Below are 144,179 nucleotides of genomic sequence, written 5' to 3'. Positions count from 1 at the left end.
AAAAATGGGAAAGCACATATATAGCCTATTTTATTTATATGTAAACATAATACTGCTCGTCTACAGGTGGTTGTCTGTAGGAAGGCACTAGAAAGTAATGGAAATTAGTGCACTCAACACAGCAGGAAACATTTAGCCTTTTAAATATACTTTAGGAAGAATCTTCCAATGTACGGGCTTGCCAAGTGTGATTCTGAACAGAAAAATAAAAACTAGCATCATTGGTACTGAGTTAGTCCCACTGTATGCATCCAAACGCTAAAATCTAACAGGCAAAACTCTAACTCTTAAAATCACAAAATTTCTTTCATAAATTTCTAAACATAGAGAAGAGTATTCTCTGGAAGAATGAGAAAGTTTTCTTTGCTTTCCTCTGAAACCTATTTTATACAATATTTACATTACAAAATAATGCACAATATCTTTATGTATACACATTTTGAATATTTTTTAAAATGTTTAACTTAACAAATAGCTATATGATATAATTCCCTTTCTAAAAAAACTAAATATCTTTTAAGTTGACAATAATAAAAACAAAATTCTATCTTATTTGTTATAAAGGCAAGAGTGTAAATATAATTTCTGGTGCCAAAAAACACATAAAGAGGTCAAAATGGAAAAAATATTTATAGTGTGTATGTTTTCCCCAGTGCTTGGTACTAATTTTATGGTCAAGAACATTATGACCAATTTAATTAGGAATATGTTATAATAAAATGGAATCTAATAAATTTCCATCCAACAAAATAAATATTCTCTGTCATGACTTTGGAAAGTTTATCTCGATCTGCTTAAATACTTCCAGTGACTCAGATTCTCTTATTTCACAAGTCTGTTTCCCGTGTTATTTTTATATCTTATAAAATTTTTATCTTTATAGAGAATAAACTGCTTCTTTAGATTCTCCATTCATTGACCCGAGTTTCACCTTAGAATTCTCCATTCTCCTTTCTCTGTTTGTTACACGTTACCTTCCTGCAAATGTTTAAAAATTATTTCAACTAAAGACATGTTCAGGTTAAATGTCAAGAATTTTTTTTCAGTAATTTCCAATATGCTCTTCTGCAGATAATCTGGTTGACCATTACCCTGATTATATAAGAGGAGCTTAAAATCAGGCACAGTAGCGTAGGCTTAGACTACAAAGGACTTTTTTTGTTTCCTTTATTCTGTCAACTAACGCCCCATTTTATTTTCTGATATAAAGCTCTCAAGATAGGTCTTTTGAGTTCTGAAATTTACATTTGATGTTTTTTTTTATAATCTTTGTGCTGAATTTATTTAATTATTTGATGCATAACTACAAGTGCCAAGCACTACCCCAGGTGCTAGAGATGTATTGCTGAGCACAGACACTATGATCACAATGACGATATAGTCTTTACAAAGAGTCAGACATTAATCAAATAATCACAATAAATGTATAATTACAAACTTAGATAAATGCTCAAAAGAGAAAAGCCCAGTTTATTGCAGAAATTTATAGTTACTCTAACTTAATTTTCTCCTGTTAGATTTGCCCTATGCATCCACTTTGGGGATGTTTTTGAACTTGTGTTATTTTATCCAACATGTTAGTTATCCCTCTTAAGGTTTGTATCATCTGAAATATTAATAAGCATAAGAATTCCCATATGTCTTTAGGCAAATCACTTACCCCTTGAAAATCAGTTTCCACATCTAGTTAAATAAAGATAATCACATTGTCCTCAGCCTTCAGCACAAGGCTGTGATGAGGATCAAATGAGATATTTTACATGAAAGCACTTTGTGAACTATAAAATGCTATACAATGTCAGGCATTATTATTCACCTGAGTTAATATGCCAAAAACCAAAGGGTCTTATTTGTGTAATTAAAGCTTTCATTAATTCAATAATCAACAATCATTAGCTATATTTGTCCAACCAGTTAAAATGTACTCAGTTCTGTTGGTTTTTGGCCCAAGTTTCTCCATTTTGTTCATAAAGATATGGTAGTGGAGAGTCAAGAGGCTTGTTGAAATGTATATATTTCCCTGAATTTTCCATGTCATTCCTTTATCATTTATTCAATTGGGCAGTTAATCAAAACAAGTAAACATCATTTTGATCCTCTTCTTTCTCATCCTTCTCAGTAGTATCACAACTTATCAAAGAATCAACGGGAAAATGCCTGGCAGCTGTTTACTTACTCCATCTTCTCTTTTCAACTTTCTGTACCTTATCTAATGTTTTTTAATTTGTTATGCAAATGGATAAGAACAGTACATGTTTCTCCTTTTCCATACCGTAAATTTTACTTCCAATTTCAAAGATAACTCTTCCTTTTTCTTTTAATATTGACTGCAGGTGGATTCTTCTTAACAAGCAAGCGGTGCAGTATCACACCGAGAAGATATGCGGACTGAACACAGCTTTTTGATAACCTTTCATCCATCGAGATTTTTCTTTCGAAAAGAGTGAGTTATAAAACAGATTTTATTATTTACCCAGTGTTAAATTTTTTTAATAAAAATGTATAATTCTGATATATCCAGTAGCATCTATCGTAATAATTAACTCTTGAAAATTAACGTCCTTTGCTGATTACCATCCCTTGAACAGCAATAGATGTTAAAAAAAGCCTAACATGTATTTTGACAAATGTCGAAGTTCTACTTTGCTTTGTCTCCCTCAAAACTAAATCAAAGCCATAGCATTAATTAGAATGTATGTGCTCATTCAGCTGAAGAGTATCAAACCGATCTAGATGGGGAAACAAACCAATCAAGACTTTGCAAAGTGACAACAAACTCTAAATGCTATATTTTACCTAAATTGACATGTTTTGAATTTTTTACTGTGGTGTAGCTTTTCTATATACTGTCTGATATTTAATGCTTTCAAAAGTAATTTTACTGCTGGTTTACAAATTCATTCATTCGTTCACCCAGTAAATATTTATTGATTGCCTATGATGCTCCAAGTACTATTTTAGGCACTTGGGATAGAGCATTAAACAAACTAGCAAACAAACAGATCAAACTCCCTACCTTGGTGGAGCTTGCATTCCAGCATAGAGAGAGAGAGAGAGATTTGAAAATTAGCAAAATAAATTAGGAAGACTATATTAAAAAGTGATAAATGGTATGAAGAAAAATAGAGCAGGTTGAGGAGGCGGAGAGTACTTGAGGTGGGGAGGGACAGGTTGTAATGTTAATTGTGATCAGATAAGGGCTGTCACCCTAGACCTCATTAAGAAAGTGACACTTGAGTAAAACCTTGAAGGATGTGAGAGAGTTAGCTTAGCCATGCGGATGCCAGAAAGAGGAAGTAGCTGGAGCAGAGGCCCTAAGTTGGGGACATCCTTGGCATGAGGAGGGAGACTAGTGTGACTGGAGCTGAGAGGGGGAGGTAGGGTCAGAGACTTAAGGGGAGCGAGATCATGGAAGGCCTTTTAAGACATTGCAAGGACTTTAACTTCTACTCTAAGGTTCATGAGGAGTCAGGGCAGAGTTATAAGCAAAGATTGCATTTGTTTTCATTTTTATTGCAAAGAATTGCTTTACCTGCAAACAGACTTAAGGGGACATTGGTGGATACAGGGATGTGGTATTGCAGGCTATTGCCATAATCCCAGTGAGAGATAGTGATGACTTATATTAGGATCAAAGCAGTAGGGGGAGGTCAGAAGTAACCACATTCTGAGTGTTAAAGTAATTTTTATTATGAAAGTTTTCAAATATAGTAAAAAGTAAAAATAATGGTAAAATGAACCCCAAGTACCCATCACCCATAAAAAAGAATTATTAAGATTCTGTCAAATTTGCTTTATCCCTCTTTATCATTTTCTTCCTTATGAAGTATTTTAAAGCAATCTCTAAATCTTGTAATTTCCCTTCTAATTGCTTTAGTATGAATTGCCAAAGCTGCAGAGTTATCATGACCAGTAAAAGTGATGATATCTCTTAATATCCTCTTACATCATAATCAAATTTCTTTCACTTGTTTTAAAATGTATTTATACAGTTGATTTCTTAGAATTGAGATATAAACAAATTTTGTATGTGGTCTTTTGTTTTATTGTGTCTTTTAGATCTCTTTATTATAAAACAGATGCCACTTAACTTCTTTCAAGTAAGTCTCTAGTAGACAGCATATAGTTGGATCATATTTTTTAAAAAAATATATTCTGCCAATTTCTGCATTTTAGTTGGAAATTTTAATCCATTTAAATTTAAAGTAATTAGTGATAAGGAAGAACTTCTGCCATTTTGCTATTTGTTTTGTATATGTCTTTGCTTTTGTTGCTCATTTCCTCCATTACTGTTTTATTTCTGTTCAGTTATTTTCTTAGTGGTTTCCCTGGGGATTACAATTAATCTCTTAAATTTACAACAATATATTTTGTACCAATACCACATTAACTTCCAGTATACAAAATTTCTGCTGCTATGCAGCTCTATCCTTCCCCCTTTATATTGTTGTTGTCACAAATTACGTCTTTACACATTACTGCCCATTAATGGTTTACGCATTTTTCTTTTAAACCATATAGGGAAAGAAAAGAGGAGTTATAAACCAAAAATACAATAAGACTGGTTTTGCATTTACCCATGTAGTTGCCTATGCTGGCATTCTTTTTTCTTCACATGACTTCCTGTGACTGTCCAGTATCCTTTTATTTTAGCCTTAAGTACTTCCTTTAGCATTTCTTGTAGGGAAAGTCTACCAGGGACAAACGTCCTCAACTTTTGTTTTTCTGGGAATGTCTTAATTTTTCCTTCATGTGTGTAGAATGGTTTTGCCAGATACAGAATTCTTGATTGACAGTTTTTTCTTTCAGCACTCAAAATATTATTCTACTGCCTTCTGACCTCCATGGTTTCTGCTGATCAACTGGCTCTTAATCTTATCGAAGACGCTTTGTACGTGACAAATTCCTTCTGTCTCGCTGCCTTCTCCCTTTGTCTGTCTTTTACCAGGTTGATTATAATATGTCTTGATGTGGATCTCTTTGCGTTTATCCTTCTTGGAATTTGTTGAGCTTCTTGAATGTATAGATTCAAGTCTTTGATCAAATTTGAGAAGTTTCAGGCCATTATTTTTTCAGATATTCTTTCTGCCTCTTTCTCTCTTTCCTCTCTTTCTGGGACTCCCATTATGTGTATGTTGGTATGCTTGGTAGTGTAGCACAGGTCTCTCAAACTCTATTTATTTTTCTTCATTATTTTTTCTTTCTGCTCCTCAGAATGGATAATTTCAGTCTTCAAGTTTGCTGACTCTATTCTGCCTGCTTAAATATGCTTTTGAAACCTCAAGTGATTCTTTCATGTCAGTTATTGTACTTTTTAACTCTAGAAATTGTTTCTTTCATTTTTATACTTTTCATATCTATTATAAGATATAAAAAATATAATAAGGGAATGGATATACATTTCTTATTACATTCTTTCCTCCATTTCATTGCTTAGAATGTGAATGTGATGATGATACATTTGGAGCCATATAAGATAAGGGCAATTTTCTATGGTGAAGCAATAACAAAATAAATTCTGGGTCCCTGGAAAACTTCATGGAGAAAAATCTGCCAAACTAGCCTTTAGGCTCTACTTTCATTCCATTAAATGAGAGGAAAAGATATTTCTCTCTCATTTAAGCCACTGTTATTTGGGTTTCAATTTCATAAAACATATTCTATAGCCAAGCTAATACAAATATTCACTGAGGATGCTTCTAGTTGGCAGTAGTCACTGACCCTAGAAGATAAAGTAAACTTGATAACTAAAGAATCCAATAAGGACAACAAGCAAAATGAATATATAATCACTCATGCCTTTAACAAGCATTTTTATTATCTGTTAGGATGAGAGAAAAAGAGAAAAAAGAGAAAATCTTTGTAATTAGGGCACTCTACTTGTTATTTAAAATTATTTAAAAACACAGACTTTAAGAGATGTGAATTGTTTTTATTGCTGATGTGGCATAGTTAGAATTAAGATATAAGAGTAAAGAAGCAAAAAGTTAGACCTAAATTATTTACTATTAAAAAAAGAACAGAGAATATGTCAGTAGCACAGAAAGTTGGAGCCAGTAAGGTTTGGAGAAAGAAAAAGGAAAAGGTTAAGAAAGAATTGCTAACCAGCAAGTTACTCTGGGAAGAGATCAATAACGAAGATTTTTGGAGAAAAACTGATACCTATGGTATGAGCAGGGAGAAGAGAGAGATTTGCTCTAGCTATAGTGGTCATGAAATCCTTCTCTGAGGAGATGACATTTGTTGAGATCTGAATAAAGAGATAGCAAGCCATGCAAATATCTGCTGGAAGAAGTTTCAGAAAGCAGAATGAACAGCAAGGGCACAGAAATAAGAATAAGCTTGAATGTTTGAGGGGTGAAAAGAAAGCCAATGCTATAGAAAAGTATTGTGTCCCCTCCGCCCCCTCCCCAGATTCATATGTTGATGTCTAATCCCAAGTGTGATGGTGTATAGGTGGAGCCTTTGAGAGGTGATTAGGTCATGAGAACAGAGTCATCATCATTGGGATTAGTGCTCTTAGAAATCTAGAAGAGCTCCCTTGCCTCTTCTGCCATGTGAAGACACAGCAAGAAGACAGCCACCGATGAACAAGAAAGAGGGTCCATATCAGATACCAAATCTGTTGGCAACTTGATATTGGACTTCCTAACTTCCAGAACCATGAGAAATAAATTTCTATTGTCAAGACAGATTGGGTAGACAAGCCACCCTGTCTATGGTATTCTGTAATAGCATCCTGAACAGGCTAAGACAGCCAACATGGGATGGACATAGTGAATAAGAACTAAGAATGAGCTTGGAGACTCAGGTAGGAGCCAAATTATATAACAATATGTAAACTAGATAAATTAATATGAATACGTTTGATTCTGAGGAAATTCATTGGAAGTTTCCATGTGTGGAATGGCATGATTTGATTTACATTTTAGAAAGATACTTCTGGTTTCTACGTAGAGGATAGACTGGATTTAAGCAAGAATGAAGTAAAGGATTTTAGTTAGGAGGCTATTTCAAAATCCCAGACAAGAGTATTATCAAAATGCAGTGAGAAGTGGAAATAGTGAGAAATGTTTGGTTTTGCAATATATTTTGACAGAAGAGATGTGACAGGCTATCCAGAAGGAATAGGCATGAGCTGTGAGAAAATATGACTCATACTTTGGTCTGAGCAACAAGGTAGATAATTATGCCAATAGCTGGGATGGGGAAGCTTTGAGAAGTGTGAATTTAAGCAGGAGCAGATTGAGGAAAGACGAGAATTATTAGTTCCAGTTTGGCCTTGTTAGCTTTCATATATCTACTAAACAGAAAGTGGTAATGTTGGATAATCAGTGGAACATAGGCACCTAGAGCCTAGGAGAAGTGTAGTCTAAAAATATAAACTTTAGTGTCATTAGCATATGCTGAAATTTAAGCCATGGGACTGGAAAGATCATCTTGGGAGAAAGATTAGAAAGAGAAAAGATAGGGGTTAATGATCAAGAGCTGGAGCCCTTCAGCACTTAAAGACCTGTCAAAGGAGGAAAAGCCATCAAAGAAGACTTCAAAGGAGGCACCAGGGAAGCAGAGAGAAAAAAAGACAAAACAAAACGCTCAAATGTTATGTCACTGTGGACTTAGGAGAAATGTTTCAAGAATGGAGCCAGTGGTCAACTGTGTCAAATGCTACTGAGAAGTCAGATAAGATATTCACAATGAAACATTGACTTTGACAAGATGCAGGTCATCATTGACTTTGACAAGAGCCAATTCAGTAGAGTGTTGGAGACTAAAGATTAATTGTAACGGTTTGAAAAAAGAATGGGTGAGGGAAGGTGAGGTAAGAGCACTTACAGAAAACTATTTTAAGGGATATTGCCATGAAAGGGAGTGGAGAAAATGTTGGTGAATGCAGAAGTTAAGTGTCCAAGGAGAATTTTAATTTTTGATTTTATTTTAATCCAAGTTATACATTCACATAATTCAAAAGGCTTTATACAAATGTCTCCTGTATCTATCACCCCCCATTTCTCAAGCCTCAGAAACCCTAGAATTAACCATTTTAGCATATTCTTTGGCTTTCTCTTGCCTTTTGTATCTGCACTTGCCTCCTTTGTCTACATTAGACTTTTCCTCTCCAGCGTTTTTCTTTTCTGTTTTCCTTACTCCATTTGCCTTCCCTTTTATCTCTCTTTCCAAGTCTCCTTTAATGCTGTCCTTATTATTTTCCCTTTTCTAGCTTAGCTCTGCCTTACTTTCTTCTCCTTTGCCTTTTTCTCTTCCTTTTCTTCTTCAACCTCTTCTCCTCCTCCTCCTTCTTTCTCTGTCTCTTAGATACGACTAGCCAGAGAATTAAAATGTCATATATATTAGAATTTCCTGAATATTTTTAATCTGTGTCTTTAAATCTGAGTCAAGTTAGCCAAACAATTGTAGATCTCTTTCTAAGGAGGAAAAATAGAATTTTTGAATGTTGCGTTAAATTTATTTTGTTTTTTTTCAGCATGAGTGTTATTCAATACCAATAATACATAAGTGATATATATGGAATACATTTCTAATAAGTTTAAAGACTTCTGAGAGTAGGAGGTTTCTTTTACTCAATTGGTATTTCCTTAAGGTCAACTACTCTGCCATAACCATAGCACCGAAAACTATGCCTAGTGGATAATAGCTGTTCAAAAACTTTTATCTAACTGAATTGGTATTCCTGCTAGCAAGCAGGGCACAGTGCCAGCACAGCAACAAACTCTCAACGTGTCAACTTAAGCACAATCATAACATGGCTTTTCTTTGTATTGGCTATATCTTCCATGTAAGACCTTCATCTTCAAAGTAAAATTATATTTAACAAGAAAACCAATAACACCATTAAACTATATGGCAGATGTTGTTAATAAACATGCTCCATGGCTTACTTGATATGGCATTCACATTTACTCAGTAAAATGTGTGCCAGATCTTTATGCTACACTCAAAGGCTAGAAGGAGTGGTTACAAAATAATATGACGAATTCTATGAGACAGTAGTTAGAAACAAAGAGAAAGGCCACTGATTTTCCTCAGGGATTCTGCATAGTCTTCAGAGAGGCAGTGACTTTGGTCTGAGAGGTGAGAGCCATTTCAATGAATCATGATACCCAACGCAATCTTTATAACAAATGGTTGCAAGATGCAGTTATAAATTTTAGTGAAACAAGTAATATATATTTTTTAAAAATGTTTCCTACTTTCTTTGAGTGTACAATGTAAAACAATAGGGACAGCAGGAAACAGGTCATCTAGAGACAAGAGCAATTTAAACTGAGCCCACTTCGTATGGGAGCATTTAATTCAGAATCTTCACATAATTTCCCTTTCTTTAAACCATTATTAAGAAATATCCTCCAGCTTATCACATGTGAATTTTAAGCCTCAGTGGCATTAGGTTTGACACAGACAGAGCGCTTCTGGGATTATATTAATTTAGTTAGTAGTACCTGTTAGTGAGCATTTGATTGTCCACAATGCAGAAGGATTTACTCGTGTTATTGATTTGTTGGCAAATATATTGGGTGAAAATCCCCTGAAATTGCTGGTAGTTGTGCATTCCAAATTTTATTGGATTTATGAACCATTTTCCTCTGTGTTTAAACTTGTGATATCTTTCTATAAATAGAAAAAGCCAGGTGTTACCTGAAAAGAACATTCAGTTATGCAACTGTATCCTGGGCTTGTGTCTCTGATGCTGAGTTTTAACGAGTGCTTTGATTCCTTTTCAATTTTAATTTTGTTTTATCATTTCCAAATCAGCCAATAAAAGAGAAAGTGTAAAATTATTACAAGTTATCTAAGCAAAGACAATCCGTTAACCTCCTAAAGACTAAAAGGCTACATGATATGCTTGGATATTTTTAGGTAAATTATAAAATTTCCTTTCCAAGTATGTTGCTCTAGATTTGTCTTTGAAAACAAAGCAATTGGATTAAAATTTATTGTATATTTAATTTTAAACAAAAATGTATGTATAACATTTTTCACATGCCACAGTATATTTAAGCCAATTCTACTTCTAGAACCAGCCAAATCCTCATAAAACCTGTTTTGGCAAGTCTCATACTGTAGATTTTTATAGCCCACTGTTACTGTGTAGCATCTGATATTTCAGAGTGGTAGCAGGATCTTTATTCAAAATTAAGGGCCCAAAGTATCAAAACCTAAAGCTACTAGCATTTACAATTTACTGATTATAGTACTAGAAATAGAATTTGCTTAACCTTTGAAGTGTCCTTGGACATATAGATTAAGTCCACAGAAATGTCAATCTCCAGACCTCAGGAGAGAACACTGTCTTTCAGGATGAAACAGTAACTGGGAAAAGAAAAGAAAACATCATGAGTGCACAATAACAAAGGGTTGCTGCTTAGTCTTTCTAAGAGGAAAATAATATATATATTTTTTACATTAGGTTTTTAATGACATTAAAAATTTTTTTTTTATTTTTCAGGAAGGTTGGTCCTGACCTAACATCTGCGCCAGTCTTCCTCTATTGTGGGACGCCAACACAGCATGCTGGTTGAGCAGTACTAGGTCCGCACCCAGGATCTGGGCCCACAAATCACAGGCCGCCATAGCAGAGCATGTAAAATCAACCACTCCACCACCAGGCCAGCCTCTGTAATGGCATGTTTTAATAGCTAACAGTTGTGGTGGTAATTTTTCCCCCATCCCAGATTTCTTTTCCTGTTTCACTACTTTTTTCCCTTAGGCATTAGAAGACAGAAACTTGGGAATACAAGGAGTATCTATCAAAGAAGGTGACTTTGGAGATCACTGGGAAAGTAGGAACATGCATATTTAAGGCCATGGACTCAGAAAATAGGCACACAATAGGGAAAGACAAGAAATGAGATTTAGCCATAACTTTACACCTGTGTATATTTTTCAAGCACATTTCTAAACACACATAGCAGAACTTTTCATATTTCCAAGGGTTTATATGCAACCAATTTTTCCCTGATTCTGTTTAACGTAAAAGAAAGACTGGATTAGATTCTTGTCCCAGTTCTCCCACCAGATAGCTGTGTAAGTTTTGACAAGTAATTAAACCTTCCTGACCCTCAGGTTACTTAGGCTCAATTCGACCTGATGAATATAAATTGTTCTCACATTAGGTTCCAGTCCTTGTGTTCAATCCTGGGAGCCCGAAATGAGAATTACCTCTACTTGTGTTACTGCAACTCCCAATTCCAGTCTCACCCAACTCAATAATTTCTGAATTGTCCACACTGCTCCAAAGTGACCTCTTTATAATGGATATCTTCTCAAAGGTTTTTAAATGCTTCAATAACACCTTGTGGCCCTCAATAAAAGTCTTTAATGCCCTAGAAATGTATACTTGACCCTTTATGGTCAATCCCTCTTTGCCTTTCTTTATTCATTTTTCAGCTCTACTCACTAAGCCTCATCTGTAATAATCCACATGCTGACTCTGCAATACTCTCTCTGTTTTCTTTTTTCCTTTGTAGTATGTGTATTTCTTTCCACCTAAAACAACACCCTTTCTCCTGTTTATCGCTGACGTCTGTTAATCCTTCGTATCTCAGTTCGTAAGTCTCTCTTCCTTCAGATGTAAGCCTCCTCTGATCTGCCTACGTATTGTGGAACTTATCAAGCAGTGTTGTGAATCTCTTTATGGATCAGCTCACCAACTGTATTAGAGATCACAGAGCATTGATTAAGAGTATGAATTATTGAATCAGATTGCCTACGTTCAAAATCAACCTACCACAATACTGTGTAACATTAGATAAGTCATTTCACCTCTTCCATCTTCAGTTGCTTTACTTGTGAAATGGGGAGTGATCATTTGTACCTAGCTCTTGAGAATGTCTGAGAGTTAGAAAACACACAAACATAAAACGAAACAAGCAAAAATGAAAATCCAATCAAGGCATGTAAATTGCTGTATAACATAATAAGTGCTTAATAAATGTAATTTGTCATTATATTATCAATAATGATGTCTCATCTTTGTATCTCTAGTACTTTACACATTACCCTACATGACACATTTATTAATTCATTAATTAAGTGATTAACTATTGTGCACTTCTGTGTCAAGTAGCATGTAATTTCAGGACACACAAATATAAAGAGTAAATGTGATAAATGAATGAAGGAATGAATGAAAGAATGAACAAAAACAGGTTCTATCGCTATCCATAAAGAGTCTTTGAGACCTAGAAGGGGAAAAGACAGGCAAGCAAAGAAAATAACAGAGTATGTATCAGTTCCGGTTCAGTGCAGGAAGCAAAATCTTTTCAAAGTATGTTGAGCAGAAATAAATTCTAATTCAGGGATTTTATAGCTTAGAAAATTGTTAAATGGGATAGGAATGGAAGTCACTATCAACCACTGGATTCCTGAATTTAAGGGCACATCACCAAAGTTGTAATCCAAGGAAGATTAGGCTGTTCCTGCTGCCTATTCTACCTCTCATTCACATTGTGTTGGTGGCTAATGGCTGGGAAGATGAGCATGGGGCTCCTCAACTGCCTTTATCCACTCTGGTCTTCAGGACTTTGCCTGCCAAGAGCAAAAGCAGCAAGAAAATGCTTTCCACCTAAGTTTTACTGTCCGGATCATATGAGAGTAAATCTGATTAGACCCTCCTGGGCAAATCTGTGAAATCTAGTTTTTCGCTTCTTAACCTGTTCAACTACAAAGTGGCCATGGATTTTGTAGAAAAATATTTTACTTTTGAAATTCTCTACTTTAAAATCTATTTTTGATATTCTCATAAAAAATCCTACCATTCCAAACTCAGTAGCAGTCACTTCACAAGCTCACATAAAAAACATATTATTCTAGATCTATCCTGTAGTCCAGTGATGAAGCTAATTCTCAGGATTTTACGAAGCACAGAGTAGGAGTATGTAAACCTGCTCAGGATGGAGAGTGTAGGTCCAGAAGGACTTCCTGAAAGAAGACATCTGTGGAAGAAGAAAGCAAGGAAGCAGTTAGAATAATGCAAATATGGTCTTTCATGTTAGGAGTCCCTCACAAGGGGAGAATTCCCTGCTGATGATTTTTCTTATTTGGAAGTGAAGTATTTGTGAAATGTTATTAGCAAACTATCAATAAAAAAGCTGGGTGCAGAATATAAGGATAATTTAATCTATTCTTACCAAGTACTTATGGGATTCTGATTGGATTTCTATAAGCTGAGGTCATATTGGCTAACACGGGTAAACACTTGCAAACAGATGATTGTGTCTGTCACACTCACTGAGCACTAGACTTTAAGGAATGATTTGGAATTTTATTAATGCAGTCTTTCTTAAATTATGCTCTCTGCTTAAAATATGCTCAGACAAAACCAGAAATGAAAACTTGAAAGTATTGCTTTTTTCTTTCATTTCTCATTACAAAATCAAAGCAAATTTTCATCATGGGAAAACGATTAATCTTGTTTTTTACATACAAGAGGTAACTTTGGGGAGATAAACCTGATTAAACTCATTTGATTTTTGTTATATATGTCGCTGTTGGTTTTATTAGGAAAGGAGAACTTCATCACCTAAAAATGTTTTCTTTCATTTGTATTTCACATGACAATATTATTAATTGGCATTCCATAGTCTCCAAAAGGCTAAGAAATCGTTTTAATTTGCCATAACCGTAGATTTGTTGTAGTGGAGCAGTGGTTTAGCTACAGGAAACAGGCAGGTAATTCATTTAAAGCAACTTTACTATAGAAAGCAACAAATGAATTTTCAAAACAACTGCCAAGCACTCTGTTCTATCTGGGCAATTTCATGACTAATCTTGGCCCTCGCAACTCCTGAATTTTATTATCTCCTCAGACAAAGTGAAAGATATTGGAAATTACCTCTTAGATATTAAAAGTTCTAATTGATAGTACTTCCTAACTACATTGACAGTGTTTTTTCAAAATTAGCATTCAAAAATTTGATATTTAAATCATTTAAATTTTTATTCTCTTTGAATCAAGGGTTCTTTTGCTCCTCTCTAGACTTTAAGATAGGTTTATATAAGGTAAGAAATTACCTTACATATTTTTGTGTTTTACCATTAAAAATGTCTCTTAATTGTGCTTTTATATCTAGTAGTACACTGGTGCCCTTTCACTATTTTTTAAAGCAAAAATAAGCTATGAAAGTAACACTACCTTATACAATGCAAATGATAAAAGATCTTCACTTCCATCATAAACTCTCATAAATATCTCTGTCTACCACACTGTACTTCCTTTCATAAAAAATTTAAGAAATTTTAGAACTATTTTCTAGATTTAAACAAAATTTTAGCAGACTATTGGATGATAGTCCAACAGATAAAAAAGTTATCTTCAAAATTCACAATATTCTTTTCAAAACTTTATTTTATTTAAAAAGTAACACACGCTTATTGTATAGTAATAGTAGTAGTAACAGTAACAATAATATACAATGGTGTAGCAGACATGCTGGCTGAGTAGCCATAATGTGGTTAGGGCACTGACTTGAGCTCAAGGGCTGAGCCTGATTGGTTGAACTGCCTTAGCATCAGCCTTGTCAGTGATTGGCTGAGGAATCATTATGTGACCAAATTTTCACCTTGAAATACAAAGAAGGATTGTTGGAATCCTTGTTCTTCAGTGAGAAAGAATTTCTATCATCCTTAAAAAAGTGTAGAGCCCTGTCTGCTATTGGTAGTTATCCTATAATCGTGAGGGGTGACATAGACAATAGCTGACTGAGAGAAAGGAAAAAACACCGCTCTACAATGGCATAATTGAGCCGCTAAGTCAATCATTTCAGAACCCTAGCTTCTGCCTGTTAAATGAGCTAATAAATTTCTTTATTGCTTAAGCAAATTTTTGTTTGTTTTTCTGTTACTTGCCCCTGAAACCTCTGATAAAAAGTAGAAGTCTCTCTTTTTCTGCCTCCTAACACACCACCCTAAAGTAACCATTGTTAAATATTGTATATGAAATCTTGTATGTATGTATGTATAAATATACATATAAAGAGATTTTTTAATGCTATTATTATTGTTACTTTAACAAATGTTATAGTGTTCACAATGATATGCAACTGGCTTTTTTTCTCTTAACAATGTAAGATAGGCAATTTTCATGAAGGTACGTAACAGAAAACCCATTTTCTTGTAATGGCTGCATAGTATGTCATAGTGTGAGTGACCTTTTAATTTCTTTAACAATTGCCTTAATAATAGGAATTTAAATTGTTTTTAATTTTTTGCTATTATAAACAGTGTGAATATTTTTATACATAAATCTTTGAATAAATGTAAAAGTATTTCTTAGGATAGATTAACCACAATAAAAATAATGACATTCTTCACCATGATTGTCTTGTTTATTTGCTCAATAGTGGTGGCCATACTGAGGCACAGAGAGTTAAGTAATTTCCTGTCTATCCCGGAGCTGGTGAGTGTTGGAGTGAGTATTGTGCCCAGACCACCCGATTTTAGAGCTAGCACTTTTATGCATTGTGTTATGCCACCTCCTCTTTAGGATGTTGTTTGGAATTGCGTTGGATTTATGACTAAATTTGGGAAAATTAAATCTTTCCACTTCTTCATGTCTTATTTTTGGTTTTTCAGAAAAAAAATTACTGGTCTTTTTCCATGTAGGCGAGGCATTTCTCATTAAGCATAATCCTTGGTATTTTGCACTTTATATTAAATGTTTTTAATACAGAGATATTTAAAATTAGATGTTTTTACCACAACTGTCAAAAGAATAGGATAAAGAGGGCGAATCTTTGTACAGCATCAGTTTATCTTATGGAGAGTAATCTAAGACATTATTTTATATGAAGACTGGATATTTATAAACGAAAATTCAGAATTCACATTACTTTTCATAAGATATAAGACAAAGGTAGTTTGTGTCTATATATTAATAAGCTATTGATACAAAACAAATAACCCATAACTTGGAGCTTAAAGTGACAAGCATTTCTTGTCTCTCACAGTAACTGAAGATCCAGATTCTAGATGTACCTTACCTGGATAGTTCTATCTCAGGTCTCTTACAGGCTGTGGTCAAGGTGTTGGCCAGGGCTGCATCATTTAGAGCTGAAGGGTCCGCTTACAGGTTCACTCAAATGGCTGTTGTCAGGGGGCTTCAGTTCCCTCCCACACGGCCCTGTGGTATGAGGAGAGAGAAGGAAAGAAAGGAGGAAGTCACAGTGTCTTTTGTAACATAATCTCAGAAGTACTAGTCTATCCCTTCTGATGTGTTCTGTTGCTGACACAGACCAATCCCAATACAGTGTAGAAGGGAACTACACGAGGGTGTGAGGTGAGGATCATCAGGGCCACCTTGGAGACTGGATGCCACAGGTCTTCTGGGGACTTGAGCACCCTCTCCTACCATATGGATACCAAAAAGGACAAGTGTGAGAAGCACTGAGCTATGAAATGTTATTTGTATAGAGCCTCAAGGTTTATAAGAAACCCATATTTGTAAATAATTTAACAGTTCTTCAAAGAACTTCATATATGTATATACATACTCCCAGTCCAAAACTCCAGGAAGTAAATTTCATTTCCAATTATTAATTTCACCTAGTATCAAGAACCCATGATAGAGTAAGAAAAACTTTCTCTCAAAACAATGAAATATGAAATGAGGACATAATCCCAGAAAAGTGCATTTGTACTCAGACCTTTCCCTTCAAATTTCTCTCTAGTAGCCTTTGTGTATATATAGAAATGTAGTACATAATATTGATGACCATTTATTTATTTAAAAAAAATTTTAATCCTTGATATCTTTCAGTTATAAAATTTGCAGTCACATTATAACTTTCATTATATAGATTTACAACATCGTTAGATATTATTAAAAAACTATTAGTTTCTAAAGTTATTAAAGCTAACATTGTCTTATTCATTCTTAAATCAGTAGAAAGCTTATGCATCTTGATATTAATAGATATATAACAAAATAAACCAATACAAATACCATTTTCCAAGAAATGTCATAACAAGTTAAATTGATGTATTCATTCATGTGCTAGACTATTACACTGTCAATCCCCCCAAAGAAACACAACCCCGGCTATTCATACTCTTGAGTGGTCTCTTCAGCCTTGACCCTAACGAAGAGCCTTCATAAGCTTGTTCACAGTGGAGCTTGTTCTCTCAGAGCACTTCTTGGAGCCTGACTTCAAACTGTTAAGAAGTCAAGACTAAACTAATTTGGAGGATGAGATCACGTAGTTGTTTTAGCCCCAGCTCAGCTCCCACTTGAATGAAGCCACCTGAGTGCTATCAGTTATACCACATGGAACAGAACAGCCAATCAACTGATTTCAGTCTACCCACTGAATCATAAGAAATAAGTGCTTGCTCTTATAAGCTAGCAAGTTTTTTGGGTGTTTATTTCACAGAAATACATAATTGAAACAGAAATTGATAATACACGAAAGTGAGATGCTGTCATCATAAGAATATAAAATACGTATTGTGAGATAACAGAATAAATACATATATATGTATGAGTTTCTGCCCTCGGTTCTTGGCACAGAGCTCCTAAAACATTTGTAATTTCCTCAGTGGCAAGAGCACTAGGAGCATCTTTTTTGTTCTAATGAGGTGACTCTGAATGGGCTCCTGGGAGAGGGCTTACCAGAAAGACCAAGACATGATTAGAAGGTTGGAATTTTCGGCCCTTCCTCCCTCCCCACTACTTCATGGAGGGGAGAGGGGCTGAAAATGGAGTTAATAATTGATCACACCTGCATGAGGAAGCCTCAGTAAAAGTCCCAAGAACACAAGGTTTTGGGGAGCTTCCAGGTGGGTAAACACATCCACACAGGGAGGGTGATGCACCCTAGCTCCATGGGAACAGAAGCTCCTGCCCTGGGAACACTCCAGACCTTGCCCTTGTGTATCTGTTCATCTGTATTCTTGATCACATCCTTTAATAAACTCGTAAGTGTACATAGGTGTTTCCTTGAGTTATATGGGCCATTCTAGCAAATAACTGAATCTAAGAGGGAGGAGGTCATGGGAACTTCTGAATTGTAGCAAGTCAGACAGAAGTGAAGGGTAACCTGGGGAGCTTCCACTTGCAACTGGCATCTAAAGTGGGGAGCAGTCTTGTGGACTGAGCCCTCCACCTGTGGGATCTGATGCTATGGCCAGGTAAACAGTGTCAGAATTGAATTAAATTGTAGGACACCCAGTTAGTGTCACAGAGAAATACTCAGTGTGGGAAAAAATCTTCATACATTTGTTGACCAGAATTGAAGTGTTTAGTGTAAGTAGTAAAGGAGACTGACTAGAAAGAAAAATATAGGAGGGAAAAATTGGTTGGTTTTTCCTTCCACATGTGGCATTGGCTTTGGGACTAAGCATTAGACAAAGGCCTAAAGGGTAGAAAGGAGACTGTTAGCAGCGGCTGGAGGAGCAGTGAGAAAATTGCTATTGGAGGCTTGACAAGGGTGGACTTGGTTTATGTACTAATAGAAAATTAATGAGAATAATGACCTTGGTGACTTGGAAGATAAAACATGTACCTAATAACTTTATGATTATGGCTAGGATTTCCAGACAGGATGTTAAAAGTGCCAATTGGCTTCTTACAGGTGCCTCTGATAAGGTTTTGTAGGAGAGCGATAAATGAAAGAAGAAACTGGTTTTCAAGCAAAGCTTAATGAAATTATTTCCAACCCAAGACTGGCTGACTGAAAATATAAAATTGTTTTTTATCCCCAGCTTCTCCAGTGGATAAAAGGTTATCAAAGTAAGAAAAAGCCTCAGGTTAAAATAAAATTCAGGGTACTAACAGTAAAATGTGGTTTCAGAGTAAAGATTAAATCAAGGCTGTGATTGCAAGACCCTTTGTTAGGACCTATGAAAAATTCAAGGTGTTTCTTCTCAGATCCTCCCAGCTAGACCAAAGACTCCTAAGAATTTTAAGGATGTTGTCTCAAAGCACACTAACCCATATTTCAAATTAGAAAGGGATCTATCTTGAAAGTATATGTCCCTGTGACCTTTCTCTAATGGAGTGGATTACAATCTGATATATAGAAGGCCCATAAAATGTTAAAAGGAATTGTAGTACTGGAAGCACTATCAGCTTAGACTAAAAGGGGCAGAGACAGTTCAAACTGTTCGGGTTCTCAACTTTCTGGAGGAGGAAACAGACTGAGAAAGCTACTCAGCTATAAGCAAAGGCAATTTTTTACTGAAAAAGAGTGAAGAATGAAGGGTCCAGAGAGTTGAGTGGGGAACCACTCCCCTATAGAAGAAGTGGACCTAATCAAGAAACATTCCCTGGCCCTGGAGCAGGACAACTGGTGGCACGTGCCTGACTACTGGATTTCAGAATTTCTATCTCGTCGTTTCCTCTTTTCTGAGTGGGAGTGTCTAGCATGATTATCTTCTTTCTGTCTAACTATTTTATGAATGGTGTATAGAGGGCAGGTAACTTACTTTTCCAGTGTATAGCCTCTGCACCCAACAACTTTATCCAGGTAACCGTACCTAAGAGATCACACTGAGAATTATTTAGATGTGGGCTCTTGAACTTCAGGCTTAGACATGATGACATAATGGCATGAGACTTTTGGAATTTTGGAAAGGGCGTGAATTTATTTCACATGTGGGAGGAATGGATGATCAGGGACCAGAATAAGTCATGGTAGAATGTTAAATGAGCCAGGATTCCATCCCTCATGTAGTCTCCTCCCACAGTGAACCTAGGCTTGGTCCTGTGACTTGCTCTGGCCAATGGGACATTTGCAAAAGTGATGCAAGCAAAGCATTGATAAGAATTTGCATATTGGAGCTTGTTGTATGGAATGCCCTCACTAAGAACTTTGTCACCTAGCTGTGAGTTAGTACAGACTAGACTGCTGAAACAGTAGAAGTCACAGGGAGATAACCCCTAAAGGAAGAGAAACCATCTTGGCCCTTCCATCCCAGACAAATGCCAGCTGAATGCAGCCACATGAGTAATATCAGCCATATCACATGGAGCAGTAAAACCACCCAGATGAGCCCAGTCAACACACAAAATAATTGGAAGTAATTAGTGTTTAGTCTCTACATTTCAGAGTGGCTTGTTACATAGCAGTAGATAACTGAAACAATTTATTTTGAAAGACTCCTTACACGGAAATCTTGTTAGTCTCCTATATATTACCCTAAACTACTTTAAAGAAGTCAAATTAGGCTAATTCTTTTAGTTTTTCCTGCTAAGTTATAAGAAAGTGCAAGTGTAACCCCTAATGATCTAAGCAGGATTTTCCTGAGCTTTCTACATAAAGAAATTCATTGATAAATTGAATATCTGGCATGCAATATTTTTTTGCCAGATCTGCAAATGATTTGGGACCCCTTTACCTGATAGAGGTGATCATCACAATAGTGACAGTGTCAAAGTGATGTTGGTTAACTCACAAAACGTGTTAGGCATCCTGCCAAAATACCAGTGTCTGACTAATGATTTTGATCATTTTTAATTTAAACTGTATTGTCACCTTATGAAATCTTATTAGAATGTATTGTAAATTTCTTATTTTTAAGAGATTTCTTGTTTGAAAATTCTAAGTGTAACATAACTCAATGTTGGAAGTAATATTAAAAAGCCAAATAAATTGCACGTTTTAAAATTTACATTAATTTTATTCTAAGGATATCAGAAAACACTCAAAGATATTTTACTATGATCTTATATTATCAACTTGACATTCAATTTCATATAAATTCAGTTTTAACAGAAGAGTTATTTGAACTGTTTTAGTTTATTTGTTGATCTAATTGAGTACTAAGTCCCAGAAAAAAGCAAACCCAAGAACAATGCATCAGTTCAGTTATAATCCATGGAAAGTTTTATTTCGTGACTTTATAAAATAATGTGACCATCCACAATAAGAGATTCAGAGAATATTTGGTACACATTCCAAAATGTAAGTCTTTATGATTTTTAGTAAAGTATTGCTTAAATAAAAAAAATATTCCAGATTCAATATTTCATGTTAGTCTTTATAAAAACTCAATTAGTTGAAATTATTAATAAGGAAACAATTATGCCAGCTATCAAAATAAATCCTTCAATTATCTGCTGCTACTTTCAAAAAAGCTCAGTTAAGTTTAATTTACCTTCTAATTACAAATAATTTATTTTTAAATAATATGTTAATAAAAATCAGCAGATAGTTAAACAAGAACACAATGACATCTTGAAAATCTGAATCTGAACAATGATCTGAATCTGAACAAAAGCCTCAATGGTTATGCTTGGTATATATCTGAATGCTTTAAAGATGTGATATATTTAGATGTTTGCATTCTTATCTCTAAATTTGGAATAGCATTACCTGCTGTGTAATTACCTATGCTAGCTAATGAGATAAGAGAAATAGAAAAGTTTTGTATACCACAAAAATTCATTGTTCTTCAAATGTAAAATGCTATCATCATTACACACAATAAAACTCCTTAATAACTATTTCAAAAATGTTACTTGTTTGAATATTTTATAAGACTCTTATCTTTCTTTGTGTACCCCAAAGTGGTAAACACATCATTTTCTCTCATGTGGCAGTTTATCTTTTTTTATAGAAAAGAAGGGAGGTAGCATTCAACTGAAAAGAAGAATCAGACCCTTTGAAGTCAGAGAGCTCTGACACATTGATCTTGGACAAGCTTTCCAATCTTTTGAAGCTTTATTGCACCTACATAAGAAAAGAATGGACAGATAATGTCTATGAAGCATATAGCCAGCACCTGCTGGAAAGTAGGTACCCAACAATTATTAACACTTTTTCCTCATTTGCCTTTCCACATGAGATGCTGAGGGTGGATTTCATGGGTATCTTTACTCATATTTTGAGGTTGAGATGCAGCTAACTCATCCTGGTCAAGATGTTACCTCAAGAAACTAACAATGTAGGCCCTTAGGTTTCTTTAAATACATTTGTGAATCATCTATTCAATTCTTAGTAGTTCTTTCAGGACTCAAAAGTTTTTCTCTTAGCCTTCCCTAATGTCCAATTTTGAGTTAAATATCCTTCTTTATATTTTCATATCATTTTGTGTTTATTCCTAGGAGAGCACTTTCAATATTGTATTGTAATTACTTGTTTTATTTCTCTGCTTCTTCCCAACTCTTATGTCTTATGCATCATGGTACTCCAGTGCCCAGCACAATGCCTAGCAAAGAGAAATACATATTTGTTAAATGCGTAGATGTTTAATTATTCTATCAGTGTTGTTTTCACCTCAGCATAAAGTCCAACTCCTCTCCTTCCATTTACATCCAAATACAGTCTCTGTGTAAAGAAAATTTACCCAATCTTTGCCTCATCCTACCTGAAGTGGTCAGGGCTTCTGTGGACTCCTTCTAGACTGCCCATGTTTGAATTTCAGATCTAATGTTTACTAGCTGTGCAAATTTGGGGAAGTTACTTAATTTCCATGTGCATTACTTTCCTCGTATATAAAATGATTGTAATTGTCATAGTAGCTAATCATAGGATTCTGTGAAAATTAAGAGACTTACACACACAAGTCAACTAGTACACTTAGGACACTGCCTGGTACAAAATAAGTTGGCTATATTTACTCCCATATACTCTTCTGATGTCACCAATCTTAATCTAAATTAAATATAAGTGGGACCGTCCTACATTTAATGACTTAGTTTTATTTATAAGTCATTTAATCCTAAAGCAACGACAAGAGATATATTTTTGGCAAGAGGCTCCAGCAGATACAGCTTTTCTTGTGTGTATGTGTCTGTGGATCTGTGTGTATATACATGTAGGCGCTTTTCAATCAAGGGCTCGGGAAATAGGATATAAATGTGAAAACTACTGTTTCAGAGTTGTAAAACTGTAGTCATAGTTCTAGGAGTCCTCTAATAAACTGCTATAAAACGTAGTTTTGTTTTGGACAAACCAACACAATTTGGAAATATTAATAAAATATATTTTTAAAAAGAGGGTTTAATTAAATCACCCCGTCGACTTAGTCTATTATAAATATTTCTATTAATCTCACTCTTACAGTGTTATGAGAGTGAGTATCTCTGGGGGAATTTTTATAGTATTATGATTATGACTTTACTATGCTTTCTACTTTTCTGTTTTAAATACGACTGTGTCTACACATGCAAAGTAAGGTGGATAACTGAGGCAAGTATCTGTATATTCTAGATTTAAAAACTCCTTTCACTTACATAGATCGCTGCACTTCAGTGCAGGAGACACAAGCCACATGTGGCTATTGAGCACTTGAAATGTGGCTGGTGGGTTGAGATGTGCTGTAAGTGTAAAATAACTATCAAATTTTGAAGACTTAATACGAAAAAAGTGTAAAATATCTCATTAATAATTTTATATTGATTAAATATTGAAAGGATATTTCAATATACTAGGTTAAATGAAATACATTATTAAAATTAGCTTTGCTTTTTTCTTTTCCTTTTTTTTTGTGTGAAGATGATTGCCCCCGATCTAACATCTGTTGCCAATCTTCCTCTTTTTGTTTGAGGGAGATTGTTGCTGAGCTAACATCTGTGCCAGTCTTCCTCTATTTACGTGGGATGCTGCCACAGCATGCATGGCCTGACGGGTGGTGCTAGGTCTGCGCCTGGGATCTGAACATGCGAACCCCGGGCTGCCGAAGCAGAGTGCACAAACTTAACCAGTACACCACGGGGCCAGCCCCTCTTTTTCCTTTTTTTGATGTGACTACTAAAACATTTGAAATTACATATGTAGTTCACATTATTTTTCTGTTGGATATCACTGATCTAGCTAGTTTAAGTGAAAAATTTTTCTATTGTTGGTTGAGAAAGAGAAACCGCCAATTATCCATTTTACCTTGTGAGTATAAACACAATCTGAACTACTATTGTATTTCTTTCTAAAGCTAGTGTTCGACACAGAGTCAAATAATTATACATGTTCTTAAGCTGTACTAAGTCTAAAAGGGCAAGCAGTCCAACCCAGATACTTTTATAATTATAAGGCCCAGGCTAGTGAATGTTTCCCAGATTTATACCCCTAATGTTTTCCTTTAATTTCTAATCTATGCTGTTATCAATCCACACATATATGCAGACATATGTAAATGAAGAGAAAAAGAAGGCTCTTCCTTCCATTAGAACGACAACTAATAAGTGTAGAAGAATCAGAAAAATCACCATCATTATAACGGTTATTTAGGCAAGAATGAATCATCAATAAACACTAAAATGAGTGAGTAAAAATTTGCTGAGGACAAGTTATTTAAGTAGATATACAAGTGGCAAACTACTTACTCATTATAAAGGAAAAAATAGTAATTTTACAATGGAGAATCCTAACAAAACACCACGTTAGCCAAGTGATGAAAGCAAACGTCACCAGTAATGGAACGAATCAACATTATGTTAATATGATGCAAAGAAAAACACAGAATCTTTTCTGTGATAGCCCCGCTCAAGATGCAAAAATTGAATTTAATCATGAAGAAACATCCAATAACCCCAAAGTAGAAACACTCAACAAAAGAACTGGCCTATATTCTTTAAAATCTTAGGAGTCATGAAAGACAAAGGAAGGCTGAGGAATTGTTGCAAGAACCCAAGAGACATCACAACTATATGCAACATGTGATTCTGGACTAGATCCTGGACACAAGGAAAAACTTTTGTTTTTTTGGCTATGAAGTAAGTTATTGAGGTAATTGGTGAAATGTGAATGGAGTCTGAATTTGTTGGTAGTTTTGTATCAACATCAATTTTCAGATTTTAGTGCTCATACTGTGATTACATACAACAGTGTCCTAGTCTTTTAGGAAATATTGAAGTATGCAAGAATAATGGGTAAAATCACAACTTACTACTCTCATTTGCTTCAGACAAAAACATTACACACATACACATATATAGACACACACACGTACAGAGAGAGACAGAGACAGAATGATAAGGCAAATGTGGTAAAATGTGGACATTTGACGTTTTACCTGGGTAAACTCTTTGTTTTACTTTTGCTCTTTATCCATAAGTCTAAAATTATTTCACAACAAAAAGTCCTTAAAGCACTTTAGCATCCAAGGTAAACATTAGGAAAGTGGGAAGAACTCCTTCTCTGAGATAGGAGAGAAGTTCCATGGATGGACAGGAAGCACCTAATGGTATACAAATATTCTGAAGAGTATTAGATCGGTTTGATTTCCTTTGCTTAAGCTCCCGCAATGCCCTTAGCTCTCTTCTTGTCTGATCATATGCAAAGGTGGAAAAAGCTGCTCTTAAAATGCTTTTTCCTTGAGCTAAAAAAAGAGAGAAAAGTCCTACTGAATTTTCCTTTTTGATCAGCCTCAGTCAGTTCAAATAAAAGCGGCTGTTTCCAAAGCAAATAGCTAACTCCACAGCCGTCCTCACTTCCTTACTGTTGCCACAGTGTTTTGCAAGGGCTTCTCCATGCTCTTCGTTCTCATCTTTTGAAAACATTTGTGGGATTAGAATAAATATGTAAGTGCTTTTGGGAGATTGTCTTTTGCTTACTTTTTAGATTTTGCATCTCTGGAATTATTTTACCTTTTTGAAACATACTTTCAGGCAGAATTTATAAACTCTGAACCAAATACCCACTTATTTTATCTTTACCTTTAGAGCAATCTTTCGTTATAGTTCCATCACCATAAAATAAAGTTGCATCTGGAAACAGAAACTAAACTAATAAGCATGATAAAGTTATCAACATAACCCCATTAAGCCTTTTATAAATTCCCTGTTATTTGAAACCAACTAGAATTCACTCTTTTGTTCTTAAACATTTTATTCAAAATATTGCTCAACTTGCAGTATTGAGAGAAGAAACATGAAAAGTTCTCAGATGTACATTAAATTCTAATAAAACAACAAAAAACATCCAAAAATGATTCTAAATTAGATAATTCAAAAATCTGGGTCCAGAAATAATTCTAAAATAGATAATGAAAGTCCTGTGTCTGAGGACATTACCTGGCCTTGTGACACTAGACAGATCATTTGGCCTCTGGACCTCAAACATAAAATTAAGACGTGGGAGCAGATCTCATGCTTTGATTCATTGCTCTATACGTAATTTGAAGAGTCTTAAAATGTCTTGAAAAATTGTCTAATTCTAATTTATATTATTAAGGCTCCAAATGCTTTAAATTCCCAGACTTTACAATTCCTTTCCTCGCGCTTTGTTATTCAAGAAATAACTAATTATCAAACTATTTTATTTTAGTGACACAAACAGAATTTTGTGCATTGCTCTATACATAAAATGTAATGGAAAAGAGGCAGATGACTTGCAGTTCAGTTCTGGAGGTACAGTATTCCCAGGGACCCATTTACTAAATCAAACTCTGCTGCTGTGATGTTTTCTGTACTGCACAGAAGACTATAAACCTTCAGTGTCCTTCATTTCTAATTCATTTGACTCACCTTTTTCTCACTTTTATTCAACAGGGGAAAACAAAAACCCAAACTTCTTTAGTACTAATGTTATTCCTTAGTAGATGCAAAAATAGTTTTGACATTTTTACCCCATCAAGAGCGAGAACAAATGAATGTTACAGAATGAAAAGAGATGGCCCATACTATATAACTTCTCACTGAAAGGAAAACAAAGAAATCAGGTTTCATTTTCAAAGGGAGGGATTCCCTTTGGGGAAGGTCATAGTCAGGGTTTTTATTTTTTTAATTTGAAATAAATTTAAAATAAGTTAAACTTTTTATTTGTAGGTAACTATAGATTCATATATAGTTATTGAAATAACACAAAGAGATCCTGTGTACTTTTTATCCACTTTTCACCAAATATAACATCTTGCAAAATCATAAAACGATATTACAACCAGAATATCAATATTAGCATGTCAAGAAGCAGAACATTTCTATCACCTCCATGATCTCTCATGTTGCCCTTTTATGGCCACATTCACTTTCCTCGATCCTTAACCTTTGGCAACAACTAATCTGTTTTTTATTCTATAAGTTTTGTCATTTCAAAAATGTCTTATAAATAGCTTTTTCTCACTCAGCATGATTCTCTGGAAATTTATCCAGGTTGTTGCCTGTATCAACAGTGTATTTCTTTTTATTGCTAAGTAGTATTCCAGTTCATGAACATATCACAATTCATTTAAGTATTCACCCACTGAAGGACAATCTGGGTTGTTATTTGGCTATTAGGAATAAAACCGAGGTAAACATTAGTCTACAGGTTTTGTGTAAATATAAGTCTTCATTTCTCTAGGATAAATGCCTAGGTGTAAAATTGCCGGATCATGTGACAGTTGCTTGTTTGGTTTTATAAGAAACTAACAAGCTGTTTTCAAGAATGGCTGTACGATTTTATATTCTCATCAGCAATATATGTGTGATTCAGTTTTTCTGCATCATTGCCAGCATTTGATGTTGTCATTATTTTTTATGTTAGCCATTTTTATAGGTATTTAGTGATATCTATTTGTGGTTTTAATATGCATTTCCCTAGTGGCTAATGATGTTGTACTCTTTTCCTGTGCTTATTTACCCTCTGTATCTTCTTTGGTGAAATTTCTCTACATGTCCTTTGCCCATTTTCTAATTGGAGTTTTTTTGGAGGGTGGTGGTGTTGTTCTCTTGAGTTTTGAACATTTTTTTATTTATTCTACATAATAATACTTTCTTGAAAATGTGGTTTGTAAATATTTTCTCCCACTCCGTAGCTTGCCTTTTCATTCTCTTAATGGGGTCTTTTCAGAGCAAAAGTTTTGAATATAAATGAAGCCCAGTTGATCAAATTTTGTTTTCATGGATTGTGCTTTTGATGTTATGTTTAAAGACTCTATGCCTGACTCTAGAGCCTGAAGATTTGCTCCTAATGTTTCTTTAAAAGTTTTGTATTATTTTACATTTAGATTCTTGATCCATCTTCAGATAATTTTCTTTTTGTTTTTTGTCACCTGTGGATGTCCAGTTGTTCCAGCACCATTTGCTGAAAAGGCTAGCTTTCCTCCATTTAATTGCCTTTGCATCTTTGTCAAAAATCAGTTGGGCATATTTGGGAGGGTAAATCTCTGGATCCTCTATTCTGTTGCATTGAATAGATATTAATTGTGTTTATCCTCCCGCCAATATGATAGAGTCTTGAATAATGTAGTATATAAAAAGTCTTGAAATCAGATAGATGATTTTTCTCGCTTTATTCTTCTTTATCAAGATAATTTTCAGCTATTCTAGTTCCTTTGGCTTTCTGTATAAATTTTAGAATAACATCATTATATCTATGAAATATGGTGCTGGAATTTTGATAGGAATTGTGTTAAATCTGTTATCAATTTTGAGAGATGGGCACGTTTACTATTTGGAATCTTGCAACTCCTGAATACGGTATGACTTTCCATTTATTTAGATATTTTTTCTAGCTATTTTATTAGCACTGTGTAGTTTTCAGCACACACGTCCTGGACATGTTAAATTTACACAAGTATTTCTTTTTTTGTTTATTTTATTATTTCATAATGTGTTATATGCTGATTATTAAAATTTAACCAGTACAGAAAAGCACAGAAGTATAGAAATCAACACATTGCTCAAAATTCTACCAGGCAGAAATAACCCAGTGTTAAGTCTTATTTAACAGTAGTCGAGGCATCTCTCTCCGAACAAATGTGAATGCAAGAATAGATATATACATAAAAAATAACATTCAATGTTACATAAACAATTCTATATCAATAACTTTCTAAGCATTTTACATCATCTCATTTAATCTTCACAAATGCCCAATGAGATTGGAACTATTGGTATCTCCCATTAAACAGTGAAATCGTAATGTTAAACTGAAAATAGTTAAATAATTAAGGAAAGCGAGACTGGGAATGAATAGATAGTTAGGAAAAATTAACTTTATAAGAAGGAAATTACAACATGCATGCTATTTTACAATAAAAAGTATTGAATTTTACTTGAATTTACAAAAAGAAAAAACAAAATTAAAGTGAATCAAAGGAGTTATTAAATTTCAGATAAGTATATCTTTGTCAAAAGAGATATTAGTTCCTGAAATATTGCTGTAAAGTTAAAGGAAGAAGATTATGAAAGTCATTAAGTGTTTGGCTTCATATTTTTCCTTAACAGCGTGTTTTGGTTTTGGACAATGTATACATATGAATGATGAGGTGAATAGCCTACTTACATTTTCTCCTTCTAGCATGCTCCACTCCCCAGTTTTTGTTGCTTATTTCAGTTTTACTTGCCAAGATTTGCAACATTTACATTTTGTTCTGAAACTATGATTCCCCTGGAAGTTTAATCTTAATTACATGTTGAGATGGATTCAGATCACCAACATTTTTCTTTAACAATTACACATGGTTTTCCATTTTAAATTTTCTTGCCCACTTGTTCATTGCTACTACATAGAAATACAACAGATTTTTGTATGTTTATCTTGTTTTCCATGGCGTTGCTGAACTCACTTATTAGTTCTAGAAGCTTCTTTTTTTTTTGAGGAAGATTAGCCCTGAGCTAACTACTGCCAATCCTCTTCTTTTTGCGGAGGAAGACTGGCCCTGAGCTAACATCCGTGCCCATCTTCCCCTACTTTGTACTTGGGATGCCTACCACAGCATGGCTTGCCAAGCAGTGCCATGTCCCCACGACGGATCCAAACCGGTGAACCCCAGGCTGCCAAGAATCGGAATGTGCGAACTTAATGGCTGTGCCACTGGGCCGGCCCCCTCTAGAAGCATTTTTGGTAGATTCATTGGGATTTTCTATATAGACAATCATGCCATACGCAAATAAGGGCAATTTTATTTCTTTGTTTCTGATTTGTATGCCCTTTCTTTCCTTTTCTTGCCTTACTACACTGGCTACAACTTTTAACACCATGTTGGATAAGAGTAGTTAAATGACCATCCCTGCCTAGTTTCTAATGTTAAGGAGAAAGCATTTCATCTCTCATCATTCTGTATGCTAGCTGTAAATTTTTGTACATGTTTCTTATCAAGTTGAAGAAGTTCCTCCTCTATTCATATTTTCTGAGATTTTTCTCACAAATAGGTGTTGAATTTTGTCAAATGTCTTTTCTGCATTGATTTATATGTCCTCGTGATTTTTCTTCTTTAGCTTGTTTAATATGGTGTATTACTGTGATTGATTTTCAAATATTGCACTAGCTTTGCATCCTTGCAATAAATCCCACTTGGGCATGATGTATAATTATTTTTATGTATTGCAGAGTTCTATTTGCTAATGCACTATTAAAGACTTTTGTATTTATATTCGTGATGGATCTAGGTCTGTAGTTTTGTTCCTTTTTTTTTTGGTACGCTTTTTTGTCTGGCTTTGGTATCAGGGTAATATTACCTTCAAAAATAAAAATTGGGAAGTATTTCCACCTCTTTTGTTTCTGGCAGAGATTGTGTAGAATCAATGTTAGTTCTTTAAATATTTGTTAGAATTGTTCAGTAAATTTTGGAAGTTTTATAATTATAAATATAATTGCCATAATAGTTATAGGGCTATTCAAATGATCTATTTCATATTTGGTAAGTTGTAAATTGTTTTTTAGAAGCGAGTCTATGTTGTCTAAGTTGCCAAACTCATATATGTGGAGTTGTTCATTGTCTTCCCTTATCCTTTGGATGCCTGCATGTCTGTTTCCTTCTCTATTTGATTCCTGATATTAGTAACTTGTATCTTTTCTTTTTTCATTTTCAGCCCTGCTATAGTTTGTCAATTTTATTGATCTTTTCACAGAACTAGCTCTTGAGTTCTTTGATTTTCTCTACTGACATTGACTTCTGCTTTTATATTTATTATTTCCTTCTTTTTGCCTGCTTTCATTTTAGTTAGATCTTTTTCTAGGTTCTTGAGATGGGAGCTTACATTATTGAATTGAGAATTTTACCTCTCAGCACTGACTTAGCTTTGTCCCATGAATTTTGATGCAGTGTATTTTTATTTTCATTCAGTTCAAAGTTATTTTTAAATTTCCCTTGAGACTTTCATTTTGCCCCATGTATTATTTACCTGTGTTCTCTTTCCAAATGATTGTAGATTTTCCTGTTCTCTTTCTGCTATTAATTTCTAATTTGATTCCATTGTGTTCAGAAAATACACTTTGTATGATTTCAATTATTTTAAATTTGTTGAGGTCTATTTTATGAATGACGATATGGTCTACCTTCCATGGACATTTTCAAAGAATGTGTATTCTGTTGTTGGTTGGGTGTTCTATAAAGGCTGATTAGAACCTTTTGTATGATGGTGGTATTGAATTTTTCTATATCTTCTCCGATTTTCTGCCTATTTTTTCAATCAAGTGTTGAAGGAGGGGGTAAAGTCTACAACTGTAATTGCACATGTGTCTTTTTCTCCTTCAGTTATATCAGGTTTTACTTCACCTATTTTGCAGATCTGTTCTTTGGTGCATACACATTTAGATCTGCTGTTTCCTCTTGGTGTATTGACACTCTTCCTATATAATGTCCCTCTCCACCTCTAGTAATTTTCTTTCCTTTGAAGTGTACTTTATCCGATATTAATATAGCCACTCCTGTTATCCTTTAATTAATATTTGCATGATATATATTGTATTCATTTTTTTTACTTTAAGATACCCTGCACTTTTTATTTGAAATGAGTTTCTTATAGATAAAAAAGAGTTTGGTCATGTTTTTTAATTCATTCTGCCAATCTCTGGCTTTTACTTGATATATTTAGACTACTTACATTTAGTGTAAGTATTAATATGTTAGAGGTTAAGTTGGTCAATTAATTTTTGTTTTCTGATTGCTCTCTCTGTTTCTCATTTCTCCCAATCGTCTCAATTCAGAGACTCAAGAAATTGTTTCAATTTTTTCTCCCTTACCGTGAGTCATATGAACCTTTTTTAGAATTTTATTTTGATCCATCTATAAATTTTTTAGTCTATCTCTTTATGTAGTTTTTTGTAGTGGTTACTCTAGGTATTACATTTTATCAGTGCAGTATTCAAATGTTACCTCTTTTGTTGTCCCTTTACTCTCCTCCACTTACAATATAATTATTTTAAATATTCCTTCTACATATATCAGATGCAAGTTTTGCTAAAAGTATCCAACATAATTTTAAAAATTCAAAAGGAAAGGAAAAGCCTAGTGTATTTATCCTTATTTTTGACTTACTATGTTATTCCTTCCTTCTTGTTGCTCTATGTTATTTTATTTCTGTTTAAAGAACTTCCTTTAGCTGTTCTTCTAAGGTACATCTTCTGGTGACAAATGCTCTTAGTTTTCTTTCATCTGAAAATTTCTTCTCCTTCATTTGTGAAGGACACTTTTGATGGGTATGGGACTCTGGATTGTCAATCCTTTTCCTTCAGCACTTGAAAAATGTTGTATCACTTCCTTTAACCTCCATAGTTTCTGATAAGAAATCCACTGTCATTATAATTATTTTTCCTTCTATAAGTAAACTGTCATTTTACTCTGGCTACTTTCAAGATATTTTCTTTAGTTTTCAGAAGTTTAATTATGATGTGACTTGGCATGTATTTCTATGAGTTTACCTTGTTTGGGGTTCACTCACCTCCTCTAATTTGTAGGTCTATGTCTCTTATCAAATTTAGAAAGTTTTAAGCAAATGTTTATTTGAGTACATTTTTGACCTTTCTTTTTCCTCCTCTTCCAAAACCATAATGACACAAATATTAGATCTTTTGCCCCATAGGCCCCTGAGTCTCTGTTCATTTTTTTTTTAAATCAGTCCATTTTCTCTTTATTATTAACATTGGGAATTTCGATTGTTCTAGTTTCCTGTCCTTTGATTATTTTTCTATCCTCTCCCTTCTGTTTTTTGAACTGATCCACTGAGCTATTTCTTTCAGTATTTCATTTTTCATTTCTAAAATTTCCTGTTGGCTTTCTTGTATAACATCTAATTCTTTGCTAAGGTGTTCTCTTTTTAGATTTTGTTGCTTTAAGACTCTTTCAAGAAAAGTTTTAGTTTTGTAGCAAATTAGAGAGGAATATACAGAGATTTCCCATATACTCGCTGACCCCACACTTGTATAGCATCCCCATTATCAAAACCCCACCAGAGTGTACATTTGTGGCAAGCGATGAATCTATATGAACACATCATAATCATTCAAAATTCATAGTTTACATTAGAGTTCACTCTTGGTGTTATACATTCTATGGGTGTGGACAAATGTATAATGACATGTATCCATCATTATAGTACCATACAGACTATTTTCACTGCCTTAAAACTTCTCTGTGTTTCAGCTATTTATACGTGCCCCTGCTGGTTCCTGGCAATCATTGATTCCTTTTTAATATTTTATTTTCTTACAGCAATTTTAGGTTTATGGTAAAACTGAGGGAAACAGAGAGTTCCCATATACCCTTGTTCCTACACATGCATAGCCTCCTCTTTTATCAAAGTCACTCACAAGAACAGTACCTTTTTTACAAAGGCTGAAGCTACATTGACACATTATAATCACCAAAAGTCAGTAGCTTACCTAATGGGGTTTGCTCTTGGCGTTGTACATTCAATGGGTTTAGATAAATGTATAATGACATATATTCATCATTATAATACAGACAGCTTACTTTTACTGCCCTAAAATTCCTCTATGCTCTGCCTATTTATCTCTTCCCACCCCCACCGCTGGAAACCACAGATCTTTTTACTGTCTTCATGGTTTTTCCTTCTCCAGAATGTCATATAATTAGAATCATACAGTATGTAGTCTTCTCAGATTGGCTTCTTTCACTTATTAGTATACATTTAAGTTTCCTCCATGTATTTTCATGGTTTGATGGTGCTTTCACTTCTTTTTAGTGCTGCATAATGTTCCATTGTCTGGATGTACCACTGTTTATTTATTCACCAACTACTGAAAGCCATCATAGTTACATCCAAGTTTTGGCAATTATGCACAAAACTGCTCTAAACATCGATGTACAATTTTGTGTGTGGACATAAGTTTTCAACTCCTTTGGGTAAATACTCATGTGGTAAGAGTATGTTTAGTTTTGTAAGAAATTGTCAAACTGTTTTCCAAAATGGCTGTACCATTTTGCATTCCCACGAATGACGAATGAGAGTTGCTGTTGCTCCACATCTTCATAGCATCTGGTGTCATTAGTGTTCTGAATTTTGGCCATTCTAATAAGTATATAGTTGTATCTCATTGTTTTAATTTTCATTTCCCTGATGACATCGTGTGGAACATCTTTTCATATGCCTACTTATCATCCATATATCTTCTTTGGTGAGGTATTTGTTAAAGTATTTGGTCCATTTTTTAATCAGGTTTTTCATTTTCTCATTGTTGAGTTTTAAATTTTTTTGTATATTTTGAATAATAGTTCTTTATCAGATATATTTTGCAAATATTTTCTCTCAGTCTGTGGTTTGTCTTCTTTCTCTTAACATTATCTTTTTTTTTTTATTAATGTTATGATAGATTACAACCTTGTGAGATTTCAGTTGTACATTTTTGTTAGTCATGTTGTGGGTACACCAACTCCCCCTCTGTGCCCTCCCCCCACCCCTCCTTTTCCCTGGTAACCACCGATCAGATATCCTTATCAATATACTAACTTCCACCTATGAGTGGAGTCATATAGAGTTCGTCTTTCTCTGACTGGCTTATTTCGCTTAACATAATACCCTCGAGGTCCATCCACGTTTTTGTGAATGGGCCAATTTTGTCTTTTTTTTATGGCTGAGTAGTATTCCATTGTGTATATATACCATATCTTCTTTATCCAATCATCAGTTTCTGGGCATGTAGGCTGGTTCCACGTCTTGGCTATTGTAAATAATGCTGTGATGAACATAGGGATGCAACGGACTCTTGAGATTTCTGATATCAGGTTCTTAGGATAGATACCCAGTAATGGGATGGCTGGGTCACAGGGTATTTCTATTTTTAACTTTTTGAGAAATCTCCATACTGTTTTCCATAGTGGCTGTACCAGTTTGCATTCCCACCAACAGTGTATGAGGGTTCCTTTTTCTCCACATCCTCTCCAACATTTGTCACTCTTGGTTTTGGATGTTTTTGCCAATCTAACGGGTGGAAGGTGATATCTTGGTGTAGTTTTGATTTGCATTTCCCTGATGATTAGCGATGATGAACATTTTTTCATGTGTCTATTGGCCATATTCATATCTTTTTTTGAGAAATGTCTGTTCATGTCCTCTGCCCATTTTTTGATCGGGTTGTTTGTTTTTTTGTTGCTAATCAGTGTGAGTTCTTTGTATATTATGGAGATTAACCCTTTGTCAGATAAGTGGCTTGTAAATATTTTTTCCAATTAGTGAGCTGTTTTTTTGTTTCAATCCTGTTTTCCCTTGCCTTGAAGAAGCTCTTTAGTCTGATGAAGTCCCATTTGTTTATTCTTTCTATTGTTTCCCTCAACTGAGGAGTTACAGTGTCCGAAAAGATTCTTTTGAAACTGATGTCAAAGAGTGTACTGCCTATATTCTCTTCCAAAAGACTTATTGTCTCAGGCCTAATCTTTAGGTCTTTGATCCATTTTGAGTTTATTTTGGTGTGTGGTGAAAAAGACTCGTCAATTTTCAATCTTTTGCATGTGGCTGTCCAGTTTTCCCAGCACCATTTGTTGAAGAGACTTTCTTTTCTCCATTGTAGGCCCTCTGCTCCTTTGTCGAAGATTAGCTGTCCATAGATGTGTGGTTTTATCTCTGGGCTTTTAATTCTGTTCCATTGATCTGTGGACCTGTTTTTGTACCAGTACCATGCTGTTTTGATCACTGTAGCTTTGTAGTATGTTTTGAAATCGGGGATTGTGATTCCGCCGGCTTTGTTTTTCTTGCTCAGGATTACTTTAGCAATTCGCGGTCTTTTGTTGCCCCATATGAATTTTAGGATTGTTTGTTCAATTTCTGTGAAGAATGTTCTTGGGATTCTGATTGGGATAGCATTGAATCTGTATATTGCTTTAGGTAGTATGGACATTTTAACTATGTTTATTCTTCCAATCCATGTGCAAGGAATGTCTTTCCATCTCTTTATGTCATCATCAATTTCTTTCAAGAAAGTCTTGTAGTTTTCATTGTATAGATCCTTCACTTCCTTGGTTAAGTTTATCCCAAGGTATTTTATTCTTTTCGTTGCGATTGTGAATGGGATTGAGTTCTTGAGTTCTTTTTCTGTTAGTTCATTGTTAGTGTATAGAAATGCTACTGATTTATGCACGTTAATTTTATACCCTGCTACTTTGCTGTAGTTGTTGATTATTTCTAATAGTTTTTCTATGGATTCTTTGGGGTTTTCTATATATAAGATCATGTCGTCTGCAAAGAGCGAGAGTTTTACTTCTTCATTACCTATTTGGATTCCTTTTATTTCTTTTTCCTGCCGAATTGCTCTGGCCAGCACCTCCAGTACTATGTTGAATAGGAGTGGTGAAAGTGGGCACCCTTGTCTTGTTCCTGTCCTCAGAGGGATGGCTTTCAGTTTTTGTCCATTGAGTATGATGTTGGCTGTGGGTCTATCATATATGGCCTTTATTATGTTGAGGTACTTTCCCTCTATACCCATTTTACTGAGGGTTTTTATCATAAATGGGTGTTGGATCTTGTTGAATGTTTTCTCTGCATCTATTGAGATGATCATGTGGTTTTTGTTTTTCATTTTGTTGATGTAGTGTATCACGTTGATTGACTTGCGGATGTTGAACCATCCCTGTGTCCCTGGTATCAATCCCACTTGATCATGGTGTATAATCTTTTTGATGTATTGCTGTATTCGGTTTGCCAAAATTTTGTTGAGGATTTTTGCATCTATGTTCATCAGTGATATCGGCCTGTAGTTCTCCTTCTTTGTGTTGTCCTTGTCAGGTTTGGGGATCAGAGTGATGTTGGCTTCATAGAATGTGTTAGGGAGTTCTCCATCTTTCTCAATTTTCTGGAACAGTTTGAGGAGAATAGGTATTAAGTCTTCTTTGAATGTTTGGTAGAATTCTCCAGAGAAGCCATCTGGTCCTGGACTCTTATTTTTGGGGAGGTTTTTGATTACCGTTTCTATTTCCTTACTTGTGATTGGCCTATTCAGATTCTCCATTTCTTCCTGATTCAGTTTGGGGAGATTGTAGGAGTCTAGGAATTTGTCCATTTCTTCCAGGTTGTTCAATTTGTTGGCATACAGTTTTTCATAGTATTCTCTTATGATCTCTTGTATTTCATTGGTATCTGTTGTGATTTCTCCTCTGTCATTCCTAATTTTATTAATTTGCGATTTCTCTCTTCTTTTCTTGGTGAGTCTGGCTAGGGGTTTGTCAATTTTGTTAATTCTTTTGAAGAACCAACTCTTTGTTTCATTGATCCTTTCTATTGTCTTTTTTGTTTCAATATCGTTTATTTCTGCTCTTATTTTTATTATTTCCCTCCTTCTACTGACTCTGGGCTTTGTTTGTTCTTCTTTTTCTAGTTCTGTTAGGTGTCGTTTGAGGTTGCTTATGTGAGCTTTTTCTTGTTTAGTGAGGTGAGCCTGTATTGCGATGAATTTCCCTCTTAGGACTGCTTTTGCTGCATCCCAAATGATTTGGTATGTCGTGTTCTCATTTTCATTAGTCTCCAGATAAAATTTGATTTCTTCTTTAATTTCTTCAATGATTCATTGTTTGTTGAGAAGCGTGTTGTTTAGTCTCCACATTTTTGCACCTTTCTCTGCTTTTTTCTTGTAGTTGATTTCTAGTTTCATAGCATTATGATCAGAAAAGATGCTTGATATTATTTCAACTCTCTGTATTTATTGATGTTTGCTTTGGTTCCCAAAATATGGTCAATCCTTGAGAATGTTCCATGTGCACTTGAGAAGAATGTGTAACCTGCTGTTTTTGGATGAAGTGTTCTATATATATCTATTAAGTCCATCTGGTCTAATTTTTCATTTAATTCTATTATTTCCTTGTTGATTTTCTGTCTGGATGTTCTGTCCTTTGGTGTTAATAGTGTGTTGAGGTCCCCTACTATTATTGTATTGTTGTTGATGTCTTCTTTTAGTTCTATTAAGAGTTGCTTTACAAATTTTGGTGCTCCTGTGTTGGGTGCGTATATATTTATAAGTGTTATGTCTTCTTGGTGGAGAGTCCCTTTTATCATTATATATTGTCCCTCTTTATCTTTCTTTATCTGTTTTGCTTTGAAATCTACCTTGTCTGATATTAGTATAGCAACACCTGCTTTCTTTTGTTCATTATTAGCTTGGAGTATTGTTCTCCATCCCTTCACTCTGAGTCTGTGTTTGTCTTTGGGGCTGAGGTGTGTTTCCTGGAGGCAGCATATTGTTGGATCTTGTTCTTTGATCCATCCTGCCACTCTGTGTCTTTTGATTGGGGAGTTCAATCCATTTACATTTAGAGTAATTATTGAGATGTGGGGGCCTACCACTCCCATTTTGTGTCTTGTTTTCCGGTTTTCTTCAATTTCCATTGTTTCTCGTCCCATGGTTTAATCTGTTCTGATGTAGAGCTGCTACTCTCTGTTGTTGTCCTTCTACTTATCTCCTCTGCTCTTGGTTTTGTAGCCCCTTTCCTTTTTTGGATTTTTCAGGAATGAGGGTTTTCCTGAGGATTTCCTGTAGAGGAGGTTTTGTGGCAATGAACTCCCTTAATTTTTGTTTATCTTGGAAAGTTTTTATTTCTCCATCGTATTTGAAGGATATTTTCGCTGGGTAGAGAATTCTCGGCTGTAGATTTTTGTCCTTCAGATTTTTGAATATATCATTCCACTCTCTTCTAGCCTGTAAAGTTTCTGCTGAGAAATCTGCTGATAGCCTGATGGGGGTTCCTTTGTAGGTTAGTTTCTTTTGCCTGGCTGTCCTTAGTATTTTCTCCTTGTCGTTGACTTTTGCTAGCTTCACTACTATATGCCGTGGAGTTGGTCTTCTTGCATTGATAAAGTTTGGAGATCTATTGGCTTCTGTCACCTGAAGATCCATCTCTCTCACCAGATTTGGGAAGTTCTCAGCCATTATTTCTTTGAATAGGCTTTCTGCCCCTTTCTCCTTCTCTTCTCCCTCTGGAATACCTATAATTCTTACGTTGCATCTCCTAATTATGCCTGATAATTCTCGGAGAGTTTCTTCATTTCTTTTTAGTCTTGCTTCTCTCTCCTCCTCTGCCTGCAGCAATTCTATATTGCCATCTTCCAAATTGCTAATTCTTTCCTCCATATTATCGGCCCTACTGTTCAGAGCATCTAGATTTTTCTTAATCTCCTCTATTGTGTTCTTCATTTCCAATATTTCTGTTTGGTTCTTCTTTATCGTATCAAACTCTTTTGTGACATAGCTCCTGAACTCGTTGAGTTGTCGGTCAGAATTCTCTCTTAACTCATTGAGAATTTTAATGATGGCTGTTTTGAAGTCATCATCATTTAGGTTATATATCTCATTTTCTTTGGGATTGTTTTCTGTGTATTTGTTACTTTCTTTCTGTTCTGGAGATTTAATGTATTTTTTCATATTGCTTGATGTTGTTGATTTGTGCCTCTGCATGGAGATAGAGTTTAGTTGCTCCTTTCACTAGTTTCAGCTGCTGCTGTGGGGCAGCAGCTGTTTATACTGCACCAACCAGGAACCCTGTCCACAGTTGCTAACTGGGCCTTGGCCCCTCCTCGTAGCCACAGTGGCCCTTTGGATTCCCTCCTCTGCCATGGGGGCCATCACAGGGGGGCTTCAGGCTGCTGGTGCCTACTGTTGCAGCCCACCTAGATGTGCTCTCTCCTTGGGGTCTGCAACGGTGTTATGGGCTTTTCCAGCGGCCAGGGGTGGGATCACTTATATTTGTCGCTCCGTTGCTGTCGGCACCCACAAAATCTCACTTGTCCTCTATGGGTCGCAGGAGAGCTATTGGCATCTTCTACAGTCTGTGGTTAGTTCACCTAGCTATGCTGCTTTTGCCCTGGGGTCTTCCAGCCTTGTGGCTGCCGGCTGGGTGCCTTCTACTGGTGCTGTGCAGAGGCTTTCCCTAAGTCTGCTGTGAGCCTGTAGGGTTTCCCCCTAGGCTACGAAGCTGGGTCTCTGGAACTCCCCCCATCCCCAGTCCTCTCCGAGATCTCTGGCTATCCCTAGTCCCACGGGGCAGGCAACGGCAGCTGGGGGTCACCCCGCCCTCTGGGATTCTCTCTGGGACTCTCCCGGAGCCGTGAATGCTGGGTGTGGCCCCTGTGCTAATGGCACACAGAGAGTTTTGTCTGCTGCCCAGGCGGAACTCTGGCGTTTCCCCTCCAGGTCACAGAGCCGGCCTTTGAAAGTTCCCCCAGCCCCGGTCCTCTCCGAGATCTCCGGCAATGCCTAGTCCCACAGGGCGGGCAACGGCAGCTGGGGGTCGCCCTGCCCTCTGGGATTCTCTCCGGGCCTTTCCCGGAGCCGTGAATGCTGGGTGTGGCCCCTCTGCTAATGGCAGACAGAGAGCTTTGTCTGCTGCCCGGGCGGAACTCCGAGGCTTCCCCTCCGGGTCGCAGAGCCGGCCTTTGAAACTTCCCCCAGCCCTAGTCCTCTCCGAGATCTCCGGCAATCCCTACTCCCACAGGGCGGGCAACGGCAGCTGGGAGACCTCTGTACCCTCAGCGACTCTCTCTGGGACCCTCTGGGCGCCGCGAACACTAGGCAGGGTCTCCCCGCCAATGGCGGGGAGAGACTCTCCCCACGGGCTCAGGTGTGCAACTCCAAAGTTTCCCTCTGCGTTTAGGAGTAATTGCAGGGGGTTTAGGTAGGGTTCTGGTCACCTGTTTCCACCGTCGCTCCTCTGTTATGTGCTCGCTCCTGCCCTAGATGTGTGTAGATCCTCTGGGGGCGTCCGTTGGAAGAAAGCCGCTTGCGGGTACTAGGCTGCTCAGTCGGGGTTGGAGAGTTTTCACCTATTTCCACATCCTCCCGGAGGAAAGTCCGTCCGCCTTCCGATGTATAGTCGCGTGGGTATCTCAGACGTCCTGAGATGCTGTCTGGATATCCTTTGTCAAGCGATAAGTGTCCAAATAATTGTAGACTCGAAGGGGGAGAAACAAAGAGGACTACTCACGGCGCCATCTTGGATCTTCTCTTCTCTTAACATTATCTTTTACAGAGCAGAAGTTTGTAATTTTAATGAAGTCCAGATTATCGATTATTTCTTTCACGGATCATTCCTTTGATGTTGTACCTTAAAAGACATTGCCATATCCCAGCTCATTCCAGTTTTCTCCTATATTATCTTCTGGGGGTTTACACTTAGTTCTATGATAGTCTTTGAGTCAATTTCTGAGAAAGGTGTAAGATCTGTGTGTATATTCACTTTTTTGCAGGTGGATGTCCAGTTGTCCTAGCACCATTTGTTGAAGAGACTATTTTTGCTCCAGTATATTGCCTTTGCTCTTTTGTCAAAGATCAATTGAGCACATTTATGAGGGTCTATTCCTTGGTTCTATATTCTGCTCCATTGATCTATTTGGCTATTCTTGCCTTAATACCACACTCTCCTGAATACTGCATCTTTATAGTAAGTCTTGAACTCAGGTAATGTCAGTCCTCCAGTTTTATTCATCTCCTTCAACACTGTATTGTCTGTTCTGGGTCTTTTCCTTCTTCATATAAGGTTCATATAAATTTTAGGGTCATTTTGTCAATATTCACAAAATTACTTGCTGGAATTTTGTTTGAGATTGCACTGAATGTATGGATCAAGTTGGTAAGAACTAACATCTTAGCAATATTGAGTCTTCCTATCCATGAACATTGGATATCTCCATTTATTTAGTTTTTTTTATTTTGTTCATCAGTTTTATGGTTTTCCTTTTACAGATCTTGTACGTATTTTGTAGGTTGTATATCTAAGCATTGCATTTTGAGGGGTGCTAATATAAATCATACTGTGTTTTTAATTTCATATTTCAGTTGTTCATTGTTGTTATATAGAAAAGTGATTGATTGTATGCATTAACCTTATATCCTGCAACCATGTTATAATCACGAATTAGTTCCAGGAGATTTTTGTTAATTCTATCAAGTTATCTACATATACAGTCATATTATCTGTGAACAAAGATGGTTTCTATTTCTTCCTTCCCAATCTGTATACTTTTTATTTCCCTTTATTGTCTCATTGCATTAAGTAGGACTTTCAAAACGATGTTGAAAAGGACTAACAAGAAGGGACATACTTGCATGTTTCTGATCTTAGTGGAAAAGCTTCTAATTTCCCACCATTAAGTATGATATTGCCTGTAGGTTTTTTCTAGATTTTCTTTATCAAATTGAAGAAATTCTCTTCTATTCCCAATTTACTGTGAGTTTTTGTCATAAATTAATGTACAACTTTGTTAAATACTTTTTTTGTATCTACTAATATGATAATAGGATATTTTTTAGCCTGTTGATGTGACGGATTAAATTAATTTTTTTTTATTGTGGAACCAGCCTTGCATGCCAAGGATAAATCCCGTTTGGTCATGGTGTGTAATTCTTTTTATACATTGTTGGATTTAATTTGCTAATATTTTGTTTAGGATTTTCAAATCTATATTCATGATAGATATTTATCTATAGTTTTCTATTCTTTAAATTTTTTCAGCTTTGTCTTATAACCCAGAATGTGGTCTATCTTGTTGAATGTCCCACGTGAGCTAGAGAAAAATGTGTATTCTGCTGTTATTGGATCGAGTAGTCTATGGATGTCAATTATATCTAGTTGGTTGATGGTGTTGTTGAGTTTAACTATGTTCTTACTGATTTTCTTTCTGCTGGATCTGTCCATTTCTGATAGAGGGGTGTTGAAGTTTTCAGCTATGAGAGTGGTCTCATTTATTTTTCCTTGCAGTTCTATCAACTTTTGCCTCACTCATTTGGAGCATTCTCTTTTTTTAAATTTAAGTATGTTTTATTATTTTGTTTAAGCATTTTTATCATGGCTTGTTTAAAATTTTGTCAGATGATTCTAAAATTTCTGCCATCTCACTGTTGACATCTATTGACATCTTTTTCTTAATTAAGTTTAGGTCTTTCTCATTCTTGGTATGCTGACTGAATTTTTATTAACCTAGATGTTTTTGTATTATGTTATGAGACTCTGGAATTTACTTAAGTTTTCTATTGTAACTGGATTTTCCTGAGACCACTTTGACAGGTGAAATGGGAGTTCTACAATGGAATACCCACTGGAGTATCTGCCCTACTGGCAGATGGAAAGAGTTTGGTTTGATCATCCTGAAGCTGGGTGATAGTATATAAGTATTCCTTAGATTATTCTCTCTGTTTTTGTTTAGAATTTTCGAATTTTTTTGAGTTTTTGAATATTTTAGAAATTTCTATACTAAAAATTTTTAAAAATAAAGAAATAAATTAGAGATAAACAATGAAGAATAAAATTAAAGAAATAAAGAATAATATCTACATTGAAGTATATTTTGTTTATCAGAACCTAACATATTCGCTGAACATTCAAGGAATAACTAAATAAAATGTCTACACCCAAAAAATATTCATATTGGAATTTCAAAGTGAAAACCCCATAAATTTTTAGGCTATGTTGAGAACATTAACCTCATAGAGAAGCTTTAGTAGATAAGTTTAAAAATGATAAATCTTGACCTTCAAAATATGAAAGCCTAGCAAGGAGAAGACACCTCTTGGTTTTTATGTAAAAATCATCTTGTTCTTTAGTTTAACTTACTTTGCCATAATTTCTAGGGGTGGGGAATGTCAGTATGACAACATAGTTAAGATGTACTTAATGCAAAATGAAATTGTCTGGTTTTTGTTCTTTCTCTTATTAAAGTTTCATATTAATGGCCTGTCACCTTAAAATATATGCTTAAAAATGACACATTTTAGTCTTGAACTTTGGATAAACTCATATTACAAGACACTTTATTACTTATTTATAGTTTCTCCTGCCCTTTCAAAGTAACAAATTTCCTATAAGCATATTTAGAGACTTTGGATTAGGTATATATTAGGAAGTAGAAGGTACCTTAGCAATTATGTCATTCAAAGTCTTCATTTTACAGATAAAATCATTTAAATCCTACAGAGGATGTATCTGTGATCATTTGTACAACTTCCTCTTTCCCAGCTTTCCTGGGAACATTTCATTCATTCCATCCATAAAATTTCTACTTCCGTGTTCTTAAATTATTTCATTTTATCCTTGGCCACAGTTGATTGTTCCAGAAGTTGGTATCTTTACAAAGACTGTTAGATTTTGGTAAACTCTAAGTTATAAAACTGTTAGCAGCTGTGTTTTCTATAATTTAGTAAAAAACTTCTTAGCATTAAGAGAGAAGACAGAAGCTGATAAAGACAGAGATGGGAGCCCCAACAAGACTCAAGTCTCTGACCTCTAAGGCCCTGAACCTCTGTCCAATGCTTGTTTATTCCGTTAGCTATCCCAATATCCCTCAAATTATTTCTTCTTTTGCTTTGACTAATCTAAATTTAGTCTATGTCATTGCAACACAGAGAAACCTAATTAACATAATGCTGTGAAGTTTAAGTGACTTACCCAAGGCTTCAAAACCAGTTCAAAAGTTGTTTTGGAAGCCAGATATTCTCCCAGCCCAGTAATAGGCACTAATAAATTCTTGTGGGATCAAATAGACTGTAATATATTAAGTTTTCTAGAAGTAGTTTGATACACTTCATATGTATTTATGACTAATATATTTCACTGTCTTCAGTAGAAGTTTGTCTCAATGAAATAATATACCATATTTGTAACTTTTTTTAAAAAAGATTATATTTTTTCCTTTTTCTCCCCAAAGCCCCCCGGTACATAGTTGTATATTCTTCGTTGTGGGTCCTTCTAGTTGTGGCATGATGGGACACCGCCTCAGCATGGCCCGATGAGCAGCGCCATGTCCGCGCCCAGGATTCGAACCAATGAAACACTGGGCAGCCTGCAGCGGAGCGCGAGAACTTAACCACTTGGCCACGGGGTAACTTTTAACAAAATTGGGCAGCTGAAATGACATTATGTCTGGAATTTGCTTTAAAATACTGCAGCACAAAAAAGTGGAGAGGTAGCAATATATAAAAGAAGATTAGCAACATAATAACGATTGTTAAAGCTGGGATATGGGCAAATGGAATTCATTATACTATTTGTTCTTCTTTTGTGCATGTTGGAAATGTTTCATTATAAAAAATTATAAGAAAAAGTATATCACAATATCTGGCATATTATAAGTTTTCATTAAATACCGGCTATCTCTAGCCCCCAAAGCCCAATTTTAAGGAAGAAAATAGACAGAAATGAGACTAGTCAATAGAGGTAGGGGTCACACTTGCCAACTCTGAATACATTTATTTCCTGAATTGTAAGTGACAGAAGGAATTTTAAAGTGCAGATCTCCTAATAGCTAGTTCCAAAATCTATCCACTTTTCCCTTCTCTTTTACCATTTGACCATTTGACAATTTGACAACTTCTATGATACATTTTTATTGCATTTTATTGCAATTTCACTTTTTGACTCACATTTTTATGGGTATAGGAAATGAAAACAGTTTATTTGTAAAAATGGGATTCTTATCCCTTGTACTTTGGTACATTTTAAGTTTATGGATTTTTCTTCTTAAACTTCTTTGTTGTAGCTAAATTTAAATGAAACTGGGGAAATTCTCAAACTGTATTCACTTGGGAAAAAGATGTATAAATGCATATGCAGTATATTTTTATTTTTCTTCAGAGTTTTGTTTTGCTTCTTAAAAAAGCAAAGAAAAGAAGAAAAACCTCAAATGCTAACAGTAGGTATCAATCTAGAATACCAAATTATACAATTCAAGGAGCCACCATTCAGACTGTGTGACTGGATAGTAGAACTATATTGATTTCTATTCATTTGTGTATCCTTTTGTATTCTGTACACATGTTCTTAACTAAACAGGTATTGCTTTTGTAATCAGAAAAAATGTATAAAATTTTAAGCGAAGATTTCTGCAATGTATTTCTTAAAAACATATTCCAATCTGGGTAGCAAGATAATTTGATTGGGATAGAAAATCATCCAAACAGATCTGAGAGGAGATCAAAACCAGTACAGAGAGGACAGAAATCCATTTCTTTCCTCAAGAAGAGAGATGGCAAAATTCAATGGAATCCCATAAGAATGAGAACTTAAAGACAGTTGAAAAATTCCTCAAATGCCCCCGAGTGACAACAGATAAAGGGCCTGCCCATGCCATCTGTGAAATTGCCCTGCTCCCATCATCTGCTACTACCGCTGTCGCCTGACAATCAAACTGAATTTATGATCTTCCCCTCCAAACTTGTCCTTTTGTCAAGTAGTGGGGAGAATAGGAAGAAAATGGCACCAACTAAGCAAATGCCACCAGCATCCATCTTGTACAAGCCAGAAACTTAGGAAACATCTTTCACAACTTAGGAAAGAATCTTTGACAAACATCTTTGACAACTCACTTGTCTTTATCAAGTCTTCCACCAAATCCTGCAGATTTTATTTCCTACATACCTGTCCTTGAATCTATGGACATCACACCATCACCAGCTACTGCTATTCTCAACTAAACCACTATCAGCCCTTGCCTGGACCACTAACTCGTCTCCCTACATTAACTCCAGCCCTCTTCTATTCTGCAACCAAGGTAATTTTTCAAATACAAATCTGATCTTGTCACCTTCTCACCTTAATACTCTTCATTGCCCTCATAATAAAGACCAAAGTCCTTAATATATTCCACAAGGCTCTTTATGGCCATATATTGAAGTGATAAAGAAAAGAAACAGACAACTTTATATAAAATGATCTCAGTTTTACAAAACTTTCTCAAAAATTATATACGCACACATGTATATGTACATATATGCTCAGGAAATTCTGTCTGTGTATGTGCCTGTGTGTGTATACACATATACATTATACACATATATATGAGCGTGAGAAACATGAGCATGCAGAAAAGTGTGCAAGGCTATTTGTTAATGGGCTGAGGACAAGGAGATAAGGTAAAAGGAAAAAGTTAATTGAAAAGAACATGGGGAAAATAGAGAAAAGAAAAAACTTGAAAGAAAGCATATTTTTTTAAATAAAATAACATTTGTATATGACCCCACTTAAACAAATGGATACTTTCATGTATATGTTGAGGGAGTCTTGGCAAAAAATGATCACTAAATTGTTTACCATGGTGCTTGTTTGTTGATGGGATTTCACTAATTTTTATTGTCCTTTATACTTCATTGCTTCTCTTTTTTACAATTGGCATTTAGTATATATATAAAATTAGAAAAATGTATGTTATTTTCATTTTCAAAAAGTAAAGTACATGGAGTCTGGAATCAGAATATCTGGATTCTCATCCCAGCTCACTGTGTGCTATTGGACAAATCATCATATCAGGATGAGGGCTGAAGCTGATTCTGCCGGTTTTCTCTTCAGTAAAATGAATATAGTAAATAGTATCATTGAAATGGGGTCAGTGAGACAACTGAATGATATAATCCAGTATATCTCAGTCCTGGGTGTTGAGAGTGATCATTAAATAATAATTACTATTATTATTTTAAGATAAGAAAGAATTTGGGTTCAGTGAGAGAAGCCCAATAGAAGTGGCAGCACATGGTGAGACACTGGTACCTGCCAGGGAGGAGTAGAGGTTAGTCAGCTATTCAGACTGGTCTTCATGATTGTGTTGGTTTTCTGTTGCTGTACAACAGATTACCACCACTTACTGGCTTAAAACAATGCTCATTTATTATCTCACAGTTCTGTAAATGAGAAGTCTAACACAGTGAGATTGGGCTCTCTGCTCGTTGTCTCAAATCAAAGCTGAAATTAAGGTTTCATTTGAGCTGCATGCTCATCTGGAGCTTAGGGCTCTCTTCTGAGCTTATGTGGCTGTGACAGGATTCAGTTTCTTGCAGTAATGGGACTGAAGTCCCTGTTTCCTTGTTGGATCACCAAGGCATCACTCTAAGCTTCTAGAGTCCACCCATATTCCCTTCATATAGCCCTCTCAATCTTGGAAACCAGCAATAGAGGATTTCCCTCACATCAAATTCCTCTGTCACATCAAATTCTTTCTTCAGGAAGAGCTCAGTCCCTTTTAAGGGCTCACCCAATAAATCAGGTCTACCCAGGATAACTTTGCTTTATTAAAGTCAGCTGTGCCATACAACATAACTTAATCAGGGAGGTGACTATCCCATCGTATCCGCAAGTACTTACGTGAGGAGAGAGAATCTTGTGGGACCATCTTGGAATTTGGCCCAACACAATGATATTCCATTGTCTTAGACTGTTTTACTTATTTGAGGATCAGATATTGAGATTTTTCTATTCTAGTAATTCCTCTGATGGGATGATAAGCCATTTACTAGGGTTTGGTTTGGGGCTTGTAAAGATAATGTAGTCTCTTGATAGCACTCTCGGTCACCGTGACTACATCAGTGTACTGGGGGAGACAGGTGGGAGAAGAGGTAGTTACTTCCATCTAAGCTTAATTGTATGCCTTTTATCTTGGCTTACATTTTCTTCTATGTTTATAACTACATAATATATACACAAGTACTAACAATAATTTCAAGAAACAGTAATTTTCCAATTTCAATATAATTTTACTTACCTCCATGTTCTCCTTTCTCTCCCTCACTTCTTCCACACAGAAAGATGCAGATAAGAGGGAAGTTTTTGAAAGGTAAACATATATTAATGTTAACAATGACAAATATAAGCCTGGTATATAGAAGCATCTGTAAAGTGCCCATACAGGACTTGAAAAAAAGGAAATAATTCTAGCCTCTGAAAGTTAAACACTCTATGATCAGAGGAGAGATATAATCTTGTAAAATAAACATTTTATCTGATGTTTAGATAAGATCATCATAATAGGTGGTTGAATACATGACTAGATGAACAATGGCTTAAGCTACACTCTTCAAGCTGAGTGCCCTGTTACGGGCTATGTGTCCGTGGTATATGAGTCCATCCAAGAGAACAGCAACCCAGAGCATGGATATATTATAAAGTAAACTATAAAATGTGTAAACATATTTAAGTTATATTCCTAGAATTCAAGGTAAGTTATTTCATGCTATATCCCCAAACTCTGTCTATAGAAGCATGTAGAGAAAAAGTTTGGAAGCCCTGCTTAAGCCTAGGCCCAGACTGATGCTCTCTGCCTCGCCCTATCTGTACCTATCTGTGCTCACAGAAGTACTTTGGCTGTGTCACTCAGCCAGCTATCCCCAGGGGGCAAGCACACCCCAGCGTGAGAAGTTAGAGTAGGCTAAATTATTACTCTGAAAATAATGTAATCTCCAATAATAAGAAGATTCAATGTTTGTACATCTAAGGCTGAAGTCAGAGCTAAAATATTCTGAATTTACCAAGCTAATGCTCCTTGGTGAATAAATCCCCTTGGTGGAGACAGTCCAAATATTCTGATTCCTCAACTTCTACGTATTTCTTAGATGTTCTAGGTTTTAAATTGATTAGAGAAAAACAGCACTGGGCATCCGAAAGTTTTAATCAGTTCGGTAAAGCCAGATTTCAGGCATTGTCTAATAATAGCACCCCAAATTCATGTTTAGTAAATATCTACTACAGGTTGCTCATTATTATGAAAAAAAAGCAACTACCTCTCTATATCCACGATGTATAAAAATTAATTCATTTCTTGAACAAATATTTCTTAAGATGCCAATTATGTGCTGAATGGTTGAGACACTGAAGATGCAGCAGTGAACAAAACAATAATCTTGCTCCTGTGGAGTTTGTAGTCTAGTGAGGGAGACAGACAGCGCACAGTCCACATCTGCCATGCCCGGGCACCGGTAAAGGGTGAGGAGTAATCAAGGAAGGGGCTCTCCCACGAGATGACTTCGCGCAGGAATTTATAACTTGAGGATTTTGTCTTTTCATTTATAATATACACTCTTCTTCTCTTCCTCCTCTTCCTCTTCCTCCCTCTTACTTCCAAATGGCTAGTAAAAGAATATTCAGAGGACTGGCTCATTGCCGATTAACTGCTGCAAGTATGCTTATGTGACTGGCACCCTGTCCATGCGTGCTAACCTGACCAAATCATGCGTTAAATCCCAAGACAGATATGCAAGCTGTTTATACACGGCAATCAGGTTTGCTCAGAGTTTGAGATCTAACTTAATTATTCCTTAAGAATACATAATTTGCTAAGCTTAAAAGCTGTTGCGCTATTCTTTCTAAAACTGTGTTTTTAAACTAATTGTACTCTCTTGGAAACTGCAGGCAGAAAGGTTGTTTTCAGTAGTTTTCTTTTCTTCTTAGACTTGTGAAGATGACTGTTTGCCTTTAGCCAACTTTTATCCTTATTAGTCTTCCTGGCCTGCTTAACGAGCATCACCTCTCACCTTTTGGCTTCTGTAGCTCAGAGACTTTATTCTGAGGAGTACTGTGTTCATGTAAAAAATGATACACTGTTATTATAATTATAGCTAAAGGAAAGATGATAATATATACGGTGAAAGGTAAATGAACATTTCTCACAGAGAATATAAGAGCATGTGATGTTATGTTACTCAGTTTTGATTTCGACTCTGGGCATATGAGATGTACCTTCATAGTAAGTTCTATAGCACTGACTTCTTTCCAAAATACATTTGGAATTTTATGCCTTTTCTTTTTCCTAAAAATAATAGTAATTATTAACCTCACAGACAAAAGTTGATTGTCACACCCTAATAATGACATTTAGTAAAACTGAATCAATTATTTTTTTAACAAGTCAATAAAGAAATGGAAATCAAAAATAAAAGTATTATGGTCGAGGAGCTGGCCGGTGGTACAGCGATTAAGTTCCCATGTTCCACTTCAGTGGCTAGGGTTTGCCAGTTTGGATCCCGGGGGCATACATGGCACCCGTTGGCAAGCCATGCTGTGGTAGGCGTCCCATGTATAAAATAGAGAAAGATGGGCACAGATGTCAGCTCAGGGCCAGTCTTCCTCAGCAAAAAGAGGAGGATTGGCAATGGATGTTAGCTCAGGGCCAGTCTTCCTTAGCAAAAATAGGAGGATTGGTAGCAGTTAGCTTAGGGCTAATCTTCCTCAAAGGAAAAAACAAAGGGTAATGGTCTAAAATATGTTTGACAGCTCATTATTTTCCCTAAGGACATTAGATTAGGTTAGGATACTTAAATTCAATCAAAGCTGGATGGTTGAGACAGGGAACTTCACAGACTTTGATGAAAAAAAAACCTGCAAAAAATTGTAGCTAATAGGCAACACTAATTGTGAATGCTTCCCTTTAAAAGTTTATCTGAGATCTAAGATTCCTTAAGGTAGTATGAAATATTTTCAAAACAGTTTAAAAGTTCACCCAAAAAATGAGAAACGCTGGGTATAGTCTCATATTTGAAACAGCAGCGCCACCTTGTGACAAGATATTTCAATATAATTCTGCTCCATATTTCCTTATTCTTAACCAACTCTGTTGACCTTAACATACAAAAATATGACGAGGAAAATAATGTACTTTGATTTCTTCAGGACATTTTAAAATCACTTATTAAAGAAAAACTTCAGTTTTGCTTTATTTATTAACCAGTAGCTAACATCATCATTTTTAAGCAGCCACTATATTTAAAACATTTTCTTAGTCTTTACAGAAATTTGTAAAAAATACTCATCAGTTCTGACCACTGCTGTTGAGAAACGCATAACCAAATAGAAAGAGTGACAGAACCAGGCTCAAGAAACATTTGGCAAAAAAGTTAAATAGCAGAGAATGGCGTTTGTCAGAGTACCACAAACCAGGAAGGCATCAGGGAGAAGAGAAAAATTTCTATTCTCTCACAATTCTCTGCTCAGAACGGAACAAATATTTTCACACAGGCTAGTTGGAAAGAACATTCCCTTTATTGTATCTAACGTTTTGTTTTGCTCTATATTCCTACTTCACTTTTCCAGAGATAAAAAGTACAAATTTTTTTGAAGATTTAAATCTTTATTAAAAAAATATAAAAAGGATCAATACAGTGGAATTCTTTTTGTGCTGGAGGCCTACACTAATGGCCACTATTGAAACTTAGTATTGAATGCCTACTAGACAATAAAAGGAATACCAGGCATATTTATCTTCCTCATGTACAAGTTATTTTGACAAAACTTGAGCTAATAAGCAAGAGAAATTGCCCATTCCCCTGTCCTAAACTCCGACTCTATCACTCTCCTCTCTGTGGCGCTAGCTTAGACTATTAGTTGGACTGCAGAGCCCTAATTCCAGAACACTCAGGAGAGAGGAAAAGGAAGCAAAACCAATGAAAACCATGGCTGGTTCTTCTCTTCCTCACCCCCCCCCCCCCAAGTTAACAGTATTGTAATTTAATCTTTTTCTACAATATCTAATTTGGCAAACAAATCATCGTTATAAATCAATCAGCAAGAGTAAAGGAGTAAGAAAATTGGGCAAAGAACTATTTTTTTCTTTAAATTTTAAGCACTTTGGAAACAGAGAACCTTGTTGGAGGCTTAACAATAATAAATATTCATTAAATTAAATTTTTAATTATTTTATCCATGCTCTTCATCGCAGTATATTTCAAAATTCTTGGAGTCCTTTTATTACACTGGCAATAGGAAAGTTAGCTATCATTAGCCCTACAGATAGTTGAGTGTCTCCTCTAAATAATTCTTTTATGGCAAATAGATATTTTTCAGACATTGAATTGTCTTGTAATTTATGTCTCATCATAATTTTAAAATAATCTAAGAGGACATTTCCCCCCTAAAGACTGCTAAATATAAACCCCTTTCCTAAATCTACTGATAATTTAACACAGAAAATTAAAGACAAGTGCGTTTTTCCCCTAGGCTAGAATAAGTGGAAATGAGAGAGATTAAAGAAGAAATTCCTCATTACATAAGTTGTAAGAAAATAGAACATTTTTCCCCTGGAAATTGTACGTTGATGAGCCACTTTCCCTCTTGACAATAAAAGACATTCATAAACCAAAAGCATAAAAAAACAAAGCCAATATACAACCTAAGAAGACAAGAATGAAGCTGAAGAGTGAAGAATTAGGGCTGGTTAGAATTATTCCAATTTGAATTTCCCTATAATTTGTTTTTATTGGTTTTTACTTATACCAGAAAATATAATATATTTACTTAATATCTAGCTTTTTTCCCGTCAATATAAAAATTCAAATGTAAAAGGGTAATGTATAAAATTCAAAAATTTAAGGCTAAAATAAAATTTCAGCTTATTTTTAATGTCTTTTGAGAAAGGAAGTAGAGAAACATTTTTTTAGCAGTTTAACATTAACAAAGATTTTAGATTTCTATTTCAAAATTTAGCCATGAGCAATCCGATGTGTCACATATAATCCTTAAATATATTTTCAGGGTGAACATAATATCAAATGTAAAGCCGAAAGTAAGAGAAAAACTTGGACAAAATCAATACAATTTTCTTTAGTTTTGAACCCTTTTGTGTGTGCAAATATGTACTTACAAACATAAAAGAATATTGTCTCATATATATTACATATAATTCGTTATATAAATAAGTGTAAGATTAAAGTAAATGAAATTAAAGTGAATAATCCTGGACACATTTATAATGCCAAAATAACATTAATATAAGAAAGCAGTACGTAATAATGATTATAGCATAAATGAACTTTTCATTAATAGTTATTTTTCTATGAAAAGCGTTATTATGCAACACGCAGTGGGATGGATTGAAATTGGCAGAGTTAAATGATGAGGTGGAGCTTCATACAATGTCTGAGTTATAAGAATGCTGGAATCTATCGCGTTAATTCAGTGCTCTGTTTAGACAGTGCTGACCATCTACGTTGTCACCTAAAGCAATCCTTTTACGAAATTGTAATCAAAAGATAGCTTCTGGGGCTCGGCTGCGTGTCCGAGTGGTTAAAGTTCCATGCACTCCGATTCAGCTACCTGGGTTCGTGGGTTCAGATCCTTGGTGCAGACCTACTCTACTCACCAGCCACGCCTGGAGGTGTCCTACACACAAAAAATGGAGGAGGATTGGCATAGATGCTGGCTCGGGGCTTATCTTCCTCAAGCAAAAGAAGAGGAGGATTGGCAGTGGCTGTTAGCTCAGGGTAAATTTTCCTCAGCAAAAAAAAGTAATAATAAATAAAAGATAACTTCTGCTCTTTGTTCTTTCTGAATGTCAACGTAACTTTTACCAGCTAAAGAGGGTAAATATTCACTACCAGATTAACCTTTAAGATATGTTAACAGAATGATATTTTAGATTCATGGTAGCATACTAAATACCTTTTATAATTAAAAATAGCCATTCATAAACTTCCTACACTTCCGCCAGAATATGAAAGCTACTTTCTATGTAGCACAGTATAGATGTTGTTGAATAATAATCAGTAAACTTTAAACATGAGAATTCTGTGTGAAAGCATATGAATGTGTGTATATATTTGTATTTATATAAATATATGTACATCAACTATATATTTATAATTTATAGGGAGAAATGGTGGGGGTAAATTATTTGGAGAAAATACTTTTTTTGGAAGATAGAGATGACATGTGGAGGAAGGTGTGACAAACCAAAGAAAGAGAATAAACCAAGACTGTATGCAAGAATCAGTATTTTTCAATGTGGACAAAAAGTACATGCATCTTTTCACTAGATTTTTCAATTTTTGAATTAACTAACAAATTTCATCTTAAAATTTCAGAAATTAATCTATAAATTTAACCTAAATATTGAACAGTGTCATATTAGTCCTATCGATATTGTAATGACAAAACCCTTCATCAAGCATTTTATGGCAATATTTCCTCATGTGAATGGCTCCGATCTTACTTTGTTTCACTTTACATACTTAAAAAGTGTTCAGTTTAGTGCTAACAGTTGAGAAGAGCACCACAAGTTTTGTTAAAACTTTCCTTCCTCTTGTTTGCCCCCTACGTATTACACTTCAGATCACTCTTCTCATCTTCTCACTGATTCACTTATTCCCTCAACTTGACAAACAATTACAAAGCACTTATGATTTACAAGACAAGCTCTCTAGGTTTGACTAGGTGTCCAATTTACCGGGAAGCCAAAACTAAACAAGTAATTACACAATCAATTATTTCCTACTGTACAGAGAGAAGGAAGGGGGAATGGGGTGGGTGGGAGGGCATGTGAAGACCATGCTCTGCAAAGGGAGAAGCAAGTATGAAGGGCCTGAACTGGGAAAAGAAAAGGGTCTTTTTAAGTAAATAAATGAAAGCCAATGAGACTGAAACATTAGGGGTAACCTGGTCGAGATTGTAAAGAGCTTGCAGTTGTACCGTGGGTTTACGTCTCTATCCTAACAGCAAGGGGAAACCACTGAAGATGTTCGAGCAGCGAAGGATACGGCAGATTTACGTTTCTGAGGCACATCAGTCAAGTCTTAATAAAGCCAGGAGGCACCACTTCTTAATCATTAGATTGAGAACAGTCATGTCAGTGTATGAATAGGTACCAATTTGATGTCTCTCCCAGAAATTAACTCGAGATAGCATTAGTTAGAATTATATAACTCTAGGTTATAGGGGTTAATCAAAAAATTATTAAAAGTACACTATAAGAATAGAATTAAAAGGAAATGTCTCTCTCCCATTTTCATATTTTCCATATGTATTAAGCGCCTACTAAATCACTTAGAATAAGACTAGAGGAGGAAGAAATAACTTTCGTTCTCCCCCTCCCCACACCCCCACCCAAGCCCGGTTCCCTGTGCATTCCCTGTGGCAGCATTCCTTGTGGCAACAGGATGCTCTTGTGGTTTCCAGCAGCCTCCAAAAATTTTCTTCTTGGCTGCATTGGTAGGCAGCTCTCATGTTCCGCTGAGAGGCCTCCAGCAAGCCTCTTCTTCACGGCAGGGCAGACGGGGATGGCGAGCCTGGATCTGCAGCAACTGAACCACCTCCTCCGAGGAATGAATCTCAGCTTTCGGAGAGCGGGGAGAAGGTGAAGGGGCTCCCTAAATTCTGAGTTATTCACAGTCCAAATTTCCCTCAGTCCTAGGAGTGGCAGCATATCAAATTTGCCCTGTGGGAATCACTTGTGTGGTTACCGTCTCCTGACTAGAGCCTGACTGATACAAGTGCAAAATGTAGTAACAGCAATAAACAGCCATTGTTTGAGGGAAGTTTAAAAGTTGGAAAATAGAGGGGAAAAAAGCATCAATATTAACAAGTGGAATCATAGAAGGTTATTTTCAACTTTTAATTTTTCTTTTTCTGTATCATTATATACTCACATTTATATTATATTAATTTAATTTAATCATCTGTTTCCTGCTTATTATACATTATCTTCGCCCACAGACATTGTATATTCTCGAATCCACTTTTTGATGACCACATAGTGAGTCATTATAAAGGTAGATTTCAATTTATTTAACGCATTTTCTCTGTTCTTTTAAATTTAGTCTGCTTTCAATTATCTTAAACTTTAAATTGATCCTTTAAGAGATAACATAAGTATCTTTATAACTGTATTAATTTATTCTTGGATAATTATTTCTCTCTCTCAATTTGACAACAAGTGTTTTAGTGACTACTGTGTAATTTTAGGTGGAAGAATGAACTCTATGAGCTTTGGCATCTATCTTTAGTAAGAGATAACATTAAACACTTTTTTCTCAATTTTATAACCTGAAATATTTAAAATCTTATAAAATCGAATAGTTCTAGAAAAAGAGCTGGCATTCATCAAACTGGTTTCTAACATGTGACCCTATCGCTGATGGAGTTGCTTCTGTTATAGCTTTGCAGTTTTTTCATGGTACTTGAGCTTTGTCTTTGCTTTCATTTTCTATCCCATCTCCCCTTAAGGCTCATCATCCACATCATACAGTTACCGATCGACGGAAAGCCAACATTTATTTGTTCCAAGTCTTCTACTGAGGTACTTTGTGTAGACCTGCTTTCCTAGGCTTTTTGCTTCTCTTTAACTTTTTCAAGCTATAATTTCTTCACTTGAAAAACAGGAGTTTGGGGCTAATAAGATGATAACCAGTATATCTTCCTGTTCTAATATTCCATGATTCTAGATCCTGGCCTCCTGCTGCAATCAATTTCTTACCAGAATTAAACATGAAATCGTCTAAAATTCAAGAGATTATAATATAGAGATCTCTAATTGATCTCCCTGCCACTTAATAAAAATATCTGGCTCTGAAACTAAAAAAAAAAAAAAAAAATCAACCCTGAAAACTTAACTCTTTCTTTTTAATTAAGTTCTATCTGTAATAAATAGTTGCTGCAATTTTTCCTGTTGGAGCAAAGGGTTATTTGAATATATCAAATATTTAAATCTATATTAGCATCCTATATCTAGGCAAACCAGTTCCTTCTACACTAACTTATCCAGGTAAGAGCAAAAAGTAATTTCAAAAGTCATATTTAGTATAATTGGCTGTATTCACAGCACAGCTGCAAATCTCTCGAAGTTGTTATAAACCATGCAGAACTACTTCCTTGTGACAGTTTGTTGAGCATTTAAATGGAAATCAGAGAACCTAAGCTATCTATTTCAATTCAGCTAGCAATTCTGCAAAGCTTAAAAATCTAAATGCCACAGAACTGTGAAAACACAACTAACAAAAATTTATACAATTAAATTGAAATCTATGAAAACTATAGTTTACAAACATCTACTAATCTCCTTGTAAACATACACTTCTTTTCAAAATCATTTAAGCTTTAGAATGCCCATATTGTGCATATTGTCTTCAAATTACTCTGATGTTCTGATAGAATTTAAAGTTGATTTTTAAACATGGGTATTTGAAATTCTTTATCTTTCTCATGTGATTCGATTCTCAGGAGGTTTCTGGTTGCCACGCTCAACTGACACTGCCAACGTCACCAGTTGTCTATTCAACCTTTCTGCCCCAAATGCCTCCTTTGACTCTTTTTCCTTATTTTAGCTTCTTTGTTTTTGTTGTGCTAGATCCTAGTTCTGACCTCCATAGCCATTTCTTATCCCCTTTATTTCCTTACCCTTTTCTTCTCTTCCTTCCCTTCCTCTCCTCTCTTTTCACTCTATAAACATAAGTAAAACTCCACATTAGGCCTCAACTCCCACTTATATATTGAAAACTCTCAAATACATATATACAGTGAAGATTTTTCTTATAAAGTCTGAATCTATATTTCCCACTGCTCACTGAATATCACTACCTGGAAACTCATGTGCTCAAATCTAAATTAATTGTTATTTTTATCCCATTTCATTCACCACCAATTCTTTAGTCTTTATTCAATTCTTTATTCACCTTCAATTCTTCTTTACTCATATTCGCCGTGTGGCACCATGTATCTCCTAAGCTAACTCAGAAATTTAGAGATCCTTCTTAAATCCTCTTCTCCATCTATATTTCATTCATCAGAAAACACTCTCATTTCCACTTCCTGAATACCTTTAAGATCATTTCCTTAATTTCTATCATCACAACGCTGTCTATATTCAAGTTGTCTCCATCTTTCACTAGCAACATCATGACTAGTTTCTTCATCTCATCAAAATCAGCTTCCTCACTAAAAATACAATAAAAACACAATACTTTCTCTCTCATTCCTTTTTTATAATGGTTCCTGATGCGGGGTCGGTGAGCCGAGGGTCAAAAGAAAGATTTCTTAGACTCTTAAGATCTGGCAGTAGTGCTCTTTTATTTAGAGAATAGTGTGGAGGCAGAGCTGGTGTGTGGGGACAGGACCCACGGGCAGTCAGAGCTCCTGCTGCTGCTTCATAGGGACAGGACCCATGGGCAGTCAGAGTTCCTGCTGCTGCCCCGAGTTGAGGGTTAGGGCTAATTTTATAAGGCATGGGTACGTGACTTATTTTTACTGGAGAAAAGAAAAGATGATGTAAAAAGTTATTAAATGATTTCAGTGCAGATGGGGTCTGGTTATTGTGTGGTCATATAACTTTAGATACGAATCTGGCCATATAGATCGGCATGTAGGTGAGGATGCCCTGGGCTTCTCTCCCTGGGGCAGTCCTAATTCATACCATAAAAAAAGTCCACTGGGTCATATAGTTTGGCATGTAGGCTAGGTCACCTTGGGCTTCTCTAGCTGGGGCAGCCTTAATCCACATCAGTTCCTTGTAATCTCCCTTAACAAGTCATAGATATAGTAAATATCTATGAAAACATAGAAGTCTCTCCAGAACTAAAATATCATTTGTTGAGATTTTTTTATTATAAAAGTATATTAAATTTTGTCAAATGCTTATCTGTGTCTATCAAGATGACCATATGGTTTTTATCCTTCATTCTGTTAATGTGGTGTATCACATTTATTTACTTGATACGTTGAATCATCCTTCCATCTCAGGTATAAATCTCATTTGATCATAGCATATGATCCTTCTAATGTACTGTTAAATTTGCTTTACTAGTATTTTGTTGAGGATTTTTGCATTTATGTTTATCAGGGATATTGACTTGTAATTTTCTTGTCTTGTAGTATCACCTGGCTTTGATATCAGAGTAATGATAGGCTCATAAAATGAGTTTGGAAGTGTTCCCTAATCTTCTATTTTTGGAAGAGTTTGAGAAGGATTGGTATTAATTCTTTTTTTAGTGTTTAGTAGAGTTCACCAGTGAAGTCATCTGGTCTTGCTTTTATCTGTGTTGGGAGATTTTTGATTACTGATTCAATCTCCTTACTTGTTGTTGATATAATCAGATTTTCTGTTTCTTCATGATTCAGTCCTGGTAGGTTGTGTTTGTAGGAATTCATTAATTTCTTCTAGGTTATCTAATTTATTTGCATGCAATTGTTCATAGTTGGTTTTTATGATCTTTTGTATTTTGTGGTATCAGTTGTAACATCTCTTTCATTTCTGCTTTTCCTGTTTCAGTCTTCTTTTTTTCTTAGGCTAGCTAAAAGTTTGTAAATTCTGCTTATCTTTTAAAAAAACAGCTGTTAGTTTCATTGATTTTTTTCCTATTGTTTTTCTAGTCTCTGTTTCATTTATTTTTGCTCTTATCTTTGTTATTTTCTTCCTTCTTCTAACTTTGGACTTAGTTTGTTCTTTTTTTTCTAGTTCCTTGAAATGTAAAGTTAGATTGTTTTTTGAGATCTCTCCTTTTTTCTTAATGTAGGCATTTATCACTATACTCTCCCCTCAGAATTGCTTTTGCTGTGTTCTATAATTTTTGGTATATTGCGTTTCCTTTTTTGTTTGTTTCAAGATATTTTTGATATCATTTTGATTTCTTTTTTGACCCACTGGTATGGTATGGAACCACAAAGACCCCCCCTAAATAGCCAAACCAATCTTGAGAAAGAGGCATCACACTTCCTGATTTCAAACTATACTACAAAGCTATAGTAATTAAAACAGTATAGTACTGGCATAAAAACAAGCCCATATACCAATAAAACAGAATAGAAAACCCAGAAATAAGCCCACACATATATGGTCAATGGATCTTTGACAAGAACACACAATGGGGAAAGGATAGTCTCTTCAATAAATGGTCTTGGGAAACCTGACATCCACACACAAAAGAATGAAACTGGACCCCTATATTACAGCAATCAAAAAAATTAATTCAAAATGGGTTAAATGTAATTAATTCAAAATGATCTCAAATGTAAGACCTGAAACCACAAAACTTCTAGAAGAAAACATAGGGAAAAGTTCCTTTATATCAGTCTTGGCAATGATCTTTTGGCTATAGCACCAAAGCACAGACAACAAAAGCAAAAATAGAAAGGTAAAGCTAAAACCACATCAAACTAAAAAGCTTCTGCATAGCAAAAAAAAAAAAAAAAAAAATCAAGAAAATAAAAAGGCAACCTACAGAATGAGAGAAAATATTTGCAAACTGTATATTTGATATAGTGTTAATAACCAAAATATATAAGGAACTCTTACAACTCAATAGCAAAGAAATAAATAACCTTGTTAAAAAAATGAACCAAGGACCTGAATAGACATTTTTCCAAAGAATATATACAAACAGCCAACAGATACATGAAAAGTTGCTCAACATCACTAATCATCAGGGAAATGCAAATCAAACCCACAATGAAATATCACTTCACATCTGTAACATGTGTATTGTCAAAAGAAAAGAGATAACAAATGTTGGATAGGGTATGTAGAAAAGAGAATCCTTATATACTATTGATGGGAATATAAATTGGTACAGCCATTATGGGGAACAGTATGGAAGTTCCTCAAACAACTGAAACGAGAACCACCCATACAATCTAGCAATCCCATTGCTGGTTATACATCCAAAAGAGATCAAATCAGTATCTTGAATTGATATCTTCACCTCCCTGTTCGTTGCATCTTTACTCACAATAGCCAAGATATGGAAACAACCTAGGTGTCTGTCAATGGATGACTGGGTAAATAAAATATGAGATGATGTGAGATATATATATATATAAAGGATTATTATTCAGCCATAAAAAAGAAAGAAATCCTGCCATGTGTCCAACACTTTGCTACTGCTGGCTCAGTTTAGCAGTGGTGATTTATTTCAAGATGCAGTGGGCTCAAAAGCCTGTAGTTCACATGATCTTGAATAGGCCCCCAAAATGTGGTCCAGATGTCATTTTGGGCTTTCCTGCCCCTTGAGAACTAGATAAGACTTGATAAAATTCCCAACCCTACTTACTTTGGAAATCCAAAGCCATCAACGTTTCTGTTGATGGGTGGTAAGCAGAGAATAGGTTCATATCTCTTGGTCATCTCACAATGTTTCACTGGATTTTCTAATTCTCTTCCTTCTTTAGTCCCTAGTTTTATTTCCTTTTCTAGAAGAAAAAAATCCTCTCCTTAGCACAGATCTAAAAAACCATGTTTACCCTTGAGGTCTTGTCTCAGAGTCTCACTCTCTATCCATCAGTGGCTTGTCAAGAAATCTTCTGAAAGAGGAGCATTTTATCTATGATAGAATTCAGATGCCAGATGCTAAAATAATATATTTACACCTTCTCATAACTGTCTTATTACTCAACTTCTATGATTTATTTCTTATTTTGTAGCTGTAAAGTAGGCTCTGGGGCAGGCCCTGTCAGGTACCATAAATATCATCTTGTCAAGCATCCTGAGACCTGTAGAGGAAAATGACTTTTCCAGGATCGCACTATTAGTTAGAACCATAGTGTAACTTGAGCCTCTGAATACTCCGAGCTGCACTGATATTCCAGATAAATGCAATCGTTATTTAGGCAACTTACGGACAGAATTTTCTTCATTTATTCAAATGATAAAGATTCAAAAATGTAATATGGGAAGATTTTAAATGTATATATTTCATTTGAATATTGCAACCGTGATAGTAACCACTCGTGGACCAGATATTCCTTGTGAGTTTACATTAGAAAAGTATTTATGTATGCCCACAATTTATTACTTTTTCAAATTATAGATCAAAGTGCCACATAGTAATACGATTGCTAAATTAAATTTATCAGTACTGTGAAGTCAATTTTTATATATTTACATTTTTCATGCAATATATATAAATTCAATTTTATAAAATCAAAAACTTAGAGATGTTTCAATGCAGACCGTCCATTGAAGTAATTAAATTAAATTGGTTTGTGTCTACCTAAACTTACACAATTACATTATTTACCTATTCTTTCTAGTCAGATAAGAAGGTTTTATTAGAAAACTATAATTTGTTGCACATTTGTCGCAGGCACTGTACCCTATATGTTAGCACAGTTTTATAACTTCTCTGTGAGTTAGCTATCGTTTACCCTTATAAGCCAAGAACACTAAGGTTAAGTAAATTGCCCACAGCCACACAACAAAGTAGCAGGTATTGAATTCAAACCCAGGTCTATCTCACTCCGAAACCCACATTTTTACTAATGCAAAAATTGATTCTTTCTTTTCAATTATCAATATTCTTGTACTATTTATATCTATTTGCATGTAGGTTGTTTTTCAGAGGTTGCATGTTAGTATCCAGTAAAGAACTACATTTTCTTTCAGTTACTCACTCATCAATTCATTCAACAAATATTTAACGCCTATTTTGTATCAGAGAGTATATCAAGTGCAAAAAATTTAATGTATTCTTATATATAAATAGATACGTGAATAATTATAAAGATTTGTCTTTGTAATAAGATTTTATTCTTTTATGAGCTTTTCTCAAATTACATATTTATTAAAATAGATAACTTAAAATACTATTTATGCAGGGGCTGGCCTGGTGGCATAGTGGTTAAATTTGCCTGCGCCACAACAGCAGCCTGGGGTTTGTGGGCTCAAATCTCAGGTGCAGACCTATGCACTGCTCATCAAGCCTTCTGTGGTAGCATCCCACATACAAAATAGAGGAAGATTGGCACAGATGTTAGCTCAGCAACACTCTTCCTCAAGCAAAAAGAGGAAGACTGGCAACTCAAGGCCAATCTTCCTCACAAAGAAAAAAAAGAAAGAAATATTATTAATGCAATAATAAATTTTGAGAAAAATCATTCTAAGCTGTCTGAGATAGTTTCCCGCTTGGAAACATTGCCAATTCCTCACTTAAAATTTTTCCTCCAAAATCTCTGGAATAATGAGAATACAGCCTTGCCTGGCCTGTACATGGACTTGCTTTCCCAATTACACTAAACATATTTCTTAGCTTTTTTGACTGTCCTTAACATATTGTTTCATACTTGCACAGTATTCATCTTGAAGCAATAAAATCTAGGACAAGGGCTGCAGGAAGACTCACCCTAATTGGCAATATGTCAGCATTTTTCTGGGTGACATGTAAGGATGAACTTGGCAGCAATAAGAGTATGAGCATACCTGATCAGCAACATGTAAAGCATCCACATAACACAGATGATTTAACTCTATAAACAACAAATATTCCTAGGATAAATCTTTTTCTCTAAATAAAGCTGCCATTTTTTTTCTTTTGCTGAGGAAAATTTTTCCCTGAGCTAACATTTGTGCCAATCTCCCTCTATTTTTTACTATGTAGGCCACCAGCATAGCATGACCGCTAACAGAGCGGTGTAGGAGCTGAACCCAAGCTGCCAAAGCAGACCGTGCTGAACTTAACCGCTAGGCCACTGGGGCTGGCCCCAATGCTGCCATTTTTTTAAGTTTAAAGCTTACATATTAAAATACAGGGGCTGGCTCAGTGGCTGAGTGGTTAAGTTCGCGCGCTCCGCTGCAGCGGCCCAGGGTTCGGATCCTGGGCGCGGACATGGCACCGCTCGTCAGGCCACGTTGAGGCGGTGTCCCACATCCCACAACTAGAAGGACACGCAACTAAGATATACAACTGTGTACAGGGGGGGTTTGGGGAGATAAAGCAGAAAAAAAAAAAAGATTGGCAACAGTTGTTAGCCCAGGTGCCAATCTTTAAAATAAAATAAAATAAAATACAGATTTGACTTTAATAATCTACCAGATAAAGTAAATAAGTGACGAGGATGTAATGTACAGCATGGGAAATATAGTGAACAATATTGTAATAACTTTATATGGTGACAGATGGTTACTAGACTGTAGCAATCACTTTGTAATGTATACAAATGTCGAATCACTAAGTTGTACACCTGAAACGTAATATTGCATTTCAACTATACTTCAATTAAAAAGCCACTAACACAGACTGTACAAAACCTACATGAATAAAACTATAAAATCTTACTAAACAACATAAAATAATAAATAGAGAAAAACAAAACAAAAACAAGTAAACAACAAGGAAAAATCTGAGGGATAGAGGGAACATTACAGTACTCGGAATCACTCCTTTTCCTTAATCCTTTCATCAAGTTTTGCTTTTCTTTCTTTATGAATTTTTCCCTCAAAGTTCTCTGATTTCTTGGGCAAGAGAGAGGTCTTGCCCCTCGCAGTCCTCTCTTGGTGAAATTCTATCATTGTCACAGCTTCTGATCCTGTTGAGAATCCCTCCACAAAAAAATAAACACGTCTGATTGGACTTATTGGGCTCGTGGATTCTTACAGGCATTACAATTATAGGCTGAGTTCTGAAATATAACTTCATTATCTCCTCTTATCCTCAGAACAAGAAACAAATAGATGACTGCAGAGTAAGATCACAGAAGCTTAACACTAAAACAGAACGGAGTAGACCCCTTAGGCAAGTAGAAGCATTTCAGAATTCTCAATAGATCTGTCATTTCCTATTAAAAATTAAAGAGCTATATGAATTGTTTCAATCATCAGACCTATTATTCTTTTTTGACTATCTGGAATTGTCACTTTGGACTCACTTTAGCATCTAACTCTGCTCCCTGTCCCCTAGACTCCAGCAAACACATATAAATAATTCAAATGGGAGTTGACTTCTTGTTTCATTTAGTCACCCTAATGTATTGATTAGGTTAGCAATCCAAGTGTCACAATATTTAAGTTAATCAAAGCTTATATTTTGAAATATACCTTAACTCAGTACTGTGATCATTATTAGCATTTAATATCTTACTTTATCTTTTCTGTACCCAAAGTCTTTCACAATGACACTGCTTTCGATGGTTAAACCTACAGTTTCCAAACTTTTGTTGCTATGAGATCCTATGACAGAGGAAACTAAGTCAGGAAAGATGTTATGGTAAAACACTGTCACTGAGAGGCTTGCTCAGATGCTCTATGATGCCATAGTAGACTGAACGAGTTAAAGTATAAGGAGCTTACATCCAGTCAGATTTGGGCCCCGTGATGGTGTCTAATGGAACAGAAGCCACAGAATTACCTTCTCTATGTTTAGGGTATTGTTGTAGCTGATATTCTGTGGTCATATGTATTGCTAATATCTATTAACCTTAAAAGGAAATGTCATATTGAAATTGAAGAGGGATATTGGAACTCTGCTAAAAAAATTGCTTTTTCAGATGCAATGAGATATAAAATGGAACCTGTGTTTCCTACTGGTATATTTTATAAGAATTGGGTGTTACTTTAGGAGTTCTGCACAATTCTATCTTAGACACTTGTATTTTATCAATGTCAATCCTCTCTGTAATTTAATTTGACTGGGATATTCCTTTTTCTCTCTTTTTTTTTGACAAGTGGTATTTTACTATTCCCCTTCCCATACAGAATAGTTTGTTTTCTTTTAACTCATTGAAAAGAATATTTAGAGATAAATGAATGGTACATATGAAAAAAACACCAATATTTTAATTGACGTATCTTAATAATTAGGAGAATGATAATAAAAGGATATTGTTTAAATATTTCTATCACATTATTCACAGCAGTATAATGCACCCACTTTGGATTTCAAGTGACAAACACTATCCAGCGGGCTCAAGCACAACGAAAATTTGTTAGTGTTATAATTGGGAAGTAAGGGATGCAGATGGCTTCAAACTGGAATTAGGAGCTCAAAAAAAAAAAAAAAATCTCAAGGCATTTTCTCTCTTCATCTCTTGGCTCTGCTTTCCACTGTCTTGGCTTCATTCTCAGGTAAACTTTTCCCCTGCAGCGGCAAAGCTGTTCAAACAGTGTCAAGCTCCCTTCCTATCAGATTGGCAAACTCAGAGAAGAAAGTAAGCATCTCTTTCCCAATAATTCTAACACCTCTTTCCCAACAGTTCAAGCCAAAGACCCAAGGCTGACTCTTAACTGGTGTGGCTTAGTTTGTAAGCCTATCCCTGAACCAAACATTGTGACAGGGAAATGGAATGTCTTGATTGTTCCACATAGATCACATGCCTGCACCTGGAGGTGAGAAGTGAGGTCAACTGTGCCTTCACAGCAAGGGTGAACCATGGTCTCTGAGTAGTTTCTTAACGGGAAAGTGATATACTGTTACTATACTGTTACCAATAAAGAAGGAAAGGGTCCTTGACAAGTATAAACAGTAAATATCCATCACATGCACATGTTGAAAACTTCTGGTTCATGCAGGCCTGTAAAATATTATCAGTAAAAGTTATTGCTAACTATAATAAAGTATAAACAGAAACTATGAGATCTTAGAATTATGGTAGTGGCAAGTGTGCAAGTGCATGTAGGTGTTTTGTCTAACACATTGCTGATTCAGTATACCACACTTGTTCTGAAGTGTCCATGATAAAAGCTGGATTTGATTTTTGTTTTTATTTGCCTTTGATGTTTTTGGTTTGGATTATTATTCAAAATTCTTTAGTTTGCCAATATTAAAGAAATATACATCCATGTCTTTTGCCATATGACTTTGCAATTCCTCCTAGTAGAGTAAAGAGTACGTTATCCCACTCAAGTGATGCTGGGCTTGTCCATGTGTCTTGGTTTTACCCACGGAATGTTTGCACATTGAGGCAAGCAAAGGCTTTAAATGTTCTTTCACAATTAGACTTGGTCCCTTGTATTTCTGCTTTGCACCATGAAAAGAACATGCCTTGAGTAGCCAGTGATGGAAGAAAATGGATCAGGCATGACTCCAACCCACAGCCTGGAGTCAAGCCCAGGCAAACTCAAGCATAAAGCAGAGCTAGCCCAAATAACCTGCAGAATTAGGAGCAAGAAAAATAAACGTGTTGTTTTAAGTTCCTGAGATTTTGAGGTTGTTGATTATGCAACATTATTGCAGCAGAAAACTAAATATTAAAATTTTATGCTTCTTGCGCATTAGATTCCACTTATTTTCAACTTGATATATTGTCTAAAAATAGTGCTGTTAAAAATACTAAGAAAATTTTGACATATCACAGGTTATTTCATAATATTCTTTAAAACAATTTCACTTTTAAACCTCTCAAAAAACATTTCCCATATAAGATATTGAAATAAAAAATAAAGCATTTTAAAGATTTCTTCCCAGACTTTAGTTTAAAAGCAAAGCATCATGCCCCTAGAGATGCTTCCAAGTTGTCCTGGACAGGGAGAGAGAAGGTGAGGGCAGGCACTCCAGCATCCCCATCCCATCCCAGTGCAGCTTCGAACAGAGCAGCCTCATCACTAGATTTTGATACATTGAGATTCGGTAAGATTTCAATTTTTAAAGGGATGGGGGAGGGGAGTCTTCTAATTTAAAAAAGTAAGTTTGTAACCTATTTGACTACACGGTCATTTTACCTAGAAAATTACAGATTTTCTCCTTACTCCTAATTTGTTTAAAAGTTTTATATGACATATAGTCATACAAAAGTCTGCAGTGAGGCCTGACAAACACATGTTCAGGCAAATCTGAAACCATTCAAAGATCAGCAGACCTGTGGGCTAGTGGACTGCAGGGGCAATCAGTTTCGCTTTTTAAACTACACAGCTCAGGGCTGGTAAAGAAGGGAAGCAGACCATACAGGTAATGTACACTAAAACTTAATTAGCTAATTCTGTATTAATATCAGTATAAGGAATAATAGTTCCTAGAGTTTCCCAGTAGGAACACATGATTATCTTGCACAGATAGGGATATCTTTTATATCCAGAAATGCCATTGCTGGTATCAGCACATCAAACTTAATAGGAAAGTCTTGACAGAAAATGTATTCCTCTGTGTTTAGTCTCATTCTACCTTTCCAACCGATTTTTCACCTATAAATCCCCTTCTCCAGCCTCACTAATCAACCCATCTATTCACCACTGCACAGTCTCTTTCGTTCCTTTGTCCCTTTGTCACCCCTTTTCTTCTTCTTGGAATATCCCTCCCTCTTTTCTCTTTCTTACAAATCCTTCTTATCCATATCAAGACTTTCCTTTTCCACAAAGCTTTCTCAGACCATTTCAACACATGCATTATCTTCCTCTTTTGAAATCAAACAACCTACAATCCATACTTTATTATACATAACTTTAACTATTTTCCTTTATTTTCATTAGTGAATCACATAGTCATATTTTGCTTTCCCAATTATACTTTGTACTTAAACATGGGTAACATGTTTCAAAATACCTAAAAGAGTGCTGTGCACTTAATAAATATATGTTGGATTTATTGATGTGCATTTTCATTGTAAATACAGACTGATTTAATCTTCACTTGTGGCCCTTTAGCACATAATATACATCATAATATACAAAGCTGAGGCTGAAGTTTCTGATAGAGGCATTTCCACAGATTCTATGACCTACAACTGAATTAGAAACACTAAACTCAAGACACAGATTTTCTGTCAACTAACTTTCAGATAAGGGCACACAGACTGAACCTGGCAAGATTTCAAATTAGAGTAAAATACTACTTTCTGCTCCAATTCCAATCCTTTGTGATTTTTTTTCTTCTTTGAGTTAAATTTTAGGAGAATATTAGGTCGCCCATGCTCAGCATTAAGAACTAGAAGCACATTTTTACTGAGGAGATGAAGAAGTACACATTTAGCCAGAAATAGTGGGTAGTATATTAAATACAATTTTTCTTTAATACACCACACTAAATAAGTAGATACCACTTTTACTTTACAGATGAGAAAACTGAGGTTAAGGGAAGTTTTAATGTCCATTGATTGAATTAATTATGAAAATATAATCCTTTCATGATTCAAAAAAATCTTTAAAAGTATCAAAGAAAAAATAGTGAGTTGAATTTGGCAGATTTGTAATTACAGGAAATGATAACTGTCATCTTTTATTCTAGTGAAAGTGATGCTTTTTGTACCTAAACTCTTCCAACATGCTTGTTTCTATGTAAAAACAGATTACGTTGAGTGGCTCTGAGCCACACTTCTCTATACAACAGAACCATTTTTAGTCATGAAGATCACTTTGGGTAGCATGGACATTTTAACAGTATTAATTCTTCCAGTCCAAGAACATAGAATATCTTTCCATTTATTTGTAGCTTCTTCAATTTCTTTTTTCAACATCTGATAGTTTTCAGTCTACAGATATTTCACCTCCTTGGTTAAATTTATTCTTAAGTATTTTATTGTTTTTTATGCTATTATAAATGGGATTGCTTTCTTAACTTCCTTTTTCAATGGTTTGATGGTAGTACATAGAGACACAGCAGATTTCTTCGTGTTGATTTTGTATCCTGAAACTTTACTGAATTTTTGTTAGTTCTAACAGCTTCATGGTGAAGACTTTAGGAGTTTCCATATATGAGATCATGTCATCTGTAATCAGAGACAATTTTACTTCTCCCTTTCTGATTTGGATGTCTTTGATTTCTTTTACTTGTCTAATTTGTCTAGTTAAGACTTCCAGTAATTTGTGAAATATAAGTGGTGAGAGTGGACATCCTTGACTTGTTCCTCATCTAAGAGGTAAAGCTTTCAGCTTTTCACAATTGAGTATAATGTTAGTTGTAGGCTTGTTGTTGATGCCCTTTATCATGTTGAGGTACATTCCATCTATACCTAATTTATTGAAAATTTTTATCATGAAAAGATGTTGAATTTTGTCAAATAATTTTTCTGCTTCATTTGAGATCTTATGACATTAACGACCTGAGAAATCAGGGTTAACCATGAATTAATTAAATTTGGGAAGAATTAGAGAGAGAATGAGAGATATTTCTCTATTCAAGGGCATATGTTTACTAATATATTTCTCTGTCAAAAATTTATATACTTTTATTTTCTTCTCTTTCATTATCTCAATCTATTTTACAAATAATTATTGAGCTCTTACACAATATGTGCCAGACACTGTCCTGAGACTAAGGATTCAACAAGGAGCAAAACAGACATTGTCCCATAGGACTATTATGAGTGATAAGAAGGAAAGTACGGAAAATCATGACAATAATAGGAGGACTTGGCCTAATCCTGGGTAAATGTCCATGTAGAAGTGGACTTTGAACTAAGATTTGAGTGATGAATAGGAGTCAATTAAAAGAACAAGTGAGGGACTGGCCCAGTGGCGTAGGGGTTAAGTTCCCACATTCCACTTCGGCGGCCTGGGGTTCACCGGTTTGCATCCTGGCTGCAGACACATGCACCACTTGTCAAGCCACGCTGTGGCAGGCATCCCATATATGGAGTGGAGGAGGGTGTGCATGGATATTAGCTTGGGGCCTGTCTTCCTCGGCAAAAAGGAGGAGGATTGGCAGCAGATGTTAGCTGAAGGCTAATCTTCATCAAAAAAAAAAAAAGAATAACTGAGTAAAAACATTCCAAGTAGAAGAAGCAGAATGTTCCTTGGGTTGAACTTGAGAAGATAAAATGAGCTTGGTGAGTTTGGAGAAACTAAAAAATTAGTATCGCTAGAGAAAAGAAGTTAAAGAGGAGAGTTCTCTGAGGTGAGGCTTCAGCTGTAGACAAGCCTTATAGTCCTGTTAAGAATTTTGGCCTCTTATCCTAAGGTAAGTGGTAATCCATTGATAGGATTTTGGAAAAGAGGTGGTGGTGATGGTGGTGGTTTTCTAATTTAAAGAGATCACTCTGGCTGCATGGTAGCAAATGGAATCCTTGGAGGCAGTGGAGCTGATGCTGTAGTAGCCCCTTCAACAAAGCATGAAGTTCTTTTAGTCAGATATCCCAAGGTTAAAATTTCAACTAAGACATCCTTGATGTTTTATTCCCCTGGACAAATTCTTTAACCTCTATACAAATATATTGCCTTGTGCAAATACTGGTACCTCATTATTGAACTCCTTTCTAATACACTTTTTGAGGTTTTCTAGCTTATGTCCATAAGGTTCATCCTCCAATCCCCTGCTGGGGTAACGCATACATCTTCATCATGACCTGAACATCATGAACATCTTACTCCCCTGTTAACCACCAGGAAATTCTTAAAGGGGTTCTCTGGATACAATCTTAAACAAAAGAAAGCATGTAATTCTGATATATTACAAAACTTGTATGAGGTGGTCCCAGCCCCTGGTTTGTGATTACTCTCCCTGCTTCCAACGTGGAATCTGGCTTTAAATAGTGAGTCTGTGGCCTTTTACATTCATAATAATGGAGATAAAATAAGATATTTTTGTCATTTAATAAAAAGATGACTAGATAGTGGCAGAGAGAGAGAAAAGAACATGGTCAAGAAGTATTCAGAAGGTAAAATAAGAATGTGGTGTTTGATTGGACCTGGGAAACATAAGAAAAGGGGGTTTCAAAGATGAGAGCCAGTTTCCTGGCTTGCAGAACTGAATGCATGGTGATGCCAGTCACTGAGTTAAGAAACACTTATAAAGAACAGGAGCCGGCCATACTAAAAACTGGGTGAAGAGGATTCCAAAAACTGTGAGGGCAAACTATAAAAAAAGTCCCCAAGATAAAAAATAACATGGCATCTTCAAGAAAACGAAGAAAGGCAGCGTGGCTAAGGGTGCGGAATTGCCAAGGGAAACAGCAGAGCACAGGTTGGAGAGCTAGGTTCATGCCAGATAATGTGTGATTGTAGGCCATCATGGGTAGTTGGGATTTTACTCTAAATGAAATAAAAATTTAAGAGTTTTAGGCATAAAAGTTTGCAATATGAGTTAAATTTTATGAATATTATGCTGTGATTTTTATTAAAATAAATTGAGGGTATAAAAGAATACAAATAGGAAATTAATTGTTTGGAAATGCAAGCAAGAGATAATGGTGACCTGGATGAAGAGGTGACAGAGGCTACAAAAGAAGTGCAAGGAATCAAGAGATATTTTGAAGATAAAATTAATAGGTCATGCTAAGCTTTATATGAGGGGATAAAGAAAGTCACTGAGAGAAAAGAAAAAATCAAGGAAATACCCTTAGTTTCTAAGTGAAGTGGTGAGTCAGGATAGCAGGGAATACCAAAAAGTTTGTTGAAGAAAGAAATGGAAGGTCCCATTTTGGATATGTTAAGTATGAGATGTCTGTGAAACAGTGAAGTGGAGATGTCAAGCATCTGTTGGAAATGTGAGGTTGAAGTCCAAGAAAAGAAGTGCTTTAGGGATACAGGTCTCCATGCAGAAGTGTGTGTTTTAAATCCATGGAAATGATTGCAATCACTTAGAGGAGGGAGGATAGAGACAAGAGAATTAAATGCAAATGAGACCTTAAGTTAAACAGAAGATGAGTTAGCAAAAGAATCTGAAAAAGAGCAATCAGTGAGAGAGGAAGAAAAGCAGGAGAGAGTAGAATCACAGATGCCAAAGGAAGAGAGGAGGAGAGAGTGGCTCAGCATATTGATACTGTTGTGAAGTAGAATAAGTACGTTGGATCAGTAACGGAAATGTTTTTGATGATGTTGACAAGAGCAGATTCAATGAAGTGATAAGGGAAACTAACAGTAAAGAGATGAAAAATGATTATTGTTGTGGAAGTGGAGACTGTGTGAAGAGAACACAGAATTTTGATTAAAACGAGGAGCAGAGAATGGGCTGTACCTAGAGGACAATGGGTTTTTTGGTTGGAAGATCCTAACACATGTAATCTGAGGAGAATAATCTGGCAGATAGGGAAAGATTGTTAAATCAGAAGAGAAAGGATAATGTAAGAAATAGAGTCCCCAAAAAGATAAAGATAGAATGGTATTTTTAACACAAGTGGAGGGAATGGCCTTTGGTAGAATGAGGTGGACTTTCTCAATACGACAGGAGGAAAGAAGAAAATGATAGATGCAAGTGTAGAATCATTTGTAGGTGAAAAGAAGAGTTTCCAAGTTATGGCCTCTGTTTTCTTATTCAAGCATAAGGAAAACATCTGAGAGATATAAGAACTGCTAGATGAGAGCCTCAACAAATTCCACACTTAAAGCCAAGTGAAGAAAATGAATAGGCAAAGGATGAGGGAGAAAACTTGGAGCATGTGGTGTCATAAAAACCCTAAATAAACATCCATCCATCTTGCGGATGAAGAGATGGGACTAAAAGCCATACAACAACATCGAGTTAAAGCCCTTAGAAAGAGAAAGAAAAAAGAGCAAAGGATATAGAGAAAGTAGGAAAAGATTCCTGTGAGCTCCATATAATTAAGACAATATAGTTTGCATAATTTAAGGGTTTTATTTTAAATTTTCAATTTATTAACAGTAAAAGAGTATTCACATTGTCAAAAACTACCCAAATATTATAATTTTGTATGGGAACCATCATTAAATCAGCTAACTCTAACTAATTGTTAGAAATACTCAGTGCAAGAAATTCATTAGAGATTCACAGCTGGGCAAATGCTGTTAATGGCAGCAAGCATATTTGTCAAGACGCCTCTCTGAGTTCTTAGAAATTCCTCTGACAAATAGGTTAATGTAAGTCACTAGAATATAGAAAAATGTTGATTGTTATTATCTTATAATTGTATAATTATATGTGATTTATGCTTCTCTGAGTTTTTCAAGTTGATTACTTATGATAGATTTTACAAAAATTAATGAATTATAAGAATTAATGAACGTAAAAGAAAAGAACACTTGGTTATTTCTCAGGATGCATGTATTTAATTCAAATTTTACAATTTTGATTCAGCATGAATAGCAATAAATGGATCTTCAGCAGTGTTACTAATAGAAAAGTAAGCATTGCCATCACTGGAAACATAGATTTTAATTCCTGTACAATTGCCATCAACTTTATCTCCAGAAATAATGTCACAATACGTGCCCCCAGGAAGACCAGTTTGCAAAGTTGAAGACAATGCCCTGCAAGATAAAATTTAAGATTAGCTTGAATTCAACACAACTAAAAGCACGAATACAGACTGTCTCTAAAACAGCTTCACTTTGTGCTGTAGAACTCTAAGCAATCAAGGTCTCAGTGAGAAGAAAATTCAAACACAAAGACCTCCCCAGTGAGTGTAAAAAGTATTCTTAGGACCAGAAGAAATCCTACAGAAGACTTAGCAATTTCCTAGGCTTTTGTGAATTTTACCAAAAACTTAAAGCAGATGAATATCACTGAAGATTTGAGTGAACTGCCACTCTTAGAAAAATGTATATCCTATGGTAAACACAAGTATTTTAAATGTGTCCTCATTCAAATGTAAGAAAATACTGACTGCATTCATGAATGGAAATTGGATTATTTCTTGGAAAATCTCTTTCTTCCAAGAGGCATTTGGGCTGGAGATAAAAATAATCTAGCATTTCTGTGAAGAAGTATATGGTTTTAAATATAAAGCTGTCTCATAAATTTACGTTGGTTCTCCCATCCACAAAAGACAGAAATTGAAGGACTAACCATGGATACTTTTGGCAAGAAAAAGACATATCTGATTTATTTTTTGTCAGTAAAATATGATTTAGGCTAGAAGGCACTAAGCAGGAGTGAAGTTGGCCTTGGACTGAGACATTTCAACTGCTTGCAAAGTCTTCTAAGCTATGGTTCTGCATCTGAGGGAATCTGTACACTAGAGGCAGAGGCTACAAGGATTACAAACGAAAAGCAGGCAGAGAAGTCTCAGAACCAACACCCAACAATCTCCTGAGGTGAATCATTGACCATAAGAAACATATTCTTTATATATATGCTTAAAAAATGCTGTTTGTCACAGAGAGAGAGAGGGAAATGCAGAAAGAAGACCAAAGAACCAGATACAGGAGTAGTTGAGAAAAAGAGCTGGAAGGAGGATATTTCAACTCTGAGGCAGTATTTTTCCACTATAAAAAAAAACAATAGGTGTGTAAGACATGTTCTTCTAGTGACTTCACAACATTTATACTAAGTATGCTGCGTATTTTGTATGAGGTGTGCATGTGAGCATATACATGAGTCATATCCGTATGCACGTGGTATGAAAGTGTGCATAAAAAAATAACTCTACTTAGAACAAAGTCCTTTAAAGAGGAGATCAAAAGAATAAGAGCCATCATCATTTTTCTTCTCGGCCTTTTCTGATCTCTCTGTTTTCTTAATCTACTGAGTGGAGAATTTTTCAGATATGAAAAAAGTAAATGAGCAGAAAAAGAATAAACCAAGAACAAGTTAGTCTAAAATGTAATTTCTACTATTACATCTACTTACCAATCATCATTGTTAAAGACAATGAATCCTTTATTTCCTCTTCCAAAAGCTACTTGGTTGCTACCATTATCCCACCAGTTTGTAAAAGCTTGGCCAACAACTACCTTATGGAATGCAACCATGTTTCTAAAAACAACATATCGTATGATACAAAATGCTGATGAGTAATTCAACAGTTTACAATAAAATGTTAAGGAAGTTTATCATGAGAGGATATCTGTACATAGGTCTTCCCACCTTATTTGACGCCATCGGTGTTCACAGACCCAGTCATGGCCACAAGTAGTGTCTGGATTAATAGTAACTTCTTTAATCACGCCATTATTATTTGGTGGCCCAATCCAATCATTAGCATCCTTAATCAGCACAAAAAGAATTTTAACTAAAAAAGTTCAGTTTTATAACATTACATGTGTTTGCTTCTTCCTTTTCCTGTACAGCACACCCAATCTGCCCTGCTATTTGTGTCTCTGCAGTGTCTTTATTTAGAATGCAACTCCTGCAGTATTTTTACAGCCCTCTACCAAGTCCTCAGCATCTTCTCCCAGAATTCTCATTCTCTAGTGCCCTATTTCAAACAGGGGGAAGATATTTTTACTCTCTCATTTTCTTTCCAAGGAATTGCAATGGGTTCTTAATATCACTGTAGGCAGCACAATGTCATTGAAATGGCAAGGGCTTCAGTGTCAGAAACAGCAAGATTAAAACATGGGCTCTATTACCACTTGCTCAGAAAACTTAGACAATATGCGTAACTTATCTGTGCCTCATTTTCCTCTTCTGTAAAAGGACCATATTGCTTAACTGCTATAAAAATTAAATAATATTTGTGAAAATGCCTTGAATATGATAATTGCTAAATAAATGTTAGTTCCCTTCATTCTTTCTTTTGGATAAGTATACTGCACATCACAATATTCTTTACTAACTTGACCAAATTGTTAATATTGTCCTTTTGATTAGTACCTTTAAAGATAATCATAAGAAAAAACAGATTATACCTAGGAAGGTTATAAGTGTCTATCTTAAAATCATGTCATGGGATGAATAGTGGAAAAACGAAGAGTTTTTATCATGCAGAAGTCTCGGAAAAGTGGAAAAGTTATGAGGGAAAGGGAAATAGTCATAGTTCATGACTCATGACATCAGACGTAAGACCAATTGGTGGAGATTACAAGAACTTGGCTTCATATCAAGGGACACTTTCTAAATATTAAAGCTGCCTAACAATAAAATGAGTTGCTGTATAAAGTAGTGGATTTCTCAAGTTGAAAGGACTCTAGAAGAAACTAACTAAATACCTGTCTGGCTTGTAGTAAAGAGGATTTTCTACTTTAGGTGTGAAATTGCTCTATGATGCTGCATTTGAAATCTTCAGTTTAAAAAAAAACTTTCCAAATACCTTCGTAATCTTATTTCTCATTTCCTTTTAAAAAAAATTGCTACTCAGAATAATGTCTTAACCATCACAAATATTTTTCTCAGCCATATCTTTCCCAGAATAATCTACAAACTTCTCTTCTTTAACACATATAATTTCCTTCCTCTTATATTTCCTCTATTTAACCTCACTTCAAGTGAATAATTTCTGTGCATTCCATAGAGCTTTAAAAGAAAATTCAACAAATATTTATATTGCTCATACTTTGGGCAGGTACTGTTTGAATATTTTTACAAGTGTTAACTTATAAGCCTCATATCAACCCTATGAAGTAGGTACTTAGGAGAAGTACATATTTTACTCACTGTATCCTTACTTTTCAGTGTTTTCTTTTCACATGAGGAGATATATTTGTCATATTTCTGAAGCAGTTTACATACTTTTTGACAACAGAGACTGTGAATTTTAATTTTTTAATATCCACTTCATTGCTAAAAGGGTCTTGCATCAGGTTTTCTCTTAATAAATATTTGATAAATAGTGAATGTAATAGCATCATGTGAAATTAAAACCAAATTTCCTTCCTTTTCTTCCTTGAGAAAAAGATATTTCAAACAGCACTGAAACTTACTTGTCCATTCTCAAAATATCTTGCCCAATGGTAGCTTGACATTACTTGTGTAAATCCACAAGGATGTGAGAACATAAATCCAACTGCCATTTTGTACAGTCTGAAATTTACAAGATGACAGCACCAGAAAAGAAGAGACATTTTTAGTATCATTAAAAGATAGGTAAAAAAAATTGGGGAACTTAGTTTCTTACCTAGAGTCCCAGAATGTAAGAATAGATGCTCCTCCACTCCATGTCCTCACTGATTGTCATGGTTATCCACAAAGACAGGTGCTCTGTCTGAAGGCTCGAAACTCCAGCCTTCTCCCCAGTTCCTATTAAAAAAACCCGAAGTGTATATCTATATATAGATATCTATATATATATATATAATTTTAAAATAGCTTTAGAGTAATCTGACTGTGTATTTCTTTCAGTATACAATCCTCAAATGAAATTCTCTAATTAAATGGTTATTCTGTAGAGTCTTTTTTCCATAGAAACTATATAGATATATACTATTTACAAATACATTCCATGTATATATATATGTATGAATTACTTGTATTACTTTCACATTACAGACAAGTTTCTGGGTCTCAGGGAGCTTACATTCTAGTGGAAAGGAAAGAAAAATATGAGTAAATAATAATAATCATAATGATCAAGAAAATTAAGATAGCAATAAGAACCAGTGTGAAATAACAAGGTAACAAAATAGAAAATGATTTCACCACCAGGGTATTTTAGACTGGATAGTAAGAGAAGGCATCTCTGAGGAAGTGATTTTCAGCTGGGATTTGAAGGATTAGAAGGAGCCATTCATTTGAGCAACAGAGAAAGACAATCTACCTACAGAAAAACATAATAGTAAAAGGCCAAGGAAGGAAAAAGCTTAAAATACTCAAGTAACATTTAAAAAAATGTCAATGCAACTAATCAAAGTGTGATACAGTGGAGGGTACAATTAGATGAGGTTGGAGAGGTAGGCCAAATTATGCAGGACCTTGTAAAACATAAAGAAAAAAAGAGCCATTGAGGCTTTAAGAGGGGGAGCTGAGAGACTTGGATACACTTTAGAAAAAAATCACTTTTGCTGCTGTGAAGAAATTGTATTTTAGGAAGACAAAGTGGAGGCAGGGACCTCACCTAGCCTTTTTTAGTAGTCTAGGGAAGAGCGAGTAGCTTGGACTTGGGCACTGACAGGATATATTTCAGAGAGAGAGAGGCAATGGGTTTATGGATTCATGAGAACTGAAGAATGGGAGAGAGACAAAAATTAAAGAAATAGGTTTATGGTAGTGAAACCATACATTCAGATCAGGAAAAATGAAGAGGTACAAGCTTTGAGGAAGGGTGACCAAGAGTCCTATGTTCTGTAATTAGTCCTCTATCAATCTTAATGCTCTCCTTTGGTCTTTCCTCCAATCCACCATGTGAACACTGTGTGTCCTATCTTCTAATTCAGTTTGAGCTGCTATATCAAGAATACCACAGACTGGCTGGCTGAAACAACAAATATTTATTTCTAACAGTTCTGGAGGTTGAGAAGCTCTATATCAAAATGCAGTATCTGGTGAACACCCCCATCTAGTTTCACAGATGGCCGTCTTCTCCTTGTCTCATCACACGGTGGACAGCAGAGAGAGCTCTGGTCCCTTTCTCTTCTTGTAAGGACACTAATCCCATTGGGGGGCGCTCCACTCTCATGACCTTGTCTAAAACTGATTACCTCCCCAAAGCCCCACAGTCTAATACCATTCTATTGGGGATGAGAGTTTCACATATGAAGTTGGCAGGGGTGAGAGGACCACAAACGTGCAGTCCATAACACCTATCCACTGCAAAACCAAAGGTTCTTGTGTGTTACAAGCAGTTTCATTCCCCTATGACTTTCCAAGTGCTTTCCTTCTTTCTATGATCCTGTTCCACCACCCTTGTGTACGTGGTAACTATTCTTCCTTTCAAATGCAGTTGAAGCAACATCTATATGAAGCTTATTGTGATATTCCCGGACATAGAAAATTATTCTCCTGGATTATAGCTTTTCCACTTATATGACCTTATTAAACTAAATTTGCTTTATATTGTAAATATATTGTAAATAGTTAAGTTTTACATGTGCATCATTCTGGACCAAGCTTCTTAAAGGTAGACTTCATATATAATATTCCTAGAATCTAGCAAAACAATTAGCATAATGGCTTATGTGATCAATAAATGGTTGTAGAATGCAGATTCTAAGTTCCAGGTATTTTGCAAGACATTGGCATAACCAGAGGTATGTCCTCATTGATTTTTAAAGGAGTGTGTGTGTGTGTGTGTGTGTGTGAGGAAGATTCACCCTGAGCTAACATCCATTGCCAATCCTGCTCTTTTTTTGCTTAAGGAAGATTAGCCCTGAGCTAATATCTGTGCCAATCTTCCTCTACTTTGTATATGTGTTGCCTCCACAGCATGGCCGATGAGCAAAGTAGGTTCACACACGGGATCCAACCCCACAAACCCTGGGCTGCCGAAGCAGACCCCACAGAAATTTAACCACTCAGCCATGGAGACAGCCCCCTCATTGATTTTTTAAAAATAAATGATCACTATATCAGAAATTGTGCAATGCAATACAATCTACTCTAACCTTTGCAAAAACCTGGTACACATGAAGGAACTATGGCCCAGAGACTGAATAAATTATCCTTGCTCATAGGGTAAGCAACCAGAATGTGAGATTGGTCCTACTACAAATCAATATGCTCTGTATTACGTCAATGTTTCTCAAGAATTCTAGACTTGTGATGTCCAGTATGGTAGCCACAAGCAATATTTGGCTACTGAGCACTTGAAATACGAGTCTGAACAGAGATGTGCTATAAGTGTAAAATGCACTCCAAATTTGGAAGACTTAATGTGATAAAAGAAAGTAAAAAAATTAAGAATTTTTATGTCATTCACATATTGACATAATATTCTGTAATGCATTAGGCTTAATAAATTTATTATTAACATTAATTTCCCCAGTTTCTTTTTACTTCTTTTAATATGGCTACTGAATTTTTAAATTACATTTATGATTTTCATTATATTTCTATTGGATGGGACCATTCTAGAGACCATGTTAAGTCAGAGAAGGGACAAATCCACACATAAATACAAAAATAATAATAAAATTAGGAATATGTTCACTGTCTTAAAATATATATGTCTTAAGAGAGATAAGAGTAAAGTGCTTCAGGGTTTCATTGATAGGAAAATTCATTTGTGATGAATGGGAATTGAGGAAGATAAAATTGATTCAAAGGATGCGTTTGACTTTACTAAAAGAGATAAGGTGAAATGGCTTTTAAGGAAGAAAAAACCGAATTATTCAACGTAGGAAACAGGCAAGGAGGATGGCAAGAAATCAATACACTTTTGTAGAACATTAAGTTTGCTGTGGAGGAGCCATAGGAGTTAAAGTAGGAAGTTATATTGCAGTCTCTCAAAGTCAGGGAGAAGAAGGTGGACCTTCTTCCCAAAGTTATAAGACGCTATAAAAGGTTTTCTTTAATTTATTTGTTTGTTTTTAAACAGGAAAGTAATAAGAGTAGAGTTTTTGGAGTATATCAGATGGATTGGAAAGCAAAGGAAACTGAGGTAGAAACAATTGAAAACTTGTGCAGTAGTAAACAGAGTAATGATGAAATATGAACTAAAATTTCAGCAGTAAGAATGCAAGTTAGGAGAGTATGGTAAATTGTACAATATGGTATGCTCAATGATAACACTTGTCAGTATTCATGCCTTTCTGGAGTTTCTTCCTACATAGACTACGGAATTGGTTTACAACTTTGTAGACTACAGAGAGACTAACTGTCCCTAGACATTCCAAACATCTGAGCTGACGCCCACTAACTGTAGTTGAAAAATGGTACCAAGGCTAAACCAGCTGAAGAACCACCTAGTCGATCCACAGAATTGTGAAACATAAGAAGTTGTTATTGTTATTAAGCAATAATTAACTAATACAGAGAGGAGAGATGTAATAGATTCAGTGGAGATCTATTCTACAGGAAATGGCTGCTAAGCAGATGTATGGAATAGAGAAAAGGAAGAGTCAGAGGAGACTGTGATTTAAAGTTCAGTGAGTGGAAGAAGGACAATGCCATTATCGTTCATAGTGCAATCTAAAGACAGACTTGGTTTAGAGAAACTGAAGAGCTGATTTGGGGATATACTGAGTTTGAGGTACAAAAAAGCATTAGATATAAAGAAAGAAGCAGGGAGATTTAGGAGCTTTCGACAAGGCAATGATAGTTTCAGAAATGGCACACAAAACATTTCACAACTGACTTAGCACAGATACTGACCAGTCAGAACAGATGCCATTCATGAGCAACCAGTATGTACAGGCCAAAGCACGCTGTCTGCATTATTGGGCCTGGAGAGCCGAACCCTTGAGAACTGACAAGGTACCAAGAGAGATGTTGAATCCAAAGTTACAACTTTGGGCAAGCCCACCAATCGAAATGATGGGGCCGATAGGAGAGAGCATATAAAGAAGTGTCTTCGATTAGGGAGAGGAGTTTCATTACTAGAGAAATATTTTCAAAAACAGATCCAAGGAAAATTTGCAACGATGAGAAGAGACTAACTGGATGAAGATGAGTATCAGAAAGAGAATAAGAGAGAAGACTAACTAGATAGTGGATGATATAGGGCTGATAGTGATAAAGAGCTGGAAGCTGGAGAAGAGCATCATTTGAACTTCATACTTGACTTAGGGTTCCAAATAGCAAAACGTAATGGTTAAGAACATGACCTTAAGAGTTAGGTAAACTGTAGTTTAAATCTTGACCTTGCAATTTAACAGCTGTGTGATCCTGGAAAGTAACGTTTTACTAATTTATCTATGAACTAGAAAAGGTAATATGTACTTCATAGAGTTGTTATGATGATTGCACAAATTTACACAAATAAAACAGTTATCCCAGTGTATGGATATAATAAAAGCTCAATATTTTGTTGCTGTAATGTCATTATTGTATTGTGATTTTTACTGCTGGTACTATTCAAACTGCTATACTCATGCTCTCTTCCCACCTTCACTTATTATCACTTGGACGTTCTCTCTTTCCATCCCACCCTTCCCAAATTCTAATAATACTTTCTACTTCTCAAAAATATCTTCATATCCCCCAGAGGAACAGATGGTGATAAGAAGGAACTAGCAATGTTTTCCACCTGCAAGTTTTTCCACATTTTCTTTCATCTATTTTTTTTAACCTCTTTACAGCTTGTGGCAGATTACGTGTTGGTTTTAAAATACACTTCTCGTTTTTGGCTCATCAGTTAACTCTGAAATGCTCTTTTAATAACAAATAAGTTTTTTCACAATGCATTCTAGGATGTAATTAAAATAAAGGATAACTTACAGACATAATATGGGGAATTTTATTAGCATCCCAGAATAGATGGAGATATAAAACCATATAATAAGATCTACCAATGGTCAGGCATTGTCATATGTTAACTCATTTAATCTTCATTTTCATCTCAATCAATCTAAAGAGCTATAAAGCTCCATAAGAGAGGTATTAAAACAAAATATACTTGTATCTTTTGAAGTACAATCTGCAAACAAATCCTTGATGTCCTTGGCATCAACAACATAACAAAAAAATAAGAACTTGAAATGGTTGTTATGTCTACTTCCCATTATAGTTATCCTAAAATGGTTCTCCTCAGAGAAGCTATTCATAGTTATTAATATTAATATCAATGCTCTGTTGCCCACATCTCATATTTCCTGGATTGCCCTACAAAGAGAAAATTTCTCTTTATTCTAAAGCTCTAATGGTTACAATAATATGCCAAATGAGATGTCTTCGGAATTTCTTAAAAATATGAAGTAGAACATTTGATAATATCCTAACAACAAAGCAATATTCCTTAATATTTGAATTGTCAATAAAACATATCCAATGTTAAGAAGAAAAAAATTCTGTTAACTCAGACTCATCCACAGGGTTGCTAGTTTCTGATGTTCCCATGTGTTTTTTTCACAATCATTAGTATATAAGAGGCATTTGTTATTTTATTTAATGTTCACAGTATGAATGACATTATAAGGAAAACACTCTAGTATAAATTCAGGAATTCTCTTAAAATGTCAAATACCATAAATTCAGTCACTTAGCTTAAAGTCTACTTACATCACACCAAAGCCATGATGTAAATGAAATGAAAGAGCTCTATTAAAATGTTAAGCATAAAGCGGTAGTCAAGAAACTTGTATCTACTTCAATAGATTCCTTTCTACCCAGATTAAAAATCAGTTACCTAAACTGTATAAGGATCAGTTATGTACAAAGTTCTTTATCCCTATTCAAAGCAGCCTCACATCTCAGGCAGACACTAAGATATTGTTTAACATGTAAATGAACTAGCATTAATGAAGAAGAGACATTTTTTCCACTTTTATCCTTTATAGTTATTTGCCTAGATACCTCACGGTTAAATATCTTTATAACAAGTAATTTAATAAGTATCATTAAAAATTTTAATGGACGTATCTTCAATGTCAAATCTATGCTTTTTTTTTATATATATATATTTTTTTAAATGCTTTTTTTTTTTTTAAGATTTTATTTTTTCCTTTCTCTCCCCAAAGCCCACCAGTACATAGTTGTATATTCTTCGTTGTGGGTCCTTCTAGTTGTGGCATATGGGACGCTGCCTCAGCGTGGTTTGATGAGCAGTGCCATGTCCACGCCCAGGATTCGAACCAACGAAACACTGGGCCGCCTGCAGCGGAGCGCGCGAACTTAACCACTCGGCCACGGGGCCAGCCCCCGAAATCTATGCTTATTTTATCACTTATATTTATCTCTAAGTTTTTATTTTCAATTTTCTTTCTATTTTCCCAGTTTACAAGATTCCAGACATTTAGGTAGTGTTATTACTATAGTACTTGGTCGTTAGTGGATTCTCTTACTGAAAAAAGTCATTATTAATCTAAATTTAAGATTGAATTATATGCAATTTTCTCAAAACAGTATCCCAAAACCCAAAAGTGCCCTCATCCCCCCAAAAACAGAAAATTAAAAAAAGAAAAAGAGCTGGAACCCAACATAAGGCACATGTAAAGGTTAGAGAAAAGAAGGAAAAGATAAGCAAGTTTGCCTACTAGATTTCTGAAATGAGACAAACATTTTGAGCCAAAGTTAACACACATTTCAAACATAAATAGTATATTTGTGCTGCCAGAACCTGAAACTTGAGTTGACAACAATCCTAAAATAGATTTGGAAACACTGAACTATATCAAATCATATGACAGAAACCACTTATTTCAAGACAAAAAGCAGAGCAGGGATTATGTGATACTCAAGAAACATTAAAATACTTACCACATCACCTTCCTCATATCAGCAATCTCTCAAATCCACAGTTCAGTCTTTTTCAATCATAAAGTCACAAAAATCACACAGTACTGGTTTTCGTTTCCTTTCAACTGAGAAAAAAATGATGGATTTAGGACTTTACAGATTTTCTATAATCCTCTTCCTTTCAGTATGTGCTCTCACAACCTTGTTCCAATTCTCTAAATCTAGTTTATACAAAAAGGCTAATCTGAGCTCCACAATGAGACCAGATTGGCCACTGTCACTGTTCCCCCAGCAAACCACTGTCTTCCCTCCCTGCTCAGCTGCTGCACTGCCCCCTCTTCTGAACACACTGCTCCTTTTCAGTTGTTTGCTTTCTCTTTGTCTTTCCTTCTCTTTCTACAAAATCCTCTCTCAATCTCAACTAGTCTCTTTTTTTCTAATTCATTTATATCAATCTATAGCAAAAAACTTTTGCTAACGTAACTTTAAAGACACAGATGAGAATACGTTTTTGTCAAATTAGTTAAATAAAATAAGTATGACTAGCATGCAACGTCTCTAAACGAAAAATCGAATTGAATCAAAGCTTTGCCATCTACTGTGTGAACCTTAGAGAAAACATGAAAGTTTGTAGATTGCATTTTGGTCCTCCTTTAGAAAATGGACATAATGGTATTGTTGATAAATGTGATAAAAACACAGAAATAACTAACAGCAACTAACAATATGCATTGAGAGCTACTATGTGCCATTTCCATGTATTAACACTTTCATTCTTCACACATACATAAACGCAAGACAGAACTACGACTATACCCAGTTTTAAAAGGAGGAGACTGAGGCACTAAGAAATTAAGTGATGCAATTTGTCCATGGTCAAAGTTCAGTAAATGCTGAGACTGAAATTCAAAACCAAGCATTCTAACTTGTGGTGAGCTCTTAGGCATTACTCAGTCCTATCAGTCTGCCTCAGTGGGTTGTTATAAAAGTCAAAGAAAATATTGTATGTGAAAATATTATGGAATCTGAAAATTTCTGTTTAGCTAATATTAACATGTTTAGAAGACTGCAGAGGTGGTAAAGTTTATTCTCATATTTCTTATTTTTTAAATTTTCACTCTAATCTAAATTAATTTTCTCTAGCACAGTTTTTATTCCTGATCTCATACTCACCTACAGAATATACCGTTATTCACAAATATTTGGTGCTTCTCCCTGCAGGTGAAATATACACCCCTGTCCTATTGTAGTCGGGAATGTCCATGTGATTTGCTTTGGCTGTGAAATGCAAACATAAGCAATATGTTCTACTTTGTGGCCTCTGTGATAGTTAAAGTATGTGTCAAAATGATGTTTCTGTGACAGATTGTAAAGTGATCTGATACAAAGGGTGTCCTTGTTGATCTGAGATGAACATGAGAGATAAACTTGGCATTTGTAAGCCACTGAGAAGTTTTAGTTTTTGTTACTTTCATATAACCTATTCTATCCTGATTGGTACAACCACTAAGTACCCTTAAGCTCTTTGATTCATAAGACATTCCATATACATTTCCTTTCTTTTGGGATGAAGGAAGTCAAGGGAAGAACAGATCATACGATCAGAGAACGTTAACATTGAAATAGACTACTGGAATAAACTAGGCCAGTGGTTTCCAGGATTTCCAGATTTCGAGTCTAACTAATCAGTATAACTTCAAGAATTTTATAAACACATATTTTAACATAAAGAAACATTAAATTTAGCTTTATAAAGAAATCTACCATTTGTACATTGTTCTAGACTTTTTTTGTCATTTGGAACCCCTTATCTAAAGCTAATCTTCTTATTTTATTGATATACAAAACCAGATCTAGGAATGAGACAAGTAGAATTACATTTAACAAATAATCACTTTAAAAAGTAACAAAAACGTTTTTGCCTGGCAAATAGTTGTAAAAATTAAAGCAGATACGTCTTTGGCACTATCTTAGTTTTTAGCCACATCTATGATTTCTCAAGACTGGAGAAGCTATTCAAAAAACAAGTGACAGTCTGAGAGAATGTACTTTCTACATACCACAAAGAAACTATAACAAGAACATAAAATAAACTTCAAGTAATCAATAAGGAGAAAAAACTTTAAAAAACAAAAATAGATAGAAAAAGCAATATGCAAATCCTAAAAAAGGAAATGCAAATGGCCAAAAAAGCATGTGAAAGAATGTTCAATCTTGATGGTAATTTGAGAAATGCAAATTAAAATAAGAAATTATTTTTCATCTCTTAAAATGGCAAAAATTAGAGGCTTTATAATGTTAATTTTTAGTGAGAGTGTGGTAAAGTTATTCTGAATGCAATACTACTACTAGAGAGAGTACAAATTGGTACTATTTATGGGCAATTTTACATAACATCAAAATATAAAAATGTGCTCAAAATTCCACTTCTACTTATCTAGCCTACAGAAATATTCACCCATGTGTACAAAGAGATATGTACACAGAATTTCATTACAACATTACTCATAACAACAAAATCTTTGGAAATAAATGTCCATTACATGGGGGAAATGGCTAAATAAAATATAGTATAACCATACTCTGGAAGATAATGCAACAGTTTCTTATTTTTATTTTTTTAAAGAGACAGATTTAGTTGTAATAACATGAAAAGTCATTTTGAATGAAAAAACACTTTTATAGTCATTCCAAAAATATGTACAACATTCTATATGAGCACATGTATGTATGGAAATAAATTGCATGTAAATTCACAAAGGAAATTAGTAACAGAGGTTCTTTCTGGTGAAGTAGGGATGAAACTCAACGGAATTGAAGTTTAATGTGTAATGTTTTAACACTTTTGAACAACAAAAATATACACATATTACATATAAAATATTTTTAATTGGGAAAAAATACTTCCCCGAAAATGTAGCAATTAATTTCATAAGCCATTTGATAAGAGCCTCTTATGTGATCTTAGTACAATTAGTATATTCTGTAGTATTTCAATCCTTTAAAAGGCTTGCAGGGGCTGGCTAGTGGTGTAGCAGTTAAGTTGGCATGTTCACTTTGGTTCGCCGGTTCAGATCCCCAGTGTGAACCTACACACTGATTGTCAAGCCATGCTGTAGCAGGTGCCCCACATATAAAGTAGAGGAAGATGGGCATGGATCTTAGCTCAGGGCCAGTCTTCCTCAGCAAAAAGAGGAGGATTGGCAGTAGTTAGCTCAGGGTAATCTTCCTCACAAAAAATAAATAAATTAAAAAAAAGAATGTTGAAATGGACAGATTATCCTGGATCATCCAAGTGGGCCCTAAATGCCATCACATTTATGAGAGAGAGGAAGAAGGAAATTCGATACACATATATAGAAGAGGCAATGTGACTCAAAAGGCAGAGAGTGCAGTGATGTGGCCACAAGTCAAGGAATGCTGGTGGCCACCAAAGCCGGAAGAAATAATGTTTCAATTTTTCCTTTGAGCCTTTGGATATCACATGGTCCTTTTTGACACATTTTTGCTCAGTAGAAGAGATTTTGGATTTCTAGTTTCCAGAACTGTGAGAGAATAAGAGTCTGTTCTTTTAAGCCACTAAGATTGTGGAAATTTGTTACAGTAGCCGTAGGAAACTAATACAAGTATGTAGTCTTTTGTATATCACTAGTTGCTTTAATCATATCACCATGGGTTTGGTATGGTAAAGCCAGACTCAGATCAAGAGAGAGAAATCAGAAAGTTTTTCATTTGTTATGATCACAGTTCCCTGAGGGGAAATAGGACACCACACTCAAGGGTCACTTGAGTCACTCAAGGGCCACTCAAGGGAAGCCACAAGGCAGAGGGAAAGCAGGAAATTATGGACCAGTGCCTTTTTTATGGTGTCTGTGGGGAGGAATGGGTGAGGCAGGGGAGGCAGATTTATGATGGCTAGTTTTAAGAATTTCAGTGGGCTCTGGGGTATAAGGCATTTTCTTGGTTGTCTAGCACCTAGCCCTCGGGCAATTGCAGCAGGTATATAGTGGTGTAGAGCAAAAGAGTTAACTAAGGGAGATGATTTAGAGCATGAATTTAATCAGCTGTTCAAAAAGGAGAACCAACTGGCCTCTAGTCAGGGCCTCAAAATTGGGTCAGACAGCATTTGTAAAATATGTATTACAGTAGTCTGCTCCTTTATATTGCTAGGTGGTATTCTATTGGATGACTGTACCATCGTTTGTTTATCCAACCACATGTTGATGGACATTTGGGTTGTTTTCATTTTTGGGTTATTATAAATAAAGATGTGAACAAGGATGAACAAGACATTTTATAGTCTTATGTTTTCATATCTCATGGGTAAATACCTAGAAGTAAAATTGTTGGTTCTTACTGTAAGTGCATGTAAAGTTTATAAATATTGCCAAACTGTTTCCAAAGTGATTATACCACTTTATACCTCCACTAGCAACCTGAGTGATGCAATCGATCCACGTTTCATACACTTGTCATTATCAGCCTTTTTAATTTTAGTAATGCCACTCTTCTGTGAGTGAAGTGATATTTCATTGTGGATAAATTTTCATTTTCCTGATAACTAAGGAGTTTGACCATCTTTCTCCAAGCAATGTCCTAAAGTGTTCAGTGTTTTGGTCTTACACATAGTTTGTTAAATTTATCACTAATTAGTTTATGGGTTTTGGTGCTATTTTATGCTATTTTTCAAAATTTCATTTTTTGCTTATGACTACTATATAAATATATATCTTGCTAAATTCACTCATTAGTCTTAGCAGTTATTTTTTAAAGTTTCTTCATGATTTTCTGCATAACCATGACACCTGAGAATGAAGATATTTTTACTTCTTTCTTTCCAATCTATGTCTTTTCTTTTTCTTGCCTTACTGCATTGGCTAGGACTTCAAATAAAATATTAAATAGCTTGCATCCTTGCTTTTTTCTTGATCTCAGACAGGAAATTATTATGGGTTAGACTGTGTTTCACAGCCCCCCCCAAAGCCTAATTCATATATTGAAGCCCAGTACCTCAGAATGTGTCCTTATTTGGAGACAGGCTCTTTACAGAGGTAATCAAGTTAAAGTGAGGTCACCAGAGTAGGCCCTAATCTAATATGACTACTGTTATTATAAAAAGGAGAAATTTGGACAAAGACACACACTAAAAGGGAAGAAAATGTGAAGGAACATAGGGAGAAGATAACCATCAACAAACCAAGGAGAGAAGCCTGGAAAAGATCCTTTCCTTTCAGCTCTCAGAAGGAACCAATTCTGTCAACACCTTGAATTTAGACTTCTAGTCTCCAGAATTGTGAGACAACAAATTACTGTTGTTTAAGCCACTCAGTTTGTGGTACTCTTTTATGGCAGCCCTAGCAAAGTAATACAGGAACATTCAATGTTTTACCAATAAGAATAACATTAGCTACAAGATTTTTGCAAATGCTTTTACCAGGTTGAAGATATTTTATTCTCTTCATGGCTTGCTTTTGATTATGAATGTGAGATAAATTTTGTTGAATGCTTTTTCTGTATCCTTTGAGACAAAGTTATTGTGGAGAATTACATCAATCGATTTTTGAATGTTTAAAAAACATTGCACTCCTGGAATAAACCCCATTTCATAATGATCTAGTATTCTATTTTATATACTGCTGAACTGAAATGTTCTCTTCAAATTTTGATATAATCTAACATCACTATTTATTTATTTTTTCTTCTAATTTCTCTTGTGATAATTTTCACCCACAGGTTACTGAGAAGTATATTATTAAATCTGCAAACATCTGGGGCATCTTTTAGATATCTTATTGTAATTCCATTTTGGCCAGAAAACATAAATTTAGTATTTGGATCTTTTGATATTTATCAACACTTATTTTATTGCCCCAAATCTGTTGACCTTGGTGTGGTAGGCAGCCCCAACGACGTCCACGCTCTAGTCCCTGGAATTTGTGAATATGTCATGTTAAATTGCAGAGACCTTAGATGTAATTAAGGTTATACCCATTAGAATGGGGAGACTATTCTAGATTGTCCAGGGGGTTTCAATCTAAGCACATGAGCCCATAAATAAAAGCTCTTTCTCTGGGGCTGGGGGTAAAGTGATATCAAAGAAGTTGGAGCAATTAGACTTGTTATTGCTTGGGGGTTAAGGCACACTTGGAAAACAAGAAGGAATGTAGGCAGCCTCTAGGAACAAAGACTGGCTCCTGACTGACAGTGAGCAAGGAAATGAGGATCTCAGTTCTACAACAGCAACTAAATTCAGCCAATAACCTGAATGAGTTTAGAAGCAGATTAATCCTAAGTCTGCAGGAAGAGATGCAGCCAGACTGACACGTGGATTTTGGCTCTGCAGACTCTAAGCAAAGGACGTAGCTGAGTGGCACTGTATCTGGACTTCCGATCTATAGAACTGTGAGATAATAACTGGTCATTGTTCAGAGGCAAAATTTATGGTAATTTGTTACGGCAGCAACAGGAAGTTAGTACACTTAGTTAACATTCCATGAGAACTTGAAAAAAATGTGTATTCTACAATTGTTTGGTGTAGTGTTCTGTAAATGTTAATTAATGCATTAGTTTCCTATTGCATTTGTAACAAACTATCAAAAACTTAATGGTTAAGGGGCCAGCCCCGTGGCTGAGTGGTTAAGTTCGCGCCCTCTGCTTCAGCGGCCCAGAGTTTTGCCGGTTCGAATCCTGGGCGCGGACACAGCACTGCTCATCAAGCCATATTGAGGGGGCATTCCACATGCTACAGTTAGAAGGACTCACAACTAAAAATACACAACTATGTACCAGGGGGCTTTGGGAGAAAAAGGAAAAATAAAATCTTAAAAAAAAAAAACTTAATGATTTAAAACAACTATCCTGAAATCTCCCTCTGCCTCCCTTTTCACCTTGAAGGATCCTTGTGGTAACAGTGGGCCTACCCGGTAATCCAGGATAGTCTCTCCATCTTAAAATCCTTAACTTAATCAACATGTGTTGAATTCCTTTTGCCATTTATGGAAAAATATTCATAGGTTCTGGGGATTAGGATATGGACATCTTTGGGGGCCATTTAACTGACAATGTTGTTTAGATATTGTATATTCCTATCAATTTTTTTGTCTATCAATTACTGAAAGAGATATTTTCAAATGTCTACGTTATGTATGTCGATTTGTCTATTTCTCCCTTTAATTCTTTCAGGGTTTTGTTTATGAATAAGTACTTTTTTATTTCTCATAGTTTTTCTTTATGAGTTTTGATGCTATTTTGTGGATTGTATTATCTAAATACATATATTTTATGAGTATATACAGATATACAAATACATATATATTTCAACTGAATTATTCATTTTATCATTAATTGCTCTATCTCGTTATGGTCTTTGTTGTGACCATCATTTGTCTGATATTAATATACCCAATGCCTGCTTTCTCATGCTTTATTTTTATGTTGTCTTTCCCATTCTCTTATATTCAATATGTATCTTTTCGCTGATAATATGTCTCTTGTGTATAGCATGTAGTTGACTATTGGTTTTTCTTTATCAGTCCATTAACATTTCATGTAATTATTGATATGCCTGAGCTTAAGTCTACCATTTTGCTACCTGATTTTCATTTATCTCTTCTGTTTTCTGTTCTTTTGCTATCTTTTTCCTATCTTCTTTTGGATTTATCAAAATTTTTTAGGGTATTCTTTCCTCTATTGGATCCTTAGCCTATGTGTTTTTGTTATTTTTTACTGGTTCCTCTGGGGCTAACATTATGCATTTCTAATTATCAGAATCTACTTAGTATGTTTTGTACTTCTTTCTAACATGTCAAACATCCAATTTTATTCTTTCACTTTCTTCTTTGCAGATGTAATAAACTTACAGCAGTATAATTCCATTTCTGTGGTTCCTATCATATCTTTTACTTCTACGAATGATGTCAATCCATCTCTCAATGTTATTAGCTTTGTATTCAACAATTATCTTTTAAGTAAATCATGAGAGGAAAATAAAATTCTTTAGCCACTTATTTACCACTTTCCAATGCTCTTCATTCTTTTCTGTTGACCGGATGAACACTCATCAAATTTACGATGTTTTTGGCCATTATGTCTTCAAATATTTTTTTCTGTCCCTTTCAGTCTCTCTTCTTGTCCTGGGACTCCGATGACATACATGTTGATATAGTTGGTGGTGTTTCACATATTTCTAAAGCTCTCTTCATTTTTCTTCAGTTTTTTTTTCTTTCTGTTCTATACATTGGAAAATTTCTATTGATCTATTTTCAAGTTCATTGATTCTCCTTTTCCATCACAAATGTGCCATATAGCCATCTAATGAATTTTTCATTTTGAGTATTGTGCTTTTCAACTCCAGAACTTTCATTTGTTTCTTTTTTAGTTTCAGCTTAGCTGGAATATTTTATGTGTTGAATCATCATCATATTTTCTTTGGATCCTTTAAACGTTGTTTCTTCTCATTCTTGAACATATTTACTATAATCGTTTTGAATTTTTGCTGAATCTAACATCTGTGCCCAGTCAGAGTGAGTTTCCAGAGTACAGGTCTCACTTTCCTGTTTCTTAGTATGTCTTACCATTTTTTGTTGCTATCTAAACATTTGGTTTAGGATAGAGAGTACAAAGTTCAGGGAATTCTCAAATCTGCCTTAGCATTTTCTTTCCATAGGGCCCTTTTCATTCTGTCTAGAAAATGGATATACGTTTCCTAGTCAGGCAGAAACTTGTATAGACCTCATTTCAGACTTTCCATGGCTCTTTGATTTCCAGCACCTTCCCATGAAATTTCTAGCTGGTCCACCACTTGCCACAACGGGGACCATAACATTGCACTAGCAAAGCTGTTTCCATAATATTTCCTAGAGAGTTTGCTACTTTTACTGACACTGGTGCCATAGGTTTTTCAGCCTCCATATAAAATCAATTCCACTCCAGCAGAAAGGCTGCGGGTTACCATGGTCAGGCCCACACTAATCAAGCCAGAGGATGAGATTGGTAGCAACACCAGGCAAGAGGTCAAACTCCAACTGTTCTTACATGGAGTTATCACAGCTTCTCATTAATATACACTTATCAATTTGTTGTTATCTTGTTCAATTTCCAGGATCCTGAGATGGTGGCTTTTGATATTGTGTCTAGTTTTATGCTCAGTTTTTGGACATAGAATTTGCTGATCACTTCAGACTGCATTGCCAGAAATATCACCCCTGTATTTGTTTAAAAATTTAAAAAGTTTGACAAATCCAAGGTGTCTAGATAAACTTGAATCTTGATATCATGTATAATACCATGATATTCTTAATATATTTCTGTAAGCTTCATATCCTTTGTATTTGATTAAATTCCCATCCATGCCATAATACTTTCATAAATTTATATAAAAGAAATTAAAATTTATTTTAAAATGTTAAAATTGATTTCTTTACAATCAAAAAGTAAAACTTCTAACTTATGACTATACTAGTCATTGCCCAATTTTTTATTAATAATGCATACTACAAAATTCATACTAATCTAAAGAAGCTTAATGTCACTGATTCAGTTATTTCTTGCCCCACTTACTCAGTAATTGTCTTTCTAAAAATACAAAGCTTGACATGCGTTTGTTTTCCAATGATAATTTGGGAAAGTGATTATAAAACATACAGTTTATAAATTACCTCATCTCCTATCATCATTTACCCATCCAGTACCTCAAACAGTAAACCACCTCTCCCTGAGGCAAGGTCTACAGATTCAGCTGCAGAATAGGATTGTTTTGGAAGAAAGTCAATGTCAAAAGTGATCAAGCTCTTATAAAGAAACTTAGTTTGCCACACAGTCCTCACAAAGACTTCATCTTTCATGATAACATTGGAGCAGTAACAAAAAATTAGATTCCTTATTATAGTCTTTCTTTTGTACTGCACTAATTTTAGTTTCCCTAAATCTAAAGTGGGACATAGGTAACCCATCTCTCTCATAAAAATGGCATGAAGATTTTACATAATATATATATAAAATACTTTGTAATTTACCACACACACAGAGCTATAATTTATAATATAGAGGGCAACTAATAAATACCAGTAGTAATAGATACTTCATGTATGTGCAGGTATGTGTGCATGTTTATGACTCCTAAGCAATACTGTTGGATTGATATTACACCAAATTATAAATGTGAAAATCAAGGCTCAGAGAGATGAAGGGATTTGCTAAAATCAAGGATTCAAATCAAGACATTTAACTTCAACGCCAAAGTTCTTTTTATTACAATATTGCCTCCAGATACACGTAAAATTTTCCTTTCTACTCACAGATGTAGCCATAGTACTATTTAATATCCTTGAAGAATGGTAGCTGGCATTCACAAATAAAAATTACTGAAAAACTAGCCCCTTCATCAAAGCTGACTGAAATGTCCAGAAACTATTTATACATTTTGGAAAAGATTATAGGCAAAGTGGAAAAATCCTTGAACTCCATGCGTTAAGAAAAAAAAAAAAAAGCTCCAAACTTAAGGGAGAAAACAGCATGCGTAACACAAAATAATAGTAATACCTCAAAGATATCTCAGTTAGAATAGAGATTAGATTTACCACCATAAGTTCTATCCTAATTATATCATCAAGCAGATACAGAAATTATGAATGATACAGACTAGGAAAAAAAAGAATTTTTTTTATTATGCAACTTATTTACATAGTGTTTTTTCTAATGTATAAATCTGTATTTGGATAAATGCACAGTGTACGGCCAAGTACATTTTTAACATTAATCGCTCTAGTCTTTTTAATCACCTATTGTTAGACTAACAGGCTTGTTCATCCTAGAACCAAATCTTTTTTCAGTAAAAGGTTAAATGTTTATACTGTCCCATTTTCTTCTGTTAATACTTATGATAATATCAAACTGAGCCTCACTCACATTAAACGATTCACTTGAAACATACGCAGAAGTTGTAATTTGCTTTTTATTATTTTTAAGGGGCTTATTAAAGCAACAGTTTTCCACTTAAGTAAATTTATAGATCCTAAATTCATGCACCCCTTAATGGGAGCTAAAGATTTATCAAAATGAATGAAAAAAAAAAAAACCACAATGTACAATATTTCCATCACATCCCCAAATTCCCATTTCTTTTTAGTTTTAACCTGTCCACCCACACCTGGCCCCTGGCAACCACTCATCAGGTCTCTTTCCTATAGTTCTGTCTTGATATAGATTCATGAAAACGGAGGCACACAGTATGTGACTTTCTGAGTCCGGCTTCATTTACTGATGTGATGCATTTGAGATAAATCCATACTGTTACATGTATCAGTCATTACTATTTTGTACAGATTTACTACAATAGTTAAAAAAAAAAAACTGTGTTGTTTCCCCTTTGGAGGACGATGAATAAAGCCACCATAAAAACTCACATACAGGTTTTTATTAATCAAATATTTACATATGGTAAAATATACACACGCAACCAAATTTACCATCTTAATTTTCTCAGGTGTACAGTTCACTGGTATTAAATATATATAACGTTGTGCAACCATCACCATAGATCTCTATAGCTCTTTTCATCTTGCAAAACTGAAACTGTGTATCCTTTACACAGTAACTCCCCACTCCTCCCTCCTCCCAGCCCCTGGCAACCATCATTCCACTTTATGTCTCTACACTTCTGACTACTCCAAGTACCTCATACAGATGGAATCATACAGTATTTGTCTTTTTGTGACTGGCTTATTTCATTTAGTATAATGTTCACCCCTCAAAGTTCATCCCTGTTGTAGCATATTGCAGAATTTCCTTCTTTCTTAAGACTGAACAACATTGTATTGTACACATATACCACGTTGCTTATCCATTCATCTGCTGATGGGCACTTGTGTTGCTTCCACTTTTGGCTATTGTGAATAATCTTCTACGAATACGGCTGTACAAATATCACTTTGAGACTTTGCTTTCAATTTTTTTGAGTATATGTCCATAAGTGGAATTGCTGGATCATATGGTAATCCCATTCTAAATTTTCTTAGGCACGACCATACTGTTTTCCACAGCTGCTATATCATTTTACATTCCCAAAAACGGCACATAGGGTTCAATTTCTCCACATTCTCACCAACACATTATTTTCTGGGTTTTTTTGATAGTAGTCATCCTAATGAGTGTGAGGTGGTATTGCATTGTAGATTTGATTTGCATTTCCCTAATGATTAGTGATGTTGAGCATCTTTTCATGCGCTTATTGGCCATCTGTATATCTTCTTTGGAAAAAAGGTGTATTTAAGTCCTTTGCCCATTTTTGAATAGCGTTGTTTGGTTTTTTGTTGTTGAGTTTTAGTTGTTCTCTATATATTCTGGATTAATCCCTTAACAGATATATGATTTGCAAATATTTTGTCCCATTCTGCGGGTTGCCTTTTTCCTCCATTGATGGTATCTTTTGGTACAAATTTTTTAAATTTTCATTAAGTCCAACTTGTCTATTTTTTTTACCTGTGCTGTTGGTGTCATATGCAAGAAATCACGGCCAAATTCAATGCCATAAAGCTTTTGTCTTATGTTTCCTTCTAAGAGTTTTATTGTTTTAATTCTTAAATTTAGGTATTTGATCCCTTTGGAGTTAAGTTTCGTACATAGTGTTAGGTAAGGATCCAAATTCATTCTTTTACATGGGGATATCCAGTTTCCCCAAACCATTTCAATGTTTATAAGTGAGAGTTATTTCTGAGTTTCCCAATCTATTCCGTTGATTTACGTCGGTCTTTATGCCAGTACCCCACTGTTCTGATTATTGTACCTTTGTAGTATATTTTGAAAATCAGGCAGTGTTAGTCCTCCAGTTTTGTTCTTCTTTCTCAAGATAGTTTTGGCTATTTGAGGTCCTTTGAGATTCCATATGAATTTTAGTATGGGTTTTTCTATTTCTCAAAAAAAGTCACTGGGACTTTGATAGGGATTGCATTGAACTTGTAGATCATTTTGGGTAGTACTGACATTTTAACACTATTAATTCTTCCCGTCCATGAACATGGGATGTGTTTCCATTTAGTTATGTCTTTTTCAATTTCTTTCAGCAATATTTTAGTTTTCATTGTACAAGTCTTTCATCTCCTTGGTTAAGTTATTTTCTAAGTATTATATTCTTTTTCATTTGATAGAAAATGGAATTGTTTTCATAATTTGCTTTTCAGATTATTCATTATTAGTATGCAGAAATACAACTGGTTTTTTTCTGTGTTGACTTAGGATCCTGCTACTTTGCTGAATTCATTTATTAATTCTAACAGTTTTTTGAAGAATCTTTAGGGTTTTCTACATAAAAGATCATATCTACAACTCTATAGGAAAAAAGCCCAAATAAATCAATTAGAAAACGGGCAAAGGACCTGAATACACATTTTTCCAAAGAAGACAAACAAATGGGCAACAGATACATAAAAAGAGCATCATGATTAATCACAAAGAGAATGTAAATCAAGACCACAATAAGCTATCCCCTTACACTTGTTAGAATAGCTATTATTAAAAAATAAGAGATAACACTGGCAAGGATGTGAAAAAAAGGAACCCTTGTACACTATAGGTGGAAATGTAATCTGGTACAGCCACCATGAAAAACAGTATGGAGGTTCCTCAAAAAATTAAAAATAAAACTATGATATGATCCATCAATCCCACTTCTGTGTTTATATCCAAAGGGGGTAAAACACATTCTCTAGAAGAGATGTCTGTAATCCTGTGTTCAGTGCAGCATGATTCACAACAGCCAAGGTATGGCCTGCTTTGCCAGGGCAGGGCAGGGCAGCTGGATAGTGATTCCTCCAATAAGAGACACCTTGGAACCTTGGTTCTGAAGAAACTAGGGACACCAGGCAGCAAGTCCAAATGTGGTCTGATGGTCACCAGTGTGCGGCTGCTGTCTTTTCAGGATTTTCAGGAGGTGGGTTCACTCCACCATGGAGGTTATGTACATGATTGTGGCCAGGCCCTAGCACCCCAGGCCTGGAAGGCTCCAGCTGTCCAAGGTCTGCTGAAGAGGAGCCTACTGTGCATGTGCATCAGCATACTACATGGTTGCCAGGGATCTGAACAGGACAAAGGCCTAGAGAACTCCAGGTCACAGGAGCCAGTTTTTGCCTTAAAGGAGTATGCCTAATCACAAGCCCTAGGATGCACAAATGTTCATATTTCCCCTGAGAGCACAGCTGGGTGATACAAGACTGCCTTGCCAGGGCAGGGTGGCTGGCTGGTGATTCCTTCAGTAAGAGGTACCTGGGAACTTGGCCACATCCAGGGTAAAACCAAGAAATAGGTAAATGCTTAAAGCTTGTATTTAAAAAGTACTGTAACAGTTCTAAGCAGTTTTTGCTTGGCTCTATGCTGGGCAGTGAAGCCCCCTTAATCCCTGGCCCAAGGACTGAGCAGATGTTCCTGCAAAATCTGTGGTGAAAAACCAGAACTTACTTCTGTCATTTTGCTTATTTGTTTTCCAGTATGCCTTATAGATTTTTTTGTCCCTCATTTCCTGCATTACTGTCTTTGTTTACTTGATTTTTTGTAATGAAATGTTTAAATTACTTTCTCATTTCCTTTTCGTGTATTTTGTACCTCTTTTCTTTATGGTTACCATGAGGTTTACATTTAACAGCCAAAAGTTATAACATTAATTTGAATTTATGCAAGTTTAACTTCAGTAACATAGAAAAACTCTGCCTTTACAGTTCTGCTCCCACTCCTTTTGTTTGCTGAAGTCCCCAAAATTATACCTTTATACATCATGTGCACCGAAACATAATTATTTTAAATGCATCAGTCTCTTAAGTTATGTAGAAAACATGAGGAGTTACAAACCAGTTACAATAATATTAGCTTATAAGCTGTTTTTTAAAAGGTATTAGTCTCTTAAACCAGGCAGAAAACAAGTGTAGGTACAAGTCACTATTATAATACTAGCTTTTATAATTCTTGTATAGAATTGTTGGTTTCTTCATTTAATTTTTGGCAGAATTCACTAGTGAAGCTATTTAGGCCTTAAATTTTATTTGCAGAAGATTTTTAAGTACAAAGTATATTTATTAAATAGATATAGGATTGCTGAGGTTATCTACTTCTCAAATAACCTTTGGTAGTTTGTCACTTTCAAGAAATTGGCTCATTTCATCTAAGTTGTCAAATTTATGGAAACAAATTTGTTCAAAACATTTCAATCTGATCGTCTTACAATTTGGGGAGACTCCTTTTTTCTTTGCAGTCTGGCTAGAACGTTTTCAATTTTACTGATCTTTTTTAGAAACTAGGTTTGTTTATAATATTTGCTACTGTTTTCTGTTTACAAGTTCATTGATCTATGCTTATTTTTATTATTTCCTTTTTCTGCTTGCTCTGGATTTGCTCTTCTTTTCCTAGTTCCTTAATGCGGAAGGTTAAATCATCAATCTCTGATTTTTCTTTTTCTAATATAAGCAAATTCCGTTTAAACACTCCTTTAGTTGTATCCCATAAATTATGTTGTTCTATTTACATTTTCCTTCAATTCAAACATTTTCTAATTTCTCAAGAATTCTATTTTGACCCATATATTATTTAGAAATCTATTTTTTAATATCCAAAAATGTGAAGATTTTTCATTTTTTTGTTACTGATATCTAGTTTAATTCAGCTAAGGTCAGAGAATATACTTTGTGTGATTTGTTAAGGTTTTGAATTTGTTAATGTTTTGTGGTACAGAATCATGTCTTCCAAATGAGTCACTGTTGCTTACCTGGGGGGTGGGGGGGTGGGAAGAAAAATCTTTTTACACACAAAGACAGATACAGATATAGTTTAGAAACAGACATATAGTACATTGTGGTATTAAAATTTCATGTGCGGTGATTATGGATAAAAACGTCTAAAAATCCTCCTTTGGTAGAGGGGTGAATAATGAAGAAATGGCTGAGAAACATTCAATTAGAGATGTTCCACTATTTTATTTTCATTTAAGTTGTAATATATTTGTCATTTAGGAAAAAAAAAAAATATATATATATATATATAAAAAACAGACCCCATGTCCCAAGGCCCATATTTAACAGATGTTAACATTTTCTAAAAATATTCTTCAAATATCTTATTTAAAGAAAAATACAATATATACAGTGCTACCCACTCAAACCTCAATCTTGTTCCCTTCCATCTTTTCTTCCAAAGGAAGATATTCAATATCTTCATGAATATTACATAATAGTATTTTGTGTATATATTTTTCTAAGCTCTTAAAAGTTTCATATTTGAAGAATATATATATCAATTAGAAATAAAAAATGGTATTTGATTACACAGAAGAAATTTTAACTTTTTAAATTATGACACAGCACCGATATACCACTTATGATACTTATAATAATACCAGGTGCCTAATAGATACTGATTCCTTTCCCTTCTGTTCAAACACTTAATATCTCTCGATATTGATTTTGGAAGAGTCTCACTTGCACAACAAATACTTTCAAAATCCTCTAAAATAGCAATTTGAATGCTACTCCCTTTTGTTTGATGATTTATCTAATCAGGATTATGCTGATTCTGTTAATGTTACTAAAAGTAGGAACCAGAGCCATGATTGGACTGAAGTGAGGAGCATTTGCATTACTCTGAGTGTCTCCTTAAATTTTCCACCCTAGGTGCCTTACTCGCCTTAAATTAGTCCAGCCCTTGTAGAAGGCATAAATGGAAAAGCACCACATGGCAAGAAGAGTTTTACATATTGTATACTGTAGTAAAACACTTGTTTTTGGCTGCCGAGTACCTAGTTTCTCTCTTGATTTTACAGCGCTACGCTTTTCCTTTAGAGAACAAGCCCTTTCTCAACCCTCATGTCATGTAGTTTATATAAAACTTCACTCCTCACCTCAGGGGTGACATATTTGACCCACACGTGGCCAGTTAGTGCCAAATCCCTCCAGCAAAATAAAAAGGAAATAAGTACTTTATTGTTTAAAGTAACTGAAAAATTCAATGATAGACAGCTGTTAGGGCTGCTTTTACTATAGGCTCAAATTATCAGTACTCCATCTCCATGACTCTTTTCTTTAACTCATGGATCATAATGAGCTATCATCATGATAACTGTCAGGATAATGATTACCAGCTCCAAATACAGCTCCACCCAGGGGGAAAAAAAAAAAAAAATTTCTGTACAAGCCCAGGAAACCCTTCTAATTGAACTCACTTAGGTCATACGCTCAATTTATGAAGTCGGCATGAGGTTGGGATGGTTGCACGTCATCCATAAAGAGGTTAATTCCTAGACACCAAAGTTCCTAAATTTGTCAAATAGTCTCATAGTTCAAGTGTGGCAATGAAGCAATAGAAGCGCCGAGCATCTCAGTGATAATCAAGGTGATAAGATGACTCAAGTTTTTTCTAAGACCTCAGAATCTTTACATCACCTTGGGGACTGAGGTGAGCTGAAAACCACCACAACCACCACAAGAGCTAATGCTTAATGGTTACTGAGAACTTGATTTTTTATATATATACACACACACATACACAGACTTGTTTTAAGTATTTTATATTAATCAAATCATCTTTATAACAAACCTAAGGTAGCTATTATTATTATCTCCATGGAAACTGATAGAGAAGTAAAGAACTTGCCCAAGTCCATAAAGCAATTAAGCCATAGACACAAGACTTGAATCTAGAACCTATACCTGGTAAAACCACTATAATACACCATTTCTCAGTAAACTATTTAGGCTGCATTTCCTGTCACTGTGGCAGCATGGGGACTCAGAGTTTTATCTGTCGATTTTTAAAAACACTGTGTTTTTGCACACCTAATAATTAGCTATTGGCTCACTACTCCTGTCATAATTCTTGATCATTTCAAAATCCACTTAGATGATCCTTTCAATACCCGAGTTTCTCAATTTCTTGAGTTCATCTGTTTCCATGACCTCTCTTTCACTCAAGTATCATGTTCATATCCTAGGACTTAGTCACTTGTTACTGTACTCTCTCTAATATTGTCAATTTGTCACCTTACCGTCTTATTTCAACCTCCCAAATTTCTAGTTCCTACTTCTAGTAAATAACTGCAACTCATCTTTAACCATACTGCAATCTACAGTTGATCATATCATTTCTTCACTGTCTCAACGTCCTTCATTTTCTCACTTTGCTTTTTACCCAGATTTCTTTCCATGTCACTCCTTTATAATCATTCCCCTGAATATACCAACAACACCTTTTCCTTTCCCCACTTTGTTGTATTCATCTAGGAAAATTCCAACTCTGGTTAAATTTGACTCTGTGTCGACTCAGTGATGGTACCAAGGCTAAACATAACTGGAGAAAAACACAAAACCATGTTGACTGGTCTCACTTAAATTAACAACCATGGACTTGAAGTGGGCACTTTAAGTACTGTCTAGTAATCCTTCTAAGAGTCTATTCACTCTTCCACTTTCCTAAATGTCTATTTTACACCTTCTTTTCTTTCCTCAATCCAACACTTTTCCCTCTTCTTTATGACCTTGCTTCCTATTTCACTAAGAATATATAACAAAACTTTTAACATTCTCCTACTATATATTCCAAACTATGAATATCTAGACCTACACAATCAGCCCTCCTCCTATTGCTACTAATGAGCTATATGCATGTACATCTTTAAAATTAATCCTTTTATTTGGACACCAATGTATGGCTCCAGTAATATCCCTCTCCTTCCTGTATCACGTGCTTTTTTTCTCTACTGGATATTAGTTCTATTAGCATACAAACCTGCTCTATCCTCAATCTTTATAAGACCAAACAAAGTAAAAACAAAAACCTTCTTGATTCTATACCCTCTTGCATTAACAGCCCATTTCTCTATTCCCCTTGAGAGCAATATTCCTTAACAGAGCTGTCTTCAATTCTCACTACATTAAATTCCTCTTTACTATTCTCTTGAATACCTCCTTTCATTCTTTCCATCATCAGATCAGTTGGTCAAAGTCAAGGTCACAAATGTTGCTAAATCCAACGTTCAATCCTCAGAACTCATCTTTCTTGCATCATCAACAGAGCAGACATATCTGATCACCTCTTCCAACTTGAGATCTTTTCTTCTTTTGGCTTCTACCTATTCCTCCTCAGTTTTCTTTAATGGTTCCTTACCTACTTGACATCTATAAACATTAGCATGTTCTAGGGTTCACTTCTCCATACTTCTAATTCCTATCTTTAAAACTCTCATTGTCCTTATTTCACAATGCTAAGAGTAAAAGATGGGAAGTTGTGACTTACAACAGCATTCCAACAAAGACCCAAGTCTTTGGGCAGTGACTCTAAGGGGAAGCTGTTATTACATACTCATAGGAGAATATCAATAAGAATAAATTAAATAAAATACATCAAAATGTTCCTGCTTACATACAGCTGAAACTAATTTCACTAAGAGAACAGACTAATTTTATATGGAAAATATTTACACCTTTGAGTGATATTTTGAAAGATTTAAGGGCACAAAAATGGAAGATTAAATTAGAGCAAGGATACAAATTCCCTAAACTGAGAAAAATCCTCCACTGTTAAACACACAAAACAAAAAAAACAAAACTCAAACAAAACCACTCCTAACATAATCAGAAGCCGTAAGATTACTATTTATAAAAGTACATAAGCAAGTGCGTTGGTATCCAGATAAGACTGAAAAAAGAGCAGTACTTGTAATCATAAAGGAAATTTATATTTAGCATTATAAAATTACCTTAATAAAAAAATTTATGTAATTATCAAGTTATACTTTTCTAGATGTATAAAACAACATAAAGAAAAGTTAGGAACATTATTTTATTGGAAAGAAAATAATTTATTATATATGAGATGATTAAAATACATGTAATATATCTCCAATAAACTGATTTAAATGCATATAGATTTAATTTTTAAATACACTTTAAAAGCTGTTACGCACAGTTCCATAGTCCAGGTGGTCATTTTTATCTCCTCAAAGTTGGAAAGCACTTGAAAGATATGAAATTCAAAAGGAACCTAAAACATCATAAAAGTTCATTAAAAATAAGCATGATTATATAAAACAGTTAATTTAAAGCAACTAAAAGCTAAAACATTCATATTTAGAAAATTAGTGAATCATGTCAGTACAAAATTTTAATCGTCTAAGTAAACAGCTTATGCAGAAACTGTAATTTACAACATTAAAAAATAAAAATTTTAACAGTGCCTATAGGAAAAAACATCAGCAATTTCAATATCTATAACTTTTTGTACTCTCAGGGTGATACCAATTAACAGAATTTTGAAATGTTTCCATAGGACTATTAATAGCAGGATTTTCAAGAAAGAAATGTAGAGCCTCCAACACCTTATCTTCCTATTTAGATAAAAGGTTAGATGGCTAGGCTGGTATTAGGCACCTAACCATTTTAATCTAACAAAGCAGTATCCAAACTGGTCAGTCCTTAGAACTACCAAGGAAATCTTTTCAAATTAGATTCTTGGTACCACTCCCAGAGATTCTGATTTACTAGTTCCAGGATAGAATTCAGGAATGGATGCATAAAAGTCCTTCCTCGATGGTCCTCAACCTTGATTGCACATGAAAATCAAAACTTTCAGAGGTTTCAAAAATTCTAGTATCTCTGTTATACTCCAGACCAATTAAATCAAAACTCCGGGGAAGGAACCCAGGCATCAGTATATTTTTTTAAGCTTTCTTTTTTTAAAAATCAGTATCTCTTTAAAAGTTCCATAGGTCTTTCTAATGTGCAGCCAAGATAGAGAACCACTGCTCTGGGTGGTTCTGGGCATCAACTAGTCTGGAAACCACTGTTCTTACATACCTACCAGGATTGTTTCTCTTCACTTAATGTGCTATACTGAGTCAACATTATGTCTTCTCCCCTCTATTTATCTCTTATTCCTTTTGTTTAGAAAAAGAAAGGAAAGAAGATACTTCTACTTGCTATATATCTCAAAGGAGATTTCAATAAGACGACCTCAGAAGTAAGGTCTGCTTACTCCTACTTGGAATTCACAAAGAAAACCAGCTATTTAAATTTTCAATATATGTACTTTTCAAAAAGAAAAAACTGTTTCCCCAATCAAATTTTACAACACGTTATATAGAACACCTAACCAGATACATCATAAAACAGAAATTATGTGTTACTGAATTGTTTAGAAAATACATAAATAGAAAAAAACAAGACTAAATTCTGTGTCAAAGCAAATGTTTACATTCTTCAAGTAAGTTGACCTGATTCACTAACTTTCCTTGGAAAATTTATATAATCTAAAGGACTGCATAGAAAATTCAGCAACTAATCTTTAAAAATACATAAAATATTTGTTCAATCAACAGATAATTTTAAAAATATTTCATTTCAAAAAATTGTAAAAAATTATTGTTTAATCTACATCAATGGGTGGGGGAGGGACAAAACATTTCTAGGAAAAACAGAAAACACTGCCCCAAAAAGGATACAAGAAAGGATACACTTTGTATGACAGTATTACAGCAGTATTTACGCAGGAATGCTTCTAAAGAAGAACAGCAGAACGCAGTTTAATTTTTTTCTTATTTTTCACATTAGATTTGCAAATAAATTTTTTTTAAACACACACTGAAAATCGTTTATTTTTAACTATTCTTCTAAGGTACCTGTAAAACTTCTGATTACACCAGTATAGATACAACAAAATTCAAATGTTCATGGCATCTCCCAAAAGGAATAAACATTAAGCAAACTTCTCTTATTTAGTTATATGATTTTTTTTCAGCTTAACAGCAGTAACTCTGACCCATTTACTTCATGTTCTTCCAGTTTACAAAGCCAGAAAGATTTAAAATAAACGACAAAAGAAATACATTTTCAGTCATCTTTCTTAAATCAAACACTGTGAGATAAACTTTAGAGTTTCAAGTGCTTAATTCTACCATTTTTAATCATTAAATTACTTAAGTACGCATTAAAATTACATATTTGAAAGGTAAAATATTTCATTCCACAAAACAATATGTATATACTTCTGTGAAGTGTACACTTAGTAATTAGCAAAGCAAATTCTCAGATGCCAACAAGGGTAACCAACTTGTCCTGGCTTGGCAGACACTGAAAGTCCAGTGTCCCAGAAAACCCCTCCTAGGAAAACTGGGATAGCTGGTTACCCAAGGTCTCCAGTCCAGACCTACTGAATCAGAAACTCTGGGTGAGAGTAGGGGGAAGCCTAGCAATCTGTTTTTTCAAGCCCTCCAGGTGATTATAATATATGTTAAAGTTTAAGAATCACTGCTTTACTCTAGACAGAAAAAGTAAATAAAAACTAACAAACATACATTCTCTTTATAAATGTCATCTCCAAATTCAATTTTTAGAAAGAAATGGACTTTATTCTGTAGTTACAATTTGAAGTTTAATGGGAATTAACTGCATAGACAGAGAGAGAGAGGGAGGGAGGGATGGATGGATGGATCAATCTTTTACAAACCTTAGGAGATACCCGAATTATTATTCTATCAGGCTTTTATCCTTCCTTAAGTTTACCTCAAGAAAGTCTTGTCTTTTTAATATGTTATATCCACACTTACCTTCATTAATTTTTAACACTTTCTTTTTCCTTCTTTAGAATCTTGTTTTGGTCTAGCAGATCGAGCAAATTGCTAATATTGAAAAATTAAGGTTTCTTTCACAAACATGAAAGTAATCTTTTCTAAATAACTACAAAGAACTTCCTAATGTAGGGTAGTTTTTTAATTTATCTTTTATACTTGTCTTCTCATTCTGTCATTTGTCAAATATTTTGTTGAGTGCCTCCGACCTGCTGTCCACAATTTGGGGGACAAGTAAAAACGTACTTTTTCTTTACAGTCATTTTTTATACCTGACCTTCACTCCTTCACCTATCCCACCTATTTCTAGTTTGCAAACTGCATTAACTACTAAAAGCAGGATCGTTATCAATGACATATTCTGGTTATTAAAATTCTCAAACAGAAACATGAATTATAATATATACTATAAAATAATTTTTTTAAATAGAGATATGAAATAAACAAGAGGTCTCCTTTATAACATAAATATATAAAATATAAAATAAAACTATAATGAATCCTATCTTTAACAGCTCCAAATATATTTCTGGATAATGTAGTCTCAGGCTTAGCATGAGTAGGGACTTTTGAGCTGTACAAGTGAAATGATTTTTTATAAACTGAACTCTAATAACCTCATGATGCTGAGATTCCTTTATTTTCCAATAAAAATATAAATAATACTATCCTCTGACTCAGCTAAGTATGTTTATAACCATCTCAAGTTAGAATGCCAGTTGTTGAGATCTCTAAAAGAAAATATAAAAATTAGTTTCAATTATACTCTTCTCCTCAAAACTACATAGTGTTGGAACAGATTGACTTAAAGGATACAACCACCATAGGTTTTCCAAAAAGAACATATCCGTTAGCTTCCTTTAAGGCTTTTGCTGCTGCTTTTTCATTTGGAAGTCCAATGAAAGCTTGTCCTTTCATACGACCTTCTTTCATCAAGCGTATATCAAACCTAGAAGTCAAAGAAGAGTGGTTTTGATTCAAAGAAGGACAAACAATTTTGATGAAGTGAATGGGAATGTGTTGAACAATTTAAAATTTTGCTATTTCAGAGTAAAAATGACTACACTGTCTGATTAACACGTTAACTACTCAGGCTTTCTAAAATTATATTTTGTATTCTGTTCTAAAATGGATTCTATCTTTTTTTAGCTATGATAAATAGATGTGATCTAAAAATTATATTACTAGCAAGTATAAAAGCAAAGCTCAAGTTTTTATCTCATATCTCTATTTAAAAAAAATTTCATGCAGCCAATTCAATACTATCTAGTGAAGTGACAAAAAAACAACTATATAACCAAGAATAGAAGGGCTGACAGGAACCATAGAAAAGTAACGTAGGATTTCAGAGTAGGAAAGGACCCCACTGATCATCTAGTCAAAACCATCGTTTTACAGGTGATGTCTACAGAGACTGAGTGACTTTTTCACGGTCATGCAGATAACTAAAGTTAGATACAGAAACACAAACCAGATCCTTTTATTCCAAGTATAGTGTTCTATTATTTCTTAGTGTACTAATATTTCAACATTTTCAAGAGAAAAGTATATTGAAAACTAATTTAAAAAATCAGACTGTAATTACAACTAAAGTATTGCCTACCATTTAGATAGTCTATATGACTACCAAAGCATATAAAATATTTAAAAGTATCAATTAAAAACAGTGAAATTTTCTTTTTTTAAATTCACATGACTAGTCCCATGGGAAACATTATAATTTATTATTTTGATATGTACAGCTTTCTCAATACAGAATCATTTGTTCTCCTCAAATTCTAATTGCAGGCAATACTGGAAATAGAGGGAAAGGATGTATACATATATACATAGGTACGTATTCACATACATGAAATACATATATATTTTTCTTATAATTGTAATTCAAAGGTAGTAACAAGAAAAAGGATCAGTATTTTGCATGGCATGCAAAAGCAGCTTTTGGTATCCTCATCAAAAGAGATATCTGCCACTAATGAAGATAAATAGAGAATTTTAAGACATGGTACTTTACTCCTTGTGCATACCTATCTAAAAAGATACACAGGACAGATAAGACTTTAAAAGTATTGATTTCACATGAAGATTAAAACAAAATTAGTCTTGAGCCACTTCTCTATTTTACCTCAAGAGTCTCTCTCCTTACCTTTTTTATTATTCCCTACTTCTAAGTTATATGGCCAAAGGTCTCATATAACTTGGAGCTAACTGACTTGGAATTTTAAAGAATGAAATTCTAATTCTAAACATTAGCTCTTATATAATTTACAAATCATATTCTTCTCTTTTGCTCTCACAAAATTGGGAGCCTTGCTTAACGCAACCCAATTAAAAGAAGAGAAGTTACAGCCAGGGTAAGAATCTAAAAGAAAAATTTGCCTAACTGCTCTATATTCCTGAATGAGTTATTAAACAGTAGCTCTCCAAGTGTAACCTTTGGGCCAGCAACTTTGGCATCATCCATGAACTTTTTGGAAACACAAACTCATGGGCCCAACCTGAACCTAGAAAATCAGACTGTCCGGGGAGGGACACAGGAAACTGTTTTAGCAAGCTCTCCAGGTGATTCTTAAGCAGGTTAAAGTTTGAGAACCATTACTTAAGAGCTGGGGATCAAGGCTAGAATCTATGATGATGAAGCTTGTTTCTATAAATAAAGTTTTTAATGGAACTCAGCCTGAATATTCCTTTATGTATCACTTATGGCTGCCTTCAAGGTAAAAAGACAGAATAGAGTACTTACAACAAACACCATATAGCCTGCAATAAAATAAAATTATTAAATTTTTACTACCTGCCCATTTACAAAGAAGTTTTCAAACTCTTGCTCTAGATGACTAAAAGATTAATTATGCAACACATAAGAGAAATTTCTTCATATAATTTTTATCTCTTAAGGGGAAACATTGGAATAAAAGGGGGTTAATTTGTAATGGATAAAAAAAAAACACAAGGCTAGCCGCAGCGGTTTAGTGGGTAAGTTTGGCACGCTCTGCTTTGGCAACCCAGGTTCAGCTCCCAATGCAGAACTATGCCACTCATGGCGTGCTAAGGCAGTGACCTACATACAAAATAGAGGAAAACTGGCAACAGATGTTAGCTCAGGGAAAATCTTCCTCAGCAAAAAACAAGTAAACAAAAGAACCCCATAATTTGAGAATACAACAGCCACTTACATTATTCGTTGTGTTTCTGATGAAAAGTCAACATATCTTCCAAAAATAAATTTAAGGTCCTAGAATTTCAACAAGAAAAAGACAGATAAGGAAGTCCAGAAAAAAAAAAAGTAAAACAATAAAGTCAATTTATAAATTTAAACTTACCTTTTCTTGAACATGTTTAGCTAAATTCTTTACATAAATTCTACAGTTTGGTTCACCAGGCTCATAACTTCTAAAAACCGGAAGTGTTTCCATTTCTTATTTAAAAAAAAACCAACAAGGATATAAAATTAAGATATTTTCATCAATTTTTTAAAGAAAAACCATAACATTCAAATATAAATGTTAAATAGACAAAATAAGCATTATGAAAATGTTAAAACCACAGAACTTAACAGCAATGCTATTAATAGTATGAAAATACTCATTAAAAATCTGAAGTGATAATATGAAAAGTTAAAAATTTTCAGACATCTAGAAAAACTAAAATTTATGCAATAAGGTATTTATTATTAAAGCTTCTTTAAGATGAGTTACTTTATGAAAAAGACTGAAGTCAATGAAGATGTCATCAATCATTTGTGCAACTGTTTTGCTTAAAGTCAATTTCCCAAACAACGAGGCACCAATATATTGAAATGTACGAATGAAATATACAAATATAATAATAGAGTATTTCAGACAAACTATGGCTTCTGAATCCCTATACAGCTACTCCTATTTAGTGTCAGTAATCTGCTCCTGACAACTAGATGTTCTATGCAAAAATGCTAGCTGGAAGTTTATTTCCCATTATTATGGGAAAAATTATTATGTGTTATACACCCATCTAAACCCCCTAAATATTTTCCTAAAACGTATTAAAACAGGAATAATCCATTTGAAATAAAAAACTATCATGTTAGGATACAAAAATCCTTAAACCAGACTTATAATCATCAAAAAATTAAAACTAAGTATTTTTTTTTTTAAACAATTAACTTGCAAGCATCTCAGACACAGTAGTGTGATGGTCTAGTAATTGGTTTTGGAATACAGAACTCCTGACTGTAGGCCTCACTGATTTGTTTAAGATGTCATATGAAAGTTTTAGAAATGAAAATAAAAATTTTTTCCAAACAAATACAGACTGGAAACATTGTATTGTGAGAGATACTTCCCTCTCTATAAAATATAGTTACTAAAAACCAAAAGTGGTGACTAAAAACAGTGACTGGAGAGATGTTTTGAAGTATGTGCCTTAATTAAGGTAAATAACATGAAGAAATTGGTGTTTTGTTTCTGAAGGATTAAAGAAATGTAAAATGAAATAAGCGTTGGTTTATTTCATGAAATTACCTTCTCTAGAAATTCTGCCCTTTTCCAACTCTCTTCTAGAAATACATTCTGATGGCATTTCATCAGAGTCTTCTTTAATCTCCTCTGCGATGTTCAAATTAGGTTTTGGGAAGATTTTTCCAAATCCGGTATTGGCATCAACTTCAGTAGTGGATAAATCTAAGAGTTAACATTTAAACATCAGACATTAAAACTCCCTCCCTTCAAAATAGTTTTTGTTTTCCATTTTTAACTTTTAAGATATCTTTTGGCACTAAAACTCTTTGGTGATTTTCTCAATGCTTTAGAACAGGGATAGGCAAACTTTTTCTGCAAAAAGATTCAATATTTTAGGCTTTGGAAGCCATATAGTTTCTGTCATGACTATTCAACTCTGCTACTGTACCATGGAAACAGCCATAGACAATAGCTAAACAGCCAAATGGTTGCTTTGTGGTGCCATTTAGAGGGTCAGCAGAGTGGAAAGAAAATGAATTTATTTTCAACATACTTCATTTGAAGTGCCAGAGGGGCATCTGATGAAAATGTTTAGACAGGTAGATGTGTGTTTTGGGGGGCAATAATCAACATTTTGTTTAACCTACCCACTCTGAACTATTAATAATTAAGTGAAAAGAAATTTGCAATTTATTACATAAATTACATAACTACCAAAGGCATTCTGCTAATGAGATGTAGTCATTCAAGATTATTTATTCAATGGGTATAATGACTTCATAACACTACATCAGAATATTGTGAAACAAACAACCTTCAACGGTCTCATGATTAAAAGATTAAAATTAACACATTATGCTGGAATAAACTTCATAAAATAAGACACTTCCATTTGAGGATATTGAAAAAAAAATACATTAAGCATCCCTCCATCAAAAAAAACGACCAATCCTAATCTTGGCCCTATAAGAAGTAAAGAAAAATAAGTATTTGCACACTTAAGAAATTATTCGTTCAATTAGAAAAATTAAGAAACATGGTGAACTTTTTATTTTAGACAGCAACAGAATAGATCTCACTCAGAAAATATGAATTTTAGCTTCAGCAAAAATTAAACTGGCATGGGGGAGAGGGCTGGGAAGGATAGGGTTAAACATTCACTAAAAAATTTTAGTGATATTTAATAAAAACGAAACCAAAAAAACCTCTAGGAAGCTGAGATGATGATGCAAAGAACATGCGACATTTAGGATTATAAATGCCTTTTCGGTATGTAGAAAAACTATTGTATAAACAGACCTCCTGTGTCCTCAAGGCATCAATAAGAGAAAAACTTTTAAAACTGCTTCTACTGTTTTCAGTATTACTACTTGACACTGATGTAGAATGAGATGACTGTCCCCCTCTCATATACATCTAAACCTTTGAGTAAAAACTAAGCTTAAATAAAAATTTGTGTCAAGGGGTGACTAGCCATGAGATAAGAAAGACACACATACAAAAAAATGTATATAAATATTGAAACACACAAAAAAGGAGCTGTGTGGAAAGGGAATGCATTCTCACTAACCATCAGAGACAGGAACTAAAACCAGTTAGTTTTTCATTCACTACATGTGCAATACTTACTATAATTCTATATTCACACAAGTGTTCAAAGATATATATACAAAAATGTATATTGTAGTATTTTCCGTAACAGTAAAAAACTGGAAACCACTTCAACTTTTATCAACAGAGTATGATTAAATAAAGATTGATATAACTATATTACAGAGTATTATGCAACCACAAAAAAAGTAAAGTATATATTTTTATGTTGACATAGTAAGCTACTCCTACTAGACTTTAAACTCCAAAAGATCACAGACCATGTCTAACTTGTCCTCTAGGGCCTAGCATAAAGCCTGCTATGCTCTATGCTTTCCCTAAGTCCTTACTGAGTCAATGACAAATCCTACATAAAACATAACGCTCACTTTAAAAAAAGACAGAGAGAAAATGTGTTTACACACGTATATGATAAGGCCTGAAAGGATATCTTTACACCAACTTATTAACCATAATTATTTCTAAGTAGTGAGACGGGAACAGTGGGGTTTGAGGCGTAAACTTCCTAAAATTTTACTTTACATGCTCCTGTTTTGATTACATTTTCTGTAAGTTGGTATTACTTCCAAAATTAAAAAAAAATTACTAAAGAACAAAGGAATACCATTGTATTATATTGATGCCTAAAAGAAGCAGAAAAAATTCTGTAATTTCAATACATTATCTTTAAATTTAAGAATAGTATCTTGGTAAACAACCTTCCATGTGTTCTGGAGGAAGAAAAAAGTACATGACATCTACAATTCACAAGATAGTCACTCTGCTTATTTTCTAGCCAATAATATAATTATACTAATAAAACCACAGAACATCACATTTAACAATCAATAAATAAAATAAGTCAATACAAGAAAAATAAGTCAATACAAGAAACTCTTCTATTTATTTTTAGTGTAAACATCAGCAAAAACCAGACTAAATTTCACCCTAGATTTCATTACTAGCAAAAGCCAACTGTGACAATCTCGCCATTAAGCACTCATTTTATTTACATAAAAAAAGTTCAAAATGGACAGTATTCCATGATGTCGAGAAGACCTAACTGCATATTTTAAATATACTTCACAAATACTAAAATAGAGAAACATTATACATAGAATTCTAACATAAAAAGCTGATTGAGAAGAATTTTTACATAGCATATTAAAGAACTAGAATATGCTTACCACACTTCTGTTCGTCGTAAGTTTGTTCCTTTTCTAAATCTTTCTTAAATGCAGCCACCATGTCAGTAGATATATGGAATTCAATTTTTTTACTACCTACAGGTTGTGGTTGGTCAAACACATCCGAAGGTAACAGCACTGGATGTAAATTGCTGTTTATAAACAATTACAGCATTACTTTATAATTGCAAATAAAATCCTAAGTAAAACATTATTTCATATTTACTTTAAATTTAAAAAACTAACACTGATAAAGCACTCACAACACTATAGGCAGTGCACAAAGTAACTTACACTTACTACTTCCATAAACCCTAACAAATGTTCTAATACTATTAAATTCCTATTTTAGATAAATAAGGAGACTGAGGTTAAGGGATGTTAAGTACTGCATAAAGTCATTCAGTAAATGACACAGACAGGACTTGAGCACTATTAAATCTATATTTACTAATATGCAAAAAAGCTCATTCTATGTTTAATATAGGATTATAAACTATATTCTGTATACTATATAATAAATCTATGCTGTCCAGTAGAGTAGCCACCAGCCACATGTGGCTAATGAGCACTTGAAATGTTGCTATCCAAATTAAAATATGCTGTAAGTATAAAATACATACCAGACTCTCACAACTTCGTATTAAAAAACAAGGTAAACATCTCAATAACTTTTTATATTAATTGTATGCTGAAATAATATTTTGGACATAATGGGTTAAATAAAATATATTATTAAAATTAATTCCATCTGTTTCTTTTTTACTGTTTTAATGTGGCTATTGGAAAAATCTAATTTGGTTCACATTATTTATTTATTTATTTAATTAATTTATTTATTTACTTTGGTAAGGAAGATTGTCCCTGAGCTACCATCTATGCCAATCTTACTCTATTTTGTATGTGGAATACCACCACAGCATGGCTTGATGAGTGTTGCATAAGTCCGCATGCAGGATCCAAACTCATGAATCCTGGGCCGCCAAGTGGAGTGTATGAATTTAACCACTAAGCCACTGGGCCGGGCCTTCACATTATTTATTTTTAATTGTTCAGTGCTGCCACAGAGATTAAAAGCATGGGACTGTGATGTCAAGACAAGTAACATGGGAAATACATCGTATTATTTATACTTAATGTGAAATAAGAAAAAAATTAAAGACCCAGTCTTTTAAAAATGGGAAAAAAAAAGTAATTTTAACAAACTCCTTTCTCAACTTATAAAGTTACTTACAAGTTCAAGGAAAATTTACCTTGTTAAAACTGCAATTAATAGTAATTTTCATTGGATAAAGGTATTAAAACACACAGAATTTTATGGCAAACAGGCAAGTAAAATTTCTGCCATAATTTCAACCAAAATCATGTTAACGCAAAATGTCAGAAAATCAGTCAAACGGAAAAAACGGGCAATATATTTCAAACAAAATACATATAACGAATATCATTTCATTGGCAATTTCTGTACTACAACAAAATATTCAAGGAACAGTGGAAAGTTGATTCACATCTAATTAACTTCTTTCATATTCATAGCCCTGACCTTTACCCCAAATTTGCTTACTCACTGAAAAGTTTATTATAAGATAACATAGTCTGAAAGAAATTTTTTTTAAATGTCAATGGCATTACAATGGCTCCCTCAATAAATTCAAACATCTTAGCCTAAGACTTAAGGCAGATCTCTCTCCACATCCTTCTAGTTTCCATCATTTCAATCTCTATCCAATAAATTTTCCTACCTCTACAAACTTTCCTTTTACTTTTTCATTCACACTGGGTATCCTTTCCTTGACTAATTTTTGCCTCTCATCTTTCAAAGCCCAGATGAAATGTCTCCTCTCTCTTAAAGTCTTTCTAGATTTCTTAACTAGCTGTGACCTCTCCTTTCTCACAACCCTTCAGTTCTTAGTTTATATCTTTTTCTTTTTCTTATGTCATTTATTATAACTTCTAACGCAATAGTCATCTATGCATATGGCTTACTGCCCATAAGACTGTGAACTCACTCTTTGAATAGATAGCACTAACCTTTGGACACATGCTCCAAACCACACATGATATTCAGCAGAGAACTTTATCACACATTCAATAAATATTTAAAGGCACTTCGGTAGGTCCTGTGTGCTAAGCTAAGATGTGTGAATTTTTATCCAATTGGCTACTTTTAAGTCAAAAAATGTTTCATATTGGTAGTGGAGTCAGGAGGAATGAATATAATTTCATATAAACACACTGGTGATTCCATTATCAAAACTGAATGCAGGAGGGGAAAAAGACAGTGAAAGGACACTAAAAGAGTATTGCTTTGGGGGCTGGCCCCGTGGCCGAGTGGTTAAGTTTGCACACTCCACTTCGGTGGCCTAGGGTTTCGCTGGTTTGGATCCTTGGCGCAGATATGGCACGGCTCGTTAGGCCATGCTGAGGTGGTGTCCCACATGCCACAGTTAGAAGGACCCACAATTAAAAATATACAACTATGTACTTTGGGGATTTGGGGAGAAAAAGCAGAAAAAAACAAAAAGAAGATTGGCAACAGTTGTTAGCTCAGGTGCCAATCTTTAAAAGGAAAAAAAAAAGAGTACTGCTTTGAAGAATGTCTTAAGTGCCTACAGGATACACTGAGCAGGCAAAAAGGAGGAAGCTGGAAAAGAAGACTTCAGGTCTCAGTAGGTTAAAGCTAAAGATAGAGATTTGGTATCTATTAGCTTCAAAAGGTGAAAGCAGAAAAATTAATGAGATTAATAAGGAATATAAATATATGAACAAAAGATCATGGACAGAAGCACATGGAACCCAATATTCAAAAGAAAAAGAGCGAGCAAGAGAGAGAGAATGACACGAAGGAAAAGAGCAAGAGAGGCAGTAAGATGGGAGATTAAAAAAAAGAGAGAATGATAATGTAAGATTAAGGCTGGACAATTTTGAGACCCAGGGTAGTCAAAAACATCAAATGCTGGTCAACTGTGACACAATTATGAATATTTGTGAATCTGGCAAATAGGAAGTTACTAGTGAACCAAACAGACGAATATGAAATAAAAGCCAGACTGAGGAATGACATGAGTTAAGCAAGTAGGCAAAGAACATACAGAACCTTTATTTCATAATTCAAAACAAAGTTACCTGTGTGAAGCAGGTGAAGGTGTAATCAACATATCCTTTATTTTTTGCTTTTTTCTCACGTGGCGCTGCTTTATTGTTTTTGGTCTTTTGGGCTGAAGATTTGCTAGTTCCATTAGTTTGGTCATTCTACATTGGAGGAAAGGAAAGTGAAAATAAAATTTCTTATGGAAAAGCATAGCTATTTACCACTGTTGTCTGCTAAGCTTAAATATGCATTCGGGCTTATAAATTATAAAATGATTTGTGTACAGCCTAAGCGTAATTTCTAAGCCATCAATTAAGATATAAATTTGATAAAAGCTCAAATTCTAAATCTCCTTGCTCACCTTTCATCTTACTTTGAAGGAAACAAAAATCTATTCAGTTGTGATTTATCAATTTTTAAAGATACGTTTCATTATAAAAATTATTATTTGCCCAAATAAGAATGGTTGGACTTAATGCCAAAACATTGAACAGGATACACTAATACAATCTATGTAACTATTTTGCTCTTTTCTTGACTGATATTCAAAAGACCTTACGAACACAGTAAAATTACTTCCATTTATAGTCTAATTACTACAGAGCCTGGATTGAAGTATTTTCATTTAAAAAACCTTCTGTGGGGCCAGCTGCATGGCCTAGTGGGTAAAGTTCTGCATGTTCGGCTTTGGCAGCCCAGGTTCTCAGGTTCAGATCCCGGGTGCAGACCTACACCATTTGTCAGCCATGCTGTGGCAGTGACCCACATATAAAATAGAGGAAGATTGGCACAGATGTTAGCTCAGAGTAAATCTTCCTCATCAAAAAAACTCTTCCTCACCAAAACAAAAAAAAATTTGCACATAATTGTTGCAAATCAACACTTATGTAAACAAGATAACTTACTTGAGAACAAAATTTTCAAGTCCTATACCCTGAAGTAGCTTGTAAGTAACAATCAAGGTATAACAATTGATACCTTGTACATAGCTTGTCTCCATTACCAGTATGTGTAATATCTGGAACAGATCTTTTTTAAGCATTTTTGTATTTTCCACAGGATCAGATACAGTGTTTCCACAGAGCAGGCTCAAAAACCACTAGTCACAGCTCTACTTCTCTAGTTATATTTGTGAAACTTGAAAGCAAAACAAACACAATAAAATGCAAAGGAGGAGGAGGAGAGTGTGTTTAAAATAAGTTTTAAACCTTCCCTAAGCAAGGAAAAATGAAAACAAATACTGTAAATTTTTAAAGCCTCTTTACAACCATGGCTTGTGAAAAATTTTATGAATAAATCCAGTTATACAAAACATGTCTACATTCACAAATTGCTCACCCAAAGTATACTAAGCCTCTACAACAGTGTCTGGCATATATTAGGTAGGTAATCAATATATATTTGCTGAACAAATAAATAGTACCATTTTTTTTTTTAACATTTCTAGAAGATAACAGAGAAGCATGAAACCAGAGATTGATTCACACAAAGGCTTTGTTCTCATGACTCAAGATGAATTATTTGCAGAATTTCTTACTATATCCCTAAAATGGAAATCTAAATGAACAAAACAAAAAAAAACAAAAAAGGTTCTAGCTAGTCTAAAGTATTTCTTATTGCTATCATTATTTTTATTAAGAAAGTAAGATTTACAGAGATTAAGTAATTAACCTAATGCAACACTCTGCAGCATTGTTCTTTATTTAGCAGTAAGTTACAGTCTATTGAGAACTGCCAGCCTTTCTAAATGCCTCTGTTCAAAGCACTCTATTCACTCCCACTTTGTAGTTTCAGCCCTGCCTACATTTTGATCTTAACTCTTTCCCTAGAAAAAGAACATATATTGAGCCAGTACTTCAGTAACCACCCCTGGGTGTCTAGCAGTTAAGATTAGGCACTCTCACCGCTGCGGCCCGGGTTCAATTCTCAGTCAGGGAACCACAACACCTATCTGTCAACTGTCATACTGTGGGGGCTGCACGGTCCTGTGATGCTGAAAACTATGCCCCTGGTATTTCAAATATCAGCAAGGTCACCCATGGTGGACAGGTTTCAGCTGAGCTTCCAGACTAAGACAGATGAGGAAGAAGGCCCTAGTCACTCACTGCCAAAAAACTGCCCATGAAAACCTTATGAACAACAGCAGAGCACTGGCTTCTACAGCACCAGAAGGTCAGAGGATGGTGCAAACAGACCAGGTAGAGTTCTGCTCTGCTGTACACAGGGTTGCTAGGACTCAACAAGCACTAACAACAACAACAAATTACTTAAGTGGACATTGAGTCAACAGATGTCAAATTGCTGCTGATTATTTGTATATGTTTCCCAGTCTGGGTTTTGGTTGACTCAGGTCAACGACTCCTTCTGTATCTTGACTCTTCTGTGCACAGTTACCTAAGATTCCCATTTGCCTATATGGGTCTTTGAGCCTCAGGGCTGGCAAATTAGAGCCCAACAACCAAATCAAGCCAACTGCCTGTGTTTATAAACAGAAAGTTTTGTTTGAACACAGCCACATCCACTCATTCAGGCATTATCTATGGCTGCTTTCCCACTCCAAAAGAACCCTTTGGCCCTATACAGAAAATGTTTAGCAATTCCTATTCTAGGTTATGCTGTGGATTACATACCTGAACCTTAACAACTTACTGTTTTAAGACAGTCTTTAAATAAAATATATGTAGATCATCAAGAATAACCAATAAAAAGAATAATTTATCTGCAGTAGTTACTACAAATAATTTTGTATTAAATCCTACAGAGTTGCTCTAGAAATTTTTCTGAGGTGAGTAAAGTCCAGGAGAAGAAGCTGACAAAATATGAATACAATTTACTTCTGTTCTCATTATTTGAAAGTAACGAGAGTCCCATAAAGCCTCCACAAACACTAAATTAGAGAATGATGAATCATTGTCTATAGGGGAAATTCAGGATTAGGTTCCCGCAAGCTCACATTTCATCAACTGATCAACACATATCTTGTTTTATGTGTGTTTCTGTTTAAGGATGCTTTATCTAACACACACAGTTACGTGCTACAAAATGATCCACATTTCGGTCCACAATGGACCACATATATAATGGTGGTCCCATAAGATTAGCACGATATAGCCTAAGTATAGCCGTATTATCTAGGTTTGTGTAAGGACACTCTGATGCTCACACGATAATGAAATTGCCTAACAACGCATTTCTCAGAACGCATCTGTCATTAAGTGGTGCATGACTGTATGTTGTCGATTCATAAACGCTGAATTCAGTCAATAGCACGATAACTCATGCCTGAACAAAGTTTATCTAACACATGTATTTTCTCCATAAAGCACATCACAGTCTTCCTGATCTTGAATTGAAAACATTTCAACACTATGCTTGGGGACTATTTTAAACACCAAAATCACCAACAAACAGCACAAAAATGTGAAAAACATGGTACTAAAAAAGACCACAGAAAGGACAAGGAGCTACTGAAACAAGAAGGCAGACTGTCACCTTGTTCTACCCCATCTAAGAATGTGCAAGTTGAGCAACTCAAATTTTCCACCATCTGCATATGGCTATGTTCACAAAAGACCATAAATGCAGTGCAAGTATTGATTTTTGGGTTACAACTAACTTTTACCAACCTAGCCACATTAAAAAATATAGAATCCACAAATAATGAAGATCAACTGTACTTTATGATACCATAATCATTCATCTAAAAAAATTACTCACGATACAAAAATTTTTCCTTAAGTCTTGACATCTTCTCTCAGGTTTCAATCTATACTGACTACATGTTTGAGGGGTTGGGGGCTAGGAACAGACAAATTTTAATGATCCTAAATTATGAAAGATTATATGCAAAATTTTAAAAGAGCTAGAGAATCACTTTCCCAATAGTCTACGTTTCTTGGAATCTAAACAAGTATTATTTGACATTACAAACCTTTGTCGGTCTTCATCATCACTGCTTTCATATTCTGATTCTTTACTAGATAGTTCCTCATCCTCATCTGGCAAAGGAGGTTCCTCTGGTGGCTGAGGAGATGTAGGTGGAAGAGGTGCATGTAATGGCATATAGTCTTCATACTAATTAAAAGAACAAAACGAAAATACTATAGCAATCTATGTTTATGGAATACAAAAACCATCCACCCAGACACAATTCTCATATCTCTCTACCTCATGACATTCTTTGACACATTTAACATATATTGAGGGAACATCTGCTGTGGCAGACTGCTAGCTGATCATAAAACTTGTTTCTTTTTCCTTGGCATCTAGCTGGACTAAATTTCCAAACTACAAGATCCTTTGTAGTTAGATCTCACCATGTAACTGCGTTTTAGCCAATGGAATGTTAGCATAAAAAACTTCCATACATATAATCCTCTCTCCCTTCTTGATCTGCAAGTTGCATGGTAATGTCCTCACCAAAACCTGAGAATGCACATAGTGAAGATAACTTAGGTCTTTTGAATGACTCAGTAGAGCAGAACATCATTCTGCCTTACTTTTGGAATGAACTTGACATGAACAAGAAATAATTCACATTGTTTTAAGTGACTAAGATTTCAGTTTTATTTGTTAACAGCAGCTAACATAGTCTTAACTAACATCCCTGCAACGTTCCAGGCATTGAGGTCTTGGCTTACAAAGAAAAATTATGAAGCCAAGAGTGTACACATTAGAAAAGCAGCCAAAATACAACAGAAAAGCAAATTTTCCATTTAAATGTTAGTAGTCAAGATAATTTCTCATTGCTATTATCTAAAAAACTAAGAGTATCATAGCAAAATAACTAAAATTATTCAAGAGCAGACACAGGCTACTAACTAAATTGGTAGATTTGCATAGCAAATTCTAATTTAAAAAATTAGCAAACTTTCTTGTCTTCTGCAAATGAAGTTCTATATGCAATAAAACCAGAACATAAATTTTAGAAAATTAAGTTGGTTAAATGCAATTATCTTATAGAACGGCACAACTGTCTGGATCAAAAGATTGAACAATAACACTGGTAGAAACAATGGCTTCTATTACCAAAAGCACCTCTTTCATGTTTTGGCTTTCTTCCACTTTCAGCTCTCCACTTGACTATCATCACATTAACTTTATATTTGTTCCTTCTTTTCAATATGCATTAGAAGTCACTAGCACAACATTTAAAAATGTTAGCATCAATATTCCCACCTTGAGAAGAGAAATTTAAAATCTTAGAAAAAATCCTAAGAGCTTTCTTACCATGGGAGGTCGTGCAGTAATTGGTCCAAAAGGTGTGGGTAAATTCATTTTATTCATAAGATGAAGCACCTTAAAGTAATTAAACATTTAAAATCACATAGTGAAATGATGATTTGACTCATCTTATATTTTACATAATTAAAAACTTTGCAATAACACTATTGAGTAATTTTTTGCCTTTATAATCCCTGGACAGGGCTAAAACTAGCCCCTAGTATATCTCATATCACCCTTCCTAAAATGTTTGTCAATTCTACTAATGCTATTATTCTCATTATTAAAAATGTCACTTTCTTGCAATGTTAAATCTACGAAATGTTGTGTCTTTTTCCCTGATTACTAATTATAAAACAGAGAGAAGCAAAATAAAGGAAATAAACATCCATATTTTGTACTTCAAAGAAGTATCTTATTACTGTCAATACTTTGAAGCATTTGCTGAGGGTCCACTATGTCTTTTCCTTTAAGAAAGAATCTCTACATTAAACATGTATGCTAAGGTAACAAAGAATTACCAGAAATTATATTTCCCAAATTAGCTTATGTTTATTACACTAATACTAAACATATTAGTATGTTTATATTATAGTTTACAAAAGGCTTTACTTGAATGTAGAAATATTTCATTCCTTTTTGCAATGGACTGAGTGTTTGTTGTGTCCCTCCAAAATTCATATGTTGAATCCTAACCCCACAATTTAATAGTATTAGAAGGGGAGCCTTTGGGAAGTAATTAGGTCACAAGGGTAGAACCCCCAGGAAAGCGATTAGTGTCCCTTATAAAAAGGAACCCAGAGAGCTTTCTCACCCTCTTTCAGCTTTGTGATGATACAAAGAGAAAACAGTCATCTGCAACCCAAAAGAAGGCCCTCACAAGAAACCAACCATGCTGGCACCCTGATCTCCAACTTTCAGCCTCCAGAACTGTGACAATTTTTGGTTGTTTATAAGTCACCCAGTCTATGGCACTTAGTTATAGCAGCCTGAACTGACTGACATATCTTTAAAATATTATAGCATCATTGCCGGTCAGAATTTGTCTGATTAATACTATTATGAAAAAGCATGAGAATTAGCATGGAAAATAATTTATCAAGTTATATAAGCACTCACTTTGAGGAAAGTAAAGTTTTATTCTACTTACCTGTACATAGAACTTAGGCACACTTGCCAAAGCATTTACTATGTTTGCTAGGATTGTGCTGGAAGGTGGTGGGTACATATACTTGAGGCATGAATTGAGAGGAAAAGTCAGCCTAAAAAAAAATTATAAATTCTTATCATGTCTTAATAAGCTTCATATCAATAACTTGTAACCTGCTAGCATACAAAATTGCTCAAATGATTCAGTACTCTTAGATTAACCTTATTTCTAGTAGATCCAAATAAGTACATTTAAAAATAAACTTGCCTTGATTACATTAAAGAAAAATAAAGTATTTCTTAGAGCTTATCTTATAACCCTGCACATGTTGATGGAACCAAATTTAGTGACAAACTCTTATAGCCCAAAATGTTTAATCAACACATTAAAAATATTCATGACATACCCTTTAAAAGAAAATTTATCTTATTTATTATATATACAGTATATATATGTGTATGTATGTATGTATATATACTCAGAACAAAAAATGCTAACCCATGGTTTGGTGCAATTCCGTTTTCTATGGTTAAACAACCAAGTTCTTTCTTTTCTTTATCATCTTCCACAGGATCATCAGACCTAAGAAACACAGAATCAAAGTTGATCTGATCTTTAGAAACAGAGTGAAAAATTACATACAGAAAAGACATTATCTTTTCAAACATGGCATTATTAAAACAGTCCTATAATATGTAAAAATTTGAAGTATTTCTCAAGCAAACAGCAATGAAAAGGAAGGGAAACAGAATCAAGCTTCAGGAAATACCTCCTCTATTCCAATACTATACAAAGTATGCCACATTTTCATTTACTCTTCACAGTACCACTGTGAAGATGGTATGATAAACCTCACTGACCAAAAAAAACACCACACCTGAAGTTTACATGGCATAAAATCGTGACACTCAAATTTCTTTAATGTGCATCACAATCAACTAGAGGATTTGCTAAAACTCAGGTTGCTGGGGCGTTATCCTCCCCACAATCTCAAATTTCTGATTCAGTAGAACTGGGTTAAGACCCAAGAATTTGTATTGCCGTCAAGATCCATGATGGTGCAGCTGGTCCAGGGACCACACTTTGAGAACCACTAACATAAAGCCAATTTGTAAGGCTGTATAACTACAAAGAATTACAGCTGGGAACCAAATATTAGTCTTTGATATCAAAGCACGCCCATTCATGACACCCTACTATCTCTAGTACAACAAAGACTTTATACTAATTACCTTCCATCCACTTAAAGTGGAATGCTTTTCACCATCTCTCTTCCCACTTCACATTGATTAATTCCTAATATTAAATCAACACTCAGGTTCCTACTGTACAATTAGGACAAAAATAGACTATTTTAATGTACAGATGCAACAGATGTATCATTTACTGTTTTAAATTATTTACTTGCTAGTCTGAAAACAATAGCAATACAACTGATGAAAAAACACTGTAAAATGTTAGGAAAACTTAACTGTCTACATACCTTTTCTTTTTCTCACTGCATGAAGAGGGACATGGGGAATGAACTCGATCTTGCTCTTTTGCAAATTCAACAACTAAAGTATGACCTAAAAGTTTCAGCTGATGGAGTCTTGTCAATGCCTTCGGTTGGAAGAACAAAAGAGTAAAAATTTGCTAACTGTACCAAAAATTATTTGTTAGAGATCATATACAAAATAATTTATATACAGTTTTTGTTAATGCTGCTAACATTTCTTTAGCTATTTCTTACACATTTCTAAGCTCAGGCTGCCAAGGCTTTAATGATTATTAAGGGACTAATTCCCATCACTTAGCAAAACTAAAATCTGCTTGAATCCAACTCTGTCTATACCCAGGCAGCTGAAAATGGTTAGAAAAGCAAACATAATGAATTGGCCTGGTCTCATTTAAATTCATGACCACAGACATAAATCTGGGGGTGGCTCTTAATGAAGGCACACAATTACGTATTACGTATTACATTCTTAGTTCATTTTTTTCTATTAATCTCTTAGAGAGTATTTTGTACTTTCTTCTTGTTCCTCAACCTCACAATATTCCTCTCCCATTCTTTTAGCCTATGACCTCGCTTTCTACTTTGAGAAAAATGAAGCAACTAGATAGAACTTCACATTCCCAACATAACTCCCCACCTACCTGCATCTGTACCTACATATTCTACCTTCCATCTGATAACACATATTAACTATCCATGTTTTTATCTAAATCAAGTTGCTTCACTTGTATCCTATATCCCACCCTCTCTAATCTATTCAAGAGCCTCACTTCTACTCTCTGGAATTATGGGGGTGTTCTTACCTATTCTGCTAATTTTCTGTCCTCTACTGGATTATCTACATCCGAGACAAACATGCTCTTATTTCTCCCATCCTAAAATTTTTTCTTCTTCATCTATTGATCCCACTTACCACTGCTTGCTCCCTTTTTAATTACTCACAGTAAAATTCCTTAAGAGTTATCTAAGTCCTCTATCTAGAATTCCTCTCCTGTCTTCCAGTTTCAAACTCACTTCAATCAGGCTTACATTTACTCTGTCCACTGACACTGCTGGTCACAGGCAACAACAAATTCTATACTGCCAAGCCAATGGTCAACTCGCAGTCTTCAGTCTACTGTATTTTTAACACAGCTGATCACTCCCTCCTTGATATATGTTCTTCACTTGGGGTCAAGACACCATAGTTTCCCACAGTTTTCTTCCTAGCTCACTGGTTTCTACTCCTCAATCTCTTCGGCTTCTGCCTTCTGAAACTCTTAATGTAGGCATACTCCAGAGCCCTATTATTGGTCTTCTCTATCTAATCTCTTGGTGACCTAATCCAGCACCCTAAATTTAAATACCATCTGCATGCTAATGATTCCCTTCTTTCTAACTTCAGCCCAAACCTCTACGCTGAAGTCCAGGAACATATACCCAAACTATTGGATAGCTCCTCCTAGATGTCTAACAAACATCGTAAAATCAACACTTCAGAAACTGAACCACTAATCTCTCCTCATCCCCCTAAATGTTCTCCATCTGGAACCTTCCCCATTTCAGTTGATGGTAACTCCTTCTTCTCCTGACTCATGCCAAAAATCCTGGAATCATGCTTTACAACTCTTTCCCACATTGCATATGAAAGCCATCAAGAAATCCTGTTAGTTTCTACCCTCAAAATATATCCACAATCTAACCACTTCTTACTACCTCCACTGCTACCACGGTGGTCCAAGTAACCATCATCTCTAGATTGAATTACCAGAATAATCTTTTAACAGATCTTCTGTTTCTACTCTTTCTTGCCTTTCATCTATTCTCAACACAAAGTGATCCTTTTAAATATTATTAAGTCATATTATGTTACTGATTTGCTCAAAATACTCCAATGGCTCCCCATTTTACTCAGAGTAAAATCTAGGGTCCTTACAAAAAATATAGGTATGAACTCTATTAATACTCTGACCTCAAATCCAATCATCTCCCCTCAGTGCTTCAGCCACACTGGCTTCCTTGAACATAACAGGCATGTTCATTCACCTCCTAACTTCCTTCACTTCCTTCAAATTGTTGCTCAAATATGACCCTAACCACATTAACTGCAACTTAACCCTCCCCAGCCAGCACATTCCTGATTCTATTGCTCTTTTTCTTTTTTTCCCATAGCATTTATCATTTTCTAAAATAATAAACAATTTATTAAGTTTATTATTTATGGTCTGTCTCCCCTTTTGAGAATGTGAGCTCCAATGAGGGCAAAAATCTTTGTTTTATTCACTGATGTATCCCAAGACCTAAAGAAGCATCTAGCACATAGTAGGCACTTAATAGTTTTTGAACAAATGTAGGCCTTAACTGGGACTACAATTTTATTCTGTCTTTAGGCATCCTTATTTGACTCCATTATACAAAGCAAGTTTTAAAATATTTCAATAATTTTCCAGTCCCTAAATCAACTCTAGACCTCTTCACTATCAGTGGACCTTTGATTATCTGAAACACAAGTCATCTAAGCTGAATTACTTCAACTTTCTTCCTCTCAAAATTGTATCACACACAGTCTCTTCTTTTCAAAGATTTATGGCTTTTCACTTTTAATGTTAACTAATCTCCCTATCTAGCTCACTTTATTCTTAAACATTTCTCTTCCTCTTTTTTTTAAATCAATCAAGTGCACTCTAGCCTAAAAGTCCTGTCACTGCTATTATTTTCTCATTCCTTCTCTTCAATACAAACATTTCTCAAAGACAATGACCGGCTCCATGTCCTCTCTTCCAAGTTATTCTTGACCCTAAAACAATGTGGTTTTCATTAACATATTTTATTTATAATTTCTTATGCTATATTAAAAAAAAAGTCTTCTGAAAAAAATTTTAAAAATACATATAATGTGAAAATCTTCTGTAATACCACTCTCAGAGAAAGACATTAAGAATTTGGCATATACCTCTACTACATTTTTTTCTATGCATAAATTAACAAATATACCATTAGTTTTCCATAAATTAAAAGTTATGTCATACATAATGTTTTTCAACTTTATTCATGTACTCTATCTGGGCTACATGCTTTATTAATACATATTCATTCTACCTTAATTCTCTGACAGTCAAGTATATGGATATACGACAATTTAAGCTGTCTCTTCTCCTTACTGAGAATTTGGGTCATTTCTATCATTTCATAATAAAAAGTCCTTTACTAATAGGCTGTTCATTCCTCATTTTGTGTCACCACAGGATCTCATCTTCTTGAAACGCTCTTCTCTTTGCATCTATGATCATTTCTTTTCTAGTTCTACTTCCTTCCTAACTTCTCCTTTGGTCATCTTCGCTGGCTTGTCTTCCTGTGGGTAACCATATCCATTCACTTGATTGAAGAAACTCCATTTTTTATCTTGCCTCAGCACTAGACTCATATTTTTAACTGTTTTTAAAAGATTTCCATAGAAGTAGCACATTGACTCCTCAGAGTTAATAGATGACATTTGAATTATCTACCTTGCAAACATCCTCTGAATCCCGCCTCTGTCAGCTAATGTAATAACCCGATAACTAAGTCCAAAAATCTCAAAGTATTCCTGCTCTCAACTTCTACATCTATAGGGATCATAAGACTTACAAACTCAATCTCTACCAAGTATTTACCTTCTTCTTCCTTTGTCTTCTTATTGCCTTATTCAGATCCTTTCTCTTGTCCTGGCCATTATAACATTTCTCTTGTCTTGGCTTTCCATTTGGTCTTCTTACCTCTAACCTTTTCCCACATCTAATCTATTACATAAACACTACCAGATATCTTTCACAGACTTGACCATATTACTGGCTAACTCAAATGTATCGAGTATCTTTAGAATACCTACTCAACAAAATTCAATCCCTCTCTCCCACCCAAATTTAGACTCAATCTATTTTCCAAGTCCTATTTCCATTTCAACCCTTAGGTCTTGATCCACTTACAACTTTCCATGCCCCATAGCTTTACTAAATGTTCTCCAAACCTAGATGGTCCATCTCCCTTTGTTTTCTTCTCAAAATCCAACTAATCATTAAAGGTCCACATCAAAGGTCACCTCTTTGCAATTGATTCCCTAAGATTTTTTAAATATATATTTTCTCCCTTTAATACTTAAAATATCTTACTTTGCAACAGCTACAGAGGTAGTTATCAATCTTTGCATCCTTTGGAACTTATTGTTAATTACATAACATTACAATTCAATTTTAATTCACTTTCTAGTAATCTACTATTCTTATGTTTAAATCCGTAAATATTGTGCAAGATCTGCCAACTGACAAACCAAATGTAGCCTGTAACCAAACTCCTGAAATACAAATGCTTTCACTTTTAAAAAGTGTAGTTTAACATTATGTTTCATTTTCAAACCAAGATTGATAATAGAAAATTGTTGATAACCCTAATGGTAAAGAAAAAGTCATACCTTTACAGCTGCTTTTTCATTAGCGAAAGTAGCAAAAGCTGTATGTTTCTGAAAAAGAATTAAGATACACATTATTTCTAATATAATTTCAGTTTCTCATAAAAATGTCTGATATTTTACCAGTTGACAGTGATTTGACACATTAATAAAATCATAGAAAAATCAAGATCTTTTAACTGTTTATTAATTTCAGTACAGCGGTTCTGAATCTTTTTTGAATCAAACTTCTTTGAGATGAAAGCTATGTGGCCTTCTTCATATACAGGTGTGCACAGGCACACAATGTTTTATATATACATTCAAATAGTTCAAGAGACCAGAATTTAAAAAACTCCTACTAAACACAGAGGATCACACTTAAACCATGCAAAAATATAAAATATCTCCCATTTATAACATATCTAAAGATCTAAATTTTCCTCTATCCGGCCAAATGCAAAGCTTAAAAACTTGCCTAACATAAAATCATTCCTTAAGTGTATGTTTTCTTTGTGTTTTATCTTTTTAATAAGGGTTCAAAAGGAGAAGTCATTTTTAAATATAACCTGTAAATATCTTTTAAACCATCAGAAAAGGAACATAAGTCAAAAGTACATGAATCATTATGCTAAGGAAGAGTCCTTGTCAATGCTTATTAAAGTATTTGCAAGTTGTTTGAGTAATCATATCACACATTCTAATTTTTTCTTATCTGATCCAAGACGACCCAATTAAGTGTACTTAAACTGAATCACATGAATATTTGTATTTGCTGATATACATGAAGCTTTTATCAAAATCGGTCTTTCTTCTAACTCAGTAATTCTCAACGCTGGCTGCATATTACAGTCACCTGGGAGACACTTTGAATCCATTGATGTTTTACCCCATCACAGACCATCTCCCCATTTTAATGGAGAGAAATCCATCTAAAACACCTTCAGGTATAAAAACGAATAATTACATTCCTGTAATATTGTTCCCTAAAAGATTCCTTAGGGAAATTTTTACGAAGAACTTCGTCAAAAACCTAGTTGAAATTCTGTAACTAGTTTACTCAAGTTACTATTGTAGTTTCTCCTCTATTTTGATACGTTTTAACACTGGCTTATAAATGAACCAAGATCTTTAAAAAGGCCTTTATTACACATTTCTGACAGTACTCTAACAGAAATACCCCCAACTTCAGACAAGTTTTGAGATTCTCAGGATGAGTCGCAAAAGGGAATATAACTACGCTATTTTCCACTCTCCTGCCTTGCCTTTCTCACTTGCCCTTTTCCGCAGCCCTGTGACTAACCTAGGCTCCAGCCAATTCAAACTTGACTTGGCACGCAAGATACTTAGATGTGAAAGAGGAAAGATGGGGAAGGGCCTCTTCCTACTCGTTTCTGTCTTCTTCCTTCTGTCAGACCTGCCCCTCCCTGGGTCACCAGCCAAGGGCCTTCCCGGGAGGCTGAGGACTGGGCACGCCCTTACCAGTCGCCCCTTATCGGACAGGACGCGCACCGACTGTGCCCCGAAATACTTCAGCAAGTCCTCTTTCTCCTCCGCGCTCAGCTCTGCTGGCAGGTGCCGCACCAGAAGGGTTCGGTCGCCCCGCGGCGGAGAAAGCGAAGCAGAGCTCTGGCATCCTCTCGACATCGTCGGCAGCGGCTGCTCGGGGGCCGCCATCTCTCTCGCGGAAACAGCAACAGGAAAGCCGAAAAAAGAGCCGCAGAAAAAATGCAGCAATCGACGGAAACTGAGAGAAAGCCGTATTTTTCCGCCTCGCGCTAAGGATTCTGGTTAACAAAGAAATACCGCGAAAAGTAGTCAGCTTCTCGCGAGACCTTTGCCACGGAGGAGTGACACCTGTTCAGAGACCCGTTCCTCAGACAGCAGGGAGAGGTTTTACAGTGACGGGAAAGCAAAGTGATTTAAATTCCAGGTAGCTGTTGAAAGTGTTAAGAGCAAAAATTCGCCCGAGAGAGGCGTGAGGATTTAAAAAGTTGTCAAAGAAGGAATCTCAGGCCGTGAAGGAAAGAGGCTGTAAACCCAGACAGAAGGAGTCACTGCTACGCATGGGCGGGGAGGGGGGTTGGGTGGAAGGAGCGAGTCTGTGCTGGCGCAAGCGCAGTGTGGAGCTGGACTGGCAGGGCTCCTGATCCTGGTGTTTGGGAAAATACAGCCGAAGCACAGGAGGGGAGGGGATCTTGGTGTAGGAATGTGAGGTGTGTATTTATAGTCTGAGGATAGTAAGGCCTAAAGATAGCAGGTTCTTTCTTCAGCTAAGGGTCCGGGTAGGTGGACAACTCAGTTTAAGGAACAAAAAGTTGAGACAAAAAAGTGTTTTGTTTTCTTGACTCATTTGCATATAACAGCCTCATAGGCTCTGGGGTTCATTTCACAGAATTCACAGCCTCTAGGCAGAGGATGTGTGTATATGCACAGTAGGGCCTGTTGTCCGTGGTTGTTTTGCTTTCTCCATTTCAGTTACCCCCCCAATCCAAAAATATTAAATGGAAAATTCCAGAAATAAACAATTCGTAAGTTTGAAATTGGGTGCCATTCTGAATATCATGATGAAATCTGCCATTCTGCCTGGGAGGTGAATCGTCATTTTATCTAATACACTACCTGCCCGTCTCAGTTATCAGATAGACTGTGGTATCGCAATGCTTGTGTTCAAGTAACCATTATTTTACTTAATAATGGCCCTAAAGTGCAAGAGTTGTGATGTTGGCAGTTTGGATATGCCAAAGAGAAGGCCTAATGTGCTTCACTTAAGTGTAAAGGTGAAAGTTCTCAATAAGGAAAAAAATCATACGCTGTGTTAAGATCTATATTTTATTAGAGTATGTTATTGTTCTCTTTTATTAATTTTTGTTAATCTCTTACTTTGACTAATTTATAAATTTTTATCATAAGTATGTACGTAAAGGAAAAGGTATAATATGTGTAGGGTTTGGTACTGATGTTTCAGGCATCCACTGGAGGTCTTGAAACGTAACCCCCACGAATAAGGGGGACTACTGTATCTTCACATATTTAATCCTGACAACAACCCTAAAGGGTAGCTACGCCTCCCCATTGTACAATTGAGGACACTGATATACAAAGAGGTTTAAGTCGCACAGCTAGTAAATGGCGGAACTGGAATTTGAGGCTATTAGTGTGACTGAACTTTATACTCTGATCCACTATTCTGCCTAGTTTCTGAACACAGTGAAGCAGAAATGTCTCCTTCACTTCATACAGTGAGGGTCTTGAGGATTCTAGAGAGAAGTGTTATTTTAGGTGCAGCTGCTACAGTCTCAAGGTCAAAGGTGCTTCTTACTGCTCCTTTTGCTGCTTGATTAGATATAAAGACATAGCATTAAACAATACATCAAAATTTGGCTCTCATGGAGCATTGGTTGGGTAGCAGATGAGGGACAGACATTAGAAAAAACTTGGGGAAAACCCCCCAAAATGTCGGGTATGTAGAGATTCATGTGGGCCCTACAGATTTTTTGGTGGAGTCTTGATATGTGAAGAACAATTGGAAACTGGACAGATTTTTTTAGTAGGGATGTGTGTGTGTGTATGTATATGTATGTATAATGATTAAATTTTGGATATGAAAGTTTCTCTTTGGTTGCGGTGTGAAAAATAGATTAGAAGCAAGAAGACTAGTTGAGTTACCGCAGTAGCCTAGGCAAAAACACTGCTTGAAGTAGTTCGATGAAAGCAGACATGGAGCGAAGGAGCTGGAATTAAGATGTATTTTGGAAGTAGAATTGGTAGACTTGCAGATGAAAAAGAGTAATTAAGGGAAAATTCTGAGCCAGCCTTGATGGCCTAGTGGATAAAATTCAGCACACTCCACTTTGGCAGCCCAGCTTTGGTTCCCAGGTGCAGAACCACACCACTCATCTGTCAGTGGCCGTGCTGTGGCAGTGGCTCACATAGAAGAACTAGAAGGACGTACAATTAGCATATAGGACTATGTACTGGGGCTTTGGGGAGAAAAAAAAAAAAGGGTAAACTCTGGGGTTTTGGCTTGAGCCTCAAACTGTCCACCATCTAGGTGGATGATGATACCATTTAATGAGCATGAGAAGAGTGACAAAAGTGTAGCTAGGTTCAGGACTGGTGGAGGGACAGGGAGGGAGGAACACATTAAATTTAAGGTATCTATTCAGTATCCATGTTTCAAGTAGGCAGTTGGATGCGTAAATATGAAATTCTGGACAAACATCAACACTGGATACATATGTATCCGTGGATACATATATGGCATCAACACGTATAATAATTATATGCAAGGGTAGGTAGAGAGAAGGGGGCCCAGTATTGATCCATGGGGTGTGCCAATGTTGAGAAATTAAGGAGAGGAGGAATAAATAATTCTCTCTTGGTACTCACATTGTAGTAGCAAAGACAGACTGAAACATGTAGATAAGTAAATAAATGAGTTCCTTCTGGAGAGTAATAAGTGCTTTGGGGAAAAAATAGAGACAGGTAGAGGGATAAACTGTGATTAGAGAAGGCATGCTACTTTAAACACTGTCCTTTGCAGGCTTTTTCCTATGTCTTTTTATGGTTAGCAAAATGATTTGCATATAGTAGATATTATATAAATATCTGTTCAATGAATGAATGTTTGAATGTGTTAACTTTAGTATTTACTACTGCCTCCTATCATCAAGAATTGCTGCATGGGCCAACAAGATAAGGTTAATTGTCCTTATCTACAATAATTGAGATATCGCAACGCAGTAGGATAATAACATGACAGAATTTTATTTTCTCTCCTCTTAATTGCTTTTAGTTGTACGCAATTAAATCTGCCTTATCCTTCCCTTGACAATAGGTTAGGCAGATTTCATAATTTCTTGATCACTTTCAGTTATTAACAGTCCAATTTGGTTTGAAATGACAACCTCAAACTCCATTAAGATCTCGCTTCTTACACTTCCCTCATATTAGGCTTTACCAGATGGAGAGGAGGAAGATAGAATTTGCTTTCATCTATTCTGTGTTTGAGTGGAGTTGGGTGTGATCTGCTCTGAGTTGCACCTTTCTCATTTTCTTTTCTTGGTATAGTCCAGAGGTTCCCAAACTTTCTCAGCTCATGGTGCCCTTACTGTCTCAATAATGTTTTCACAGCATCCCTAGGTGCCACTTCATTTCCTGTTGCACTCTAATTTTCAAGGGACACTTGTTCTTTATCAGAGCAGTAGCCCAAAACCCACCTTTGCAAAGATAGGACGTTCTCAAAAGGAATTTAACAGGATCTAATTTTGAAATGGAGAAATATCTCAAGCTGATATTTCATGTAGTGTCTGGCAGATATCTAGGATTGCCATGTTTCCCGCAAATATTTAAAATATTCCATAGCACCCCTGTGAGGTGGCCAAAGCACCTGTGACACCTCAACACACAGTTTGAGAACTTTGGATGAACTTTGTTTTTGGTTTTGATTTTCTTTGTTGGGGGGATGGGAGATTGGAAAGTTAGTGGAGGTTGGGAGTATCTTACTTCATTGGCCAGTTGTTGGTGTTCTTTATCTCACTCTGATTCTCTCTGGTTCTATCTGTTGATGGAGGCCTATGGTAATATGATTTTTTGGAGTTCATCTTCATCAGATCCGCCTCTGTCACTTTGTCAGACAGGTGTAGGGTTTTTTTTTATTTGTCCCTTCCTTTGATTTATGTTCCCAGTTTTCCTCACTTGGCCATGTGTCTCTTGAGCCTCCCTATTACACCTTCCTTTCTATTTCCAAACTCCCTATTTTTTCACATGAAGCCAGGAGAACTACTGGGCTCTATTTCTGAAAGGCCTTGCAGAACTAAAATGGAGAAAGATGCTTATTCCATTTTTTTTCCTGAGTTTTTTTTTTTCAATTAAGGTATAATTGACATATAACATTATATTAGTTTCAAGTGTACAAAATAATGATTGGATATTTGTGTACATTGCTAAATGATCACCACAATAAGTCTAGTTAATATCCATCACCTAACGTAGTTACAAAATTTTTTTTCTTGTGATGAGACCTTTTAAGATCTACTCTCTTAGTAACTTTCAAATATTCAATACAGTATTATTAACTATAGTCACTGTGCTGTACATTACACCCCCATGGCTTATTTACTTTATAACTGAAAGTTTGTATCTTTTGATCCTCTTCACTTATTTTTCCCACTCCCCACCCCCTGCCTCTGGCAACCACCAATCTGTTCTCTGTGTCTGTGAGCTTGGTTTTTTGCTTTTCTGTTTGCTTTTAATTCCACATGTAAGTGAGATGATACCATATTTGTCTTTCTCTATCTGACTTATTTGGCTTAGCTTAATGCCCTCAAGGTCCATCCATCTTGTTGCAAATGCCAAGATTTCATTCTTTTTTATGAATGAATAAGATTCCATTGTATGTATACACCACATTTTCTTTATCCATTCATCAATCAATGGACCCTTAGGTTGTTTTCATATTTTGGATATTGTAAATAATGCTGCAATGAAATGGGAGTACATATATCTTTTTGAGTTAGTGTTTTCATTTTCTTCAGATAATTACTCAGAAGTGGCATTGCTGGATCATATGGTGGTTCTTTTTTTATTTTTTTGGGAGGAAGATTCTCCCTAAGCTAACATCTGTTGCCAATCCTCCTCTTTTTTTTTTTTCTTGAGGAAGATTAGCCCTGAGCTAACATCTGCAACAATCTTCCACTACTTTGTATGCGGGATGACTCCACAGCATGGCTGATGAGTGGAATAAGTATGCACCTGTGGTCTGAACTTGTGAACCCCAGGCTGCTGAAGTGGAGAATGTGGAATTTTAACCACTTGGCCACAAGGCCACCCCTGGTAGTTCTATTTTTAATTCTTTTAATTTTTAAATTTTTTTTTTTTTGGTGAGGAAGATTGGCCCTGAGCTAACATCTGTTGCCAATATTCCTCTTTTTACCTAAGGAGGATTGTCCCTGAGCTAATCTCTGTGACAATCTTCCTCTATTTTGTATGTAGGATACTGTCACAGCATGGGCCGATGAGCAATGTGTAGGTCTGTGCCCAAGATCTAACCCATGAGCCCTGGGTTGCCAAAGTGGAGTACACAAACTTAACCATTATGCCCATTATGCCACTGGGCTGGCCTCCATTTTTAATTTTTTGAGGAACATCTATACTGTTTTCCATAGTGGCTGCACCAAGTTACATTGCCACCAGCAATGCACAAGCGTTCCCTTTTCTCCATATCTTTGCCTATACTTATTATGTCTTGTCTTTTTAATAGCCATTCTAACAGGGATGAAGTGATATTTCATTGTGGTTTTGATTTGCATTTCCTTGATGATTAGTGATGTTGAGCATCTTTTCATGTACCTGTTGACTGTCTATATATCTTCTTTGGAAAAATGTCCCTTCAGATCTTCTGCCCATTTTTTAGTTGAATTGTTTGTTTTTTTGTTATTGAATTGTATGAATTCTTTTCCTGACTTCTTGCCAAAAGCATTCTCTCTCTTCACAGCCAGACTTCAAGAGAGAGACATACAATATCCTAATTTCTTCACCTTCTACTACTCCAAAATACCTTTCTATATGGCTTTTGATCCCATCAGTCCAAAGAATAGTTTTTGCTAGGGTCAACAGTTACCTCCAAGTTGCTAAATCCAGGGAACTTTTTCAGTTCTCATTTTAACTTCTCAGTAGTGCTTGACACTTTTGACCACTTTCTTTTTGAAATACTATCTTCCCTTGGTTTTCAAAACACACTCTCTCTCGTACTGTTCTAGCTCACTTTCTCTCCAGCCTGACTCCAATAAATCTTAGATTCTATATTTTCTCCTCTGTCCTCTAATCTTGAACCTTCTTCCCACCTTTCCTCTTATAGAATAACCTTGTTTCTTAAACTCATTAAAAAAAATTGAGGACCCCCATACTCATAAACCCTACCTGCCTCTCTGCTTCTTGGTTATGCCAGTCTCTCAATTGGGAAGTAGGTCTGCTTTCTCCTGTACTCAAATGAATCATTCTCAGCCACATGTGACTACGCTATTATTTATCCTTTTGTTAAAAAAAAGCAAAGAAAATAATTAAAATTGTTTAGTACATAAATTAAAATATACCACTCCATCTCTTTCTGTTTATAGCAAAACTCCCAGAAATAGTGGTTTATATTTGTTGTCTCCAATTTTCTTCTCCCATATTTTCTTTAGTCTATTCTAATCATTTGCAACCCCACTGCTCTATTAAAATTGACCTTTTGAAGATCACCAATGACCTCCACATTGCTAAATCCAATGGTTATTTCTTAGATCTTATCTTACTGGTTCTATCAGGATCGCTAAACACAATTGTTTACTCTCTGCTGTAAAAACAACCAAAACAAAACACAAGCAACTCAAAAACCATGCTCCCTTCATTTGGCTTGCTAGGCATCACACTTGCCATGTTTTCTTCCTATCATTCTGGTCATTCCCTTTGTTTCTTTTGCTGGTTCCTCCTCATCTCCTTAACCTGTACATATTGGAATTTCTCAAGGCACAATCTTTTCTTTTTTCTCACCACATTCATCTAGAGGTAATTCATACAGTTTCATGGCTTTAAAAATTATCCATATTAATGACTCTCAAATTATATTTCCAGCCTACACCTCTTCTCTGAACTCTTCAGACCTTTGACATCTCCTTACTGCTGAATTTGACATCTCCTGCATGTTGTACAATGTGTCTCAAACATAACATGTCTAGAACTTAGCTCTTGATGTTCTTCAAATCTTTTCCTTCAGTTTTTTTAATCTTTGTTACTTTTGATTCCCCTTTATCTTTTATGCCCCACGCCTTTTCATTCAGCAAATCTTTGTTTTACCTTCAAAGTATATTCAAAATTTGACCATTCTTCTCCATCTTCACTCTTACCACCCTTGTCCAAGCAGCCATGAACTTTCTGAAATACTGCAGTAGCCTCATAGCCAGTCTCCTGCCTTTGTCCTTGCCCCTTGGACAGGCACAGTAAGGCTCAGCAATTATTCCATGTGTTCCTCTACATTCCCAAACTCCCTTGGTGTTAGGTGGGGTGATGCACTTCATTCTAATCAATAGGCTGTTAGTAAAAGCAACATGTGTCAATTCCAGACTGTGTCACAGAAGAGTGGATGTGAAAACAATGATCATGGAGGTCACATTTTGAGGTCACAGAGCTGCAAATTAAACACAGCATAGAATGCCTAGTCACCACATCAATGACAACCAATGGCCCTATAAAATTGCTTAACTCCCACCAAACTTTTGCATAAGTAAGAAATCTTTTATTATGTTAAAAGCACTGATAATTTAGGATTATATTTTTTTTCCATAGCAAAGCCAAAGCAAAAATTTACCCAAGCAAAGATCAAAAATACACTATGTGATGGTTCATTTTATTTGTCAACTTGACCACAGTGTGCTCAGATTAAACAATATTTCTAGGTGTGTCTCTGAAGGTGTTTCTGGATGAGATTAACATTTGAATTGGTGGACTCAGTAAAGTAGATTGTCCTCTCCAGTATGGGTGGGTGGGCATCATACAATCCGTTGAGAGCCTGAATAGAACAAAAAGTGGAGAAAGGAGGAATGCACCCCTTTTCTTCCTGCCTCATGATTGAGTTGGGACATCTCACCTCGCTTCCTCAGGCCCTTGGACTGGGATTTACACCATCAACTCCCCTCATTCTCAGGCTTTCAGACTTGGACTGAGTTATACCACCAGCTTTCCTGGGTCTTCAGCTTGCAGTGGGTGGATAGTGGGATTTTTCAGCTTCCATAAGCACATAAGCCAATTCTTCATAATAAATATTCATATATATATATATATGATTCTTAAAATTTTTATTTTTATTTATGTTTTAATTTATTTTATATATATTGAAGAAAAAATATATATGTAAAATATAGTATTCAATATATTTTTATCGCAGCACCTAGAGTGATTCTGTTAATCCTCAAAACTCTCTAGTGGCTTTTCCTCTCAGACTAAAAGCTAAAGTTCTTCCTTTGATCTATAAGAGCTCACATGATCTGGCTCCCTCAGCTTATTATTTTTCCTACTTCATCTGTTCTTTTCTACCTCCATCACACTTTACTATAGACATATTGTCCTTCTAAATGTGCTTGAATTCTTCAGACCCATGACTCAGATCTTTGTACTTGCGAAAACTTTCAAAAATGCTTTTCCCACAGCTATCTCCATGTTTAGCCCTAACTTTCTTCAGGTGCACAAATGTTACCTTTTCATTAAATTGTTAATTATCAGTCAACACCATCTCTGCCTCTTCCTTTACACCTTCTGTGTTACAGGGGCTGAAAGACTAGAAATTAGATTTTTCAGTGTTTTGGTTATCTATTCCTATGTAACAAACCACCCTAAACTTAGTAGTTTAATACAACCACCATCCATGACTTTTCCTTTTCCCAAGGCAGAATTTATGTCTTCCTCCATTTATTTTTGCAGTACAAGTTGTCATATATAGATTTTATTATAATTAATTGAGTGCGTATATAATTTCCTTATTATTCATAAGCTCCTTGAAGACAGGGGTTGCTATATTCATCTCTGTATCTTCCAAGCTTTAACATAGTGCCTTACAAATAGATTAATGGTCACTGAATGTTAAAATATGTAAATAAATGTTTCAAGAAACTAAAATACATCCTGCCAGCAGCTAAGGATTACATATTCATTGATTTGCCTGATGACTTTAACAAACCAGGCTAAAGATTTCGTTGCAAAATTATCACACTGGTCAAAGAAAAAATGTCTGTATTATTCTGTGTTACTTACTGAGAGTTGATTATGTGTAGATCCCATGCATAGTCATTTGTAGATTTATTCCATGTGTGAAAAAATAACATTTTACATAGCCATAAAATCTTATGTTGGAGTGCATATGAAGGCAAATTTTTGTCACAAGCTTTCAGAAAAATAAACCTTAACATTTATTTAAATAAAATATAAACATGCCTTTTAACCCAGCAGTTCTGTTTTTCAGAATCTGTATTAGTCAGTTTGAGCTGCCATAACAAAACACCATAAACTGGGTGGCTTACACAACGGGAATTTATTTCCTCACAGTTCTGGAGGGTGAAAGTCCAAGATCAGAGTGTCAGTATTGTCAGGTTCTTGTGAGAGCTCTCTTCCTGGCTTGCCTTTTAGCAGTGTCCTCACATGGTGGAAAAAGAAAGAGAGTGAGACAACAAAAGATAGAGACAGAGGAAGAGAGTGTTCTGGTATCACTTCTTTTAAGGGCACTAATTCCATCATGAGGGCCCCACCTTCATGATCTCATCTAAAGCTGATTAACTATCTCTAAGTACCATCACGTTGGGGGTTAGATCTGCAACATATGAAATTTGGGAGAATATAATTCAGTCCATAGCAGAATCATTCTTATAGAAATAAAAGCATCTGTATCTAACCAGTTAGCTCAATGGTTGAATTAGTTGGATCTCATGGAGCTACCAAAAACAATCTTTATTTTACAGCTTCAAACATGTTTTATTGGCCCTTCTTTCTTGTTACATCCCTTAGCTTTCCTATTCATTTAGATTTTTAAAACAAGCCATTATTTATCATTAAGATTCACTTTCAGTCCATTTAAAATATTAATCTCACTTCTAAGTGTATGCTCTTCCCTAAGGGAACCTGTAGAGGGGAAGCTGGCATAATCTTTTCTTTCTGTGTTCTTCACCTCCTCTTTCTGCTTCGGGCTCCTCTGGGAAAAGAGATATTACTCTCTTGGCTGTTCATTTCCTCTCATGGCAGACACGCAAATATATGGGGCACTTCTTTGGTGGTCCTTTAAAGGGCCCTGCAAGATCTCTGCCATACAGTTTTATGATACTGGCGAAGTGCTTTCTGTCTGACCACATATCATTCTCCTTCAGTTATTGCTTCTAATCGCTCAGAGCCATTCAACGAAGCAAATAACCCTTGAGTAGGACCCTATCCACAAAGAGTCTAGCTAACCCCCTCAGTGATTTGCTGGCCTAGATGTCAGTCACTTTCCAGGAAGGCTCAGAGCTCTTATGACTAGTTCCCAAAAGTGACCTGGCAAATGGCAGTTTGTCCCCACCCACCTCTCTAAGCTCCTCTGTTCTCCTCCTTATTCATTCCCAAGACAGACATGCTCCTACTTCACAGCCTTCTTAAAATGAACTTCAACATTTTAAACAAAACTAGGGTTTTAAAATTGTGCTTAAATAAATCAAACATTAATGTTAAAAGTTGTGGTGATATAAAACTGTAAAATATTTCTTTCGTTAATTAATTCCAATGGCAAAGCACTGAAAAAACTTTGTTCCCTAAAATCTTGGACTGTGAGAAACTGTGCTTTTTGGAATTATATTGGGGCGATGGGAACACCTCCATATTGCCTGGGGAGCTGAGCTATGCAGCCACTTTGACATAGAGAAGCAGCCTTGATTTCCTCTCCAGGTGCAAAGCTTCAGATAATGTATTTTCCTACACAAGATTCCACATTCAGTTTCACTCTGTGGGAAGATTTAACTTTTACTTTTAGCATTGTAACGTCCAAGGAAACAGGATCCAAGCCCACTTCTCAATGCAGCCCTGATGCTATCACAGCTCTGCTTTGTTTTCAGCCTGTCAGAGAACTATTCATTTAAACTACTTAAACTCCACTCTCCACCTTGCCCCCAAACCAGTAAGAACACTCGCTCTTCCTCACTTTGTTTTGGTAAAATACTCCACAGTTCTGCTGATGTGGAATCTCTGATTGCAGCAAATTAATAAAACTAACTCTGTAAGACTATGAATGTGCCACAGTTTGGTGGTCTTTGAGCAGATTTATTAATCATTTCCAAATAACATTTTCTGTGCCCAATACTCTCAATGACATTTAAAAAGACATACACCAACCACATTGACAGATGGAAACCAGCATGTAACTGAGTTGTTATAAAGCCCACCTGGAAGCTGTGTAAGACAGCAGAGAGAAGAAAAACAAAGGAGAGATTAATTTTTATCTCCCCAATCCTTTGAGTCCCAAAGGATCCATTAGTTGATTCTGATTTATGTTTCACACTTACATTCACTTTATGCTGCAGTGAAGTTGAACTACTGACTCTTTCTTGAAGACACTTACATATTCTTTTTTTTTTTTTTGAGGAAGATTAACCCTGAGCTAACTGCTGCCAATCCTTCTCTTTTTGCTGAGGAATACTGGCCCTTAGCTAACATCCATGCCCATCTTCCTCTACTTTATATGTGGGACGCCTACCACAGCATGGCATGCCAAGCGGTGCCATGTCCGCACCCAGGATCCGAACAGGCAAATCCCAGGCCACCGAAGGGGAATATGGGAACTTAACTGCTGCACTACCGGGCTGGCCCCGACGCTCACATATTCTTATCTCTGTATACTTAGATGTGCTGCATATGCCACCCCCTTAGTAATGATTTTCTTGATCATCATCCAAATGTGACCATTCTTTTGATTTCCTGTATACTTTGTACCTTGTGTAATGACTCATATAGTTTCCTTTGCATTATAGTTATTTGTAAGCTTGATTTGATTGATTATTAGACTTCATCATTATCTCTCACTGCAATGTTGCAATAGCCTCCTAATCAGTTTCCTTGTTTCCACTCTACACACCCTCTGGTCTACTCTCCTCACAGCAGCTAGTGTTAGCTTTAAAAAAAAACATAAATTTGATCTTGTTACTTCCCTGTTTGAAACTTTCAGTTGATTTCCCATCACACATGGACTAAAATCTAAAGTTCTGTTCATGTCGTCTAAAGCCTTTCTGGGCACTTCTATAATCTCATATTCTACTACTCTGCTTCTTGCTGCAGTGGTGGGGTCGGGGTTAGAGGCACAGAATGGAAAGTAAAATCCCTACTAATGGCTTTTGTCTTTGCTCTCTCTCTGTCTAACATTCTTCTTCCAGATGCTCACATCGCTCACATTTATTCAAT

General features: G+C 35.2%; 2 protein-coding genes across 7 annotated transcripts; both read right to left on the bottom strand.

Moving 5' to 3' along the window:
* Positions 1–74,162: 74,162 nt before the first annotated feature.
* LOC139040394 (alpha-amylase 1B-like) lies at positions 74,163–105,140 on the bottom strand. 4 transcript variants are annotated; one of them, XM_070486942.1, is made up of 6 exons: positions 104,998–105,140; positions 85,086–85,189; positions 77,914–78,035; positions 77,720–77,819; positions 75,945–76,063; positions 74,163–74,386 (listed from the first exon to the last, which is right to left on the bottom strand). In XM_070486942.1, the coding sequence occupies exons 4-6, from the start codon at positions 77,807–77,809 to the stop codon at positions 74,197–74,199; spliced, it is 399 nt and encodes a 132-aa protein (XP_070343043.1). In that variant the 5' UTR covers positions 77,810–77,819; positions 77,914–78,035; positions 85,086–85,189; positions 104,998–105,140; the 3' UTR covers positions 74,163–74,196. The 4 variants fall into 4 exon arrangements, 2 of the variants coding, with proteins under 2 accessions (XP_070343043.1, XP_070343044.1); XM_070486943.1 differs by lacking the exon at positions 104,998–105,140 and adding an exon at positions 86,238–86,326; XR_011494874.1 differs by lacking the exons at positions 77,720–77,819; positions 104,998–105,140 and having other exon boundaries at positions 85,086–85,406.
* On the bottom strand, positions 104,202–132,300 carry RNPC3 (RNA binding region (RNP1, RRM) containing 3). 3 transcript variants are annotated; one of them, XR_006514486.2, is made up of 17 exons: positions 131,715–132,300; positions 130,257–130,304; positions 125,816–125,934; positions 124,831–124,914; positions 124,333–124,444; positions 123,189–123,257; positions 121,891–122,033; positions 117,995–118,120; positions 114,869–115,020; positions 112,155–112,313; positions 110,979–111,073; positions 110,832–110,890; positions 108,472–108,604; positions 107,635–107,706; positions 106,531–106,586; positions 105,891–105,959; positions 104,869–105,074 (listed from the first exon to the last, which is right to left on the bottom strand). XR_006514486.2 is itself a non-coding variant. In XM_070486941.1 (15 exons), the coding sequence occupies exons 1-14, from the start codon at positions 131,907–131,909 to the stop codon at positions 107,647–107,649; spliced, it is 1,554 nt and encodes a 517-aa protein (XP_070343042.1). In that variant the 5' UTR covers positions 131,910–132,300; the 3' UTR covers positions 104,202–106,586; positions 107,635–107,646. The 3 variants fall into 3 exon arrangements, 2 of the variants coding, with proteins under 2 accessions (XP_070343042.1, XP_014720743.1); XM_070486941.1 differs by having other exon boundaries at positions 104,202–106,586; XM_014865257.3 differs by lacking the exons at positions 105,891–105,959; positions 106,531–106,586 and having other exon boundaries at positions 104,202–105,074.
* Between the last annotated feature and the right edge of the window lie 11,879 nt (positions 132,301–144,179).

The sequence above is a fragment of the Equus asinus genome, chromosome 16, assembly GCF_041296235.1.
Source record: "Equus asinus isolate D_3611 breed Donkey chromosome 16, EquAss-T2T_v2, whole genome shotgun sequence".
Lineage (NCBI taxonomy): Eukaryota > Metazoa > Chordata > Mammalia > Perissodactyla > Equidae > Equus > Equus asinus.
This window is presented reverse-complemented; position numbering and strand designations above follow the sequence as displayed.

Bases quoted from the DNA above. Each gene is read 5' to 3' on its own strand.
- LOC139040394 (XM_070486942.1), bottom strand. From the start codon at position 77,809: ATGGCAGTTGGATTTATGTTCTCACATCCTTGTGGATTTACACAAGTA. The intron at 76,064-77,719 runs GTAAGTTTCAGT...GTGCTGATTAAG, and splicing joins GATATTTTGAGAATGGACAA to GATGCTAATGATTGGATTGG. The intron at 74,387-75,944 runs GTGGGAAGACCT...TTTATCTTGCAG, and splicing joins CACCGATGGCGTCAAATAAG to GGCATTGTCTTCAACTTTGC.
- RNPC3 (XM_070486941.1), bottom strand. From the start codon at position 131,909: ATGGCGGCCCCCGAGCAGCCGCTGCCGACGATGTCGAGAGGATGCCAG. The intron at 125,935-130,256 runs GTATGACTTTTT...TTCCAACCGAAG, and splicing joins ATGAAAAAGCAGCTGTAAAG to GCATTGACAAGACTCCATCA. The intron at 112,314-114,868 runs GTAAGCATATTC...GTTAACTCTTAG, and splicing joins TTACGACGAACAGAAGTGTG to ATTTATCCACTACTGAAGTT.